The sequence below is a fragment of the Melanerpes formicivorus genome, unplaced genomic scaffold (genome assembly GCF_026170545.1).
Source record: "Melanerpes formicivorus ecotype bairdi unplaced genomic scaffold, bMelFor1.0.p_v2 SCAF_60, whole genome shotgun sequence".
Classification (NCBI taxonomy): domain Eukaryota; kingdom Metazoa; phylum Chordata; class Aves; order Piciformes; family Picidae; genus Melanerpes; species Melanerpes formicivorus.
The window spans coordinates 175,729-297,624 of record NW_027142412.1 but is presented as its reverse complement, the minus strand read 5'-3'; the positions used below and the strand labels follow the sequence as shown (position 1 = coordinate 297,624).

The following is a 121,896-nucleotide window of genomic DNA, read 5'->3' as shown; positions in this document are numbered from 1 at the left end:
AACCAATATAAATGGGACCAGATTATGGGATTGATGCAGAAAAGCTGTTTGCAGCAAGGGAAGAGCATACCAATGTTGTGCAAATTTCTCCTCTCACACAGAGGTGGCTGAAAAACTGAAAAAGAAAACAAAATGACAGAGCTGAAGGCTGCAGAGATGTAAAGAAACTAACCCAGGCAGCACCCTGCAGAAGGAACACATGGGAAAATCCTCATGAAGGGCCAGATTCTGCAGGCACTGCCAACGTGCTGCAGGAAGCAACTGGAACAGTTTTAGTCCCTCAACTCTTATTACACAGTTATGCATTTTTTACAATGGGAAGCAGTCAAGTGTCTGAAGGAATTTGGTTCAAACTTTCCAGAAAACAACACTGTTGGTGAAACTAAGCATGAAATATTCACAGCAGCAAGGCAGACTCCTCAGAAACTGGAGCTGTACAGATGAACTCGTCTTTAATCTCACTTATGAACTAGTCACCTCCAGACATTCCAGCAGGGAAGGACAAGAAGCGACCAAGGATGTTGGATCCCCAGACATCTTTACACACTGCCTTTCAAAGCGGTCCCTGGGGGGAGCTAGGGTTGTCCCTGTCCCCGGAGCAGATCCCAGGTGTCCCTGTGTCCCCGGGCGACCAGCCCTTGACCTGCAACTGGAACAGAGAGCTGCACCTCTGCCAGAAAAGAGCCATTCCTAACCCAAACCTCCTTGCTGTTCTTGGGAGCTAAAGCAGGTGTGCACAACCAACCATCTTCTCTTCCAGAGGAGCACCTTCTCTCATGATCCTGCCCCATGCTCACCATGCTGCCAGGCTCATCTGGTGAGAGATGATCTCGAAGGTCTCTTCTGACCTGGAGTGTTGTGTTGTGTTTTGTGTTCTATTCTATTCTGTGTTCTATTCTATTCTATTCTATTCTATTCTATTCTATTCTATTCTATTCTATTCTATTCTATTCTATTCTATTCTATTCTATTCTATTCTATTCTATTCTATTCTATTCCCTATCCTATCCTATCCTACACACTTGCTTTCTGAGTGTGTCCACTCACGGCACTTCCCTGACTCTTCCAGACAGAAACCGGGTGAAAACCTTCCCCAGAACGTCAGCCACCAGACTTTGAGGCCATTCCTTCACTGAATATCCCTTCTAGGAGTGGAAATCACAGCCAGGAAGAAACCACCAGGTGTTGTTTTTTGTTGCAGAGTACCTGCTGGGAGCCCCGCTCCGGACAGGACCCACGGCTCGGGCTGCGTGTGACGCGCAGCGGCACCCAGCTGCCTTTGTGTGCCGCTCCAGATGGCTGCGCTCCCCCAGCGCCGCCGAGGTTAGTTAGCAGCTACAATTGATACACCTAAAGCCTGACACAGGAATTAAATGGCAGCTTTGTAGAGCTAAGGGTAGAAACACCACGGAAAAGCGAGATGTGGCTTTGCGGGCTGGAAGACTTTAAAAGGCTTCTTGCCTGTGGCTAGCTGGGCTGAAGGTTTTCTAGCATATGGGCTTGTTTTGTACAGCTCATGTGGTGGTTTCTTCGTTAGATTCTCAGTGGTAATGAGCCCACACAGTTGATTGCTGCAGGGGGGAAGGAAAAGAGAGAGAGAGAGAGAGAGAGAGAGGGAAAAAAAAAAATCATTCTGAATAGGTTTGCTGAATAATTATGAACTGAGCTGAACTCTTACATTTGCTTACTAATTGTACGGTTCGTGATGTTTTATGTATGATGCATTCATTTTGTTAAAAAGGGCTCTTTTTTTCCCCTTATTTTTTCCCTTTTTTTTTCTTTTCTATTTTTTTTTCCTCCTGTTTTTTTTTTTTCCTTGTTTTTGCTGAGCAGCAACTTTTCTCAGTGCAAGTTAAAAGTGGCACAGTGGAAGGAGCCGGATTCAAGGCTGATGAATTGATGTCGCTTGAATTATTATGTTCTTCTCCTTCTCCTTCTCCTTCTCCTTCTCCTTCTCCTTCTCCTTCTCCTTCTCCTTCTCCTTTTCCTTCTCCTTTTCCTTCTCCTTTTCCTTCTCCTTCTCCTTCTTTTTCCTTCTCCTTCTCCTTCTCCTTCTCCTTCTCCTTCTCCTTCTCCTTCTCCTTCTCCTTCTCCTTCTCCTTCTCCTTCTCCTTCTCCTTCTCCTTCTCCTTCTCCTTCTCCTTCTCCTTCTCCTTCTCCTTCTCCTTCTCCTTCTCCTTCTCCTTCTTTTTTCCTTTAAAGCATCAGCCCCACCATTGGATGTTATTTTTTTTTTTTGGGTTTCAGAGCTCACAATATGAAGCCCAAAATTGTGCTATTGTCTTGAGAGTAGAAATAAATGAATCCCCCTCAACTCCGGCTTTGGCAGCAGCAATTACTATTGTTAATTTAGAAAATAATCCCCTGCAGATACAGCTATTTAAATAATGCCTTTCCCTGCTTCCCCCAAGATGACCAAACCCCGAAGATTAGGAGTAAAAATGTGTTCTGCAAAATCCGCTTTTCACAGAGTCACAGAGTGTTAGGGGCTGGAAGGGACCTTGAAAGATCCAGTCCAACCCCCCTGCCGGAGCAGGATCACCTAGAGTGGATCATACAGGAATGCATCCAGGCAGGTCTTGGATATCTCCAGAGAGGGAGACTCCATAACCCGCCCTGGGCAGCCTATTTCAGTGTTCCATCACCCTCACAGGGAAAAAATTCTTTCCCCTGTTTTCATGGAACTTCCTATGCCTCAGCTTCCACCCATTGCCTCTTGTCCTGTCATTGGGCATCACTGAGCAGAGCCTGGCTCCGTCCTCTTGGCACTCATCCTTTGCATATTTATAAACATGAATGAGGTCAACCCTCAGCCTCCTGCTCTCCAAACTAAAGAGCCCCAGCTTCCTCAGTCTCTCCTCATAAGCAAGATGTTCCCTCCTTGGTACAATCCTTCTCCTTGGTTGGGCAATGGTGATCCTTGGTGACTGAAGGATTCCTGGGGGTGCCAGTCCTGCTTGCACTCCCCAGCACTGCGCTGGGAGCTGGGAGGCACAGGCAGAGTAGCAGCCCCAGGTTGAGCTTAGCCTGGCACATGTCCCAGGTTAGACACTGTGTTTGAGCCATCGTTGATACTCCATCACTAAGGAAGGTTCTCAGCAGGAGACTGTGGAAGCTGCATCTGGTACAGCCCTTCCATCTCCATCACCTCACTGCTTCCACTGTCAAAATATTTAGGCTAACACAATTTCCATGCTTGCCATCGACCAGCTACACACTGCTCCTGAGCTGCAGCTGGGCAGTGCTGCCGGTGAGTCACCATGGTGAAAACTTTGAGCCCTAAAATTTGCACCTATAAGATGGTGATGCCTGAGCTAGCAGTGGAGGAGAAGGTAAGGCACCTGGTGAAGCAGTCTGGAGAAGAAATGAGTGGCAAGGTGGCTGCTGGCCTGGGCAGGGACAGCCATGGCTCCTGTTGGTGGGCACAGACCAAAAAGTGAGGAGAGAAGAGGATTAATGCTTGGCCTTTGAGATGGTTAGTCCACAGACCAGGGAAGTTGCCATCACTCTGTTTTTAATCTCCTTTGCAGCATCACTTTGCTCTTCCAGAGTGTGTGTGCTTGAAGGACCAAATGTATCCTGAGCTGTCTAGGAAATGCAAGATAAATCTAAATCAGTGAAAATCAGCATTTTCTGAAGCATTTGGTGCTGCAGGAGGTACCTCTGAAGGAGACTGCTCCCAGATTTAGAGAAGAGATGGGATTTCAGAGTGCCTGAGGTCCTTTCAGACCAGCAGAAATCTAACTGCCCTACAGGAGCAATGTTCTTCCACACCACTTGTGGCACAACTTCCAACTACCATTTCCCCAGAGAAGGAGCTGGATATAGACATGGCAAGGAAGCTGTGATAAAAAAGGTTCCCTCCAAGTAAACCCCAGCATGATTACAACTGTTAAGATACTGCCTCCAGTAATAAACAGACAGATTGTCCAAGTGGCATTTGGTGTTTTACACAGAAGGTGTCTTTCTAGGCTACTCTACAGTGGACACACCACCAAAAAATGGATTCCAGCTGAGAGACAGGAGTGTTACTTCCATGAGTGGGCACTTCACCCACCAATCTGTGCCAGCAAGGGCCTCTATGCTGGCAGGACAGGCACCAAGACACTGATGTTACTTTGGTTTATGGCTGTGTGGTGCTCACAGGCTTTGACTGGCACTCTTAGAACCGATTCAGCCTTTTCCCTTTTAAAAATACTATTTTTTTTTTCAATCAGGTCAGAAAAATACTGGGTACCAAGTGAGTGCTGCTTTACACAAGAAGTTATTACCCTTTCAGAGCAGTAACAGGCTGAGGTGAGGAGCCGAGTGCCTGCCACGGCAGACACGGGAGAGACACGATCCCCCAGCGCTGTGCAGGTCCTTGGTGTCCGGAGCTTTCCCTGGCAGCCGGAGCCTGGCACTCGGCAGAGCTACTGTTGGGAAATATCTCCCTGGCAGCAGCAGTCAAAGCCTGTCACCACTGTTCCTGAAAGGTCCATCCTTTGACGGGGAGCGGAACCGAGCCCCGCCGGCAGAGTGTGGACCGGCCACGGATAATTCACCTACCTGCCGCCCCGCTCTGCGGAAGCACGAAGACGACCGGCTGACCCGGCAGCATGGACACCCCCCGAAGCCACCCTCGGCGAGGAGAGAGCACCGTGGGGTGGTGGGCAGGACGGGCCGGGGAGTGTAATGGCGGAGCGGGACTATAGCCCGGGACGGCACCGGGCACTTGATCCCGCCTCCCCTCGGAACCCAGCCCCGTCCGTCCGAGGCGGGCGGGGTGTACATGTGTGCGCTGAGCGCGGCCCTCGGCCTGTACCATCGGCACCGGTTGCCCCCCGTCGGGGCAGCCCCACAGGCACAGACCGACAACCCTTCTGACTGCAGCCGAAACGAGCCGCACCGAGGGGGCCCGGCTGTGCCTGCGGGGCGAGCGCCAGGGGGCGCTGTGCCCGTTCGGAAGAGCCGGCACCGACGGCGCGCACGCAGGCGCAGAGGGAGAGCGGCGGTGCCCGGTGGCGGCCTTGCCCCGAAGTCTCGGTGGGGAGCCCTGGGACCGTCGTGGACCCAAAACCTCGGAGGGAGCTTCGTGGGCATCCCTGACCCAAAGCCGTCCGTGCCCAAAACTTCGGGGTATCCCTGTCCTGCGGCCCTCGGCAGAGAGCGGTGCAGCCGTCGGTCCTGGCCCCCGCCGTTCTGCGGGACCAGGGCGCAGGGGCCGGTGGCTTGCTCGTTCCTTCCCTCTCCGGGGCCGTCGCTCCCGTAGCTAACGAGGGAAGCTTTCCCTGCATTCCTTTGTGCCTCTGCCGGGCCGCGCGTTCTTCATTTTCTGCCGCGGAGCCCGGCTCAACCCCCCGCTCCCCCCGCCCCGTGTCACTTTGCTAAGTAATAATTTCCATGTCCAATTCCATTTCTTCTCTAGTTCTGAAATCTCCAAGCCATCAGCAAGGAGGATAGTTCACATGAAAACTAATTACACAAAATCAATATTTAATCACAGCGCAGCATCCTGATCCTGCAGAAAAAAAATCCCTTTAAACTCTCCTGCCATATACAAACCCTTCCTGGCCGCTTATTTATAGACCCTTTTTCTTTTTCTTTCTTTTTTTTTTTTTTTCGGGGTGGCAGTAATTTTTGGGTTTGTTTTTTTAAACTATCGACACGTGCGACCCTGAAGCACCTGAAGCGCCTGATCCCCGCCGGCGGTTTAACCTGACGGACGTTCTTCTCTCCGGGCAGCCCCGGCTCTGACAACTCCGCTCCCGCTAAACCGGGACGCAGCGGGACTCCGGGCAGGACTGACGGGGCGCGGAACGGGGTCCGGGAGCCCGGGGGTACAGCGAGGTCGCCGAACCGCTGATTTTCCCAGCCGGCGCCTCTCGGGCGGGTTTCGCCCCGGGCAGTTCGGGGTTGCCAGGAGTGCGGGATTGGCCGTGCCCGGCTTGCAGCACGACCCCCGCTCCCGCCGCTCGGTTACTACGCCGGTGCCCCACCCCACCAATACCCCGGAGCTCCGTGCAGCTTCCCGGCTGCCCGCACTCCGTGTGCCGCTGGGGCAGCGGCGCGGTCGGCCCCGGCGAGCGGCCCAAGGCGAGCGGCGCGGGGCGGGCGGGGCGCGGGGCCGGGCGGCGCGGCGGAGCCACCTTAACGGCGAGCCCCGCCCCGGGCCGCGCCGCGCTCATTGGCGCAGCCCCGATGGCTGAAATTCATCGCTGAAATGCAAAACTTGTTGCTGCTCCGCCAGCGCCGGCTGAGAGCGAGGGAGCGCGCCGGGGAGCGCGGCGCAGCCCTCCCAGCGCCCGCACGCAGCGCCGGCTCCGCCACCCCGGCCCCGCCGCCGCTGCCGGAGCCCTGCGAGACGCGGGCAGCGCACGGCGGGCCGGCGATGTGGCGCGCAGCTCCCGGTCGCCGGAGCCTATGAGCGGCGGCGCGCCGCCCCGTCGGCTCTCGGGCAGCAGCGAGCGGCGGAGCCGCCGGGTGAGCGCGGGCAGGCGGCCGGTGCCGGCGGCGCGGCAGCGGCGCGGCAGGATGTGAGCGGGGCGGCGGAGCGGAGCGGTGGGGAACGGAGCGGGACGGCGGAGCGACGCGGCGGGGAGCGGAGCGGCCATGCCCTTCTGAGGAGCCGCGCAGGATGTTCGGGCTGGAGCAGTTTGAGCCGCATAGCAGCGGCCGAAGCGGCGGGCAGGCGGAGCGGGGCTTCGGCCAGCCCGGACTGAGCATGAGCGCGCACTTCAAGGCGCCGGCCTTCCCCGGCGGAGGCCCGGCGGCCCCGGCCGTGGACCCGGCCCTAGGGGCTCTGGGCGAACCGCCCCTGCTGGGCATGAACATGAGCATGGCCGGGGACGCGTACGGCTTCCCGGGCCGTGGACCGGCAGAGCTGCACGGCGGTGGCGGCGGCGGCGGGATGCAGCCTCCGGTGCACGGCTTCTTCGGCGGGCAGCAGCCGCACGGCGGCCACGGCGGCGCCCACCACCCCCACCAGCACCCCCCGCACTTCGGGGGCAACTTTGGGCCCGACCCCGGCGCCTCCTGCGTGCACGGCGGCCGGCTGCTGGGGTACAGCGGCGCGCTGGGCGGGCAGACGGCGTTCGCCGACGGCTACGAGCACATGGCCGAGAGCCAGGGCGGTGGCGAGGGCTTCGGGCAGCAGCGCCCCGGGAACCTGCCTGACTTCCAGCACCACAGCGCCGGTGCTTCCAGCCACGCCGTTCCGGCGCCCTGCCTGCCCCTCGACCAGTCCCCGAACCGCGCCGCCTCCTTCCACGGGCTGCCGGCGTCCGGGTCCTCCGAGCCCCACGGCCTGGAGCAGCGGCGGCTGCCCGCGCAGGGCAGCGTGGACTCGCTGGAATACAATTACCCCGGCGACGGCCCCGCCGGTCACTTCGAGCTGCCTGTCTTCTCGCCGTCGGAGCCCGAGGGGCAGCTGCCACACTACGGCAGCGGACGGCAGGTGCCGGCGGGCGGCAGTTTCGCGGGGGCACCCGCCCTGCCCCGGGCGCCGGGCATGGCCGTGGCCAAGGCGCACCCACCACAGCAGCACGGTGTCTTCTTCGAGCGCTTCGGGGGAGCGCGGAAGATGTCCACCAGCCTGGAGTCGGGGGCCAGCGGCCGGCACCCGCTGATGCAGCAGCAGCAACCGCCACCGCCGCAAGCACCACAGCAGCCGCCGGGCTTGCTGGCCAGACAGAACTCCTGCCCGCCAGCCATTCCTAGGCAACAGCAAACAGAAGCCAACGCTCCCAACCCCAACCTGCAGGACAATGGGCCCATAATGCAGAACCAGCATGCACAGTTTGAATACCCTATTCACAGACTGGAGAACAGGAATATGCATCCCTACACCGACCCCGTGTTTAATATGCAGCACCCTCCTCCGCAACAGCCACCAAATCAAAGACTGCAGCACTTCGATGCCCCCTACGTGAGCGTCGCCAAGAGGCCGCGGTTTGACTTCCCCGGCAACCCTGGCGTCGAGCGCTGCGCCTCCTGGGGCAGCGGCATGCACGGCCCGGCCATGGAGAGCCACCTCTCCCCGACGGCCTACCCCGGCCTGCCGGGCGAGTTCACCCCGCCGGCACCCGAGGCCTTTGGGGGGCCGCTGCCACACGGCGGCCCCGAGCACCCGGCGCTGGCGCAGCGCCAGAACGCTGCCCTGGTGATGAAGCAGATGGCCTCGCGCAGCCAGCAGCGCCTGCGGCCGCCCAGCCTGCAGCAGCTGGGACACCACGGCGAGGTGGGCCCGCCCGGCGGCCTCCCGCCGCCCGCTTTTGAGCGAGAGGCTGGCGGGGGCCGTGGCTTCGACCCGCCGGCACCGCACCTTGCCCCTGACAGCGCCTGGTTTGCGGGGCCTCCGCCGCCCGGGGAGCTGCTGCCGCGGCGCATGGCGGCCCCGGGGCTGCCGGCCGAGGCGGCCCCCCACGAGCTGGGCCTGCAGCCGGGTGGTGCGGCCGTGCTCTTCCGGCCGGGCGCCGGTGGGCTGGGGCTGCAGGAGCCGCTGCGGATGGCGGGCGAGGGCCCGGCGCAGGCCTTGCCCTCGCCCGGCGTCCACCCACCCTTTGCCCCTGCCATGGGTGGTCTCTCGCAGTTGCAGTCACCGGGCGGCGGCGTGGCACTGCCCAGTGCCCCCTCCGAGCGCCGTGGCCCTGCTGACTTTGCTGCCCAGCCCAGCTTCTCCTTTGCAGCAGCGTCACGGCAGCCAGCGGCCCACGGGGCTGCCCCAGCCCTCAGCGCCTCGCCGGGTGCCTACCCACCACCCCCACCTGAGTTCCCCCCACCGCCCCCGCCACGGCCTGCTGCCAGCAAGCTAGGTGCCCTCTCACTGGGCTCCTTCAGTAAGCCGGCCAGCAAAGACAACGTCTTTGGGCAGAGCTGCTTGGCTGCCCTCTCCACTGCCTGCCAGAACATGATTGCCAGCCTGGGTGCCCCCAACCTCAATGTCACCTTCAACAAGAAGAGCCCAGCTGAGGCCAAACGCAAGCTCAGCCAAGCCGATCCTGACCCACCGCCGCCTGCCGCCCCGGACTACTTCCCAGCAGGGCCACCAGCAGGTGGGGGTGGCACGGGCAAGGCGGCGGGCACTGCCCCACTGTTGCCCGCTGAGAGCAGCCTCTCGCCCGGCTATGCCCTGGAGCCGGCGGCCGGCGGCGAGGGGAAGGCGGGTGGAGGGCGGGGGCGGGGCCGCCGGAAACGGGACAGTGGGCACGTCAGCCCTGGCACCTTCTTTGAGAAGTTCTCAGCCACAGAGGGTGGCGGGGCCGGTGTCAGCCCGGGGCAGCCGGCAGTGCCGGCGGCGGCAGGGGGCCCACCGGGGGCCACGGGTGCAGAGCGCGGTGGGGGCACCCCCCATGACAAGCCCCTCACCTCGCCCTCCTGGGGCAAGGGTGGTGAGCTGCTGCTGGGGGAGCAGCCCGACCTGATGTCCTCCCTGGACAGTGGCATCCAGAGTGTGACCAAGTCGGATGGCAGCTCCCCCCACGTGGACTTTCCTGACGAGGTCAGCACCAGCTACGGCAACGAGGACGAGGTGTCCTCCAGCTCCGACAATGCCACCTCCAAGCCCACCCGCAGCCCACTGCTGGGCGGCTCGCCCAAGCTGCCCCGTGGAGAGCACGCACTTCTCAACGGACAGAAGCCCCTGGCCCTCGGCCTCCTCAGTACATCTACCTCGACCCCCGACAGCTATGGGCTCAGCACCACGGCAGGCACCCATCCTGGCACGCCGAGCATGGAGCAGGTGCGGACCCCCACGAGCACCTCAGCCCAGGACGAGATCCACCCCCTGGAGATCCTGCAGGCGCAGATCCAGCTCCAGCGGCAGCAGTTCAGCATCTCGGAAGACCAGCCCTTGGGGCTGAAGAGCAAGAAGGGGGAGTGCACGGGGCAGAACGGGGACAGTGACCTGGGCAGCTGCTGCTCAGAGGGCGTCAAGGGCGCCATGAGCACCATCGACTTGGACTCCCTGATGGCGGAGCACAACTCCACCTGGTACCTGCCCAGCGAGAAGGCCCTGATGGAGGGGCAGGAGGAGGACAAGCCCATGGCACCCTGGGAGAAGCCCAAGCCCCCGAACCCCAGCAAAGAAGGTATTGGTCATTCTGCGCGGGTGCTGGCCTATGCCAGGGGGACAGTGGGCTACTTGGAGAAGGGGAGGTGACAGGGTTGTGGCCCCAGAACACTGAGCACATACCACATCTGTTCCACCTCTGATGGGGACCTTAGTGGGTGCTGGAAGTCCTCCCATGCCAGGCTAGGGCTGTGGGATGCCACTATGCTCTGCTGGGGTGGTCAGCAGTGGGGACACAGTGCCTGCTGTCTGGCCAGCCCTGGGTGATAGCTGTTCCTGTGCTGGTCTCTGCCACCAGTCCCATCCTCATTGTCCCGCCTAGGGAGTGGCCCCAGCCCTGGGCTTTTGGGAATGCTGAGCAGAGGGGCTCCCAGTGGAGCCCCCCTGGGTGTAGATTGCTGAGGAGGGGCCTCCTGCAGAGCCCCGCGTAGACTGAGCCCTCCAGCCATTTTCCCTAAACTGTTAAGAGAGATTTTCCTAAGCCCTGAAAGCACATTTGTGTTGGTCACAGTGAGGCTGTCCCCCAGTTCCAGGTATTTCCCTGCCTGCACTCTGAGCATGCCAGCAGCATGATACTCAACTAAAAGGCTCTTAATGTTGTGGGTTGTTTTTTTTTCCCCTCTAATAGAAAGGCAATTTAAATTAAGGCTCTGGGTCTGCTGGTATAAAACTTGCTTCGTTGACAGATGTTTAATTTCGACATTAGTTGTCATTTTTGATCCTTCCCCATGTCCAGAGGGCATCGTAATTCCCCCAGCTCAGGGAGAAAAAAAAAATCTTTTAATGGAAAGCCCTCTCTTAGAAAAGCTGTTTAAGATAAAGATGATTATAGATTCAATTGGTTTCTATTTTTTTTCCCCCCTCTTATCAAAGCTATGTTTTCCCACACTGCCTGGCTGCATGTGTGAGCGTTACAATGGACGCACGTGTGCGTACCTGCTCAGTGAGCGCACGCAGGCGATTTTTGTTGGGTGTGCTTTAGGTACAGGTGTGTCATTTGCACAGCATCAACTCGTTATTTGTGCCTGGGAAAGCTGACGTTTTCGCTCCTGCTAGCCGAGTTTGTTTCCATTACATCTGGCGGTGCACACTGACTTTTTATGTCCTCTGTGTTTAGTAATTTCACGAAGAAAGGTGTTGGGAAAATCAAAAGGGAGCTGGTTTGAAACGGGTCAGTTTCCTAACCCCAGTTCTGGTTGGCTTTCCAGCTTTGGCTTTCTGAAGCGTGAATCCTAGCCCCCACGGTTTGTCTCTTTGTTCATGGTTAATGCCTGGCGCAGGAGACTCTCATTTCAGGCGGGAGTGTTTAGCATGCACAGCAGACTCTAGGAAGCCCATCAGCATTCTCCATGCTTCACCCAGGCAAGGACATAAATTGGTTTGTTTGGGGCCCTTCTTTTCCATTTTTAAATGGAGTTGCACACAGCATCCTTCCTGGCCCCTTCTCCTTTATTGTTTCTTGTACACAACATCTAGATCTGACTGGATCAATAGCTAGTTAGCACAAATCACAGTTCCTGTCACTTCTACCTTGGCAGACTCGAACACATCTATACGTTCTCTCACAACGCACACACACACACACGTCCACACGCTGTGCTGTACATAGAAATGGATTTGAATGAGTAACTTATTTCATAGATCTTAATTTCCATGGATTAAAAAAAAGAAATAATACTTAAAAATCCTGAGCAGTGATTTAATCCTGAACAGCACATCTATTAAAAGTGTAATTTGGCTTAAAGGGATGTATATTTTTGTGTGCCTGTGTCACATGGAGCGGTGCTCTCTTTTGACGTCTTTAACGCACTCCTACGTTCACTTTGATCACCGCTATTCTTAGTAACAGGCAGTGAAATAAAGAATTGCTTTCTGGTCGCGATAACCGCTGTGGTGCTGCTCAAACAGTTCATCACTTGGAAGGAAAACCATTTAATCAGTGCTCCTATATAAGGAGATGTTTCAGTATTTTCAGAGGCTTAACGTAAAATAGCGAACCAGCCGTAGCCGCGACGCGCTCGTTCCGCTGCACACTTCAGTCACTTGAAAGGTTTGAATGGGTTGGTTCTTGGGATGAGGAAATTGATAGAGACCAGCAGAGAATTTGCTTTAGCTGTTGTTGGAAGTGATAAAGATACAATAGGTGAGGCAGAGCAGGCTGTTCTCCTCAGCCAGAGGAAATCATTTAACTTTCCAATGCCACATCCCCGAGTGTTTGAAACTGTGGTTAAGGAAGGGCTTTATTTACCCAGTGTCTGAGGTTTTAAACCTTGCTGGTTGTTGGGGATTTGCACCGCGGTGTTTGTTGCAGCAGCTCCCCGGTGAGCGCGGGCAGGGTGATGTGCAGGCTTCGGGCAGCGCTGTTGTGATTGCCAGCAGCAACTCAGCGCGCTGCTGCTGTGCCGGGGAGCATTCCCCGTTTCCTGGTGCGTACAGTGTTGCTTTGATGAGTCCTTAGACCCAAGTTCCCTCACCACACAGAGGCATTGCTGGTGGGCCCCTCATGACACCTACCCTGACAGGAGGGGAAGTGTTGGGTGATTTATCCTTCTCATGGCACGGGATCCACGCCTCCCTCTCAGTGGGCTCCGGGCAGGGGTGGCGGGTGTTGGAGACAGGTCCCCCTTGGTGGGGCGTGGGATGTGGTGGCCTCTCCCCGCTGCTCTCCTGCGGTACAGGGCTGGGACTGAAGCTCTGGCTTCCCTGCTGGCCGAGGAGGTGCAGCTTTGGGATGGGCAGGCACCCCGAGACACAGCAAAACCAGGAACTTTTCAAATGCTCCGTTAGCGCCTGCATCACGGGGGGAAGCAACTTGTTTGAATTGCTGAATGGCTGCTCAGATTCCCTGTAGCTCACCTCTCTTTTCTCACAACGGCATTAAGTGATTTGGTATCTCCAGCAGAGCAGTCCGTGTGAGCTGGCAGCTTTAAAGGCAGATGGGAGCAGGGATGTTATTTCGGGTGCTGCGGGTGTAACACGTACACACCTACACCTACAGTGGCTGCCTGCGGCAGTTCCGTGCCTGTGCGCTCACATTTTGTCTGTGAATTGAACATCTTTCATGCTGGCTGGATGTGGCTCTTCCCTGAAATGCCATTTTCTGTAAGGAGTTTTTTCTGGTACATCATTTCTTGTACTGGCATGTTTTCTGAGAAGTGGCTGATAGTTTGGGGTTTTTTCCCCCCCCAAAATGCTTTCTAGAATTTAGTATTTTCCACGGCTGTGCAGCTGGAGCTGGGAGTGAGGTATTGTAATAGAGAGTCTGGAGAGGTTGTGTTGACTTCCAGCACCACAGCTCTAGCTAACAAAGAATAACCAGATCAAATTCACTTAAGAGCCCGAGGCAAGTTTAACGGGCTTTCCTTTCCCTGGTTTGGCTGAACCAGAACAATTTCCCCTTCAGTGAAATGTTGATTAGTATTCTCTAGAAACCCAGTAATTAAGTGCTGGTGGGCTTTTGCTTTTAGTTTTTAATTGAAATTCTGAAGGTCCCGTACTGCAGATGTGAGGTGAAGATGGCAGTGTGTAACCTAGAACAAGGCAGGGTCTTAGGGGGGAAAAAGGGACAATACTCAGCGGCTCAGTGGCCGCGGATCTGCCGGAGCCGCTGGACACGTGCAGGGCAGCACCGGTACTCCTCATCTCCCAGTTTTTGTTCGTATTCTGTTGTAACATCAACCCCATCGCTGAGCATGCCAGCTGGCCAGCGCTGCTGCCCGACCAGTGGGCAACCTCTGCACGTCGCCACTAAAGGCATTAACAAAGGTCAGATGTGGTCCAGATGTGGCCGGGAGCCTTTGTTTTCTTTCTCTTCCCGGGGTGTTCTGCTGCCTGCTTTCATTTTAAATACAGCAGAATTCTTTGGAGAGGCTTTACCCAGGGACCCGTTTTGTTCACTGGGAGCGAGCTTGTCAGAGCTTCTATGAGGTGTTTCAGTCCCTTAACTGTCCCTGAGAGTGCTTTGTGCTGGGGGGTGGTGGTGGTGATTGTGCTTATGGGGGGGAGTGTGTGTGTGTGTGCTGGGGAGGGGGGTTATGCTGTTGGAGTTCACTGACGGAGCTCAGAGCGCTTTGCAGCCGTGGGGCTGTGATTCCCTGCGCTGCTTTGTTTGCTTCAAAGGGCTGCTCAAACTTACCCAAGGAATTTTAGCGGTTAGTGGGGTTGGGGGTGGGGGGAAAGGCTTTTGCCTTTGCCAAGAAGTTGAGCGATACCCCTCAAGATACGAAGCACACATCGTTAATAAATGATCCGGCTCAACACGCAGCTTTTGGAGGAGAGAACACTCGCGTTGCATGTTGCAGGAGAGAGTTCAGGATGCCTTAGGTTTGGGTTTAAATGATCTTTTAAACTCTTCTGACCTGTTAAAGAGAAAAAAACCAGTAATGGAGAGGTTGCCCCTGCTTGGCTTGGCTTCGTGTGAGTGACAGCAGCACTCTATTGTTTACTCTGACTCCCTATAATTTTTAATATTTTCTGCTTGAAAATGGTCCTGTTTAGAAATGTTTTCCTTTGTTTGATAAACATTCAGCAGCAGCGTGTTTGCAGACCTTCACGGCAAATAGTGGGGAAGGCAAGGGGCAGGGCTTTCAGTACTGTTTGCTGTTGCTGCCGTAGCACGCTGAGATATTTAATGCAGAAAGTGAGTGAATTTGCTGGCATTTCAGTACCCACCAGAGCCACTTTGGTTGCCTGTCCGGTCATTTTTGGTGTTTAGATTCACCTGCTCTGCTCATTGTAGTGGACAGTCCAGCTGTGTTTGGATCAGTGCAGATCACAGATTTGCTTTGCCTCTTTCTTGCTGTTTTGGGCTTGGTGGTTTTTTGTTGTACACCCAGGTCTGTGGCTTTCTAATGGCAGGTTCAGCTGTGAGGTTAGTTTGAACCGGGCTGTTCGGTGCACGCCGAGTGAGGGGAGGGCATGAGATGGGCTTTGGGGGATATATTTCTTGAAATTGGTGTGTGAATGTGCTTTAGATCTTTCCATACCGTGTAAAAGGAAATGAGTTAGACTTAGTATTTATATATGAGCTTAGATGACAGCACAGATTTATTCTGAGCTGCGATGTGTTACACCATGTCTGCTCTTAATTTTTAACAGGCAATACCTGTTTTTTTTACCAGCAAGTAGTGGAATGCTTGGTCATAAAACTGCAAGGAGATTTTTTTTTCCCCTTTGCTAGAGCAACATTATTAATCAGCAGTGCCTACAGATACAGCTCGTTGTGACTTGTCCAGAGCAAAGGACAAGGCATTAAACAGAAGTTTTAACCTAATAGTATTTGAACTGCTTTTATTTGTAACAGCTGACTCTCAGCTTCTGCCGTGCTCTGAACCAGAGAGAGGGCTGGGTACAGCGAAATGTCTTTATGTGGCCACATAAAATTTTAGTACCAGACAAATTGCTGTACATTTTTCGTCTGTGGTTTCTCCTGTGTTTCTATTAAATGCGAGCGTGAGTCGAGGATCCACAGCCAGCGCAAAGCCAGCCCTGAAAGGAATCTTCAGGTGGCTGAACACAATTTACTGCAATATCATAAACAGTTTAATTGCATAATTGCTAGAGTACACTGCGGGTATTGAAAGGGACCAGGCCAACTGTGCTTAGTGGGGTCCTTAATGTCTCGGTCTGGAGCACTGTGTGTGCAGATGGTGTGGAGAATGGGCGTTGGGCTGGGGGTACCGGGCTGTCCGTCATCACCGGTACCGGCCTGTCCATCAGTACCGGCCTGGCTTGTCCACCGCGGCCGCTGCTCCAGCCCACAGCCCGCTTTCTGTCCAGCTGTCCTGGGTTTTCTGCTGGAAAATCTAAGACCCTGAAAAGAACAAAGTCAGCCCCTCCAAATCCACTCTCATGGAGAGCAAGACATTTTCAAGATAGAAGTGGTGTTGTTTTAAGTACAGAATTCTTCTCCTCTCACTTATTTGAGGGTGTTTTTAAAAGTGCTGCTGTCGATGAGGGACGTTTGGACCCTGGCTTGTATGCTTCCTCAGCACTGCTTCTGGGGCAAGGGATGCAGGGCAAGGAACCCTGTGGAAATTAAGGAGGTGAAGCTATGGAATCTTCCAGGAAATGAAAGTCCACCCCTGACTTTCTTGATCTTTAAATCTGAATTTTTGCTGTTCTGTAGATGGAACTGTTTGCACGTGGTGGTGACACGATTGGCTTATGTAAAAGTCCTGATGTTGTTCGTAGTTAGCTGCTTTTCCCATGCAAAACACCTGTCCTGGAGTAGTTAAAGCATTACAAATTATCAATGTCTTGTTTTTTAATGCAAAGATGTATTTTTAAAAAATTATTTCCCCCCTCCCCCCTCCCAATTTAAATATATTTTATGGATTATGTGCCAGTGTTCCAAAGTCAAGTACCTTTTAAATTCAAAGCTGAGAATTGAACAGCTGGAGGTCTAATCCATTAATTTTTACAAGCTGACTTTCTTAATACTTCAAAGAGAACATCTGAGATGATATTGCTTTGCTACTCCCCTCATCAGCAACCCCTCCCCTCATCAGCACCCCTTCTCCTTGTCTCCCCCAACGCCCTCTCTAAGTCTTCACGTCCTGCTCCTCTCCTGGCAAACGACAAAGGCGGACGTATGTGGGGATGCGTTACCATAGTTAATGCAATAAGTTGTAAGACTTGACGATCTAGGGGTGCACTCTCACTGCAAATTATTCCCTTTTTCATCTGTATACTGAGGCGAAACAAAAAAGGTGTAGTTCCTGCTTTTCTAGTTGTCTCCTCTCTGTGGTTGGGCTATTCTTTGTAACGGAACAAGCGTTACCCTAAGAGTGCTGGTGCTCAGCAGCTGGGTGTGCTGGGCTTGTGCCCTTTTGGGGCACCTGATTCAAACTCAGAGTCCATCCTTTTCCCATAGGAGGGGGCTGAACCATCCTGGACAGGTTTAAATAAGGGTTTGCTCAAGTTTTGCCTTGCTCTCTTAGGCAACCACTGTTCTATCACACCTCGCGATTTCCCTCCCCGGGATGCTTGTACGTACCAGTCGCGGGGAGCTCCTGAGCACCAATTGTTCCTCTTCTACATGCTTAGCTTCTGCTGGGAGCCTCTAGTTGTGCAGTTTTATGTCTGTTTGTTTTCAATTTTAGGAAATCTCTTTGTGCCTGTTTAGTATTTGAACATAAAAACGCCGCACATGACACTGCACCCTCTAAATTTTTATTAGCTTTTAAGATTTGCCTGAAGAGGCCTCTTTTTTTTTTCCCTTTTTTTTTGGTTTGGTAAGCTGAAATCTGGTTACATTTAAGTGCTGCTTTGATGGATTTTCTTTTACATTACAGTAAATACAGTTTAGGGTTTAAGCACAACCCCGTGGGTGATCTCTGAAGGGGCTGCGCTCGCTCTGCTCCGCGTGGTGTGAGCCAGTGTGGCGGCTGTGCCCCAGTGGCCCTCAAATTCTGCCTAGTTGTTTTTAATTCCCCCTCAACCCTGTTTGGAGCATTGAAAAAGCGAGATGAGGAAGCTGAGTCGGTTGCTTTATTCCCCCCACCACCCTCCTTTTAATTCTCTTCTCTGACCTTCCGTTCTGACCCGGACCTTTAGGACTTGATACTTTCGATCGCAGAGAAGCTGTAATCGGTCAGTAGTTAGGAGACAGCTTTTTCTCTTCTTTGGTGGTGAAATAGATGTTTTTCAGAGTTAAGCCTGCATTTAATTAATTTTGTGAATTAGTATTCACAAAATATTAGGAAGCATTTGTATTGCTAATAGAAAGATCATCCCGAGGCTGAGGAAGCGCGGTTAATTGAAAAAGCAGCCATTTGTAAAGTGGAGGAAATCTTAAAACATTTCATACCCTAATTAAGAATATACTCCTGATTTAAAAGTGAGAATATTCATTTGCTGTGCGCAGCAAATAGACTAAAAAGCCCTGGAAACAGTCACATCCTTCCTTCCTCCTGTTAATCCTCTCCCAAAATGCAGTTTAAGAAGAAAGGCATGAGGGTTTTTTTTTTTTTCCTTTTTCCCTCTTTTTTTTTTCCCCAAATGTAGCCTGAAACCATTTTACTAGAAAGATGTAAATTGATCTATTAGCATAGGAAATGAAGGCTGGGCTGGGGGTTATTATCTGGTCAAAATTTTTAGGATCTCTTTCCTAGAAAAATCTTTCGCTAATTTGGTTTTGGTTTGGGGTTGGTTGTTTTGGTTTTTTTTTGGTGGTGGGGTGGGTATCGTCTTCCTCTCTAAGGATGTTGGAAGCCTTTTGGTCGTGGGTAAGAGAAGCCCTGGGATGCAGAGGATACTGTAGCTGAAGGATGTCTCCGAGCCGCAGATGTGAATGCATTGCAAACGGGGCGAGGTCCCTGGGGAGCGGGACTGAGCCTTCCTTCCTCTGTCCATGGCTGGAAGTGATGCTCTGCTCATCTGTCAGATGGAGACGGGTGGAGAGGCAGCGTCTGCCTGAGCGTTGCTGTCTCCTGGCTAGATGGCACATTCGGTCAAACCATTGCCATTGCATGGGCGGACACTTGGGTCTGTCTTTGGCTTGGATGTCGGTGGAGCCTGTAGTCAAGCCCCACTCTATTAGTATTTGTATCATGTAAGATCATATTTATTGCACCACAAATTGACAGGGTGCTGTAGAAACCTGGGACACATTCCCACTGCTGAAGATTTGCAGCCCAGAGGAGAAAACCCAGACGACGTTTGGCCACGCGGGTGCCAGTTAGCCAGGGACCGGTGAGCCTCCATCAGAGGCTCCGCTGGCATCCATGTGGCTGAACAACCGTGGTGCTGCCAGGGCTTTGGCAGAGAATGCTGGTGGGGTACACAGTGGTGTCCCCAGGAATTAATCTGGGCACTTAGGTGTCCCATGAAGGCTGGCACGCCAGGGCTGAACAGTACCGGGATAAAGCTGTGCTGATTACTTATTCCTCCGTCGCATTTGGTGGGGTCCTGGTACAGCATTTCTACTTTACTGGAGAAACAACAAAATAGGCCCCCTGGTTATGGCACTTCTGGTCTGGTGTGTGAGTGCATTTCTAAAGGTGTTTCTCAGTCTGAGCAAGAGGAAAAGAAACTCATGTGGAAGAGGTTTGATGTGAGGTGGGTTTGCTGTTAGCTCTTCCAGATACTTGGGGTTGAAGAGTCTCCATGAGTAGGCTTCTTTCTTCTCCTTTCCTCACCTCTGCTCTGGGCTCAGGGAGAGGTGAGTGTGGTCCTGCCTATCCAGGCCTTGACCCCAAGGATCGAGCTCTTGGGTTGATCAGTTGATCACAGCTCTCTGATGTGACCTAACCTTGATGTTCCTGATGTAATACTGCTAGAAACAGGGTTCCTGTTAGACGTAGGAGGCAGACAGATAACTTTTTGCATCTAACATTGAAGGCATTTTTGACCTTACTCATTTTCTAGTTTTTATTAATGGTAAATATTAAGTTGAAAAACTTTCTTCTTTTTATTTAACTCCTCTTCTGAAGAGCAGCCCAGATCTCAGCCCAAATACAGCTCCCAAAGCAGGAAAATCATAACTACACCTGTTTGTAGGCTACCAAAAAGAAGATTAAATCCCCTAATAATTGTAACGAAAATTACCACAGTCTGAGTCAGTAGTTCTGAAATGCTTTAAAAACAGCGTTATCATTCAGAGTGCAAAGCAGCTGGTATTTTATGATGGAACAGATTTTATTGTTGCTGGATATAGGGTCAAACACTTGCAACACATACTTGATTTAAACAAACCAAAGCCAACAAGTGCTTTTTTTTTTTTATATAAAGATAAAATTGGTCTGATTTCCCTCCCCTCCCCCCCCCCCCCCCCCCCCAATGCTTCAGTTCCCTTCTCTACCTCTAAATATAGGCACATGCTGTTCTTTTTATGCCGGGAGAAACAGCTACAGCATCCCAGCTCCCTGTGCTCCGTCCTTCTACAGGCAGAGGAATAAATAGGGCTGTCTGAAATATAATTAAAACCTCACAGCAGCTATTTGGAGATAGGCAGATCACTACAAAAAGAGAGAACCAGCAAAACATTCCTTCATTCTGCTTCCTTGTTGTCATTTGCCATCAGAGGGAAGTTTCATGCCATCCTCTGTCAACTGGCCGTGGCTGCCTGCGAGTGCGTATGAGTCGTGCTGGGGACGGAGGTGCTGTGGCTGGAGGTGCTGCGGGGAGCTCAGGGCTGGCCCTGGTTATTTGGTTTATCTTCTAAATTCTGTGCATGGACACTGGTGTCACACAGTATATGACACAGCCATTTGTCCTGTAGAGAAGTCAAGCTAGCATGCTGTGTCCTGATCTTCCTGCTTCAGCTGAGGTCACCATGGGACCTGCAGGAATGGGGGTGCCGGTGGCAGCCGCAGGGTTCTGAGGTCTCCAGGGAGGGAGGCTGCCGTGCTCCGGCTCTGCCTGAGCTCCCTGAGGCTGGGCTGGGCTGACAAATGCTGCTGTGGAAATGGGGGTTTAACAGAGCCATCAAGTGTTACTCCAGTTAATTACCCAAACCCTCGTGTGTTTTGTGTAGCTTTTTCTCGAGTGGTTTATCTCAACGCTGCTGAAATATTTCAGTTACAGAACAGAACAGATGAAAAATCTTCTTCCTTGAATCAGACAAGTGGGAGCTTGGGGAGCTGGAGCTGCACTTGAGAGAGAGTGATACAATTAGGGTTCCGTGTCTGTTAAGTGTAATGAAGGTTTGGGTGCTAGCCTTTACATTTGGAAAGAGCTTACACAAGGAGTAGATCCCTCTAATTACTGCTTTGCGGTGAGGAGTGTGGCTAGGGAGAGGGAATAGAAAGGATTTCGTTGTCCAGTTGTATTTCTACGACTGCCGCACTTTCGAACGTCTGTTTTGAAAGATAAAATCCCGTGCCATACTAATTTTTTTGGAAGTAAGCAAATAAAGGCAAGCAAAGGAGGCAAAAAAAAAATAACAGAGGTGAGGAATGTCAAGTGAACAACGCTTAGAAAACATTCAGCTTTACCTCCTTTTGTCAGCCCTGCTCCAGTGTTTGGAGAAGCGGTTGAGTTGTTTGTGAAATGCGAGGCCGGTGCACTGTGTGTGTTGTGGTTATTGGGGTTTGGGGGTTTTGATGATGAAACTGAGAATTTTTAAAACTTGGGATTTTGTGTGTGCTTTTATTTGTGCTGGATTAAGCAGGGCTTGTAAAACCTGGTTCAGACCTGAGCCTGCTTTTTTTTTGCTTTTCCATGACTCGGTTCCTGTTGCCTAGTGGCAATGTATCAGAGTGTCAATTGTTTGAGATGATTGTTTGGATTATGCTCGGTTTGAATGGTCTGAAACTGTTTGTAGTGAGAAAGGAGCATTTGTTTATGATGATAAAAATAGTTTTTCAGGGCCTACACTTTTGTTCATTGTATGTAATAGTGACTGTGATAGCTGAGAATGTCGCTGTGCCGTTTCTCAAAGGGATAGCGTGGCACCATTTTGCTCTTTGTACGCGTTTGGGACTGCTCGACGTGAGGAGGAGCTGTTGGTGCTTCACACATGGAAGAAGAGTGGGAAGACCAAACCTCCTCTTGTCCCTTTGAGGGAAAAAAAAACCCCACACTCTCAAAAATTTGGATAGCAGCTTTAAAATGGAGCATTTTTATCCTTTCCTTTCTCACCCCCTTTTCAGATGTACTGCACTGGCCTTTCTCCTCCTTTCCGCAGACCTTCTCTTGGAGCTGCTTTAAGGGGTTCTGTTTGAAGTGTTCCTGAAGGTTGCCTTCTGCTGCGGTCTGGCCCAAATAGAAACGGGAAGAGTTCCCATTACTGAGCTGTGAAAGAGTTCTGTAAATGGGTTATGCAGAAAAACCCATTTAGATAAAAATGCAATTTTCCTTTTCACATACATTGCTAAGAATTAATAGCACATTCTCCCTAAATGGGGACTTGTATCTTATATTTTCACCTTAATGAAATCCTTTCCAAAACAGGAGTGTTTCATTTAAAATCTCAGAGCAAAAATTGATCTCTCTTTATCCCTGGTGCTCCCCCCACTCCCCCTTTACTTATTCCCACTGGAGCAGCTGGTGTGGGCTCTCTGGGTACTTACGGAAAATGTGTGTGGGGTTCAAGGGTCAGTGCCACGATGTGACTCCATCCCATTGCAGGGTGTATGTCGTGGGCCACTTTTGACCTGTGTGACATCACTGCTGGGTGGGTGTGTTTTGGTGGGGTGGTCTGTGGGGTGTGTGTGCCAGCTCTGCTCTGCTACTTGGCCTGAGGTCACCGTGCAGTGGAGCCACAAATCTGTCACTTCGGCCAGAAGGGAGAAGGGCTGAGCCCATTGTGGTGGTTGCCTGCATCGCCCAGTGTGGGTTCATCGTTTCGTGCATGGTACGGAGGCGGGGACCCTAAACGTGGTGTGACTCAACAGCCACCTCCGAAGGCACACAGGTTGTTTTTTGTAACAGGTCCATTTTTGTTAGGAAGTGAATCAATGCCTTATTAAAAGAAGGAGTCCTGCTCTGTGGTGGCAGTGCCACTGCGATGGAGTTGTCTCCTGGGAAGGCCCATGCCTGGCTGATCTCAGCACATTCTGCCCCACCAGGAGCAGTGCTGCTGCCACCCTGCTGCTGAGCCCACCAGAGAGGCATGACCCATGGTGCTTTTGGCCAGTGGGATGGGAGGAGATGAGAGTTGCCTGTGCCTGAGAGTTTAGTCCTTGTGGGGCACTGTGTGGGCTGGAGGAGCACACATGGAGGTGACCAGTGACTGTGACTTCTACCTGTCTGCAGTGCTGGTGTGTCCTTGCTATCTCTGGTTGGAGCCATTCCATCTTAAGCAGGTCCTGTACAAGGTGGTTCTGGCTTTACCTCTGTGGGTGCAGGGCTCCCATGGGCGTTTCCTCTCCCTGAGGAGCTGGAGCAGCTCCGGTGGTGATGAGTGATGCTGACCCTGCCCTGGGCATTGGTATTAGGGGTACAACAGCTTTTCCAGCAAGAGTGCTCTGTTGTGAGCAGGCCCAGCACCAGCACACACCTGAACTTGAGTCCAAGCTCTGTAACGGTTTCCTTTTAATAAAAGGGGCTTCATGCAAAGGTGAGAACAGAACAGTTCTGTAGGAGTAGGGGGAACACAAAGGGTCCTGCTTTAAGCAGCTATTCACTGCTGAGTAGCAGTGGGAAATGCTTTTACTGGATAAACAGTTTGGTGTTTTTGTAGTGTTAGTAAAATGCTTCCCATGTATAAGCAACACTTGTAACGAGGGAGCGCAGACAGGAGTTGGGACAACTCCGTCTCCCTGTTCAAACTACACATCTCCTTTGGCAGCAGCACTGAGCAGCCTTGTGCTTCCTTTTTGTGATAAACTCCTCAAGGATCTCTGTGCTTGGGATATTCCTCAAAATGTGAAATACAGGGGAAATGTGAGGAGTTATTTTCTCAAAGCAGTCCTGCTGCCATGAAAGCACTGGAGCTCATCTTCCTGATGCTGCCTGAAATGGGGGATTTGGACTTCTTTCTGGAACCCAAGCTCTGGCTAGGCTGTTGTGGGTGTCCTGCACTAGGGTATTAATGGGTTTCTGTCCAGACACTGCTCCCCTGCCTGTGTTCAGAGGGTCTGCTCCTGCACACCTGCAGTCGGTGATGCTGCTGCTGCCTGTTGTCTGAGTGTGGTGCCACACATCAGAGATGGGTTTGTGCTGGTCCGTATTTGCTGGTTTGTCCGGAAAGTTGGGGAGGATCTGCCAAATAAACACTTGGAAATCACCTTACACACTTGTGTGCTGGGTGAGTTAGTGCTCAGACAAGAGGATTTCTGACCCTGCTGGTGTTCATCTCACTGCAGGGTTTGGACCAGGGCAGAGACAGCTCCTGGCCTGACAAACTGGTTCAATCTGGGATGACAGCAGTGATCCACGCAGCCTCGATTGGCAGGGACTCTGTGTGTGCTCTGGGGCGAGGATGTTCCTTGACAGGTAACCCAGCAGCCTTGTGTTTGCTGCTGTCTCCTTGGTGCCGCCAGAGGGTGGGCACACATTGGGCTTGGTGCCACCCAAGGATGGGCAGACACTGGGCCAGTCTCTGCCCGGTTGCTCTTTTCTGAGCAGTATTTTCAAGGGAATAAATGGCTTCAGTGCCTTCCCTTCCCTGCTTGGCAGGTCACTGGGAATGGATCGCAGCGTTCTGTGATTCACAGCTCACAGCATGTTCTCGGCTCCCTCGGCAAACAGCTCTGGGTTCGTACACCTTAGTGACTTTCTGTTCCTGTTGATACCTGACTTCAGAGACTTGGCACCCCTTTGTTTTCCTTCTGACTCTTACTCCAAACCAACAGTGAGCTTAATCCACGTTCTGGTTTTGAAAGGGGTATTTAGAGTCAGGGAGGCTTTGACTACTTAGAGTCGTCTTCCGATAGTCTTCCAATCAAAGAACAGAAAACTACTATGCTCCTCATTAGCTGGGTTACAGAACAGCTATTTATTCAGTCGCTAAAATTTCCCTTTTGTGATTCATTTTTTTGTGAATCACAGTCGTTCAGTGCCGATTGCAGCTCGCTACTTTTACAGCCAAATATGCAACTCCCTGGTAGCAAGTATTGAGAATGTAAATATTTCAGTGTAGTTCTTTGTCACTGGCAAGCTTTGTAATAACAGGACTGTGGCTCTGGAGGTATTGTGCAAGATGAAGTTTGGAGCAAACAAACAAACAAACAACAACCCACCCACAAAAATGATTGTTGGAAGTACCTCTGGAAGGCAAACGTTGCTGAGCAGTTATAGCCTGCTTGCCTGCTCTGAGGAGCTCAGAGTGCTCAGAGTGGGGCAGGGACCGAGGTCTTGGTGGCCACCTGCCAGGCAGGACAGGTCACCAAGCAGCACTTCTGCTCTTCAGGTGAGAAGACCTAAACCCAGGTGTCAAGGTCTAGTGCAGCCACCTTACTGCTGGGGAATTTGGAACTCTGTGTGTGAGAAAGAACACACATCACAGCTCGCTAAATCGGGGGCTGCCCTCAGACTCTTCTATGCCCTGGGACAAAAGTCCCTGTGACTGGGAGTATCTGCTGCCCAGTGTGAATGCTGAGCCATTCAGAATGCTGGTTGGTTGCACTCCCAGTAGGAATTTGTTACACCTCACTCTTTCAATTGTGAATTTTTCCTCTGCTGCTGGTGCTCAGAGCACAGGCAGGCTGTGTGCTAGGGTCTGCGTTTGAGCTCCGCTTCTTAGAGCGAAGATCTTGTTGGCCGTTGTTTCTAGCAAAAAAAAACCCCAAACCCTTCTCATCTTCAAATCACTGATGTTACAATAATTTTCTCTTTGAACATGTCAAGATTCTGTCTTTGATTATACACTGGATTGTCTCTTGTCATTGCATAATGGGTTTTCTTTTGGGGGGTAGACAGAGACATCTCTCAGTTCACTGCGGTTCGTCCCCCATCCCAATGATTCTTTGAAAGAGAGGCTGTTGAAACAGGTAGTTAAGCATATAGATCTTCATGAAAATAACTGGGTTTGAATTTTATTTCCCTGGGAATCTTGTAAAGCTGATGTGAAATAGAGGATTCTTTCACAATTTGAACTTAGACTTTCGAAATCCTCCGTTTCCTCCACCCCCCCCCTTCTTTTTGCTTTTGGTTACACCAAGAATAATCATTTCAGAGATTTTTTTTTTCTCCCCCCCCCTTTTCATTTGCAGGTTTTGCAACTTCCAACCCACCACCCCCCCTCAGAAAAAAAAGAAGAAATTATCTTTGTAATTCTGCTACCAGTTTATTCAGATTTAAGCAAGTTTGGGGGTGGGGAGAGACTGGAAGAAAGGCTTTGGAAAATTCAATAATGGTTAAGCTTTTTTACCAAAAATAGAATGTGAAAAACTAGATGTTTTTTTCCATTTTGTGTGTGGCTGTTCACTGAAGCTGGGAAGGCTTTAGGAAAGAAATGTGGGAAAAGAAAACGGGGAAGAGAAGTGATGCAATAAGCATCAAAACGAGGGTTAATGTTTGCTGCACAGCAAAAGGGAGAGAGGGAAGGATGAACTCTTGTGGCCAGCTCTGAAAGCAATGTATATGAAAATTAAAAAGCATTTGTAGGAAAGAGCAGACTGGTGCTGTGGCAGCAGCTCTGCTGGTCGACATCCCAGCTCCTGGGTGAAGAGGTGGCTGTGTGGGAGTGTAGGAGGCAGGACTGCCGAGGGAGTGGAGGGGGCACGGCTCCCGGTGCCAGTGGGGTGGAGTTTGCTTGGTAGGTTGGCTGCTGGAGTTGAGGGGTGGGTGGTTGTGTGCTGGTTTTTAAGGTGGTTGAGCTGCAGGACCAAAAACTCTACTGCCAGACCCTCCCTGCCTTGCTGTCTGTTGAGGACTGGTTCAATGCCTTGGCAAATGTTCATCAAGACCACTTCCACTGGAAGCTGGGGTTTGGTTTGTGTGTGTACTGGTGGCCTGTCCACTCTCCAGGAAAAAGAGCTTCCTTTACTACTGTGATGAGTCCTCACTGGCATGCTGCAGGTCTGCAAGGGTGGTGGGATGCAGGTGCCCTGGAAGTGGAGCTGCTCTCCCACAGCTGCTGAGGTGTGCAGGGATGTGCCAGCTTTGGGGCTGTTCATGGTTAACAGCTCTGCACTAGTACAATGTTCAGATTGGATCAAAGGGCAGGGGACCTACTGAAATGAAAGAACTAAGCAAAAGCCCAGGGGCAAGAGTGTTTGCAATCATCTTGCTCCCTGTGTATGTGCAGTCTCTTCCATCACTGAGTGATGCTGATGCCACCAGGGTGACGAGAAAGCTGGATGAGAATGGGGGGCGGTAGAGCTGCATCAAGCACTGAACAGATTTGTCCCTTGGGAAATGGGTGTTCTGTTAGACTGGCAGGAGACCCCAGGACCTGGTGAGGTCTGCAGCCCCATCTCTGGTTATGATTCTGTGTGTGTGTGCTGCTGGCAGGTTGTTGTGACTCGCAGGATGCACTGCTTCAGAGGGCTCAGCACGGCTCACTCAAAGATGGCCATGGGTGGAAGGCTTTGATGTGGAGTTTGTAAATCCTGGCTGTGGTTTCAGAGGTGCTTTCTGCCCTCCTGTTGTCTGAGGAAAAGAGTTAAAAAGGACTCGCTGTGTCTTTAAACTTGTGGATCCTCAAAACCTCTCTGGGAAGCAGAAGGGGGAAGGGATCCTTTCAGGATTAATTAAACAGAGATGTCTGGCTGTAGACTTGAGGGTTTACTGATGAACACCAGCCCCTCACCCACAGCTGTGGGGGCTGCTGGTATTTAACAGGGCTGTTGCAAGGAATCTGAGAAACCTTCCCTTTCTCCTCCTCTCTCCCATTTCTCTGCCTCCCAACCTGTTTGTTTGTCTAGGGCTCCGTTTTCCATGCTAGGGAGAAGCGGGGTGGAAATGTCAGGGGTCAGGCTGCAGGCAGGGCAGGCAGGGAGCAGGCAGCCCAGCTCCAGCAGCCTTTGGCTTTCTGAGAAACCGGAGATAGGTTTGTTCTAGGCGAGATTAACTCTTTCGGTACTGCTTCCTTCTGCTCCAGAGGACCTGCAGGGCTGGAGGCAAAGTGGGGATGTTAAGACACTGAGCTCAGTCTCTCTCCATGCAGACAGCCTTGCGGCCCTTTTGGTGGTGGGTGCTCCTGCTGCCATCTCCACTCCCCCAGCAGGCCCAGCAGTTCATCTGCCCCGGCAGCTGTGCCACTGCGCAGGTCCCCATCTCAGAAGGACGACGGAGAGCATCATTTGTGGCAGTGCTGTTAGGAATACCTCCACTTCTTGGCACGTTTGCCAGTAACCAAAGCGTTCATCCAGGAAGGATGCAGTGCTGCTGGCTGGAGACACAGTTTTAAGCAGAGGTCTGACTCGAGGTTTGCCACTCGGAAGATACTTAAGGACGAGTCTGCATGCCTCTGCCTTCAGAATAAGCAGTTGTGATGTTGGCCCAACTGACTCCCTATCTTACAGGCTTGCAGAAGTGCAGTGGTGGTTTACAGCCAGCTGATGCCAAAGGGGTAGCTGGGGCTGGGTGAGAGTTGTGGTTGCATGACTCAAGCTGTGCGACCTGCATCTTGCCCTGCCTGTGGGGCTGAAAGGTATGATTCAGCTCTGGGGTGGAGGGTTCTGTTTGTTGGGTGCCTTTGTATTGGTACTATGGTAGCAAAGTGGGTGCTGAAGAGCCAAGTCCTGCCTGGTTTGACAAGAGTGCAAACAGTGCCTTGCTTGGGACAGCTGCAGGTGGAGATCACGAGTTAGTCCTCATGCTGTTGTATTTGGCTTTATATGGGGTTTTGTGGATCTTGTGTGTGTGGAGCTGCTGGGCCTCTCTCTAGGGGCAGGATGGGACTGGGTGTAAGGTGGCTGTCACCCCAGCGAGTTCAGGGTTGTGTTTGCAGAGTCCTTTCACAAAGGGGCTCAGTCTTGTTGCTTTGTTTCTGATTTTATGGCTACTTCCAGAAGCTTTAAAGGTCTTGCAGCCCACGTGCATGGGAAGGTTATTTAGCTGTCACCTCATCAGCTCACCCCCACCACACGACTTTGTGCCACAGAAGTGCTGTGTGTGGGGGTGATGAATGTGCCACAGCACATCTCTGCTGTAACTCACCTGAGGTAAGGAATGGTGTCCTCTGTGTCTGGAAGGACGAGGCCATTTGTGCCAGCATTCGCCTCTCACAGGTCCTCCTGTCTGGAACTCATCAAGGCAGGGGGGTGAGCATGCTGCTTGTTACCCCTCATGTACACCTTGGAGCTCAGTGAGGACCCTCTCAGCTTTCTCTGTGATCCTATCACTGAGGGCCATGTCCATGCATTTATCTCCCACCACCACTCACTCTAACTTGTCTCATGGGAAGTGGAGCAGCAGGAGAGAGCATTGCTGCCACTGGAGACCTTCCTTCTTGGAGACAGGTGACCAGAGGGACCTGCTCTTCCTGTGGGGTGGTCCAAGCTTCTGCACTGACCAAATCTGCACCAGGCTAACAGTGGCTGTGACAGACAGCTGTAGGCAAGGGCAGGACTGAACTCCAGCCTCTCATGGGCTGCTCTACACGGTGTCCCCTCAGTGACGTCCCCTCAGTGACGTCCCCAGGGACATGCTGTGCCCAGCTGTGCTGGCACTTCGGTGCTCCTCAGCCCTGTGCCCACTCCCTGCCCTTGCCAGGGGGAACATGTGCTTCTGGGTGTCCTCTCCCTGAGTACCACCGGGCAGAGCCCAGACACCTGTCAGCAGAGCAGGCAAGCCAATGTCTGCCCTTTCCCCATTTTCCAGGGATACTGAAATGGTTGTGGATCATAAAGCAATTGAGCACATGGTCAGGAAGGGGACACAGGCCCATGCCTCAGCTTTGGGTATGAGGACAAGGCTGCCCATCCTGTGCTGGACTGGCCCGCTTGGATGATATTTAGCGGCCTGAGAAACTTGGGAGTTAATTCTGCGTGGCAGCAGTGGAAGTCTGCCTCCCTGTGACTTTCTTGCTGGAGCAGCTGTTGGCTCCTGATTCGCTGCTATTCTGAGAATTTCGTGAAGCCTCTCCACGGTGATGTGACAATGGGAAGGAAAAAGATGAGCTTATATTTTTCTTACCCTAATAGTGGCACTTACAGACGTACCTGAGAAAGCCAGCTCTCTTTGTGTGCTTGCTTCTTTACTTCCTGAGGTGAATTTCCCCTGCTGCTGTTCCTCCCTCTCAAGGCTCTCTGTTTCTTCTATCCAGTGAATTTTTTTCTTTTTCTGTTTTTTTTTTGGTGATCCTTCAGACAGATTTAATTCTCAAATGTGCTGTTCCAAACTAACCCTGCTCCCCCCATTAGCTTTGTCGCCCTCCAGCTGACTCACCACACCTTTCCTTGCCTTTTTGGGACGTTGCTGAATGTGCCCAGTCTGTTATATATAGCAACACCATTGTCTTCTCCTTCTGCAGCCACAATAAAATTTAGGGGTACCCCAGAATTTGGACCTAGCAAGAATTCACCCAGAAAGCTCATTTGGGGTTGATGGCATCAGCTACCAGTCTGGTTTGCAAACACTTAGAGCAGGAAGTTTGTCCCAGCTCCTACAAACTTGGGCTTCCTGACAGTTCTGCTTTTTGCAGTTACTTCTCAAAGACTCTTTAGGAATTGTCTGTGAATTGCAAGAGGCTTACAAACCATGGCTTGAAAACCATCACTTCTGGAGCACTGAGGTTTTGCCTTCAGTGTTCTGAGGCATGGTTTGCCTTCAGTGTTCTGAGGCATGGTTTGCCTCTGAGCGACACCGTGGTGAGTGCCATGCTCCTGACTCTCTGCTCTGTCTTTTCTCTTCCTCTCTGAGCAGTGAAATTGTTGGAGCTCCTTCTGATTTTAGGGAGCTGTTTTCCAAGGCCCTCTCATACAAACTGCTGCTTCCAAGACACCAAACTGCAGTTGGAGGTATCCTACAGAGGAGTGGGATGTATTTCAGGGAAATGCCATAAATAAGTGTGCTAAACCAGCTGAAGCTCCTGGATGCTGTTTCTTCTGGCTTGCTGTCTGCCTTTGGTAAACTCCGGTTGCATTTTCACGAATATCCTTGAAGTCGTGTGGTTTAACCCACAGCATTAATGCACATGATCACCATTTCTTGGTGTGCAAGAGCCTCAGATGTGTGAGGCCCCTGGGAGAGATTGACATTGCCTGTGGCAGTTCTGTGTTACGGTCTCGTAATTATGAGTTATAGATCGGGCAGAGGCAGCGCCAGGAGCTGCACGGAGCTGGGGAAGGGTGGGCAGACGGGGGACCCCCCAACCCTGGCAGGCAAGTTGGGTGCAGGTCATCTGGCTTTGGGATGTGAGGAGTGGCTCCTGTAGATTTCTTTGGGAGCCAGGCACTAAACACATTGAAGTCTGTGCCCAGCTGTATCCCAGCCTTGGCCTTGCAAGAGCCTGGTGGTGTTTCAGAGGCGGATTCCCTGCTTGCCACTTAGCTAACAAGTACTCAGTTAATTTGCATCCTGAAGCTGAGCGACCACAAACAAAGTTCTTTGAAGGGAATCTTCTTCTTTCATTCTGCTTTCAATTCATGTCAGGAAAATAGGAATTTCCATGTAGAATATGCAGGGCTAAAATATCCTACTTTCTGTGGTCATTTCTATTTTTTCCCCCAGCAGTTCTGCAGAAGCTCTTGCACAAATGTGATGAGAGAAGGCTGGGATGTGCCTGTTTCCTCCTGTGTTGCACTCTGTTCACATCTATTCATTGCTGTTTCACCTCCCACCAGTGCACCCACTTCTCTTGCTGCTCTGAGTGGGCACTTCCATCCTATTTTTGGAGACTTGCTCTGCGTGGTGACATTTGTGCTGGGCTGAAGGTGATGCTGGTGCTTTGGACTTGTCTGTCCTCAAGAGGAAGTGGGTGGCAGCACTGCTTAATGAAATGTTAGGGTGGGTTATGGAGTGAATTGGTGGCTCAAGCAACCATTCCTCTGTCAGGCACCATCCCCTGGCTGAGAGGCAGACTGCCGGTGATGATGCAGTGGGGGAACAAAGCTCGGGCCAGCTCCAGTCATTTTCAATGTGTTTAACACAGGTTGAAAGGTTCCCTCCTAATGGGAAAAAAATGACTTTGGGGCAGTAAAATCCAACACTGTTGGAAAGCAGCTTGGCACTGTCAGGGGCTGGCAGTGAACTCTTGGCCAGTGGTAGCCACGTGTGATGTGGTGAGGTCTGTGGGGCAATCCCCAGAGCACTGGTCACCATGAATTAGCTCAGCACCTTGTTAAATGCCCAGGTAGTAGTTTAATAGACAAGTTCTAAGTCACACCTTTAGTCAGTTTTAGCCTGTCCTGCAATAATAGAGGGCCAGTGTCCAGGAACTAGTGTGAGCTGAATGAGGGCATCCTGAACAATATCCTAGGACTTCTGTGCAGGCAAAAAAATTCCACATGGGATTCTCTGAAAATCCTGTGGTTTCTTTGTGCACTCTGGCTGCTGAGAACTGGAATTCACATGGGCTAGAGTTGTGTGTAAAGCTGCCCTGGTGATCATTTGCATGCATCTGAGATACGTTTGCAAGTATTGGGTGCAAACGCCAGCATTTCCTTACTCATCGTGGGTGTGTGGGCTGCTGCCCTAGGTGAAAATAGGCTCAGAGCATTTAAGTGGTGCAAGTGAGTGATGTACACCAGCAGCAGAGGAAAACGTGGGATCTGTCAGCCAATATTCTGCCCTGCTGTGGAGTTCTCCTGTTCATGTTTCTTGCTGGATGCAGAGGTAGGGACACTGCTGAGACAGCTGCAGCCCTTTGGATGAAGGGTGAGGAGAAGCCATGTGTAGCTTTCTCCCCAGTTCTAGGTCTGACTGTAAATGTGATAGGGCCAGTGGGCAAGATTAAGGCAGTTAACTCCTTTCCAAGATGAGCAGGAGCTCCCAGTGGACTCACTGTGCTTGCATGGCAGCATATGGCTGTCAAGAGCGTTGAGCTGGCTTGTGCTGGAATGGGCAGTAGTTCTCACTCTTCCATGTATTTTCTCTTGGAAGTGTTCAGGAATGGTTTGACTGGTGGTGGTACTTGCTTTGGTGTTTTAAAGCCAGCTTCCCTCACTTGGGCACAGTCTGAGCTCCTCACACCATGAGAGCATAGGAGAGCATAGTGTTGGTGATGGCACTGGGGTTCTGATGGGTGCTTCAGAGCCGTGTGGTTGTATTGAGCTGGCTTAGGCTGTAGTTGAGTTTGACTGCTAGTAGCACAGCTTTTGGTGGCTGCTGCAAATGAGCTGTAGTTTGCCTGGGTGGGGAAAGGCAGGAGCAGAAAGCAGCGCTGCAGCTGCTGTTGTGATGGAACCTGGTGTGCAGGAATGGTCTGTTATGTGAGGACCAAACCCCTGATGTTGGCCTCCTCGCTGGGGGCAGGCAGAGCTCCCACTGCGGTTTGCATGTTTTGCAGTAAAGGCAGCCTGAGAGTTAATGTGTTCAACCAAAAAGAGGAACTGGATGTAGCCAGAAGAGAGGAAGGATATGAGTTAAAAACAGTCTTGTCTCTGTGGCTGTCTAGCAGGGCACAGGAGCTGCTTCTGTCCCATGGTATGGAGCTTCTGGCTTCTCTGTCACAGGGCTTGTTTCTTCTCAGAGAGATGTAGAGTTGGAAAGCAGCAATTTAACAGCAGCTACCAGAGAAACAAATGGGTGTAGGCAGTTCCTCACTTCCCTGTGAAGCCAGGGATGGGTGTTCTCTCCTGCTGGCAGGAACTGTGTGTCCCCTCTGTCTCATCTCCTCCCAGCAGGGTAGAGGGAATCCGTGTTCTTAAACAGCAACCTTGTTCTCTTCCACACTTTGTTCATTCTACATCTTCAAGGTCATGCTATCTGGGAGATGACTGCCACCTTTTCCACTCATAGTGCTAGCATTTTTCCTACTTAATGGTGTTCTCACCAGTTTCTCCAGACCCTGGAATCTGGTGAACAGCCTGAGTTTGTCCTCGAGTGTTATCTGCCCCAGCTTGGTGCTGGAGCTGTAGGGTAGGACACTGCAGTCTGACTGCAACCCTACAGCTGTAACAACAAATCCTGAATGCTGCCGTGGGTTTGGGCAGCCTCCCTGCCGTGGTGTGTGCATCTTTCCATTGCTCCTGGTGCAAACAGGAGCATGAAAGGAGGTCAGGGGAGAAAAAAGGAAAATATGTATTCGCAGCAAGCCCTCTGTGTCTCCTCTTATCTACATTCTGTGCAAGCAACGAGCACCGATGGAGCTCCATGCCGGCTCTGAGACCACTGAGAGCAAAATAAACATCTCTGCAGCATGGGCTGATACATGCTCCCTTTAGAGGCACAGGCACCACCAATTAATCATCCTGTCTGTGGAGGAAGAGGCTCTCTGAGGATGTTCCCAGGCCTGATGGGGTGGGCACCACTCAGCATTAAGAGTGGATGGGCTGTTTCCTGCCCAAGTGAGCAGGGACAGCTGTGCCATGCTGTGCCTTCAGGTGAGCAGTGTCTCGGCTGTGTGCAGCAAAGTCAGAGGCTTCAGCCCTGGCTTGCAGGATCTATTGGTGCTGTGGGACAGGGCTCAGTGCTGTGCACACGGTTTTGACTGAGGAGCCTTCCCTCCTTTGTGAGAGGCTTTCACAGCAGAGCTCAGCTGCCTGGGTCTCGGTAATAAATCCATGGGCTGACCAAGCCAAATGACTGCTTGAAATGTTAATGAGTGAGATGAGGCTGATACCCTGGGGTTGAGGTATCCTCATGGCACTCCTGGGTGGCAGAGAGGGGGATTGGCTGGTCCCCATTCAGCTGTGCTCATCATTATGGGTCTTTGGCATCAGCTCTTCATCTTAACCATGAACGTTTCTCACATACTTTATTCCTACTCCTGTAATCATCAATTTGCACAGGTTACACAAAACGAACGAAGGAACTAAGAGTAAGAAGAAGGGTCCAGTAGTGGAGCAGCTGGGACAGGCTGCTTGACGCTGCTGAGCCCGAAGCCAGGGAGAGCCTCTGCAGCAGGGTGTTTAAAACAGAAGAGATGGATCCAGACCAAAGTGGGGACAGGTTGCCAGAGGTGGGGAGAACCGAGTGGTGCAAATTTAAGGGAGTCAGGAGGTGGCAGGGGCCACCTTTGTGTTTATAAACAAATGCAAAACGTTTGCTCCCTCGCACTCAAAATGCCTTTGTCCAGGGTTTTGTCAGCGCAGCAGCAAGGGAGGAGGTGGCTCATCTGCTTATCAACACAACCCAACTAGTTGTGTTTAGAAAGATGATTTTTAGGAGTAAATTAATCTGTAGAGACTAGGTCCAGTGTGCAGGGAAACATGAAATGTTTTCAGACCTTATTTTTCTTGAAAACTGAAACAGAGGCTTGTGTGCTGTGTACAACGGCAGAGCGATGTGCCTGAACCAATATGTCAAACTGTCATGTGGGAGATTTGGTGAAAAACATCTTGTCCTAAGGGAATAATTTTAAACACTATATGTAGGTTTGCTGCCTCATAAGAGATCATTACTCAAATCTATTCCCTCTTATGGTAGCTCGGCCTCTGCTTAACGGGCACAGGGTGAGGAGAAGCCTTATTAACGCCTCCTTTAAGAGCGGTCATCAGATGGTAGAGGGGAAACTGATCTCTGACCAGGGAATACAGTGATTTTGGCCAAATTCTCTGATTTAGCCTTAACAAGATCAGTAGCAGTCCGGGGGCTTCACGCTCGGCTGGCCATCGAGGGCGGCGGCGGCAGGGCTGTGTCGGGCGGCCGGACCCTGGGCAGCACGGGCGGCCGAGGCTGTGTCAGAGCTGGTGAGGAAGTGTAAGGGACGAGCCCTGGGGCAAGGAGCCGTTCCAGGGATCTTCACCTCCTGTTTGTCACTTCAATCTCACAGGAAGGCTGAAATGTGGAGTGGAACCCATTCCCAACCAGACCCGTACCAGACTGCGACCGTGCTCTCGCCCCTGCCTGTCACTGTCTCCCGTCCCTTTGTTGGAGGTAGTGTAGGGGAACAAGGAGAGGAATGGCATGAGCAGCACCTGAGGAGCAGCACAAGTTCTGCTGCCTCATGTGGCATCTGTGGTTGCCTTGACTACACACCATCCCTCCCCCAATTAATCTCCTCTCACAAGAGGATGCACTGCGTTGCAGGTGAACTTGTCTTTAATGGGATTAGCTTACCCCAAAATGGGGACACGGCTGGGTTTGCACAGCGCCGGGCAGGGTCGTCACAGTTATGAGGGAGAAGATGCTACATGGTGGAAGAGGCTTTACATGGCAGCTTAACATGGGCTGAGGAACAAGAGGGGGTGAGATGGAAGCTGGAGGGATTGGAAGTGTGCACATGTGGTGTCTGCAGGGGTGAGGAGAGTGTTGGGATCCAACCACTCTGGGGAGAAGTGTGTTTTTCCTGAGCTGATGTGCAAAAGCAGTTTGTGGTGTCTGCCGGATTTGTGGTGGAACAGAGCTCCTTGCTGTCCCCATGCCCCAGCTGTGGGCTACCGAGGCTGCTGGCCAGGCTGGGCTTAGTTGCTAGGCTGCCATGGGTGCTGTGTAAACAAACAAACAGCAACCTTTTCTCTGGTGGAGGCTGTGTGCCTTTGCAAAGTAGAGCAGAACGAAAGAGCTGCTTCCGAAACGCGCGAGGTCGGAGCAGAGGGTGCAGGGCATGGGAGAGAGCCGGGCGAGTGCCATGGGCTGTGCTTCTCTCAGCTGCTGCTTCTGAAACCTGCTCCTGTGGGCAGAGCCTGGGCAAAGCCCTGAAGTGCAGAGTTTAACTGAAAGCAGACTTTAATACTTCTTTTCCCCCCCCCAAAGCTATTCCAGTCAGTGCACGCGAAGCTGTCTGTGTGCAGCCTGGTGTGTCTGTCCCAGCTGTGTGGTACCAGCCTCACCCTCGGCTTTGTGTGTTGTTGTAAGTGATGAGTGTCAGCAAATGGCTTAGAAATATTTACCTAAAGCAGGGGTTTAACTGTAGCAAATAAACTCTCTGGAACACTGGCTGAGCACAGGCAAAAGGGCTGTGAAATGGCTGAGCCTTGTTCACTTCCATCCTCCAGTGAGTGTTTGAAAATAGTCCCTTGCCATGGACACCCAGCTGTGGTGGCTGCCTCTTGGATGCTCTTGTGCACAGGCTGAGCTAATGACGCTGATCAGAGCCTGTGTGAACTCCCAGGGCATTCAGTGACCACTGAAGGGGTTTCTCTGCTGCGAGCTGCTGTGGCTGTGATGCTCCGCGCTGCCTTCCCCTCCCCTTTACCCTCCCCTCAAGTGTGGGGTGGGGATGGCTGCTCTAGGTAGGATCATGGTGGGGTGGGCCACCGTAACTAGAGTGAAAGGAAGTAGTCGTTTCCTGTGCTGGAAATCTAAGATCAGCTTTGTTCAGTAATTGGCTTTTGGGACCACCACAATGTCGCCTGGCTGTGGGATGTGAGAAAGTGCTGCCCAAGTGCTGCATGCCAGGTGGAAGAATCACAGAATTGTTAGGGTTGGAAGGGACCTCAAGGATCATCTAGCTCCAGCCCCCCTGCCATGGGCAGGGACACCTCACACTAGATCAGGTTGCTCAGAACCGCATCCAGCCTGGCCTTAAAAGCTGCCAGGGATGAGGCTTCCACCACCTCCCTGGGCAACCTGTGCCAGGCTCTCACCACCCTCATGGGGAAGAACTTCCTCCTAACATCCAATCTGAATCTACCCATTTCTATTTTTGTTCCATTCCCCCATGTCCTATCATTAACTGACAGCCTAAAAAGTCCCTCCCCAGCTTTCTTGTAGGCCCCCTTAAGATACTGGAGAACCCACTGTGGTGGGCAGCTGGGTGGCTTCTGCTCTGGCAGGTGACTGTGCTCCCTGGCTTGGCACCCACCTTTGCATATGGGAGTTACTGAGGCAGGATGGGCACTCATCACAGCATTTTGGAGTGTGATACCATCACGACTGGGCTATTTCCAGGCCCTCTTTGGTCGCTTCATAGCTTTGAGTTTCATGCCTTCCATGTGAGAGTGTTGTGTGCTCACATGAGCCCTGCTATCTCTTATCTCCGGTTCAACATTTGCTGTTTTCAAGTGGCACACGCTATCCTGTGAACCCAGGGGCTGTACTTGCATCTGTCCCAGGTTCTGGTGTGTCACATCCTTCAGTTTGGAGAGGAAGTCTCCACCCAGACCATCTCTAGCTCTTGGCTCTGGAGGATGGCTCTTATTCGAAGGGTATTGCCGTTATAAATAGCACTTGGAAATTTCCTGCAGTAGCTGCTAATCGAGGCAGTTGTATGGTTTAAACTGAATTTGTTTGAAGATTCCTTGCTTTCAGTGAGGTGTGCTTCATGACTGACAGTGATTTAGCTGAAACTTGGCAACTGCCTGGCAGTGACATGGTGACACCATCTTCCATTACCTGACTAGTTTTAACCTGCTGAGTCCCACCAGTCTCTGCTAACAGCACCCCAGGGGGGTGTGCTGCAGGAGAGGTGTGCTGGGGGCAGTGCTCCTTGGAAGGAGGCAGAGCCAGCCAGGAAAGCTGATGAAGCAGGGCTGCTAGGGAGCACTGCTGTCCTGGACAAGCTCCAGGCAGTGTCTCCTGCTTAGGAACACCATTCTCATCAGGTGGAGCAGCACAACTTTAAGTTTTTAATATAAAGCTGGTGGGTTTTTTTTTCTCCCAGAAAAGCAACGTGGCTCAGGCAAGTCAGAAACACTGGAAGAAAAAGTAAATTGAACAAAGTATTTCCCTCCTGATTGGCTTTGGGAACACTTGTGCTGGTGCAAACCTCACTGCAGCTCTCCTCCTCTTTGTGTTGGGTCTGAATGCATCGTTTTCTGTGCTCTAACAATAGGCCATGAGAGCCTGAGCTCCCGCACAGCGGTGTGGAGCTTGGCATTGTGTGGACAGTGGCAATAAGTATCAACTTCACACACTTAGGATCAGGTCCTGCTTTGCCTCATTTGTGTGGGTTTTCCTCTGAGGCCAACAAATCCCATTCCTCACTGCAGGACAGATTCTGTATCGATTCCTCTGTCAGAGTTTTGCTTATGAATTTTATCCACAGCAAACAGTTTAGCAATCATTTGATGATTTGCAGGTAAATAAGCATAATTTTTTATTATTTAGAGCCTTGTGGCATATGAACTTCCTCACTTATTTGCTGGCTGAGGATCTCATCTGTTCTGGGTGTTGGTGGTGTCTGCCCAGCTGATGTTGATGTCGCTAGCAGAGCAGTAGAGCTCCAGTTGTGATCCTAGCTGGGCACATGCAGCCCAGCACTGGGTGCTGCACTAGAAACTCTCCACCTCTCCTTCTCCTTGGCCATGCTCTGGATCCCTGTGGTCCCTGCTTCATGCAGTATCACCCTTGAGCTGCCCAGCCCCTCCGGCAACTGTCTGGCGGTGGGACTCTTTCCTCTTTCTCTGCGCAGAGGAAGAAAGCTGCTGTCACAGAGACTAATCTCCAGGCGCTGGCTTTTCCTGTGCTGAGACCAGCATGTCCTGTGCATTCAGGGAGACCCAAGAATGAAAGATACTGGGCACTGTGTGCAGGGTAAAGGATGTGAACAAACAGCAATAAGCAAAACGTTTCCCTTTCTCAGCTCCCTGCACAAGCCCGTTTCAGTTTGAGCCATTTTGTGAATCCAGAGTTCCTCAGGTGTATTTACATGCAGGACAACGAGTTTAAGTGTAACACCCCATCAAACAGTCTGTCTTTAGGAGCCTTTTGTTTGCCTTGTGGCATTCCCCAAGTGGCACCATAACATCAGCTGGGACTCACTGGTCCGCACTGCCGCAGCTGCCAGCCCTGTGCTGCTGGAGCAGTCCCTGTTCCCAGGGCTTCATGTCCACAGCGTGGTGCCTGTGGACCAACTCAAGGTGTCCATACCATTGAGGTAAAAACTCCTTAGAGGCAGGCAGAGACCATGCAGGGGAGGGACAGGGTCTGGGAGTGATGGGGCTCAGAGTGAATGGGAAGGAAGAGCAAAGTGTCCCTACCATTGAGGTAAAAACTCCTCAAGGTGTCCGTAGCATTGTGGTAAAAACTCCTTAGAGACAGGCAGAGACCATGCAGGGGAGGGAGAGGGTCTGGGGGTGATGGGGCTCAGGGTGGATGGGAAGGAAGAGCAAAGCTCCCAGAGCTGGAGGAGAGGCAGGCTGGTGAGCTCTGCACTGTCCCAAACCCTGTTCCTCAGGGCTGCTTATTTATCAAAAGAGACTCAAAAATCCCAGCACCGGCGGTGGGGGAATGTGATCTCTTTTGGCATTGAGGGAACGTGAGCATCTTCAACCTGGGGGAGCTGGATTCTCCATTTGGAAGAGCATCCCACAGAAAGGCAGCCCCAGAGTGCAGGAGCACTGGGCCAAGCTGCAGATGGTTGCTGTAAGCAGCACAGGGCTGAGCAGGCATCACCACAGCTCCGCAGTGTCCTCCTCCCATCGTGTGCAGTGCTGTCCCCACAGCTTTCCTTGGTGTCCGTGTGGTGTTGTGATCCTGTTTTGAACGTCAGCCTCTCTGCCATCCCATAAGAAGTGTTAAAAGCACTTCCCAGTTTAAAGCAGGGACTTCCAGAGCAGTTTCAGATAGTTTTTAATTAGCACTGGGGTTGTGGAAGGAGCTTTTCAGTTCCTGTTTTGCGTCGGGCTGGCTAAGTGAAGCCAACACAACTTGTGCTGTGGTGTGTGGTAAACCCATGCTGCTGGGCTGTGTGGAGCAGGAGAAAGATGATGTGAAGAAAGGGCTTAAAGAGGTTAAATTTTTGCATCATGAGTCCAGGGTAGATTACTTAGGAAGGGAGGATTTTAGCTGCTCTTTGTATGAACTGTAAAATCCAGAGGTGAAAGGCCTGTGCTGTTATTTAGGATGTTTCAGCTAAACTCTTGAATTTCTGTGGTTAACAGAAACTAACTAACAGTAACCAAAGATCACAGCAAGGCTTAAAATGAAGAAGGTACAAGAAAAATGTTACCATTGTGCTCCATTAAAAGAGGTGATCAGAGAAGCCTGTGTCTGTGAGAGAGATGAACAATGGGAATGACCTGGAGAACATGGGGAGGATGCAGGGAGGGAGTTCAGGGACAGTTTCCTGCTTGGGGAAATTTGAGTGTTGATTGCAAATAGTGGAAGGTGCACAGGGAGTGAAAACTGATGGTGCTGTGATCCAGGACACAGAGTAAGTGATGGAATCACACAATGGTACTGGTTGGAAGAGACAGTTAAGATCATTGAATCTAGCTGTTAACCCAGCACTGCCAGGTCACCACTAAACCATGGCCCTCAGCACCACATCTCCCTGGCTTTGAAACCCTTCCAGGGATGGGGACTCCACCATTGCCCTGGGCAGCCTGGGCCAGGCCTTGACAGCACTCAAGGGAAAGAAATTGTTCCTCACGTCCAACTTAAACCTGCCCTGCTGCAACTTGAAGCTGCTTTTTCTTGTGCTGTTGCTTGTTCCTGGGGAGAAGAGACCAATCCCCACCTGGTTCCAGACTTCAGTCCCCACCTGGTTCCAGACTCCAGTCCCCACCTGGTTCCAGACTCCAGTCCCCACCTGGTTCCAGACTCCAATCCCCACCTGGTTCCAGACTCCTTTCAGGCATTTGGAGAGAGCAATGAGGTCTCCCCTCAGCCTCTTTTTCTCCAGGCTGAGCAAGCCCAGGTCTCTCAGCTGCTCCTCAGAGCACTTGTGCTCTAGACTCCTCATTCCTATGGCCGTGTGCACACCCCCAGTGTTAAAACGTGCCGCTGGTTTACTGTCAGACAAGTGCCTTTGAAAGAAAGGATTTTGGGTGCTTTTCTGGCACAGTGAAAAACCAGCTGGAGAGACCTGGCTGCAGGTTGGAAAGAGGGAGCTGCGCCAGTGATGGACGCGCCGGGGCTGTAGCGGGTACAGGAGCTGGGACTCGGTCTGTCGGGCTGGGCGCAGAGATGCGCGGCCGCGCTGGCTCCCTGTGCGAGGCGACGGGGTGGTGAGGCGACGGGGTGGTGAGGCGACGGGGTGGGGCGGCAGGGTGGCTCTCCTAACGCTCTCTCTGTGAACCCTTGCAGCCCACGACCTTCCCCCGAGCAAGACCTCGGCGGCGGCGGCGCAGACGGGCAGCCACCTGCAGTGCCTCTCGGTCCACTGCACGGACGACGTGGGCGAGGCGAAGGGCCGGACTGCCGTGCCGACGTGGAGGTCCCTGCACTCGGACATCTCCAACAGATTTGGGACTTTTGTGGCTGCCCTGACTTGAACAAAAGAAAACTTTTTTTTGTTTTGTTTTGGTTTTTTCCCTCCTCCCCTCCCCCCCTTCTCTTTTTAATTTCAAAGGGCCGCTACTGCTAGGTGGACTATTTTTCTAGGTTGGTACCTGCTTAGTGGTGTATGGACTGGAAAGGGTTAATTTAAAGTAAACCTCAAGGTTGTTTTTTTTTTTTTAATCTTCTGCCACAGTATGTTACCAGTGTTAACCCTTCTGCAGTTAGCACACTTTTGCTTAAGATTTTCCTGCTAGACCACTTTTCCCCATTATTCTGTAACCTTGGCATACATTACTAGATGAGGCCTTTTCCTTTTTCATCTCAGTGTATGTCCAGGTCACGTATGTCATGATAAGACAAAGATCCTCCTCCTCCTCCTCCTCCTTCTCTTCCTCATTTGCTTTGTTTTTCCCTTTTGTTTTTGTTTTTGGTTTTGTTTTGTTGTTGTTTTGTTTTGTTTTGCTTTGTTCAGTGCTTATTACAAATGGTGGTCCTGAAGAACAGCAGCTGAGGAATAAACGCCGGTTAAAGTGAAACGGTTCATCGTTATATCATGTGTTGTATTGGCACCCAGCTCCTGCCAGTCACACACAAACCAAACACTTAATGCTCTGCTGGATTGTCAGGCAAGGAGCCTGCCCTTTCCCCCTTTTCCTCAGAAAACCAGGTTGTGTTGCTGATCACTTTCACCCTCGTTTGCTCTCTGCCTGTTCCTGCGAGGTGAGGACCCCGGTCCCAGTTTTATCCTCGTGAAGCCCAGAGAAGGAGTTCAGCCATGGCCAGGATGGTTCAGGCACAGCCAGGGAAGTTTTTCTAAATAAGTCTAAGAGGAAGTTTACTTAATAATTAGGAGTCATTATCTCCTGTACCAAACACCCAGGCTCCTTCTCTGCTGGTGAGAAGGAGCAGGGGATGCTCCCCAGTGTGGCTGCAGCCTCCTGGTCCTGATGATGCTCCCACAGCTCCCACCTTATCACTGATGGAGGAACCCCCCCAGCAAGAGCCACCACACAGTATGATGTTCCATGATGTGGCTGGGTGTGGTTCCCTCTCCAGCAGTGGCTGGTGTGCCCATAGCCCTGCCAGGCAGCACTGCCAAACCCTGCCCATTTTTCACCCAATTTTTCCTGACGAAAGATGCTATTGAGGAGAAGCAGGGTCCATTGTTCCATGCTTGCATCCTGGGGTGCCCTGACCCCTGCCACCGCACTCCTGGTGTGGTGGCAGTGTTTGGGGACAGCCCAAGTAGAGTGGATGTAGGAAGGATGTATACCCAGGGTCAGCACTTCCCAGTCTGCCAGGGCAGGGAGACCCTGCATTAGACCTCCCTGCCCCCCCCCAGCCTCATCCAAGGCCCCGGTTTTGCCACGCATTGAGGAACAGTGTTTCTGGATGCACACAATGAAAGGAAAACCATACTTTCCTGCTTGTGACAGATAATGCTCATTTGAGAAGAAAGTTGGAAGCAAACCAGATAAAGGCAGGGCTGAGGCAACGCTCCGGTGCTGCTGTGGTTTTGCGTAAGGCTGTCCATTATTGTGTGTCCTCTGAGCCGTCCCACCAGCTCGGGCAGCTCCCTTCCCACTGCTCCCTGCAGCTTACCACCATGGCTGGAGATGTAGGATTTAGCTGGGAAATAAAGGCTGGCCTCTCTAGGGTTATTTACTGCTGCTGTCAGGAGTTCACAAAACGCCTCCCTCCTCAGGGGATGGAGTTTGAAGACTGCTTTGTATTTTATCTTTGATGGTTGTGCTGGGCCCTTAAATTATTTTGAAGTAATGTTCTCTCTGGACACCAATGGTGAGGAAGTTCTGCCTAAAATGCCAGTGGCATGGGGTGGTCTGGACCCCTCACTCTGTCAGAGGGAGCTTCAGATAGACTCTCAGTGTTTGGAAATGTTAGCTGAATGTGCTCTTACTAACCATGCATGGATTGAATTCCTCTTATGGGTCTGGTCAGTGACTTTGGATACATTTGGATAGTTTTGGGCCCTGGTTTCCAATAATATTTTACTTTGTGTTGATGCTGGAGCTGCCATGGGGATAAGGACTTTTGCTCATCCTGGAGCAGTTGGCTGTGGAGGTGCTCACACTTGTTTGGAAGGAAAGGGTGGGATGTGTTGCACCTTCTGGCTCAGAGCCCTCCCTGTATCTGCAATAAAACATCACTGTCCCCAGCCAGATACCAGAACAGTGGTGCCAGCCCCCACTTCGAAGGATGCCTGAAGTCCCAGTGCACCCAAGTATGTGTTTAACTTTAAATCCTACCCAGCAGAGCATTCCTGGGCTGAGCCAAGAGGGGTCTGTGCAGGGTGAGTGCTGCTGTGGTGGGTCTCATCCCCAGCTCCCACCCTGTCTGGGCTGTTCCTGCCCATCCCAGCTGGGTGGGTCCTGGAGAAACCCCAGCCAGCACATGCCTGGACATATGCTGTGGTGTTTCAGTGCTTGCAGCTGAGCATTTAGGAAGAGTTCATGGTCTGGTGGCATTCCTGTACCAGAGTCAGCCCCATGGTTTGCTTCTTTGTTTTGAGTTTTTCCTGCTGCATTCACAAGAACAGGTTTTTCAGGCTTCCTGAGGTCAGGGATGCACACCCTGTGCTACCAGGAAGAGACCTTTCAGTGAATGCTGCATGAGACATTTCAGATCTCTTTTAAAGAGAAATCCTCCCTCAAGTAGAAATGTGGTGACTCAGTTGGTGTCACCCACCCTTTTCTCCTGGTTTGCTCTCTGCGGCTTCTGCTGCTCTCCTGGAGTTGTTCTCATCCACCTGGGATTTTTTTTTTTCACTTGCTCATAAAAATACTGAGTGGAAGCAATTTCTCCAAACCCAGTGGGATCCTGTCAGGTTTAGATCTATGAAAGGAGGAGGACAGGACAAGCTGTTCTGAAGGCAGGGGATGTGCCTACAGCATGGAAGTGCAGGAGCTGCGGCCGCTGCCGGGTCTGCTCCAGCCTGGCTGTCACTGCCGGACCACAAGGCAGTGGGAGAATGGTATTTTTAGATAGAGCTTGAAACAGTGGTTGTCTGTCTTCTGGGCCTTGTTGTCCATGCACTTTTGCTGAGGAACATGTTCACACAGAGTCCTTTTGCTCACCTCCTGTCCATTCGGTCCTGCCTGCTTTAAGGCCCATAACCGAGCAATGGGGCTCTGTGTGGGGCAGCTCAGCAGTGCCAGGACCACCCCGAGCTTCTGTGGGTCTGGCTTTTGGTCAGAGATCAGAACAGGAGTGGTGCCTGGGCTGGCCAGGGCAAGCACCTTGTCATGCTCATGACCTGCTGTGTTTGGTACTGACAGAGCCACAAAAACGTGTGTGGCCTGCAGTAATTCCATTGTTTTCTCCATTATTTGACACTGAATGCACTGATTTCTGTGTTCTTTTAACAAGCATAAAGCACCAGCACAGCCCAACATGAAGTGATTTATGCCCTACTCCAGCTGAAGCAGTTCTGGGAGCTGTAGGTAAAAGTCTGTAGTGCAGGAGCTAAGTTGCACTCTTGTGGAGAGGGAAACTGAGGCACAAACAGCATCAGCCCAAACTGGGTCAAAGGCACGTTGGTGGCAGGGGTGAGCTGTCCATGAGGTCTGGTCTCTGCCCACAGCTCACTGCTGGCTTCCTTCAGAGGATGAGCCAGTGCAACAGGGTGACATTTTATGAGCTATGTGTCCCCAGGTGACTTGGGTAGAGCTAGAATAACGTCAGCTTGCAGCTGCTTGTCCTGTTGGGCTTCCAGACAGGGATGTTGTACCAAGAAGTCAAAGAGCTGTGTTAAATGTCCCATTAAGATGTGCACAATCTTTGTGTTGGGGGCAACAGCTTCAGTGTGGCTTCCCCTCTGTGTTCTGGAGACTTCTGCCTTGCCTGGCCCCAGCTGCCAGGTTTGGGGAGCCTGGACCTCTCCTGCCCCAGCTCCTATGGTATTTGTTAAAAGAAGCTCTGCATTAGCCTTGAACACAGCAAGCAGAGCAAAATGTCTCTTGCATGTAAATTGGGAGGAGTGGCAAAATCTCCCTTTGCCAAAGCAAGGGGAGAACAGGCTTAGTTATCACCTGCTCCAATCAGCTTGCCCTGGATCTCTTCTTCCCTGGCCCTCTGGCATTCCAGCTCAGCTGTCAGAGTATCAGTGAGGGGGTTTACCTTGGTTTGGTTTGGTTATGGTGACTCTCATCACATAGGTAAGGATTTGTGTGGCATGGGCAGAAGGGAATGAGCATCAGGGTGGTGTCATCTGGCCATCAAATCTCCATGGGGCTGCTCGGAGGCCACTTGCCATTCCCAAAGAGGAGATTGGCATTGGGCTGCCAGTCACTGAGGGTGAGGCAGAACCTTCACCCCTTTGGTGAGGAGCAGGAGGGGGCAATGAGAGTGCAGGGCAGCGACCTGGCCGTGGTGGGGCTGGCGTGGGAGGGAGAGACAAACCAACCTGGTCCGTTGTGACGGTTTCTGTTAGGCTGCAGTGTGAGGTTTTCTCCGCTAGATTCAGGGCTGTTGGCTGGATGGCGCGTGAGAGCATAACCCATTTTTATCGAATTGTTTCTCCTTTATTGCTCAAGGCTAATGGAGGAAATGGTCTAATTTTGTCTTAGAAATTCTCTTATTAAAATAGTTGGTTTGAGTCCACCCGCTCCCAGATTCCAGCTGATGGGAACTGCGGGCTGCCATTTCCAGCCGTTACAAACGCTATCACTCTCCGCTACCCCGAGAACATTAACAGCTTTGAGAAACAGCCTTAAGCAAAAGGATGTGATTTCTTTGGACTGAATTTGGTTTGTGGAAGAGCAAAAAAAAAACAAAAAAAAAGGAAGGAAAGAAAACAACAACCCCCCTCCCCCCCTCCCCCCCAACAACAACCCAACAGAAAACAGCCACCTGAGAACACTGGTAAATCCGTGCTGCATCACAAACTGAGAACGTTATTGCACATGTAAAATACAAGACCTTGCCCCTGCTGTGTGTTAGGCAATCCTGTAACCTTCCTTCTCCTTTTGGTTTTGGGGTTTCTTTTTGGTTGTTTCCTTTTTTCCTTCCTCCCCCCCCTTTTCCCCCTTATTTTTTCCCCCCTTATTTTCCCCCCTCTTATTTTTCCCCCCCCTTATTTCCCCCCCCTTATTTTTTCCCCCCTTATTTTTTCCCCCCTTATTTTTCCCCCCTTATTTTTCCCCCCTTATTTTTCCCCCCCTATTTTTTTCCCCCCTTATTTTTCCCCCCTTATTTTTCCCCCCTTATTTTTCCCCCCTTATTTTTCCCCCCCTTATTTCCCCCCCCTTATTTCCCCCCCTTATTTCCCCCCCCTTATTTTCCCCCCCCTTATTTTCCCCCCCTTATTTCCCCCCTTATTTTTCCCCCCCTTTTTTCCCCCCTTTTTCCCCCCTTATTCCCCCCCCTTTTTCCCCCCCTTATTTTTCCCCCCTTATTTCCCCCCCTTATTTCCCCCCCTTATTTTCCCCCCTTATTTTCCCCCCTTATTTTCCCCCCTTATTTTCCCCCCTTATTTTCCCCCCTTATTTTCCCCCCTTATTTTCCCCCCCTTATTTTCCCCCCCTTATTTTTCCCCCCCTTATTTTTCCCCCTTACTTTTTCCCCCCTTATTTTTTTCCTTCCCCCCCCTTTTTTTTTTTTCCCCTTTTCCCTCTTTTTTTTTGGTTTGTTTTTGGATTCTTGTTAAATTCATTTCTTCAATGCTTGGTTGGAAGACTGTGACAACAGCTCATGAAATTGAGTGTTCCCCCCCCTCCCCCCTTTCTTTTTTTTTTGTTTTTGTTTGGGTTTTTTTGTTTTGTTTTTAAAAATATGTAAAGTGCAGTCTTCTGTATTCATGCATATTGTACATATCTGTATATGTTTTACTGAGCAACTAAATAACAATAAATATGATGTTAATGGTGGCTATTGTACATTTCATACCATGCTTGGTCATTTTTTGTGCTAAGCCCTTTTTCTCCCCCACCCCCCACCACAAGATGTGAAGAAGTGAAACGACCTCTTCACGGCCAGAGGTTGAGCCCTGGGCCTCGTGATGGGACCTAGGGTTACCCCTGCTTGCTGTGGCAGGGCTTGGGTGGCTGTGGGACAGTCTGGGGTTGCTGTTTAGAATAGAGTAGGATAGAATAGGATAGAATAGGATAGAATAGGATAGGATAGAATAGGATAGAATAGAATAGGATAGAATAGGATAGAATAGGATAGGATAGGATATGATAGAATAGGATAGGATAGGATAGAATAGAATAGAATAGAATAGACCAGACCAGACCAGACCAGACCAGACCAGGTTGGAAGAGACCTTCAAGATCATCGTGTCCAACCCATCAACCAATCCAACCCACCTAAACAGCTAACCCATGGCACCAAGCACCCCATCAAGTCTCCTCCTGAACACCTCCAATGATGGTGACTCCACCACCTCCCCAGGCAGCCCATTCCAATGGGCAATCACTCTCTCTGTGTAGAACTTCTTCCTAACATCCAACCTAAACCTCCCCTGGCGCAGCCTGAGACTATGTCCTTGGGCTTTGGCAGTCCTGTGCTTTGCTGATCCCTCTGCCTGGGCAGCCAGATTCAGCCCCTTTGGGTCAGACAGTGCTGGACACTGCCATGGAGACGGTTGGAACTAACCAGAGTTGGTCAGAAATGTCTTCACAGAATCACCAAAGTTGGAAGAGACCTCAAGGATCATCGAGTCCAACCTGTCACCACAGACCTCATGACTAAACCATGGCACCAAGGGCCACGTCCAATCCCCTCTTGAACACCTCCAGGGATGGTGACTCCATCACCTCCCTGGGCAGCACATTCCAATGGCGAGTGACTCTCTCAGTGAAGAACTTTCTCCTCACCTCCAGCCTAAACTTCCCCTGGCACAGTCTTCTTAGCTGAAATAATTTCTCCTGTGATAAATCACACAGCAAATCCTTGAGGGTCTCTGAGCTGCCCCATCTGCAGTGAAGGGGGCTGGCTTAGTGAGGGCAAACCTCCCTGGGAGCAGCAGCTGGATTCTGAGGAGGCTCCTCTCTGGGTTTGGAGGGTCCCTGGTGAAAGAGTAGGTTCCTTCTGGCCTCATTGTGAGCCAGATGCTGGATTTTCCACAGCACTTCTGGCAAGGTTTCTGTGAGTAAAAAGTAAACAAGCAAGAGCTCTTACCAAGATTCTTAAAAATCTCTTTATCTCTAGTAGTCCAATGGCAGACTCTTAATCCTTTCACATTCCTGTGAGTTTTCCAAGGAATCTGTCAGGAGAAATGTCAGATGGTGTTCTTCAGAGGAAAAAAAAAACCAAAGAGACGAGACAGCAGCACAATAGCCCAGACAGTGTTCAGATGCGTTCCTGGAGGGTCAGCCTCCCCTAGCTTCCATCCTGGCAGGACACAGAAGTGGTGTCTCATCTTCAACTGTCCTCTGTCAGCAGGGCTGAGGTGCAGAAGGCTGAGAAGAGTCCCGAGTGTTGGGTGCAGCGTATCAAGGTGGGCTCCACGTCCCCACACAGCAACAAACTGTGCTGCTCCCGCCGTGGTCTGGCTGCTAGACCAGCATCTGGTACCTCACAGGTAACACAGAGTGCCAGGGCACTGCATCCCATCCACCCAGCCATCCATTCCTCCCTCTTTCCCTCTCCCTGGGCTGCTAACGCTGAAAGCACTAAGGGAAGACTGAAGTTGGTTTTAGAGCCATTTCCAGTCTGTGGAGGGAGAAGCTTTGCTTGATTTTCAGACCATGCTTTGGTCCCAGTGTGAGCTGTGTGAAGCCCTGCGAACTCCCCTCTCTGTGTTGGCTGGGTGGAGAGGTGGCAGACGGAAACTGACCGACTGTGGCTGTAAAAGCTGGCTTGTTTTGAAACAGTCTGTGTTGTTAAACACGGTAATTATCTGTTAGATACTTTGTAACTCTGGCTCCAACAACAAGTCTCTTGCTTCCTTCCTTTCCCCATGCACCCTTCTGAGAAGTGGATCTATGCTCACAGCTCTTTGCCCCATGTGGTGCAAGTAGCTTGCATGGTTTCCCCTAACTTCCAGCTCAAACCCATTGAGATTATTGCAATTATATTTGTCTGGGTGTTTAAGTCTGGACTTCTTTTTGATCCTGAGAGAGAAACATAACCCCTGTAGCCCATGCTCCTGGCTGCTCTGTGGTTCCTTTTTCGCTGTGGGAACCCACAGAAGATGAGACCTGCTCCTCTCCCTGTCCAGCTGCCAGTTGCCTGTGGGACCAGCAACCAGTCTGAGGTCAGGGAGCTTCTGGTGTTCTTTATTCCCACTGGTGGCTCCCAACCTCTCTCCTCAGAGACGTTTGCAGCATGGTAGTGGCCACATAAGTTGAGATCACTGGGACCTTCTCAGCTGCTGAGTCTCTGAGGTGTTCAGTGCAGCTTCACTCTCGGCCAGGCTGTCCCACTCACTTTGCTGTGTCCTCTCTCTGTTGCAGCATTTCCCTTTCTCCTCTTGAGGTCATTGGTGGCTCTGGAGCCTGTCTGGGTTGGATGGACCTTCCTGCAGCACAGCTGCAGCTGAGCAGCCCCGGTGCTGCTGTGGGGCAGCTCCCCAGCACCAGTGTAACCAGCAGTGCTCCCTTCACTGTGTGAGCCACTGCAGCAGAGCCAGCCGTGAGCTGTGTTAAGCACTGGGCTCACACAGTGGCTGGTTCTCCACAGCCAGAGCTGCTCCAGTGCCAAGGCTCCTCTGCTGCTGCCAGCAGCTGGAGCTGCCCCTCCTGCCCTAGCAACGCTCCTCTCCCAGCTCCTGGCTCCAAGACACCAGCAGGAGCTCGCTGTTCACTGTGTATCATGTGAAGTGATGAAAATAAACTGAGCTTTGGTTTCTTCCTCTTTGTGCTGGCTTTACTTGTCATCTGCTAATGCTGGTGGCCTCTGGTGATGCTGGCCCAGTGTTTGCTTACCCTGAGCACTCCTTGGTCCCAGCACTCTGCTCTCAGAGGTTTGTTAGCAAGATTATAGTTTATGAACTAAAGAAGAGGAAGGAGTTGGTCAGAGAGCTTTTCTAGTTCTTGCTGTCCTAATCGTGGGTCCCTGTGCCCTGGGCCTGTGCTGAGAGCTGGGATCTGACTGTGGCTGTGTCTCTTTTCCCAAGCCATTTAACTGATTTAATTATGTCCTTTGAGTTGTTTTCTGCGCCAGGCTTTGGCATTCCCGTCACGGAGGAGCCGTGCATTGTGTGTTCAGCAGCCAGGGATCCATCACCGTGCAGCTGGATCCCCTGTGCCGAGATCTGCCTGGCTCCTCTGCAGCTCCTGCAGTGCCAAGAGCCAGCAACACGAAGTGGTTGTGTGGCAGCCCGGGCAGCTCAGCTCTGGCACTGCCAGTGTCTGTGCTTTGCAGCGGGGTGGCTGTGACGTGGCAGAGCCCTAGGCACGGCTCTGGGGCGGGTTTAGCCAGGAGCTGTTGGAAGGCTGGAGCCTCCCCACCCAGCCTCTGGGCTGCGGCAGGAACAGGCCTGTCTGAGCCAGGGCAGAGCCACACGCAGCAAAGCTGGGCAGAACGGCAGCGGCTGTCTGGGGGTGTCTGTGTGTGACTCCAGGGTCACCTAAGCCCCTCTTCACCCAGGTCTGTGCCAGCTGTGACAGGCTGCTGCTAGCAGAAGGCATTGCTCTCCTTGCAAACCAAAGTAAATAAACACAGGAATGAAGATCTGGGTCACTGACATCCTTTTGGCTGAGAAACTTGTTAGGAAATGGAATTAGGATGGGTTTCTTTTCATATTAATTATTTCCACAAGCCTCCAAGCTGCCCTGCCTGGTGACCAGTTTGCAGCCTTCCTGGCAGCTTTAGCTTTATGGCCAATAACTCCACGTTTATTTTGCTTGTAAAAATCTCTGAAACCTTGTTGCTTAGGTGAACTCGGTAATGCTGTGCCTGCTGGCAGGGGTGGAAAGAGAGGGGATTGTCTGTTCTGAAGTCTCCTTCCTGAGATACTACCCAAGCTTATTAATGATAGTGCAGAAAGTGGAGGTGACAAGACCTGAAGAAAATCATTTAGGTCATCTTTGGTTAATTAGTGGAAGGTTGCTTCCTGTTCTGCAATTTCCAGAGCAATGATGAGCACAACAAAAATTGACAGATCAGTAGGGGGGTGGTTGAAAAAACCCAACAAAACAACAACAGAAACAGCCAACCAAACAACCTTTTATTCACAGCTGTCAGTGGGGACAGTGTTTGAAGTGATGGAGGAGGAAAAGAGCCCTCTGGGTGTACAGCTGGTGTTGGGATCCTACTGCCTTTCTTCTCGAACTGGCAGGCAGTGGTGGGGTTGTGCCTTGGCAGAATCCACGGGAGCTCCTGGCAGGACCTGATGGCCTCCAGTCCTGAGATGGTTCATGGGTGGGGTGCAGGAGGTGGGAGCAGGAGCTCTGCCACATTCTCCCTTGGACATGGAGTCACCACAAGCCATCGCTTCTCCTCATTACTCCTATCTTGCTTGTGTCACCACCTGCCAAACTGGCACAAGGCAAACAGCCTAACTAACGTTTTCAGTGCCCACTTAGGAGCTGATGTTATTAGTGCACAAAGAAGCTAACAAAATGTTACCCCAGGTTAGATCCTCCTTCTTCAGGTTTGGTGTTGGGGAGGGCTGAGGTCCTGCTGAAACATTCTCCAGGGTTTGTAGTGATCAGGGTTAACTGGTGGAGAATATTCAGTGCTGAGATTCAAGAGGTGGGAACTTTTCTCAATTTCCTTTTATCCTCTGCAAAACGCCCCTCTCTCCCTTCCCCCTTTCTCTCTCTCCCCCCCCCCCCCCCCTTTTCTCTTTATAAAGCTGGAATTCTTCCAGACTCTGCTCTGGGCTTGCAAGAAAACTTTACTGTGTAAATTTGCTCTTTGTGTTGGGAGTCCTTTGTTTAAACAGCATTGTGAGCTTGCTGGGGAGGGATGGAGAGAGGGGGAGCTGGGAGGAAGAATTTGAAAAGCCCTGACCCCTGATGAATAAAATCCAGCACATTAACACATTCTTCAATAAATTCATGATTGCAGATAAGGTGGGAGTCCCCAGGGCCGGGCTTTTCATTAACCCCCTGCTGACTAACCCAAACAGACGCAGTGTTTTGTGAGCGCCAGGACAAGCAGAGCCCTTTTGTGGTGGAGGGGCCGAGCGCGCATGGGGAGATCGCCCATAGGGAGCCCGGGTACAAAATGGGACTCTATTTCAGAACAAACTCCTTTTGGTTAGTTTGATGAGATTACAGAAGGGAAAAGGCTTTAACAAGGGGCTTATTGAAGCTAAGTAACTGTTCTGAATACAGTGAGGACCCGGGCAGAAAACATATGATTCCCAAGTAAATAGGCACCCCTACAGTACGGCAGGAGCGCGGCGCTGGACATGCCCAGCGCGGTCGTTGTGCGGCGTGTGGGATGCCAGGAGGTGTGAGCACAAGTGGGACTCCTGCGATGACCCCTGCACCGTGCCACCGGTCAGGGCTGGCACAGCCCCAGCACACAGGCCACCCCCACACCCTTGTCTGCAATCTCCCTGCCCCAAAGGCACCCCAAGAGCGGTCACTTGTCTCTGGCTGGTCTGCCAGCAGCTGCATTGCACTCTCTGCACAGTGCTGGGCTGAAGAGAAAGGTTGGAGAGACTCATGCTCGATGCCAACAGGGCAAGTCACACCTCTGACTGTTTGAGGCTGTGGAACCTGGTCTGTTCTTCTGAGTGGAAAGCCTACTCAGGAAATACTTTGCTTTTCTGGAAAGGTAGCCCTAAGAATGCCTTCCTCCCACATTAGGAAGGTCTTCTGTGTTGTTTGTTAAAATATTTAGATCTTTAAATGGTCTGAATTCTGTGGTTTGTGCTCCCAAGTCTTGATGTGCCAAAGAGCTCAGAGTATCACTCAGCCCAAAGAAATGTGTTTTGGGATGAAACCCAGAAAAAACACGAGTTTGTCTCAGGTTCCTGCTGCCTGCCTGCCACAATGCTGTCTCAGGCTGCTGGTGCTCCCCAGGAGGTGATATGGCCTGTGGTAGACTCCAGGCCTTTCACAGAGCAGTTCATGCCCTGGCCAAGCAAAGCCTGTCCTGTGGGAGTAGGACCAGGTATCCTGCGTAGGACCTGCCCACAGGGCTCTGTGTGCACCCTTCCTGTGGGTGACAGCCACTTGCATGCCCTGCCAGCTGTCAGGCTGTGAGCATTTTGGGTTGGGGAGATCTGGGCTCCCAAATGTCATTGTCATAGCAGGGCTGGGAGGTGCTGGGTTTGGACTGTAGCAGTGCCTGTGCCCTGCATATGCCTGGCAGAACCTCAGGCTGTGTGCTGTGCCCTCTGCCTGCTGCAGCTCTGTGGTGATAGCAGGGAAGCAGATGATGGCTTTAGCTTGGAGTCCCTTGCAAACACCCACACGTGGCCTTCATTCCCGGCAGCAGCACAAGCAAATGCAGCAGGGACTGCTCTCCAGGTTGCTTTAAGCTATTTCAATTTCCAGGGCTAATAAAGGCAGAGACAGGTGTCTTATGTTTGTAATTAAATCAAACTATTCCAACCCACAGACCCTCAAGGTTCCCTACTGCTGCTGAGGTGAGGTGCAGCCCCGCTGCTCTCCCTTGTTAGTGGCTGTTCCCTCAGCTCACATCTTCCTTGCATGGGGTTCAGCCTCAAATGGTCCTGATGGCTGGTGTCATGTGAGAATAACTGCTCAAATGTCTCAGCCTTGCAAGCCCAACACTGCATTGTGGCCCCCGCTGCTGAGCCCTGCTGAAGCCACCCACTCTGTGGAGATCCCTGCTGCCTCCTGCCATTTAATAGTTTACCATCCTCCACCTCACTGACAAGAAGCACCTGGAAGAGGAAAATCCTGTTTGTTTGGGTACATGGAAACGATGGGCTCCAGCTGTGGCCCCTTGAACCGCTGCCTGCTTGCGCCGTGCCAGGCTGAGGGCATTTCCTTTGGGATACCCCAGCCCCGCCGCGGCCGGCCCAGCCGAGGAGCAGGTTTAATGCTTTGCACACATGGCTCTGCGGGGCTGACGCCTCTGACTGGAAGGAGCAGTCACAGATCCTTCCCATGGAAAATCCATCTGTTCCCCTGCATTCCCTGGTGCGAGGGGTCTCGGTGCTGGAGCGGGGAGCGCAGCAGAGTGAGTATTATTTGCTGTGCACCCCGCTCGGCTGAGCGACACTGTGCCATGCTGGAGGTGGTTGTGAGGGTCACTCAGGCGTGTTCCCCCCTTCTTTTTCCTTCACTCATCACTTGGGGACTTGCTTTGTAAGCAAAGCCTGTCTTTCACATGTTGGGGATCCTTTATGTATCCCATTATTTATCCCCTCTGCTGCGGAGGGCTGTGGAGCCCCAGGAAAGCCCCAAGGGCAGCCAGTGCCCGAGGGCTAGGGCCCAGGTGCTGGCACAGGCTGAGCAGAAGGGGCTGCAGGAAAGGGCTTTTCTGGGTGTAAGGCTGGGGATAATCTGAAGGCAAGGTCTGGTGTTTTTCTTTCCCCTGGAATAATTTAAGTTCAGCTCTTTCAGGCAGTGGCTCCCCTGCGGCAGAAATGCAGTGGGAGCATGCTCACTGCTTCCCACTTGAGCCCTGCCAAGCTGAATGGGCACTGGCAGCAGGAGTGATGTCCATGAAGATGATGATGATGCTTAACTGATGTCTGGTCACCCCAGCAGGATCTCTGTTTTGGGCTGGACTCCCTCATGGTTGTTGCTCTCCACCCTGAGCAGGCTGCTGCTGCCCAGTCATTAACTGATGGTAACTGGCCCAGTTGCTGGCCTGGCTGGGGGGGAGCTCAGCCTGGACACTGCTCCCTGGCTCGATGGTCCATCCACACGTGCCCAGTGGCCAGCACATCCCCAGGCAGGGCATCCTGCAGCCTCCTCTCAAAAGTAACACATGGTCAGGGGACGGCACGGGTAGCTGCTGGCCTGACAATGGAGGTGTTTCATCTCAATTTGAGCTGTTAAGAAGTATCCCTTTTTCTGTGATTTATGTGGAAGGATCAGGCCGGGAGAGCTGCCTGGGTCCAGCACGGGTCGGACCCCGCGGGGCCGCTGCAGCCTGAGCGGGGCTGGCTCGGCCTTTAGCACTTGAAAGGCTGTTTGTGTTTGATGGGCTGATGCGTATCAAATGCAATCCAGCTTCCCACTGTCTGCTCTGTCAGCCCCCTGATGCTGGCCTTTGACAGCTGAAGCACCCCCTCCCCCGAATTTCTGATTTCACACTGATGCACAAACATTCCTTGGCAATTTGAGCCCATTGTATTAAAGTGGTTAAATTCCTTAAGCATGTGCCTCTGAGGACGCAGCGCTGATATTCATGGCAGAAGCACCGGTGTGGTGGCCTTGCTGGCTATCTGGCCATGCTGGGAGACCCTGAGCAGTAACGGTTCCATTGGACCTGCAGCCAGCAGGAGAGCTCCTGCCCACAGATGTGCCGATGCCCCCTGCTCACAGAGCTGAACGTCCTTTGCTGTATGCAGCACTGCTGCGGTGTGCACACCCCTGGAGTCTGGTGGGATGCATCCCTGCACATGCTGTGCACATCCCTGCATTCTACTGGGGGTCCTCACCTTTCCTGTGCTTCAAAAGCAGAACTTGCATGGCCTGGAGTGTGGACTAGCTGCTGTGGTAGAGGGGTTGTGTGTGTGTGTAAATGGGAAGGTGTTAAAGGCCCAGTCTTGCTTGCAAAGACTTGCCTTTGTGTTGGACCCCAGAGCAAGCACTCTGGCCATCCTACTTCCAGCACATTGTGGGACTTGGCTGTTGGACCTGGTCTAGAAGCCTGTTTTCCCACCCTAGTGTGCCTGCTGGGTCCAGGAGCAGCCTGAGAATCAGGAAGAAAGGTCCCAGGAAGGGAAGCAGCTTTGGTGAATGCCAGAACTGAATTGTTCTTTGCTAAGTGGGAGAGCTGGAGGGGGGGGGGGGGGGGGGGGGGGGGGGGGGGCACCGTTGCTGGGATCTGTTACAGTTCTGCATCTGATCTGCTCACCCTCGTCTCAGAAACTACCCTGTGTGATGTAGTCACTGGTGAGTTAAGATTTAGTCTCAAATGTCTTAAGTTATTATTGATGCTTGAAAAGGTTACATCTGCAACTCATTTTCTATGTCATTGACGTTCTTTTCTGACAAATAATTTCAGAAATATGCAGCAAAATGCTTTGGCCCACAAATGTTGCAGCTCACCAAGTGTGCAGACCACATCTTTACACATTTTGTGAGGGAAAGCTTAACTCCTCGTGTGCTCTCCCAGCCCTGCCTGCCTCAGCAAGGCACCCGGCTGGTACAAAGCGCTTGCTGCTGACCAGCCCTTGCTGCTAGCGCAGAGCCCATGTGGGTTACGTGAGGGATGCTGAGCAGAGGGTGTAGGGGCTTGCCCCCTCCACCACTCTGTCTCATCTGGCTTGGGCTGGGGCTGTGGAAGGCTGGCCAAGTCCCTCTCTCCAGTGCTTGATGTGTGATGGAAACTCAGGGCAAACAACTGCTGGGTGACCTGTTCTAGGGACAGCCACATCTTTGTTTCTAGAGGAAGATAGTTTGGGAAGGGAATGCTCTCGGCTGCAAATCCTCTGCAGGCTGGTCAACACCTTGTTGTTACAGTCAGGTGTTACTTGGTGTTAACACCTGGAAGAGCTTTGCACGTCGTGAAAGCAACAAACCTGAAAGTGTTTGAGGTGGTTGGATGCTGTGCTTGCCCTGGCATCCCACTGTGGTGCCCACGGTGGTGGCCGGGCTGCTGTAGAGCTCAGCTCACCGGCATGCTCCTGGCAGCTGCGCGGCGGCACAGGCAAGCGCCCTCCCTGGGCTCCCCAGCTGCTGTCACGACGTGGTAATGATTTCAGGGAGACATAATCCAGATTGTTTGGATGAGAAAGCAATAAGTGGCCTTGGCTTTCTGGTTAATGCCCAGGTGTATGAAGGGGAAATAAGAGAGAGAGAGAGCTGCCTCCTAGGAATCATCATCAAAGCAGAGCATTGTTCATGTAATTTGCTCTGGAAGGTGGAACTTGTCTTTTTATTTACCGAGCACTTGCTGATGTCCAAGATAACATTTATATCAGATGGGAGCTTTTAAAGTGCTGCTCAGACAGGGCTGCTGACCTTCTTCTGGTCTTATTAAATGTTCTGCATTTGACACACTCTCTTCTGTTATCTAAATGACCAGCCTGGCTGAGAAAGGCGGCCGCCGTAGCGAGCGGGGTGAGGTTAGATGTCATCTGAGTGTCTCTGCTTGATGTGCCTTTGCAGGCAGAGCTCAGCAGGGACTTTGCTATTGGGATGAAAGCCGTGGCTTAACCCATGGGCAGTTTGAAATAACTTCATTGTAGAGTGGTGTCCAGAGTGAAGATGGGACTCCACAGGAACGCTTCCCTTTCCCCAGCTTGCCTTTGTTGTTGCTGCTTTGGTGAATATTAAGAGGGGTTGCTGACCCTTGCAAGCCCGCGACCTCTGTATCTGAAAGGCTGGTGGAGAAGAGCCTTCTTCTCAACCTTGCTGAGCCAGGCTTTCCCCAGTGCTCGCCTTTCTTTGCCAGCCTGACACTATGGAAATGCGAGCTATGGAAATGCACCCCCAGAGCTGCCACCCCTGGAGCAGATTTGGTGTGCTCCCACCGTGTGTGGGGACTGCCCTGCTTTGTATCCCACCGGCAGAGAAGGGAACTGGCAGGCAGTCTGGCTCACATCCTGCAAGCGAGAGCTGGTGGATCAGGGGGCTGATAAGAAGTTCCAAAGAGTGCAGAGGAAACTTCTCTGGGTGGGATGGGGGAGGCTCAGAGCAAGAGGCTGCAGCTGGCATCTTGATCATGGAGAATAACACTTAGGACGTCATCCATGTATTCTAGTGGGGGTCCTCATCCTTGGACCAGATTTTAATGTTATGGTGTTATGGGGAGCTGTGGCACCCCATGTGGAGCTCCAGGTTCTTGTTTTCTCAGCAGTGGGCAATGAGGGACACAACACAGCACACCTGTCCCATTCTCCATAGGATGCAACCAGACACAGCACCTCTCCTTCTGCAGATGTGGGAATTTGTTCCTTCCAGGAGCAGAACACTTGGGAGGGAATCTGATGAATTCAGTGGGAAGGTCCTGGTTGACTGCACAAGGGTGAAAGGGTTGTGTGATTAGATCCTGCAAAAGCCATGAATGCCATGGGAGTTACTGTAGTGGGCCTTGGCTCTGTTGTGAGAGCCAGGGACAATAAAGCTGTTCTTCCCCTTTGCATTGATTGATAGGACAACACAGGTATGGAGGGAGAAACTGCTTCAGCTGCAAAGGGCCTTCAGGAGAAGGAGGGATCAGAGTGGGATGTTTCCCAGAAGTGGACACTGGGCAGAGCCAGACTGTCCTGCAAATGCCATAGAAAGGCAGTGGAGCAATCTCCTGCTCCCCCAGCCTCGAAGTCCTCACCAGTAGTGAAGCAGTAAGGTGTGAGTTAGATGTCCCTTGTCGTCAAGAGCATTGAGATCAAAAACATTTACTGCTGGCCTTTTTGGGGGGCTGGGAGCTGGAAGCTCTGGCTCCAAACCCTGTGCTTGAACACCTAATGATTTCTTTTCCTGTTCTATGAGAAGGTGCCCAGTGAGGTAAGACAACAACTGCAAAAATTTGGTCTGTTTTGGTTAACACAGTGGCCCTGAGGCCCCAGAGTCCCCTCCAAGGCTCTGGGAAAGCATAACACAGGTAGGGAGGATCAGACTGACAGCAGCCTGTCTTCTTTCATCTGTGTTTTGAATGCTTTTCTTAATGACAGTAAATATTTGTCCCTCAGCTAAGAGAGGTTTCTTTTCTCGAGCATACTGGATTACTGTAATTTTGTTCTTGTATTTGTGTTTTACACTTGTATTTTTCCCCCCCCTCCCCATCTTACTTTTGTTCTCACTGCAGTGCTGAGAGGTTGACATTGCACCGTCTTCTTTTCATGTGGAATCATGTCTGCAGAGTGGAAATGCTCCTCCCGTTCCCGAAGCTCAAGCTGTGAGATCTCTCTCTCTCTCTCTCTCTCTCTCTTTTTTTTGCAGAGAGAAAGGCATGTCATGAGCAGCCTTTCATGAGGGCCCTGCCCCATCAGGTCTTGAGATTCTTTGAACTTCTCTCCCTTTGGGAATCTTCACTTTGCTGCCCAAGAACTGTCAGAGGATGTTACTGTTTTTCCTCTCTTTGGTGAGGATGTTCCCCAAGATGTTTTCCCCATTAATTCAGCTGCATTAGGGAGCGCAGTGGCAAGGCTCACACTGCTTAAGCGAGTCTGGTCGTGGTGTTGGAGCCCTCGTGATGGACAGTAATGAGATGCTGGAGGGCTCTGTAATGAAAACCCACCCGGCTGAGCGCGGGGAGTGCTGCAGTGGCTGCCATCATCTCTCTGCTCTGCAAATATGTTAGCAGCCAGGAGGGTTGGGGTTGTTTTGGTTTTTTTGTTTCCTTTTTAAATGCTTCCTGATATTTAGGGAAGTTTTGTTTCTAAGATCTGGCCAAACCTCTCCCAGGCTTCCTCCTGTGCAGTATCTGTCAGCCTTTTGGGATCGCTCGCTATTAATTGAAGACACTTGGGAATTTGTTTGGGTGTTTTGGTGCTGAGCGCAGTCTGTGCTTCCAGGCAGCCAGATCTGCAGCGTGAGCTCTCCTCCGTGGAGTCACGGGTGTTTCTGCCTGACCTATCCATCTTCCCAGAGCATGGCATTCAGCGGACGCCCGGAGATAAATGTGCTAACCCAGGGCTGTGACTTTTCCATGAGAAGATGCTGGGGTTGAATGCCTCTTCTAGGCTGTTCTGTCATCACCTCGCCATCCCCCCATGCTCTCCAGGGGTCAGGTTATCCTGTCTGAGATGGATTCTGTTTCCCAGCGGCGCTGGCTCTGCTCTCTTCCCTCGCCTCACCCTCACCCAGCCATGCTCTGGCTTCTCCTTTGTCAGATGAAGGCGTGGTGCTTGGTGTTACTGACAGTGAGTGGCTCACACCTGGCTTGCTCTGGCTGTGGATACCGGCACTGGCACCCTGGCACTGGCCCAGCCCAAGTGCTGAGGGGTGATGGTAGCTGGGTATTGGTGGTAACGTGGGGGACCTTGCCCCTTGCTCCCAGCTGTCTGCCAACACACCCTGTGAGAGGCTATGTCACTGGCAGAGCCTGCTCACCACAGCCCAGTGGGCAGTGGCCAGGCTGAGTGGAACTGGGCTGTGCCAATGGTGTCTGGGCACACATGGTGGGGTTGGCACTATAGGACCTCCTGCTACTGATGGAGCCTGGAGTGACTGCCCAGCCTGAGCCCATCCTGGAGATGTCCCTGTTCCCTCCTCTGGTCTTGTTGCTGGTCCCTGGTCCTGGTCCCTTCCTGATCATGCTCTGTCCCCACCCCTGGCTCTCTGCAGTTCCCTGAAAGGAGGCTGGACTCAGGTTGAGGTCAGTTTCTTATTCCAGGGAAAATGCAATGAAACAAGAAGAAATAGATCATTGTAGGGGTCTAAAAACTGTGTAGAGGTGGTGCTGAGGGACATGGGTTAGTGGTGACCTGGCAGTGTGAGTTCATGGTTGGACCTGAAGATCTTAAAGGTCTCTTCCGACTGAGACAGCTCTGTGATTCTATGAAGCACAAGGACTTGGGTGGGAAAACAGATGGGACTGAAAACTTGGGTGGGATGAGGTGTGGTGGGACAGAGCAGTGTGGAAAGAACAACTTTAGAGGGTCCTTAGGCACACATGTCTTGTCTGTGCTACTGTGGGTTTGTATCTTCCACTGACAAGCTGCACAAAGCCTGTGTGGAAAGAAGGGTCAAAAATGGCATTCTGTTCTGGAACATTCTCATCCTAGTTGCTAGAAGCTTCCTGCTGATCTCTATCCTGGGTTTATTCCTAGCCTGCTCCTCCCTCCGTTCCCATGACAGTTTCCCATCCCTTCATTTTTTCAGAAGGCTTCTCTTTCCCAGTGGCTTTCTCTTTCTGTGCTGTCAGTGAAGCGTCCACACACACTTATTTGTGAGGCTGGGCAATGCTAGCATCTCTCCTGGGGTTGGTTCTGCAGTGCTTTCCAATCCTGGTCGCTTTGCCCCTGTTCTGGTTGGGCTGAGCTTTCCCAGTCTGGGTGAGTGGTCCACTGATGTGTTGCCAGCTTTGCTACCTGCAGCTGTAAGCAGATGAACAACTATATATAAATATATATATGTATATACACACACACATATATATTTTGTATGTGTGTGTTTAAGTGCAGGGAATTTCTGCACAGCGTAGTAAAGGGAGGAGCAATGCTCTGTAGGTGCTCTTCAGTGCAATGTCCTCTGCCCTGGCACATTGCTGCAACTGTCCCCAGTGTAAGATATATGGGACAGCCCACATGTCACTGTTGTCTTCTCCATCCTGAAGTCTTGCCTGTGGCCAGGGCAGGAGAGTGCCCATGTAGCCCATCACCCTGTGGTCAGCAGCTGCTGGTCAAGGACCCAGCACTCACCCTCCCTTGACCTGCCTGCAATGCTTTGCCTCATGCATCTGGGACACCAATAGCCACCTTTGCTGTGGGGTCCTTGCTGCCCTTCAATGCTGAGTCTGTCGCCAGGTGGCTTCCAGTTTCTGTGCTGGAGGCACTGGGGATGGGGCAGGTGAGCAGACACTGATTCCACAGAAGAAGTTGGGACCTTCCCAGTCTGCACAGAAGTGTTTTAGAGGAGGGGAATTAATTGAAGGTTAATTGAGGTTCAGCTGTCCAGCTCCAGGACTGTGTCCTGCTGTGCTCCACAGTTGTGCTTGTGCTGCAGCTGTGCCCTGGCCCCTCTGTGGCAGGCGGGCAGCACAGCGGAGCAGCGGGGCTCTGCCCATCTCACCCATTCTTTGGAGGCACGGTGGGGAACAGCCCTGGTTGCTTCCATGCTGCTGCCTGCTGGGCCTGGATGTGACATTTGGCTGGTGCTTTGAGGCCACCAGGACCGCAGAGCTCTTTCTCTGCAGCTTGTTCTCCCAGGGCACAGATTGCATCTCTTAAAGCACTTCATAAACTAAGAGTGGCTTGAAAGGAGACAGTGAGTGGAGTGGCATCCCAGCAAGGAGCTGGGAGACAGAACCCATGAGGATTGCTTGCAGAAGGGTGCTGGCTTCACCTTCTTTGGGGGACAGCTCCAGTGGCACCATCCCTATTACCTTGGCTTGTTCCAAAGTGGTGTGGGGGTAGCAGGGTGCTCAGTACCAACGATTCATGACCCCATCGGATTCTGGGAAGCAGAACCTCAGCCTCTGGTTTATTTGCATGCTGCAGAGCACAGGGAGTGTGCCTGAGTGCTTCCTCTGAAGCGGGATGGGGACTTTGGGGAATAAATAATGTGATGACACCAGGACTTAGATGCTTGTTCAGCTGCATTGATTTCATTCAGAGGGTCTCAGAGCTGTATTGATCTGGGTCTCTGCTACCTGCAGAGCCTGGGGAGCGGGAGGGCTGGTCCCAAGCACGTGAGTGCCTGGGTGATATTTTACCAAAGGCTCTGGTGCTTTGCACGCTCCTGCTCAGCAGCTTGGGGGTGTTTGCTCAGGTGCCTCTGTAGGGGAAGAGTCTCCCCAAAGGGCTCTGCAGTTAGTCATGGCTAGCTGCCCATTATGGATGGGAGAGCAAGAGCCTTGGCGTCTGTTTATGTACATTAATTGCTGCACTGCAAACAAGCCAATGCTTGTGTTAGGCTAACCTAACACATTGCCAGCCACATCCCCTCAGCACCCCATCCCCACCCAGACCAGGTCCTTTTCCTACACGCTTTGCCCCATGCTGGAGCTCCTCGCCCCGTAACAAGGGGAGCAGCAGTCTTCAGGGTCACTTACCCTCCCTGGCTGTGCCAGGCCTCCCTCACCCCTGACCCTCCCAGCTAACCTCCTCATTCTTACCGGGGGCTCTGCTCTTGTCTCTCAAGGGCTAAACTTGTTAAAATGAATCACATTTGGCATATCTCCCTGTGGTGCCTCTCCAGATAAAAGTGGTCCCAGCTCGCATGCTCTATTTTTGTTTTGTTTCTGTATGTGACAATTTTCTCCATACAAAACCCTCTTTTGTCAGTTTGTAGAAGAGATTATGAAGAGACAAGAGCCCGCCTTTCTCATAGCCATCTTGTGCTTTCTCATGGCTCCACGAATGGCATTGTTCCTGGCCAAGGAACAATGCCATTTCTCTGTTCCCATATCTGATGTGATTAAAGGAGCTGCAGAGCAGAAGTTACACTGAAGATTATAATGAACAGAGGGAACCTTCCTACTGGACATGAGATACCAGGGAAGATTTCAGCCCTTGGACTTTTTATCCTGTATAATAGAGCTCCTTTTTTTTCTTTCTTTTTTGTAACCTGCAAAATAAATGATAATGAAAAGCAGCCTGAATTTGTGCCCTGGGTAAAGACTGCAAGTGGACAAAGTGCATCCTTCACTTGGGGGCTCAGTGCGAGCAGCCTCCCCTGCTCGCCAGGGTGCTGCGTGGCTGTGGATGGGAAAAGTGCATTTAGGCTGGAAAGCAGAAGGGAAAAGCTGCCAGCAAGCTGTTAGAGAGGTGTAGCCCTTCTGGGAAGAGCAAAGAGAGCCTTGCTTTTGCAGCAGAAAGGGACCTGAGACATCTGCAAAGGGGGCAGGGGGTGAGAAAGCGGGCTCTTCGTGGCTGGGCTCAGGCCTGGCTCCTCTTGCTCGAAGTTCTCAGCAGCAAGGGAAGTCCTGCTGTGGCTGTTTGAAGGGGTTTGCAAGCTGCTGAGGGGATTTTTAGCCTTGTTTCCTGAGGCCAGAACTATACTGAGCATGCTGCCTGCTCTTCACCTGCTAGCGTGGGAGCCCTGCTGCCAGGTTGCAACCTGATCTGTGGAGGAAGAGGGGCTGGAAGGCTGGAAGAGGATCAGGCTGGTGACCATTTCAGCCTTGGCAAGGTGGAGGAGCACACAGTGTCCTGGTGCTGGCCCTCTGCTGGCTGGGCACAGGGAAGTGTGGGGAGCAGCAAGCTGAGCTCTGGATCCAGCATGGTGCAGGGGGTTCCTGGAGGGCAGGAGGGGTGTGCATGGGGCTGTGCCCTGTCATTGGTGAACTGGGAATGGGGAAGATGGGGTGGTGTGTGCTTCTCAGTGGAAGGGCCCCTCTGGGGCTCTCTTCTCTACATTCCTCCTACCTAGAAGCCCTCACTCATCTTCAAAGTGAAGCCACCCTTTGGGCAAGAGGGCTTCATGGAGGCCAGCCTGAGTTCTGGAGAGCAAGGATCCAGTTCCCACCTCCCTAGGATTTGGTCCCAGCCTCCCTCAGATGTGACAGCTGAGCATCCCCCAGCAGATTTTCCCTCTCTCTTCCTGCAGCTTGCATTGTCATGTACTTGGTTATTGATATGTAAAAAGGCCCCTTTGTAGGCTCCCAGGCACTTGTGCTGCCACAGCCTGATAGTCTGGGGCTGGTAGGGCCCTGCAAGCAGATGCTTTCAGCCCAGGAGGTGGAAGCAGGTGTGCTGGGCAGTAGTGGGCACAGCCAGGGACCACCCAGGCACGGTGAGTCCCCAGGGGAGCAGGAGATGCCAGGGAACCTGTGTGATTTGGATCTTTCCAGGTACTGGGCCATCTGAAATTCAGCAATAGCTCTTCCTGGTTATGGCAGCAGATGAGGCAACCTGGTTTAATGACTGTGTGACCAAGTCCTCACGAGGGCCGGGGAGACTCTGGGGGAAGCTGGAGTGACAAATCTCAAGCTAATTGCAAGCCTGATATGGACTTTTGGCAGCTGTGAGCATAGCTGGTGGAGGGGGTGGAGGGGGGTGAGGGGGGTGTGGGGGGTGTGTGCTTGCCAGCACCTGAGGATACTTTCCACCCTGATTGATTTTGGATGCCCTGCCCCTTCTTAAAAGGCATCACAGGTGTGTTTCAGGAGATCTCCCTGATGTTCACCTAGGTCTCCTTCTCCATGCATGGAGCATTAGGCTGCTGTTTGTAACTGGGACACACATGCAGAAGGTGCAGAAGTACCTCAGCAGCTGCTTCCCCCCTGGCCCTGGATTTTCAGTCCATAATCTAAGGATTCAACAGCAGTCTGAGGAAGGGCCAGTCTGGACAAGGAGCTGCTGTTGTGAATGCAAGGCACAGGGGAGGCTGTTCCCAGCCCAGGCATGTGACAGGATGGCAAGTGGGGCTTCCTGAGCACCGGTGAGTGCTTGCACCAAAGGTGAGTGAGTGCTGAGCCGGCCTGAGGAGCAGTGACAGACCTGCCTGTGTGGGGAGGGGGCACACAGGAGCACCTGGCTCTGCAGGCATCAGGTTTGCAGGGCAGAGACAGCCTCATACTTTTATTTCAGCTCTAAGTGTTGTGGAAGAAGGGCATCTGAGGTCTTTCAGTGACTGGCATCCTCGCACAGAATTAGTCATCCTGGCGCTGGCGTCAGAAGGAGACGGACGTGCTCTGTATTGCAGTTGTGCTCTCCAGCGTGCTTACTGTTTGCTGTGCACATTTGCTTTTCCTCTTGATAACTTCTCTTCTTCCAGAAGCTCTGTTTACCAATGCATATTTGATCTGCTGGGTTCTGCTGAGCTGCACAGCTGGAATACTAAGCTGTCTCCATCACAAAGTCTGCCTGGTTCTTGCAGGAGGCCCTGCTGCACAGCACTGAGCACCACCACTTCTGCAGACCCTGCTGGCAGAGGTCAGAGAACCCTTAAACTCTGTTCCCAAATGCTTTTGGATCTGACTTTCCACTCTGAGGCCAGGCAGTTGCTTGCTGTGTGACTGAATTTCCTTCTGCTGTCTGTCCTGTCCCCAGGAGATGGTACTGGTGGGTGCACAGAATGGGACCCCAAAGCAATCTGCTTGGTGTCCTGCCATGGTCCATGCCCACTGCAGGGCTTGGCAGCTCTGTGAATTGCCCAGAGTGGGGAATTTGGGTGCTCAGGTCTTCTGGATCTGGTTCTTGCCTTTCAGCGTGACTCTCTGGAAGTTGCTTTTGCTTGGTGTGCTTCATTGGGTTCGTGGAGGCAACTCCAGTGCTTGCCTATGTGCAGCTGGGGAAGAAGGTTTGGAGGCAATCCAGTGTCTGGTGACAGCTGCTGCTGCCAGGCTCAGTGTTGCATGGCCAGAACAGGAGGGGTTGCTGTGCTGCGGTCTGCTCAATCTTTGGAGACAGAGAGAGGTGCTGGGTGGAGTAGGGGTGTGGCAGGGGACACTGGTGACACCCTCCAGCTGTTCTCCCTGCTGCAGTTTCCTCTGACAACTGACTGCATTGGCCATAGCAGTGGTGACTATGTCTGTCTTCTCCCCTGGAAGGAGGAAAAACCCTGTTTCTAAGGAATAAATCCTTGGAGAGCTTCCCACGGTCCATGTGGTCCTGTGTTGGCACAGGAGGGGTTAATCCTGGCTTGGAGAGCAGAGGGCTGCCATTGGCCAAGCTGCACAGTGCACAAAGTGTTAAACTGGAGGCTGTGCAAGACAGGAGAAAAGCTTTTGTACCCACAAGGTGAGGCAGGAATCAATGAATCAAAGCCATAGGTATTTCATAAAGCTGGTGGCAGGAGGCAGCCCTTGGATTACTAGAAATAATGTGATATATTAGCCCTTGATTTGGCAGAGGCTGCCTCCTACTAAAGAGGAGGAGAGTGTAAATTGTGATGATTTGTGTGGAGTTTCTGACATTATCTTGGCAAAAAGGGGGCTGTCTCTACAGATAAATGTACCTGATCAAAATCCTGCACGTGAATTTTCATATGCATTTCCCCCCCCCCATGATTGGAGAGGTCTTGGGTGGACATCAGGAGATCTGTCTGAAGTGAGGCTTCCCAGCAGAGTTTGCAGTCATGGGGGGAAGGCCCCTCTATGATTCTGCTTCCCTTAAGGAAATCAGTTTGACAACAGGAAGAAATTTAGGGTCATAATGCAGTGCCCTGGGCTCAGGGCCCTGCCTTTGGGTAGAGGAGGAGGTCCTGTGTGTGGGTCAGGGAATTCCCACCGTGCTGAGCCTCAGCAGATGCACATCTCTTGCCCTGGAAGTACAAAGATTTGGGATCCCACACCTTTTCTGGGGAGATGGCAGGGCAATGAGAAAGTGTGCTGCTCTGGGCACTGCCAGGCTCCCAGAGGAGCAGCTCCTGTGCCTTGACACAGGGTCAGCAAGGACTCACGGCGGGGTGGGACAGCAGGGTCTTGCCGGCATGCTGGGGATTGCAGGGGCAGGGCCAGGGAGAGGCTGGGTGGAGTGCCCGGTGTTGTTAGTGGGAGCTCCAAGGCTGTGCTTTCTCTGGCACTTGGTTCAGCTGCCTTTGCCTGCAGCTCTCCCCACTGCACACTGTATTCAGCTTGCCTTAGATGAGAGAAAAGAGCCTCATTCTCCATCCTTCTGCTGGAGCTTCTGCTGCCTGTGAGTGGGGATCTGGGCAGATGTTTATGGACCCTTTTTTTCCTGCAGCAGGTGGTTAACACTTGCTCCCTACCCAAATATTCCCACTGCTCTTGGTCACTGCATTGGAACTCCTGCCTTCCCCTGAGCTGGACCTGCTGTTAAAGCCATCACTCCACAAGCAGCTTGCTTTGTATTTAGGCTGTCAAGTCAAAAAGGTTTCATAGAATCATGGAATGGTTTGGGTTGGAAGGCACCTCCAAAGGTCATCTAGTCCAACCCCCTCTGCAGTAAGCAAGGGCATCCTCAACTGGATCAGGTTGCTCAGGTTGTTTTTGTTTGTTCCATGCTAATTTCCAGTCTGTGGCATTGCAGGGTTCCAGGCTGAGTCTTCTCCAGGCAAGTCAAGCTGACTTGTCAGAGTGAGCTCTAGGTTGTGGAGACCTGGACCCAGTGTGTCGAGGCTGTCTGGAATTCAGGATCATTGCTCTGATGTTGTAGGGCAGACCAGTGGCTTAGGGACTCTTCTGAAGTGTCTGTCTGTGCAAATAAGATCAGTGCTGAACTGGGATGGTCATGTTGGGATCTGAGGACTGTGCTGAGTGTGCCTGAGCTGTCTGCAGGGGCTTTACAAAGACAGCAAATCCTGGGTGCATGGACAGAAAGGTCCTATCACAGCATGTGCCCTAGGGAACAGCATTTTCACTAATGGAGTTCTTCATGCCAGCACAGGCCTCTGATGGAATTCCTTAACTCTGAGAACAGATCCTGCTCCTCTGACAGCTGATCTGTGCATGGCCAAGGCCATGCCTGTGGCCTCCTGGGAGTGGGGGAGGACCAGAGGCAAGTCCTGGCACTACTTGGAGGGTCCAGAGGAGCTCCTGTGTTGCTGGCACAGCTCACTGTGTGGGCAGGCAGCCCTCAGCTGGGCACTGGGCTGTGCTCAGGATGCTTGGAGCAGCAAGTGTAACTTCCCTGGCCATAATTCTTTCTCCTCCATTATTTCATTGGCTCTAAGTGTTCCCGCTTCATATAACCCTGCAAAATCAACAGTTGAATTTAATATGACTGAGTAATTCATATGGCACAGGTACTGACAGTGGTAATTCAGCCTCTAAATTATGATCATAAATTTCCACAGCATGGCACTGCTGAGGGGGGTGATGATTTTATTGGGCAGAGTGGAGTCACTCAACTAATTAAACAGGGAAAGCAGCCCTGGGGTGCAGCGCAGCCTGCGCAGCGCGCGCACAGCCGGCTTGCAGCGTGGGCACGTGCCAGGCCCTGCTGGGGCACCGTGGCATGGGCTGCTCAGGCCCTCCTTAGAAGCTGCTGCGCTTGCTGTGGTCCTCTGCAAGGCTGGTGGCTCCGAGCACTGCACTCTGGGTGAGGGAGGAGTGAAGCACTTGGGTTAAAGGCAGTACTGACCCTCAGGTGAGGGTGAAGGGCAGGAGGGGGACCAAAGGCAGCCATGCCTTGTGCTTTGGCTGCAGCGATGCCCAGCTGTGCTGGCCACCAGCCTCCCATGCTCAGATTTGCAGGGCTGGCTTGGTGAGAGATCTGAATTTGTGTCAGGAGGTGAGTCGAATCTTAGTGCTCCTCTGAATCACAAGAAAGTCTTCAGGTTATAATTGGAATTATTAAAAGATTAAACCATGCCTATTGCTTCCTGCTTCTGCCTTGGGAAAGAGCAGCCCTGGCCATTGTCTTCTCTGCTGAGCTCAGCTGTGGCTTAATTTACAGAAGGAAATACAGTGAGTGGTGACACCCTGAGCCAGGAGCACTGGGTTGGGTAATGTGATGCCTCCTGGAGAGGAGCACGTGTGGAAGCCAGGTATCTGGCCTCCTGGAGGTGGTGATGGCATGCTGGCCTTCTGGAGATCCTGACCCTCTTCAGCTCAGAGCTGGTGCTGCTGGTGCTGCTGGTGCTGCATCTGGTTAACCCTGCCATGGACACTGCTGGGGTGTGATAGGGGTTTCCTGTGTGGCCCAACAAGTGGGGAATGGAGATGCCCGAGGTGCTGGTTTTATGGGGTGCCAGGCACACAGGAGCTCTTGTGTACAGTGGGAAGAGCTCTCCACTGCTCAGCCCAGGCTGGTGGATGCTGTGCTTGCTGGACCAGGGTTGGCTCCTGCTTGGTTTGCAGGAGGAACCCCGCTCCCTGGTCATGATGTTGGTGCTGTTGTAGTGGCTGGCATGACCTGGGGTGTCACACCATGGCCCCCTCCTTGGCTGAAAGTACAGGTGGGCTGTGAGTTACTGAACCGTGTGAGGGGTTTATGAGCCAGACATGCAAGAATGGTCCAAAGTTGGAGACAATGTATTTATTACAACACTTTTCATGGGCAAGTTATCATTTTGTCAAACTTTATTAGAGAAAGTAATTAATGGGCTGTAAAAGGTGCTAGTGCGTAGCCAGTAAAAGAGCTCGTCCTGAGCAAATTGGCAGCTCACAGATTTATGGATCCTTCTCTCCCCATTTATTAATATGGAGAATGCACATGAAGTGTGCTCTCTGCATGGGCTGGTGAGCTCCTGTGTTCCTGCATGGGGGTCGTGCTCCTGGGGCCTGACCACAGTCAGAGGCTGTGACACCTCCTTCGTCCCCGTTGTCCCTCCAGGTCCTGCTGTCCATGCGTGGTGAGCAGCACTGGGGATGAGCAGGGTTCAACACTCCATGGTGGGCTGTGGCCCTGCAGCAAGAACCAGCATGGCATGGGCTGATGTCAGTGTGTGCCCATGCAGGGTGTTCTGTGGACCTGGGGTGGGAAGAGGTGCAGGTCCCAGGGGAGGTCAGGAGATAAGCTGCTGCGTTACTGAGCAGTGTGAGATGGAAGTTGTTTGCTCTGGAGAGCCAAGGGCTGGTGTTGTGCTCTCTGGCAGGGTCTGCAGCCTGCTGCTCCCTGTGGCACTGCCCTGGCAGCCCTGCTGCTTGCAAAGACCATGTGCTGGTGGGAACTCAGCTGCAAACTGCTCCTTGGTGTCTGCTGGTGCTCTGGAGACTGAACTGCCTGTGCTGGGGATCCAGTTCTGTATGGCTGTGCTCTGCTCTTGCTGTTGCAGGGCTGTCTGGGAGCTGTTTGGGTTTGAACCAGGGGAAGAGGAACCAACAGTTCAAAGCAAAGTTCAGGGACTTCAACCACCTATGAACATCAGGAGAAGACATGTCCCTGGGGATTAGTGCTGTGCCCAGCTGTCTCAGGCCTGTGACCAGGGGCTTTCCTCCAGTGCTGGGGCTGTCCTGGCAGCATGACTGGCTGTGGATGCTGGTGGCAAACTCTTGAGCATTTTGTGTTCATGAGCTGGGCAATATTCAGTGGCTCTACAACAGCAAAACAAAGCCCTTCTGCTTCAGATTGCTGGTGAAGATGCTTATTCTAGACAAGCAGCCAGCAGATTTGGAGCCTGGCTGTCCTCTTGCTGAGCAGGCAGGGGAAAAAGCATTGCTGGCTTTCAAGAGCTGGAGAAAATGGTGCAAATGAATGTAATTTCCCCAATTATTTCACCTTTCAGAATGGCAGGTCAGGATCCTGGCATATCAGTTTCTAGACACCTTCTCAGTGTTTACACATGAGCCCTGTGCCCTCTCTCCAGCAGCACAGCCCTGCTAGCAGCATGATGCTGTCTGATGCCTGCTGTGTTTCCCTCGGTGGGGTGTGCTCTGGGGACACTACAGAGCTATGTGAGGAGAGGGGAAGCAATCCTGTGCCTGGCCTTATCTAAGGATTTCTTTCAGATGTCAAAAGGAGTCCCCTGTAGTACTTATCTGCTGATCAGATGGGGTAAAAGATCTGGTCCAGCAGCTGAAAAGGATAAAAACCAGACAAGAGTGCTTTGACTCAACAGAGAAAATGTGATTCTTGATGTTTAGCAGCAGTAAATGTCAGGGATGTGTGTGCAGATCTGAGTGAATGGTAAATGTTCTTCCTGTCTTGTGGCACCTCAAGGGGTGTTTGGGAGGTCCTGGACCTGCCCTTTCCAGCTCAGCTGCCTTCATCAGCTTGCCCTAATGCCTCTTCACCTCTGTGCCAGGATGGTGAGTGGTGACAGGCAGGGGCAAGCCCCTGGCTGTGGTGGTGTGAGGATGGCTGGTGGAGAGTGCAGCTCTGCCCCTGTGCTCTGCTGTGCTTGAGCTGTGGGTGTCCTCCCTCCCTTGGGACCCCTTACCTCACAGAAGTGCCTGAGCCCTCTGTTCTGGGCTGCTTTTGGGTGGGCAGTGTGTCTCTGCCTGCTGCTAGAGAGGTCTGTGCCTTGCTGTCTTTTGCCTACCACCTGGCATGTGTCACTGCAGGACATGAACTGATGCTTATCAGCACCTCTTGACACCGATGAGCACCAGAGATACTCCTTATGTGTTCTGGAAGAGGAGAAGTGAGATGAGGAGCATAGGGTGCAGCCTCAGTAAGGGGAGCTCCATGCCCTTGCAAAAGGTCCATGCCTTGGTGGCTGATGCACCTGATGGGATGCAGTGTTGCCCAAGAGCCCTGGGCAGCAGCCAGTGCTGTGCAGTGGCCTATTTGCCCCTGTGCATGGGGATCCTCTGGCCAGAGAGATGGAGTCAGGCCATGGCAACTGCTGTGTGATCCGGGCTGGTGGTCTCTGTGCCAGCCTGTCCAGTGGCTGTGGTGCAAGGTCCAGGGAGGTGGCTTCTATTGTGTGTGCCTGGCCTCTGGGCACCCAGACTTCTCTGTCCCCTGTGGCTGCCTCCTCTCCCAGCCAAAGGTCCCTTTCTCCTTGGCCTGATCTGCTCCTGTCCCAGCCCTGTGCTGGTGTCTTGTTTTCTCCTGGGGATTTGTGGCCGGTTGACGTTGCCCCCTTAAGAAAGGGAATATGGTGGACGGAAGTTGGTAAACGGAAGGAATAGTCTAAACTAATTTCATTGGATGAGTGGGAGGAAGCACTTCTGAGCTGGGACTATACTGGACATTTCCAGCACTTCTCAGTCAGTCTTGCTTCCGCCTCTTCTTCAGGCAACAGCTTTCTGTCCTGGGCTTTCTGCCAAGGCTCCGGCCTTGAGAGAAAAACAGATAACAGGCCTGTATTAACTCTTTTCCAATTAACACAAACTGCTTCTAACATTTTTTTTTCTTTCCTCTCCTTTCTCTCTCTTCCTATCCCACTCTGGGGAAAGGGGGGAGAGAGGGGAGAGCGGAGGTGGGGAACCCCCTCTGTTCAGAGGGGGGTCACTCTCATTTCTGTGTTACTCTGTTGTATATCTTTGTATATATTGTAGATATTGTAAATTTGTAAATAATCCCCTGCAAACCCTACATCGCTTTGTAAATATAGCTCCACTGCTTTGCTAATTCAGCTTGCGAGTTTTGTTTTTCCTTTCCCTTCAATTTTTTTTTTTTTTCCCTTTTACCTTACAAGGGGGAAGGGAGGAGGCTTCTCAGCCTTATCCTTCCATCCCACCACATTTTTTTTATTGGCGCCCAACGTGGGGCAGATAATTAGTTTAATTTATTATTTGATTGATTTAGTGTTTTCTAGCTGAATTAGCAAACATGAAGGTGTTGTGGTTTGTGGAGCGATTGTTCTTTTCAATTTTTGGGGCTCTGATTTACAGGTATTGTTTGGGTTTGATTTTGGATTACCTGGGTAAATATTTGGTGCGGACAATTTATATGTGGGTTATGTATAAAGTTAAATTATGGTATGGAAAATGTATTAATTTATTATGGCCAGTGAGATACAGGAATGTTACCTCCACCACTCTCCCAATTGAGATAAAGGGTTTTAAGATTCCGCCTGAGGAGACAGTAACTTTAGGTGATGCCTGGGATCCAAAGGTGATTTATTTGGTGTGTATAATTCTGCTGCTGGTGATAACTAATGTGTATTCCCTGTATTCCTGGCGTCAGGAGAAAAAGGTGTCCAGAGCTTGTTTTGTTATTAAAACTAGATCAAAAAGGAAACGCCGTGGCTCTCGATCAGTCCCAGAGTCATCTAGTGACGAGGACTGTGGAGAACCCGTGTCAGTCAAAAAGAAGGCTAAAAAGTTAATTGGTAAGGCAGCTCTAAATGACTTTGCTGATTCTAGCAAGCAGCCAAGGGCATCGGCTGGTATCAACATGGCACCTACTCCTTCTCCCACTCCTTCTCCTTCTTCTTCTTCTTCGTCGGCCATTAATGGAGCAACGTCACTTCCACCCACTCCCTCGGTGGGACCGGAAGTCACTGCCCCAGCAGCTGATTTATCTCAGGACCTGTCAGCTTCCATTAAGGTGGCTGTAAATTCAAACACAGCTCCAGTTAAGGTGGCTCCTTTAAAGACTAGAGCTGGAAAGGGCAAAGATGGAGAAGAAGAAGAGGAGACTGATCCTGGTGAGGGGCCCTCTACTCAAAAAGATCCTGCTCAGGAGGAAGAGAAGGTTTGTTTTAGAGATCTAGCTAACCTAGTGAGATCAAAGCAGGATAGAGATGAAGCTAGGAAAGCAGCTGGCAAAGGTGGTTCTCAGCTTAAAGAGATCCTTAGGAGAATGACAGCAGGATTTTATGGGCAAAGAATTCAGGGAGATGAGGAGGAAGATGATATTACGGACTGTTCGTCACCCCGGGAGGAATTGAGAAATGTCCGTAAAGATTTCACCAGGGCAGATAAGGAGCCAGTTCTAGCTTGGCTTAGTAGGTGTTATGATACAGGTGCTTCAGCTCTAACAGTTGGAGACAAGTCAGCAGCTCAGTTAGGAACTCTCTCAAGGGATAATGGAATAGATAGACATCTAGGTGAAGCTCTTGGTAAGGTTAATCTGTGGATACGCCTTTTAATAGCGGTTGCCCTGAGATACCCTTCCCGAGATGATCTTCCCTGGAATCCTAAACCCTGGACTACCATAGATGAGGGAATTAAGCGCTTGAGAGAATTTGCTGTTAGAGAGCTACTCTATGGTGAACATGAAACTCTGAATCCTGATGACATTCCTGTGGGTATTGGTCTTGCTAAAAAGATCATCAAACTTGCTCCTTCTAATTATGCAAACATTCTGGCAAGCAGAATTGTGTCAAGAAGTTATGGTGGAGCTTCTCCCACGGTTGGCCAATTCAGTGATCAAATGAGACAATTGGAGGATAGCATGACACGTGGTTCTTTGGTTTCAGCCATTGAAACTCTATCTGGAAAAATTGAGAATTGCATGAAGGATCTGAAAAATGAATTTAGAAATTCCATATCCCAATTGGCACAAAGGGATAATTTCAATTCTTCCTCCAGGTGGATACAAGTCTCATCTGTGAGGAATACACGTCCTCCAAGGAGGTCATTCCAAAACAGGACATTCCAAAACAGGACATTCCAAAACAGGTCATTCCAAAACAGACCACCTAGGCAATCACGTAGAACTATTTGGATAACTCTGCGTGATCAGTTTGGTGAGAACATGAACCGCTGGGATGGCCAACCAACTTCTAATCTTTTCAGGAGACTGAGGGAATTGCAAAGTGGCAGAACCCAAGGTAGCAATACCAGAAGGGTAGCTGTTACTTCCACAGTTCCCCAGAACGACTCTTATGGCTCCAACAGTGGCTCCAGTTATAACATGCAAAGTTATAACCCTGCACAATATGTGCAATGCACATGTGCACATGTTCCCCATAACTAGGGGTGCCCTGCCTCCCGCCAGGGGGAGGAGAGGGATAACAGAGATAATAGAATCTATTGGGATGTGTACATCCAGTGGCCTGGCACTTCACAATTTCGGAAGTACAGGGCCTTGGTTGACACAGGAGCTCAGTGCACCATAATACCATCAAATTATCAGGGATCAGAGTCTATAACTATTCTGGGAGTCACTGGTGGATCTCAAGAGTTAAGTAAGGTAGAGGTTAATATAAGTCTAACTGGTAAACAATGGAGGAAGCATACAGTTGTGACCGGACCTGACGCACCTTGTATTTTGGGAATTGATTTTCTGAGAGAAGGGCGTTTCAAAGACCCTAGAGGTTACAAATGGGCTTTTGGAGTAGCTTCAATAGAAATTGATGGACAAAAATTGAAGCTGTCTGCCAGACCTGAACTTTCTGATGAATCTGCAGTTGTGGGACAACATAAGATACAGGACATTAAATTGCCGGTTGCTTCTCAGACTGTGCATCACAGACAATACAGAACCAACCGTGACTCTTTGTTGCCCATTCAGAATCTGATTCGTCAGTTGGAAAGTCAGAAAGTCATCAGCAAAACTCATTCACCTTTCAACAGTCCAGTGTGGCCTGTGCGAAAGCAGAATGGAGACTGGCGTCTGACAGTAGACTACCGAGCCCTAAATGAAGTGACACCACCTATGAGTGCAGCAGTACCAGACATGATGGAGCTACAGTATGAGCTGGAATCCAAAGAGGCCAAATGGTATGCTACCATAGACATTGCTAATGCATTTTTCTCTATTCCCATAGCAGAAGAATGCAGGCCTCAGTTTGCTTTCACCTGGAGAGGAATCCAGTACACTTTCAACAGATTGCCAATGGGCTGGATCCACAGCTCAAGCATCTGTCATGCAGTGATCCACGATGCTCTGGAGAAAGGCGGTGCTCCAGAACACATCCAGTTCATCGATGACATCATCGTCTGGGGCAAAACTGCTGAGGAAGTCTTCGAGAAAGGTAACAAAATCATTGACATTCTTCTGGATGCAGGTTTTGCCATCAAGCGAGACAAGGTGAAAGGACCTACCACAGAGATTCAGTTTCTAGGAGTGCGATGGCAGGATGGACGCCGACACATTCCAGTGGATGTGGTAAATAGAGTCTCTACCATGGCAAGTCCCACCAACAAGCAAGAGACCCTACGTTTCTTGGGGATAGTGGGATTTTGGAGACTGCACATTCCTGGATACAGTCAGATTGTGAAACCTCTGTATGATGTGACTCGAAAGAGAAACCATTTCCACTGGGGACCTGAACAGCAAGCAGCCTTTGACCAGATAAAGCAAGAGGTGATTCAAGCAATGGGTCTGGGACCTGTCCGAGATGGTCCAGACATTAAGAACATTTTGTACACGGCTGCAAGTGACAATGGTCCAACCTGGTGCTTGTGGCAAAAAGCTCCAGGTGAGACACGTGGACGACCTCTTGGTTTCTGGAGTCGAGGTTACAGAGGTTCAGAGGCTAACTATACTCCAACAGAGAAAGAAATTCTAGCTGCCTATGAAGGAGTAAAAGCATCTTCTGAAGTGATTGGAACTGAATCACAACTTCTTCTAGCTCCCAGATTACCAGTTTTGAATTGGATGTTCAAAGGCAAAGGATCCACACCTCATCATGCCACAGACTCAACATGGTCCAAGTGGATGGCTCTGATAACACAGAGAGCTCGAATGGGAAATCTTGAAAGACCTGGTCTAGTGGAGGTGATCTCAAGTTGGCCTGAAAGTATCAACTGTGCCAAACCTCCAGAGGAGAAAGTGACTCGTGCTGAGGAAGCTCCTCCTTACAATGACCTTTCTGATGATGAAAAGAAATATGCTTTGTTCACAGACGGTTCCTGTCGTCTTGTTGGGAACAAGCGAAGGTGGAAGTCTGCAGTGTGGAGTCCAACACGCCGAGTTGCAGAAGCGAAAGATGGAGAAGGAGAATCCAGTCAGTTCGCAGAGGTAAAAGCTGTCCAGCTAGCTCTTGACGTAGCTGAACGTGAGAGATGGCCAAAGCTTTATCTCTACACCGACTCATGGATGGTAGCCAATGCTCTATGGGGTTGGCTAAAGAACTGGAAAAAGAGTGGTTGGCAGAGAAAAGGAAAACCCATTTGGGCAGCCAACCTGTGGCAGGACATTGCTGATCGAATCGAGAGAATTCCAGTGAAAGTGAGACACATCGATGCTCACATTCCTAAGAGCAAAGCTACTGAGGAACAGCAACACAACCATCAGGCAGATCTAGCTGCAAGAGTTTCTCAAGTAGACATGGACTCTAATCTTGATCTCGACTGGAAACACCGAGGTGAGATATTCTTAGCTCGGTGGGCTCATGATTCATCAGGACATCAAGGCAGAGATGCAACATACCAATGGGCTCGTGACAGATCCATAGACATTTCCATGGATGCTATCACGCAAGTCATCCATGACTGTGACATTTGTGCTGCTATTAAGCAGGCAAAACGACTTAAGCCCTTGTGGTATGGTGACAGATGGTCCAAGTACAAGTATGGTGAAGCTTGGCAGATTGACTATATCACTCTACCACGTTCTCGTTCTGGTAAGCAGTATGTGCTTACTATGGTAGAGGCAAACACTGGATGGTTGGAAACTTATCCAGTTCCACATGCAACTGCACGCAACACCATTCTCGGTCTGGAGAGACAGATCCTGTGGAGACATGGAACTCCAGAGAGGATTGAGTCAGACAACGGAACTCATTTCAAGAACAACCTTGTAAAGAACTGGGCAAAAGAGCACGGTATTGAGTGGATATTCCACATTCCCTACTATGCACCAGCTTCAGGGAAGATTGAACGCTACAATGGTTTGTTGAAGACCACTCTCAAAGCCATGGGAGGTGGATCTTTGAAAAACTGGGAAAAACATTTAGCACAAGCAACCTGGCTGGTAAATAGTAGAGGTTCAGTGAACCGAGCTGGACCTGCACATTCAGATTTGCTACGGAAAGTAGAAGGTGATAGAGTTCCTGTTGTTAGAGAAAAGAATCTGTTAGGTAAAACTGTTTGGGTATTTTCACCCTCAGGAGAGGCTAAACCTGTCCGAGGGGTGGTTTCAGCTGAAGGTCCGGGTCACACTTATTGGGTAATGCAAGAGAATGGTGAAATTCAGTGTATTCCACAAAGAAATTTAACTTTAGCTGAAAGAGGTTAATTTTGAACTGCTGTACAGCTACATCGCGTCCAGAGGAAGAATCAACGAGGAATCTACGGTGCACGAACCCTGAGATCCCTGAGAGCCCTGAGTCAACTAAGAGACCCTGAGATTTCCCTGTTTCCCTTTTCTTCGCTTCGTCGGCGAGGAAATGAACTGTTTTTCCATTTTTCTCATTTTCTGATTTTCTTGGACTTTTGAATCATCTACATCTGAGCATAGCCGGAATGGACTATGAACTTTACTCACGAACTGTAAATATCGTTTTGGATTGGATGGACAGTATGAACAGCCAATGAAATTGTTTAGAAGGGGTGGATTGTGGCCGGTTGACGTTGCCCCCTTAAGAAAGGGAATATGGTGGACGGAAGTTGGTAAACGGAAGGAATAGTCTAAACTAATTTCATTGGATGAGTGGGAGGAAGCACTTCTGAGCTGGGACTATACTGGACATTTCCAGCACTTCTCAGTCAGTCTTGCTTCCGCCTCTTCTTCAGGCAACAGCTTTCTGTCCTGGGCTTTCTGCCAAGGCTCCGGCCTTGAGAGAAAAACAGATAACAGGCCTGTATTAACTCTTTTCCAATTAACACAAACTGCTTCTAACATTTTTTTTTCTTTCCTCTCCTTTCTCTCTCTTCCTATCCCACTCTGGGGAAAGGGGGGAGAGAGGGGAGAGCGGAGGTGGGGAACCCCCTCTGTTCAGAGGGGGGTCACTCTCATTTCTGTGTTACTCTGTTGTATATCTTTGTATATATTGTAGATATTGTAAATTTGTAAATAATCCCCTGCAAACCCTACATCGCTTTGTAAATATAGCTCCACTGCTTTGCTAATTCAGCTTGCGAGTTTTGTTTTTCCTTTCCCTTCAATTTTTTTTTTTTTTTCCCTTTTACCTTACAAGGGGGAAGGGAGGAGGCTTCTCAGCCTTATCCTTCCATCCCACCACAGGATTACGTTAATACCATTGATTGGTTTGTTTTAAATAGCTCTGGCTGCTGGGTCATTATTGCTAGATGCTGATGCATAATTTATTGATAGAAATATCGGCTGCCTGCTGGACGGGCATCGACTGCCACCTGTTAACCCTTCACCTGCCCGTGTGACCTCCTGTCGCTGTCTGGTGGCAACCAGCTCCTCCCAGGCTGCAGAGTGTGATTTTGGTTTCCCTGGGCTCCCTTCTCTCTCTCTTCCCTTTGGAAGCAGGGACAGGCAGGTCTGTGTCAGCCTTAACAGCCAGGAAAAGTGTGGATAAGTGGCTGGGCTGAAAGCAGAGCATGTGTTAAAGCATGGCTGGCACTGGTTTATACTGGTCTTGTGTCTCGCCGTTGCAGAGTGCTCCCCATGCCTTGGTCTGGGACACTCATGGGTTTGCTTGCAGAGAGAGGCTGGGAAAAGCAGCTCTGCCTGTTGTGAGCCTTGGCTGGAGGAGAGGGGGATGTTCTGCTTTGGGCCAGGGAGCTGGGCCCAGCTGCTGCTGCTCCGGGACGCTGCCAGCCCCTGCGCGTGGGGCTGGAGCTGGCAGAGTGCAGGAAGCCTCCTGGCACAGGTCAGGCTGCTGGCAGGGAGCAGAGCTGCCTTAGGGAGCTGCTGGCCCAGCTCGGGGAGTGCCTGATGTTTAAAAGATCAGAAACATGAAACCAGAACTAGCCAGTGAAAACAAGGGATTTTGCTCAGGCTCCACAATTGCTGCCTGCTGCTCTGCTGCTGCTATTATCGCGCTTCCTACAGTGCCAGCAGCTAATCCAGGCTTCCCTCTGCACCAGGCTCTCAGCTGCAGGGAGCTGCTGAGCCTGCAGCCAGCGTGTCACTTGCTGGCACGGCCCTTGCCCCTGAGAACCCTGCACAGCCTGTCTGGAGAGGTGTGCCAGGGCAGTGGCCTTCCCTCCCTGCCCCGTGCTGGTGGGTGAGGTTTCTGCCCTGAGCACAGCACAGTGAATGGGGGGTGGCATTGCACAGCTGGTCCCAGCAGCTCTGCAGTCGTGGGCCCCTGCAGATGTGGCATGCAAAAGACAGCGTGGCAGGGAAACCACCCGAGCTCCTCAGTGGAAAACTGTGGGGCAGGCATGTGTCTGAAACCTCTTTGAGACTTGGTGTCTCCTGCCAAGCTCTTGTAGCCCTCAAACCTCCCTCTGAATTATGCCTTGGCTTTCTTATCAGACTAGCTGCCTGTGGGAGTTACTTTGTATGGATTCTTTGTAGAGAAACACAGGACCAAGGTCTTTTATTTTCTAGAAGTCTTTTTTCCCCCCCTCTTTTTCCTTTTTTCCCAGAGCCACAGAAGTGTGTGTGCTCTTGCTGTCTCCATCCTAGGAAACACTCACCTAACCCTGAATGAACCTGGAGCTTCAGCCTCCTCAAAGCAGAGTGCCCTGGCTGCTGTTGAGTCCCTGGGTGAGAGACATGTCCAACCGGTGCCCTCCCCAAACTGGGTGATGGGAATCTTGCATGGTGAGTGTTTCTCAAACATGACTGGGTCTCTGGTCTGCACAGGCAGGGTTTTGTCACAGTTCTGGGTAAGGGACCTCTTTCTAACACCAAGCACAGACTGCGGGGTTTTAGGTCCTGCCTTCCTATTGAGACCACTGTAAGCCCAAGTGCTTTCCTGTGGCTGAAGCCCCTCTGAGCAGATGTTTGTGTCCTGGCAGGGACCAGGAAGTGTCATGCAGTGAAGCTCTAGGGTTCCTGCTTTAGTCTGTGGAGAGGAGGAGCTGGGTGGCTACTTTCTCTGCAGGCCATGGTTGAATGTCTTTTATCTCGCATTATGCGGGCTTGCTTTGCAGCGCTGACATTCGTGCAGATCCTCGTTTCTGTGTCCCTTGCTGCTGCTGCCAGCATGGCAAAAGTCTTGCAGGCACCTCTCCAAGCACGTCCTTTGTCTTGCCTCATCTTGTGTTGATCAATAGGCTGCTTGGGGTGTGCTGCTAGCTGTAGCCTTGCTGCTGTCAGTGGAGACCCACCCATGCCCACCCTCTGCAGTGGAAGGCAGGCAACCAGATGTTCCTCATGGGCTCAGGAGACAGGAACAGGGAAACAAAGCTTGGCCAGTGTTCATGTCTCATACTGCTGGTGTGCTCTTCTGGGCCAAGGAATGCTGCTGAAGCACAGCGTGATTAAGGGCCTTACCACACTATTGTGCTAGGACTTCGCTCAACAGGCCCCAAGTAATCCTCCAGTGGGTTCAGGGGGAAATGTATGCATGGCTTCTACTCCAGACTTTGGCTTTTGACTGGGATGTGCACGTTGATGGGACGTGAGGGTATCACGGCCCATGAATGCTTTCAGAGCTCCCTCTGAAGACCCTTGGTACCCTGGTGTGCCAAGAAAATACTGCAGGAAAGGCTGTTTGCATGGTGTCTGGTGCTCCCAGCCAGAAGAATGGAAAGAGGATATGAAAATGAGTAATTCTCATTAAAAGTTATCCAGATGTACTTGCTGGCCTTGCTTTTGCCTACCCCGGACTGGTTTCCGTCTTCCTTGCTGTAGGTTCTCAAAATCTTGGAGAAAATGGGTTTTGGGAGGGAGGGAGGGAGAAATCAATGAAGTCAGATGCTAATTTCACAACTGGAGACATGTGGAATGTGTCTGTTCAACTGGCAGAGCAGCAGCCGGCCCATTGCACTCAGTGCTGCTCTGCTGGTGGCCATAAAGCTTTGGAGAGCAGGGGTGGGGAGCATCAGTGGGGGCCTGAGGAGGTGAGCTGGTGGCTGATGGACTGGGCTGGTGTTCCTGCCTGCAGGATCCTGACCTCCTGGCTCTGCTCCCTGTTCATAAAGGCAGATTCAAGTGTTTGTTTTTCAATGTGTTCCTTTTCCCTAGGAAAGATAATTTTAAGCCCTTCCAAAGTTTTTAGTTAGTAGATTTGTTAGTGTTGGTTTAGGGTCCCCTCCGTGCCTCTGTGGAGAGGGGACAGTGTTGTCCTTGAGCTGTGCCTGAGTGGGAGGATGCTAAGGGGATGGTCACAGTTCTGCTGCCTATAGGCTGGAGTTGGTTGGGTCAGAGTGGCTGCTGGTGGAGGTCAATCCATCCTTTCTCCAGGCTGAGACAGGAGAGGCAGTGCTGTGCAGCCAGTGCAGGGACTCTGGCCAGCTTCGGTGCCCCACAGGTGTGGGGGCTGAGGAGGCTTCTCCAGGGACAGCAGCAGTGGTTTGTGTGAGCTGCAGAGGACCGTTCTAGGTCAGGACCTGCTGCAAGCTGCTGCCCCTGCTCTTTGTGTCCATGTGTGGCTTTCTTCAGAAGGAAGGAGGGGAGGGAGCTTTGGCTTTTGGTCTGTCCCCACTTAAACCTCGCAGGCAGCTCTCAGCTCCGTGTCAGCCGAGGGACTCCTTTAGCACACGGCGTTCATTCGCAGCGAAGCCTCTGGCAGCTGCTCGCCTTGGATGCGTTCCCTAGATCAAGAGTCAGCACATGCTCACCACGGGACCTATTTGGTAAATGGGCTGCAAGCAGAGATCATCTTAGCCTGGTTTGGTGTGCACAGGAGGGCTGGCACAGGCTCCCTTCGTTTGAATACAGCTTTGGAGCTGAGGCCTGCTTTTGGGTTCAGTCACAGCATCACAGAATGTTAGGGGTTGGAAGGGACTTCTGAAGATCATTGAGTCCAAACCCCCTGCCAGAGCAGGACCACAGAATCTAGCACAGGTTGCACAGGAACACATCCAGATGGGTCTTGAAAGTCTCCAGAGAAGAACACTCCACAACCCTTCTGGGGAACCTGTTACAGTGCTCTGCAACCCTCACAGGGAAGAAGTTCCTCCTCATGTTGAGGTGGAACCTCCTGTGCTGTAGTTTATGTCCATTGCCCCTTGTCCTATCACAGAGTGCAGTGGAGAAGAGCCTGTCCCCTCCCTCTTGACACTCAGCCCTCAGATATTTACAAACATTTATTAGATCCTCTTTGAGTCTTTTCACACAGAATCATAGAATCACCAAGGTTGGAAGAGACCTCAAAGATCAAGTCCAACCTGTCACCACAGACCTCATGAGTAAACCATGGCTCCAAGTGCCACATCCAGTCCCTTCATGAACACCTCCAGGGATGGTGACTCCACCACCTCCCTGGGCAGCACATTCCAATGGCTAACATCTCTGTCTTCTCCAGATTAAAAAGCCCCAGGTCATGCAGCTTCTGGTCAAGGTAGCTGTCACTTGAACATGGAGGTGTATCCAATTGCCTGCTGTGTGCATGAGGGTGACCCTTGTATCCTGGGTGAGGAGGAGAAATGGAAGGAACTGACAAAAGTGGATAGGTGAATCATGTTATGTGTGTACTGAGGTCCTTATACTGGTGTCCTGCTTGTGTGTCCTGCAGAAACGAACTTCTGTGCCCAGCTTCTCTGAAAAGTCCTGTCATTATCAAGAGCTTTGAATCCTCTGAATGTGAAGTTACAGGGTAAAAGGTTCTGGGGAGCTGACTTGTCTGCTCTGCTCCAGTACAGATGTCCCCTTTGCATGAAGTGTGGACATCTGTGTCAGAGCATCGCAGCTGGGTGCCTTTGATTTTTACCACGACTGTTTAAATCACTACCAACATATGACTCTGCTCTACCTTACTCAGAAGCTCAGAGTGAGTGATCTCACCTGATACCCTGGGTGCAGCAGGAAGGTTGGCTGCTGTTCGAATGCACAGTCGTGCCATTGATAATCAATCACCAGCACCAACTCCTGGGTGACTGCCACTAGTCCACAAAACACAGCGGGTGCAGACCATGGGGTGCTACCAGTGGTTCTGCTGGGAAGGGGCATAGGCCCTGGAGATCTTTCTGCCATGTCTACTTCTCTCAGCTTTCATACTAGGTCTGCCTGATGTGCTTCTAAGCTGTGATGGAAATAGTGGATGCCAAGCTGAGCTCTGTCTGGCCATTCAGGACCTGGCCTTTGGTGTGAAGCACACAGTGATGATGTACCACAGGCCCTTCTCTTCCTCATGCTGCTCAGGTATAAATTAACTTTTGCCACAGCTGTTTGAGCACTGTGACTGCCAGCTAAATCCATCAGGACAAATCCCTTTTATCTCAAGGAAGAGCTGAGCCTGGGCTGGATGTGAAGTGGGGGGCAAAGGGAGGTTCTGCTCTGTGTGTTCTCACACCCCAAGCCCACACTGTGCACTGGCTGGAAGGTCAGGATGGAGGTGCTGGCTCAGCCTGACCTGCACTGTGAGCACTCCTGAGATCTCTGGCCTCTGGAAATGTAGCTGCAGATTGCTGGGCAGCAGTTAGAGAAAATCCAGCTCCAGGAGCTGGTTTACATAAAGGGAAGGGATTTGTGCCTGAACACCCACGCAGGGCTTTGTGCACAGGCTGCTCTGGGAGTGGGGGATTGGGCATCCCCCCCAGCACTGTGCTGCAGCTCAGCCCTGCCTGTGCTGCCGGGGATTTGCAGGGTGCTTCACAGCAGGGATCCAGCGCTGCTGGACCGGCAGAGACACAGCAAGCAGCTGAATGCCTGCTGTCCCTACCCTCTGCTGCTCCTATGGAAGAATAATCCATAAATCAAGATATTACAAGGTTATTTAGTGATTCTTCAACTGTTATACATGTGTCAACAACAAATAAAAGCAGCATTTGATAGCATTAGTCCACGTGCCAGGAAATCCTGCCGGTTCCCTGCCTCACCTCAGAAGGGGACACCCAAGGCTATTTGGATTAGCACTGTGCTGTGATGCTCCTGCACAGGCAGCTCCTTCTTCCCCAGCACTGCCAAGAGCTTGCTTGTCACAGAGATGGGTAATGTGATTGCAGTGGAAAATGCATGCAAATGTTTTGCTGCCTCGGTGTTGTGGTTTGGGTTTTTTTTTTCTTTTCATTTTTTTTCTTTCCTTTTTTTTTTTCTTATTTTCTGGAGGGGGAGAGATCTTGATTAAACAGTAATTAAGAGTGTTTTGGACAACACAAGGCAGTCTCTCTCCCAGGTGCTTAATAAGTGCCAAGACTGTTGAGTGAAGTGTTTATTTAGCACAGTAATAGGAGGCAGTTTCTGCCGGGCTCACCAGAACCCAGCTCTGCTGTACAGGGAGCCTGGGGCAGCCTGTGCTGCATGCTCTGCCCCTCCAGGGCATGCCTGGGCAGAAAGGCCTCCTGCCTGCTGTGCCCATCCACATGCTGCTGCTTCCCCTAAGCGAGGTGCAGGATGAAGTTCTCCCTGTATCTTGCTCTCAAAGTGAGCCCAGTGTTGCAGGTGACAGCCTCAGGACCAGGCTGTGGCCCTGGGGTCAAGACTGTCCATTGGTGATCTGGGGGCTGTGGTGGTCACAGTATCACTAAGGTTGGAAGAGAGCTTGAGGATCATCGAGTCCAACCTGTCACCACAGACCTCATGACTAGATCATGGCACCAAGTGCCACGTCCAATCTCTCTTGAACACCTCCAGGGATGGTGACTCCACCACCTCCCTAGGCAGCACATTCCAATGACAAATGACTCTCTCTGGGAAGAACTTTCTCCTCACCTCCAGCCTAAACTTCCCCTGGTGCAGCTTGAGACTGTGTCCCCTTGTTCTGGTGCTGGTTGCCTGGGAGAAGAGACCAACCCCCTCCTGGCTACAACCACCTTTCAGGTAAGGACCTTCCAGGTCCTTCAGCACTGCCCCTCACAGTCATGTGTGTACAGCAGCCTCGCTGACTCCTTAGCCAGGCCCTGGTGTATCTCTCATCCACCACTTCAGTGTGGGGACACTAACTACTGCCAGCCACGCTTCATGGTCTCTGCTGTACTGCCATAGACCCTGAGACCTGGCACCAGGAGGGGGTGGTTCTGCAGCTCTGGGGCTGAAGGGTGGGGGAAGCAGCTTGTCTTGGGTTGGGGGTGGGTTTTTTTTCTCTCAAAGATGCTGGCTGCATTGATAGATTTTTGGATGATGCTCTAGCAATAAAAAAAAAAGAAATAAAAAGAAAAAACCCCACCAACCAAAAATCAATGTCCCAGTGATTGTACCAGGAAGGGCAGTCGATGGGTGAAAAAGCTGCAGCAGGCGTATTGGGAAATGGATTTTTTTCTGCCCTCTAGACATTAACTTGAAATTCTTTGAAATGAGGAGAAAACAATCTGTGTCAGAAATGAAAAATTAAGGAGGTTAATGTGGTGCCTTTCCCACTTTTAATTTCTTTGAATTCCAGGATGTCCTTGGAGGCTGGTGTGGAGCGGGGTGGGAAAGTTCCGCTCCTGAGCCTTGCTCCGTCCCTCCGGGCAGGACTGCCGGGTGTCGCCGTGGCTGTCTCACAGGGGGCACAGGGTGCCCAGGAAGGCTGCTGCCCCCAGGCTTGTGCAAGGCTGTTGCTGGGTGGGCAGGCTGCAGGTAACTGAGTGTTGCAGTGGCTGGATGTGTTTAGAGATCAGCTGCTTGGCTGGGGTCCTCTGCTCAGCGGTGTTAATAATGAGCAGCAGCGTGGGGTCTCTGAAGGGAAAAGTGGTGTAAAGTGTTTGGGCAGGGAAGTGTTTCCCCATGCCCAAGACGCTCCCTGTTTTCCATGAGGTGTCCACACATACACCCCTGTGTGCCCACACACGTACATGTGCCCCCACACACATACCCGTGTGCCCACACCCCCCCTTGCCCTCCCTGCCACCCTCTCCGGTGCAGGCAGCTCCTCGGCCCGCGGCACCGCCTGGTGCTGGCTGCTCCTCCTGCTCAGAGCTCTGGCAGGGGAGTGCTGAGCAGGAGATTTCATGCCATTGTTTTTCTGCTTCGGGTGATTGTCTGTGCTTCAGCCTTTCTAAACAAAATGCCTCTTTCTTTGCTGTGGGGACCACTTTTCCCAGTCCCTTGGGTGGTCTTTTCATGCAGGTTTTTTTATCCAGGCTATAGGCAGCTCTCCAGAGGGCCAGAACAACCTTGGCTTGCTTTACTCTGTTGCAGAGGGGAAAACAAACTCCCAGAGACTTGGTCTGGGGAAATTAAAAAGCAAGAGGAATGTTAAAAGGGAACGTGAATAACAGGACGTTGTTCATCCCTACTGAGCTGTGGAGGGGTTGGTTTCTCTGTGGTCCCAAGGTTGTCTGTGTAAGCCTCTTCTCCCTGAGCCCCATCGAGCCAGCTGGATGAAGCCGTGGTCTCCTTGCAGAACAGATTCCCTGCCCTGGGCTTGCTGGTGGCACCCACCACCCCCACGGAGGGAGCTTTCAACTTCCTGGAGCGGTTTGGAGATGTTCCACCACCCAAACCTCCAGAAGGTACTGGCTGAAAACCTCATTGGGCCCTGCCTCAGCAAGGGGACAGGCAGAGCCTGCAGCCTTGCTTGGGGAGTGCTGCCTGCCTTGCTGGCTGGCCACTTGTTATCCACCAGCAGATGAGGATGGCTTCAGGTGCATTTATCCTCTGAAAGTTTTGCACAGGGTGCAGCATGAGCCAGCAGAGCAGCACACACTAGCAACGTCCACTTCCAGCCCTTCTGTCAGCATGCTTCTGGGTCCTGTTTCTTGTACTCCTCCTCCTCCCCTCCCATCCCCTTAAGCTGTGGTATGGGCCCTGACTGAGCAGACAGACCCTGGGCACCTTTCCATTGGCCATGTGGCAGAGGCTGCAGCACAGCCATGCCAGGGGACTGATCCTGTTCCTGCCAAACCCTGTGTAGAGAGTGGGGCTTCTTCCTCCTCACCTGAGCTTGCTGAGCTGTGTAGGTGTAAGCTGGGGCAGGATTTGGCACATTAAGTTTATCATGTGGAGCTAATGAAGAGAGGAGGCACATTTCCTCAGCTGCAGTCTCGTTATTTATTGTGTTAACTAGGAGGCAGAGACAGTGGGCACTTCACTCGCTCCCATCTGCATGAGAGTTTATCATTCGATTCATTTCTCTTTATTGTAGCTTTGCAGAAGTGAGGAGGAAAATGAGTGAAGGGAGCAGTGAGGTGGTGGGGAGCAGCGAAGGACATATGGGTGTGTGAGGGAAGCAGATGGCCTATCTGACTAAACCACATCATATAAGTTTATGAGTCAGGCAGGTGCTCTTTCCTGCTGTTTTATAGTGATGTCTTAAGGATTTCCCTTTTGATATACGAGGGCAAATTGTCAGCAGAGCCCTTCTCTATCAGAGGCTAATCCAAAAGTAAATCACTCTAAAGCAGCAGGGGAGAGGTCTTGCAAGGCACCCACTATAGAGGTACTCTTTTGGTATAAATCATCAGAGCCCTGCTCTTAGGAGATTATGCTGGGAAAAAAGCAAACAATATAAAAAGGTCAGATACAAATAGTAAAAATGAAATAGTTTGTTGCCTTGTTCTGCCTACTCCCAGAGGAGAGACCACTCAGCTTGGAGAAGAGATGGCTCTTCAGCCTCAGCAGAGCGTGGCTGGAGCCAGGGATGGGCCTGCCTGGCCTGGGCTGGGTGTAAGAGCAGCAAAGGAGCAGTGCCAAGCATGGGGGTGAGACGTACCCAGCTGCTGGTGGGCACCTCTCTGTGTAAGCACTGCCCCTGCAGCCCGTCTCATGCTCTGGGCTGCCCCTCTGGGCACTGGGATCTGTTCTTTGGTGTCTGTGGGAGAATCCTGGGGCTCATTAGTGGTGGAAGAGCTGTTTAGGTACCTCACTTGTATCTTTGACAGGTTTGTGTTTGGTTCTGAGAGCATCCATGGTGTGTGTGTGGCAGCGTGGTGGATACCTATGGGTGCCCTTTGGTGCCCAGGCTGGGGCAAGGCAAGAGGTTTTGCTTAGACATGCCTCTGGGCTGAGCTGAGCAGAACCTGGCTCTCATCATTGCTTGTGCTGCTGGTGGGGCAAACCCTCTCACTCCATGATCAGCATCAGACTGTCTTGCTGCAGCTCCTGGTGTACAATCAAAACTTCAGGGAGGTGGAAGGGGAGAGGTGCAGGCTGCCGGCTTGCCACACGGGCACTGCTGTCTGGGAGCTGGTGCTGATGTCAGCCCGTGGCATGTCCTGCTGTGCAGCAGGGGTCGATTCCTTCTGCTTCGGTGCAACCTGAGCCTGCCGCCTTGCCCGGTAGGAAGCACAAACCCAGCTCCTGAGGTCTCCTGCCAGGAAGGTGCTCAGCAGCAGAGCCTGCCAGAGCTGGGGGCTGTCTCATCAGCTTTGCCTTTGTGCTGCTGGTCAGAGCCTTGTGTATAAGGCTGGGGAGCAGGGTGAGCCCCCTGTTTCCTGCACTTCCCACTGTAGTTACTCTCTCTGGTGAATATTTCTTCCAGAACAGCTGGGTTTCTCATTTGGGGGATAAGATGGCAAACTGTATTCCTGTTTCTGCATGTTAGGAATTCCAACGACCATCCACATGAATCCTGGGGCACTGATCTCCTGCCTGTCCCTCCCACTGCAGCTGGCCCCAGTGGAGTTTCCCACACAGTTCCTTAAAGGAGGCTGCATTTTGCCATGAGAGTGATGTTGATCCTGGTCTTGTATACTTTATGCTGTCATGGGGCAAGATGCAGGCACTTGGCACTGCCAGTAAAGAGCTGTGCCATTTTTGTCTCCAAATCTCACAGTGTAATTATTAATGATGTGAGTAAAACCACCCTAGCTGCTGTTGGGGGACCTGACACACTCTGGCTCTTTAACATGACACCTCCACACGGGCAGCCTTTTGCTGCGTCTGGTTGAGCGGTGGGCACTGCGCCTCCCACAGCCAGGGATAAACCCTGCCCGGCCACCCCTGGGCTGAGGCATGCCCTGTGCTCCCTGCCCTCTGAAAGACCTTAGTCACAGTAAGGGAGTGGGGTCTGCTGGGCTGCCCGTGCTGGGGGGCTGGTGGACAGATGGCACAGTTCTGGGGGCTGTGGGGCTCCTCTTTGCACAGTGGGTCAGAAGATCTGGTGCCAGTGTCACTGGCTGCTGCTGCCTTCCCTTGCTCCGGTCACGGCAGATCAGTGGCAGGCTCTCTGGTGGCAGACCATGAGCATGTTCCTCTCTGCAATGACACTCGGGCTGTTGGCTGTCCCAACACGGTCTGGCATTAGGAGTGCTCATGCTGACACACTGGCAGGTTGTCCTCTCTTGGTGCCCAGCCGAGTATGTGATCCGTCAGCACCCTGGCACAGCTGCTCCTGCTGCTGCCTTCTTTGCTGCCTGCCGGCAGGCTCAGCCTGTGCCCCCAGCCCAGCAAAGTGGGTCAGACACTCGGCAGGGCTCGCCTGGCCCCAAGCAGGGAATCTGCGGGTGAGGGGAGCGGCTGCTCTGCAGGGCCATGCTCTGCCTCCCCGTGAAGCCCCACAGGCAATGGGAGGCTTCCCTGGGTGCTGTCGCATCCTCCCTCCTGCCCCGGGGTGTCCCTCACTTGCCAGCCTCAAGAGACTTGGAAACCTGGCACCAGTGCCTGAGTAGCACCACACACACAAGATCCACCAGTGGGGAGCACAGCAAGTGGTGCTCTGGGAAGGCACAGCCAGCCTTCTTCTTCCCTTACATCCCAGCTCCAGCAGGTAAAGCTGGGTTTGAATGGCTTCAGCGTCCACAGCTCTGCAGCTCCAGCACCCAGGGTGGGTGCCCCCCTGGCTTCTTGAAGAACACCTGAGTCTATTGCAGCCCAGGGAAACAACAGTGTCAGACCCAGGCTGCAGAGGCTCTCCTGACTCCTGAGCTGGGTTCCAAATGCAGCACAACGTCCTTTTGCCGTGGTGCTTGGTGTGTAATCCGCTTTTACGAGTCTGCAGGAGCACAAATGGTCCCCTCGCTGAGCTTAACGTTTATAGCTTTAGCACTGATGAGCTGATTTCTTTTGAATCCAGCTTTGCTCTGAAGTACTGACTGTTTCCTTCAGCTTTGGCCAGCTCTGTGGGTTTCACTGAGGTCTCTGTAGCTGGAGAGCTCTGAGGGCTGCGAGTGTGCAGCCAGCTGTGGGAGGCTGTGGGGTAGTGGTGACTGCAGCAGTGCTGCTGGGACTTGAGCTACGTTTTACTGCAGTCTCTATCTAGCAGCCATAGCTTTGGAGATCTCAATGTAAATCTTGTTTTCAAAAGGATCCAAAGCCAAATGCCTTTCCTTTCTTACCTTGAAACTGACTTTACTAAACACTTGTTTGACACACCATGGGCAGGCTTGTGTGGGCAGGTATCCCCCTCCCTGGTTTTTAGCTCAGGGTGTTCAAAGTTAGAAGAAATGAATTATTTCATCTCTGCCAATATCACACAGATTGACCAGTCCAGGGTGGACTGACTGGGAAAGTCATCAACATCTGCTTGCAAGTGGCCAGGATGGGGAAAGTCAGCAGGGCAGCTTGGGTCATTCTGGGCTGACTTGTGTCCCTCACCAGCAGCAGGACTTAGATTAGACGTTAGGAAGAAACTCTTCACCACAAGGCTGGTGAGGCACAGGAACAGGCTGCCCAGAGGAGCTGTGGAGGCTCCAGCCCTGGAAGTGTTCAAGATCAGGCTGGATGAGGCCTTGAGCAACCTGGTCTAGTGGAAGGTGTCCCTGTCTGTGGGAGAGGGGTTGGAACTAGATTAATCTTCAAGGTCCCTTCCAACCCAAACCATTCTGTGATTCACCATGGTGCTAGGTGCTGGTCTGTGTTTCCCCAGCCATTGCGTGTCAGGGCTGCCAGCAGCTTGACTTGCAAGTGCAGGCTGAGCCCTGCTCCTTTGGACATCTCACAGCAGAAATAGTCTGGGGGGAATCTAGCTGCTAAAACCCAAGAGCTGGCAAGGAAGGGGGAAGAGTTGGGAAGATGAAGTGGGCAAGCTTGTGCATTTCTCCTGGGATGACAGAAAAGGCCATTGCTGGTATTGAGCCTGCCAGGCTCCTTAGTTGTCTTGGATACTTTTTTCTCTCCTATTTTTTTTCCTCCTCAAAACATGGGGATATGCTTTTGCCCTGTGAAGAGGGGAAGAGATGGAAAGTTTGCCTTGGAAATATTTCTCAGAAATAACCACAAGTTCTGGATTAAATCTTCCAATCAATATATTCAGTCTGGCCAGCGTAATTGCCATGAAGAACTGGGGGCTGATCGGTTAACCCTTGGCAGACTCATGCCCAGCTGAAGATGAGGCTTTCCACTTTCAGCCAACCCTGCCAGCAGTGGGATGCTGTCCCTGGCTTGGGCAGGTGCCAGGTGGGGGCAAGCACAACTGGGTTGGATCTGGCTGTGGTCCAGTGAGGATGAGTGCTAGGGAGGGCTGGATGAGGGCTCTTGTGGGCCCTATCCTGGGCACCTGATGGAAACAGAGAACTCTCCTGTGATGTTCCTCTTTCCTTTTCAGAGAAACAAACCTGACAAGCTGGAGATGAGCTGCAGAAGGTCAGGTTAATGAAGTGGGACTGTGCAGCTAAGTGTTGGGAAGTTAAAATATGCAAAACTTCACCTCAGGTGCACAACTCTGACTCTGCCCCCTTGTGCGTATGCATTAAAATACAGGCTCTGATGACATGGCAGAGGCTGAGCTGCTGTGTCCTCAGGCCCAGAGGTGGAGATCTGGTGGTACTCTGCTGGGATGCTGTGGGAAGGTGAAGGGGGATGGCCACCATGCTTCCAAGCTGAAGGGTGCTGCCATGTGAGCCCTGCCCAGGCAGACATTTGCCTCCCTGTGCAGCCACATCTGCCCTGCCTTTTGTGTGGCCATGGAGCAGATCCCACTCCTGGTTGCTCATGGTGCTGATACATGTCTGTGGGGTGCTGCTTGCATCCATCCCATACCAATAGCATTCACTTCTAAGATTCTATTGCTCCCCATTCTGACTTTTTTTTTGGTGGTGGTGTAAACCTGGAGCAACTGGCCTGAAGGTGGTGGGTACCCAGAGTGAGCTGGTGGGAGTGGACTGGAGCCCAGCTGAGTGCTCTGTGCCCACTCCAACACAGACCTTTGTGATATGGGGGACTTCAGCCCATGCCCACCTCCTTCTGAGGAGAAATGCAGGCTGGTGGCCTGACCTGAGCCAGGAGGCACAGAGGACTGTGCTGAGCTGGGCAGTGCTCCCCTGGTGGGCAGGATCAGCCACCCAAGAAGTGTGGGTAGGATGAGGCAGTGTGTTCTCAGCTGGACTTTCTTGGCCTCAGAAAATGGGTTTAGAGGATCTTTAAAAGGTTTTTGCTGCTGCTGTTCAAAGTATCCCCCTGAAGAGAAATAGCACTTAAGAGGAGACACTCCTCAGGGTGCTGCACATTGCTGTGTGATGGTTCTTCTGCTTCTCCACTCCATCTGGGACCAGCAGGAGGGGGATGATGTAGTTAGTGTTTTAGGTGGTTCCTGATTGTTGTGGAACCAGATGTTGGTTAAAGTCAGTTGTTTGAGCTCCAACCAGAGAGGGAGGTGACTTGCTCCCTTCTAAGGACAGTTTTTGAATGTCCAACTGTTGTTAGGTGAGAGGAAACCCACCAGAGGTGAGCATCAGCTCTTTGCTGATAAGGACAAGAGCAGCTCTGGATGATGTCTTCAGGCTGCCAGCTTGCCCTGCGTCCAGCATCAGCTTTCAGCCAGGGATTTGACACCAGTGCAGGACTGGTGCTGATGTCTGGATAATGCAGCACAAGGTGGTGGCTGCCTGGATGTGGTGGCTGCTCCTGCTGAAGTGGCAATGTCTTAGCTCTGGAATTGCTGATGGGGATGGTTACTTTAAAAAGATAAGACATCTGTCTGGAAAGGGCTGTGAACTGACCATTTCCCCCTTCCTCACACTGCATCGGTTTGAAACCCCTCACAAGCTCTGTTTTTCCTCTGTGGGCTGTTTGCTGGCATACAGGTTGAACATCTCACCTTGACAGCCTCACAGCAAGGTGCTTGCATACCTTCAAAGGTTCAGGCCTGCACACCTCGCCCAGTGCCTGATGCTAAGCTTGAACTTCAGACTGGATGTGAGGAAGAAGTTCTTCATTGTGAGAGTGGTGAAGCCCTGGAATGGGTTGTCCAGGAAGGTGGTTGAGGCCCCATCCCTGGAGGTATTTAAGACCAGGCTGGATGAGGCTTTGGCCTCACACTGATCTAGTGTGGGGTGTCCCTGCCCATGGCAGGGGGGTTGGAACTAGATGATCCTTGTGGTCCCTTCCAACCCTGACTGATTCTATGATCTTCACTGAGGAACACCTGAGCTCCCTTGGAGCTTGGCTTTGGGTCAGGAGGAGGTCAGCTGGGATGTGCTTTGTCTTCCAAGGTGACCATGCAAACAAAGCACTCCTAGGAAAGAGTTAATCTGGGTCTGTCTGCAGATGTCCTGATGGAGTGAAGGCAAGCAATGATATTTTATATCATTTTGATATCCGGTCTAAATTAGGCCTGAGGGAAAGACTGTGGCCTATTTAACCCAGCCTCTGTCAGTTACCATTATTTTCAACCAACTTTAGTAGTTTCAAGTATGAAATCTATATCTGGGGGGGGGGGAGGAGGGGAGAAGAGGCTAGCAGGAGCTGGATTGGGCTACCTTAGATTTTGCTGGAATAGTTTGAGCTGGCCTTTTAAGAGTGAGGTAAGAAACAAATGAGTGGGGACAGCATTGTGGGTGAAACTGTGCGGTCACCAACTGAGAGCTGGGTGGAGGGTGGCACAGGGAAGGGAGGAGGTTAGGGAGGTTTGGGTCTGGGAGGTGCTGGGTGGGTTGATTGGCAAGAAAAGGTAGAATTGGGTTGAGACACTTGGTGACACTGTACCCTTGAAAGGCATTCTGGACAGATGTGGATGGCCATCCTGATGAGCAGGCTGTAGGGTGGCAAAGGCTGGGCCACAGAAGCATGTGGATGCTGATGGGTGCTTCTGCCACCGCTGGAGGAGCCCAGGGAGAGAAGGAGCTGGTTTTACTGGTTGTGAGAAGGCTTGAGAGCTGCTTGTGGGATGCAGCTGTGGAAGAGGCAACTCTTATCTTAGTGGAAGTTTTCACAGAGATGGAGCTGTGCTTGTGCCAGCCCACCAGCTGGCAAGGGCCTCCACGGGGATGCTGGCACCCTGCAGATGTTCTGCTCCATCCACCCCTGCACAGACAGCAGTGGCTGGAGCAGAGCCCAGGGGAGGCACTGGTGTGTGCTGGGGCCTGCCCTACCTGGCTGGGGAGGGAGGGGGGGAGCCTTGTTGTAGTTACCTGGTGTTGGTCCTGGTGGTTACCAGAAGACAGATGAGCTGCTGTGTGGCTGCCCGGGTGCTGAACAGTGCTCAGCGCAAAGGGGACTTGGCCCTACCTGGCACGGGTGCTGCTGCCTCCAGCCAGGCAGCCAAGCAATGCCTTTACCTGCTGTCATCTGAAACCAAGCAGAAACCCTCAGCTCCTGCTGACTGACTAATGCAATTGCCCTTTTATTTCCTGATACTTCCTTGAGAAGCAGAGGGACTCCCAAGCCAGCTCCACCGTAAATCCTTGCTCAGGCTGCAGGCGTCTTGCTCAGGTGCAGGAAATGGAAACTTTAGTGGCCAGGGAGACCCTCCAGCCTCATCCTTCCCAGCAGCCTTCTCCTTGTGCTGTGCTGTGCAGCAGACACTTGGATTTTTACACGTGGGATGGACTGCCTGGGATTGATTGAAACAGAGACCAGAACTTCCCACCTGTTGCATGGCAGCACCTTGCAGTGCTCCTCCATGCAGCAGCTCAGAGTAGAAATTAGCACCATGGTCAACAGTAACTCCTGCCTTTGTCACCAAGATGGAATTTGTGGGTTGCATCAGACTGCTGCTTGCTCCTCCAGAAATTACTTTAAATTCTTTGGAGGTTAAAACCTTTTCTTTGTCCAACAAGAAGGAGCTCCCTGTTGCTGTCATTTGAGGTCAGATCAGCCTCTTCCCAGTACAAGGTGGAAGAGCTCTTTCTCTTGCTTCCTGGTGTTCAGCTGAGCTGGGCTGTGCCTCCAGGAGCCACTTGAAGGGTCAGTAGGGAGGCAGTGTGGTGGGGTGACCAGGGGTGGGTTGGCTGCCCTGGCATGCCGTGGCTCCAGGGTTTCAAGGTGTGCCTGTCCTGTCCTTATGCAATCTGCTGGAGAGCTGTGTTGTGTAACGCTGTTGTGTAAGCAGGGCATGGGTGGCTGGCGGGGTTTCGGCACCACAGCCATGCTCCCTGTCCTGCTCCCTGCAGCCTGGAGGGGACTCATCCCAGGGGCTCCCAATCCGCCTTCCCGCAGCGTTGTACTGGTAGCTTCCAGAGACATTCCTAGGGAGGGTTGTCTTTGGGCTGGGGATGGCTGGCACACCTGGCTGGCTCCTGCTCTCGTGTTTAGCAGCACCTTTTCCAGGGCGGATGGCAGATGCAGCAGGGGCCAAGTTTGTCTCTGCAAGGTGAGAAGCCGCCGATGTGTCTGGGCGCTAATGAGAGCGGCTCTGCAGGAGCCTCCTTGCTCCGGCAGCCCTGCTTTGCTCCCTGCCCTCCTGTCCTCCCGTTCCTGCTGACATCACCATGGGCACCATGCTACCTGTTACAGAGCTGTCTTGTGGAGGTCTTCCACAGCACCGGCACTTCAGAGGGGTGCTGGAAAGCGAGCTCTGAGGGGAAATGTATCCCCCCGCGCCTGCCATCGCGCAGCGGTGACAATGGCACGGTCGGGAGCACGGCGAGCAGGCTCTGAATGTCAGCACATTGTTCAGAGCGAGATGTCTGTCATGTTGCATTAGCTCAGGCCGACAGCCACCGGTGGGAAAATATTTCTGCGAGTTCCTCGAGTGCCCCCACCTCCTACAGGCAAGGACTTGTGCCTGCCGAGGCAGCCGCAGCAGCACCGTGCCCAGCCGGACTGGGGAAGCAGTGAGACCATCTGCTGCCTGCATACGTGGAAAGCCATCCGAGTGCTGTGTCCAAAGAGCAAGCCTGCCTGTGCTGGGAGCCCAGGCATGCAGGAAGGGTCTGGCTGCCCATAAGACAAAGCTTGGTGTCTTGGTAGCCTCTGCTCGGGGGAGAGGAGATGGGGTTGGAGTGACTTGTTTGGTGGAATGCGCCGCGCTCAGACTGAACGCAGCAGCTGGCAGTGCTGGGAGCTGAGGAAGCCTCTCTTGTTCCTGCCCACAAGCTACAGAGAGCAGAAGCTGGAAGTGTGCTGGGTGGTTTTTGAACATTTAGGGCAGGACAGAGTGGTTCTCACTTGTCAGTGCAGGCAGCCCCCCCCCAGCACTGCATGATGTGGGGATGGATCTGGGGGAAAGATGAGATGTGGTGGGAGAAGATCTTTGGCAATGGTTTTGTGGTCCTTCTCTAGGGTGTGGAACTCCAGTCCTTGTGGCCTCATCTACAGAAGCAGCTCTTGGTGTGATGAAGTCACTTGGTAACGACCCCTCATTCTGAGTAAGGTGAGTGAGTGCCAGGCTTGCTGAGGAGCTGGCAGAGCTGTGGCATGTGCAGTGGAACATCCCAGGGCTGGTTAGTGCTCTTCTGAGTCAGGTCCGCCAGCACCAGCTATGAAGTGCCACTGGTAGAAGCCAGGAGTGGCAGGGGTAGGTAGCAGTGAGCGTGAGGGTTGGTACTGGTCCTTGACGCTCATTCATGCCCCTGGCAGCTCCCTCAGTGCCTTCTGAGGGCAGAGCTGGCCCCTGTGCCGAGCCTGCCCCCAGCCCTGCCTTCCCTCCCCGCGGGGCCGGGGAGCTGTTGTCTCTGAGTGCTGCCTGCTCTCATTATTCTGTGGCTCCAGCACCAGCTTCTCGGAGCCTCTCTCTGTGTATTTCCTCCCCGTGTCAGGAGGTGAGGAGGTCAAACGCTAATGCAGTGCTGCTTGCCTTCCGTAGAACGCACCTAGCAGATGAGGAGTGTCAACACCCATTTGTTTTCCAAGTGTTCCTGCAGGATTATTTTCTTGTTAAAAGTGACAAGGAGGTGCAGAACTGTCGGCCTTTAGCCAGAGATGTCATCTCGTCTTTGCGTAGGTGAACGGGCACGAGATGACAGAGCACTTTTTTTTTGTGGGAAGGATGAAAAGCTGATCCCAATTTAATAATTTCCTTAAAAAAACCAAAAGGAGCCCAAGTTCCTTATCATTTTCTGCTCCTCAGTAATGAGAGCTAGAGCAAGGAAGAGCCTGGCAGGCCCCACTTAGTGCAGGGTTGTTTCCTTAATTTGCCTTTTTTTTCCCAGAGCCAGGCTTGGTGCTGAGTGGATGGATCCAGTGTGGCTGTTTGGCTGCTCCTCTGTGGCCTTCCTGAGTTCTGCTGCATCTTTTGACAGCAACATCTGGTGATGTTTCAGCAAAGGTAGGCTGCTCCTCCTGTACCTGGCAGCGTGAACCACATGGGGAAACTCTTCTAGGGTTCGGTTGTGTTCTCAGGACTTTGCTCAGGAAGGTGCCCTGTGCCCAGGAGCATGGAGCAGCTGCAGTGCTGTCGTGCTGCCTCCATAAAGGTGCTGGCCTTTGCTCCTATCACAAGTCCTGTCAGCTGCTCAGCCCAGCATGTGGCTTTCTGCGAGTCTGAGCTGTGGCCCCTGGTCTGCACTGAGGCTGAAAAGGGTAAGGCTGTCCTGCTTCTTGCACACCCTGGCCATCAGCCACCCTTTGGCCTGCTGTGTAGGATCTGGCACTGGAGAGATGAAATGCTCCAGCCTCAGAGCTGATGCTTTCTGGCAGTTAAGGAGACTAATAAATAACTGGCTGTGGTGAGGCTTTTCCAGCAGCTTCAGGCACAGCTGCTCCTGCTCTTCCATGGTGAGAGCACCTGAGCTAGGAGATCTGTGGGGAGAAGTGAAGTGGTTTCTGCAGCTGTTTGGGCAGGAGATTTGGTGTGGCTTTTGGTGGAGTTTTCTGACTGGTCCACAGGGCATGGTCACCCTGGCTGTGCCAGCCATGGCTTTGCCTTTGAAGCTTCCCTTTGCCCCATCCTGTTTCATGGGGGTTTTCTGTAATTGTCAGGTGTGGAGATTCAAACTGGATACCAAAGGTGCTGAGAGTGGAGCTGTGCCATTGGCATCCAGGTGAGCTGTGAACTCAGCTTATGTCACCAAAAATAGTTTTTTTTTCAATAAATTCTCTTTTCAGGTGGTCTGGCAGGTCAGTTTTGCCTCAGTTTGGTCAGAGTAAGAAAAAGGAACAGTTTTAGGAAGACTTTTACAGAGATGCCTCTGAACACAGGCTGTGTGTTTTCCCTCAAAGCAGCACCAGGCACTAACGACCACGTCTTGTTTATTTAGTAGGATGATGAAAATAACCTCACATGGCAGAGTGAATGCTCCTGCTCCAGCAGCACTGTGCAGATTCCAGAGCACCAGGACAAGAGGTGCTTAGTGAAAACTGTCTCTTTTCTCATTTCTCTTTCCTCCTTAGGACTCAGGCTCTGCAGAGCCACAGCAGAGATGGCGCTGACGCGAGCGGAGCGGCTCCTCAAAGCCCAACTGCTTTGTGCTTTTGTGCTGACTTTGAAAGCAGTGACCTGTTGGACTGAAGCTTCCTTGCTTTTCCTCAGCTCTTGTGTGATGTGTGTGCAGACAGGTTGTTAAAATGGGGTTTTTTGTTTGTTTTTCCCTCCCCCCCATCAGTTGTTAATACCTCAGCCTGAGGGTGGTGTGGTCTGAGGACAGGCTTGCTGAAGCGTTTTAGCAGCGCGCCTGTTTGTCCAAGCTGGTAACAAACAATTTCCTTACATGCAGAAGAGGGAGCAAAGGTAGCTGCTGGAAGAGAGCCAGTTTGAAGCGAAAGTGGAATGCTTCTCCTGAAGCCTTCTACTTTAAAAATGTGCTCATAACCCAACAATTTAGCTTTTCATAGAAAAAGCAACGCTGGAAAAACAAGCAAACTGGAGACAACGTATGAAGTGATCCCTGCGGGGAGATGTCAGACAGCGAGAGCAGACAGAGCAGTGTGAAAGGGGGTGAGCAGTGTATTCTTTTGTCATCTCTCCAAGCCCAGAAATTCAGCAACTTTGGAGAAAGCTGGGGTTAGAGGAGTAATAAAAAGGCAACTGACTCACATGGAAACAACATCAGTGGAATAAATCCATGCAAAAACAAAGCGGGTGAGGCTGGGGCTGCTGCGCGAGGGACTCTTTGGTGGGGTAGCTCCGTGTGCTTACCTCTGTGGTGGTGGGAATGTGTGTTTTAAAGCACCTGAGATGAGTCTAGCCTTGTCCAGAAGTAAATTGATAGAAATAAATAATGTATTATGCACCTTCCTGTGAGTTCTGGCTTCTCTACCAGTGATATCATACCTGGCTTTTAACAGCTGCTCAGTCTTGGGGCAAAGGTTTACCAAAAAAACAAACCAAGAAAATCCAAATAATTCTTTTTCTTGGGGGAAAAAAAAATTCCTAAAAGCCCCGAAGTGACCTTTTATTGGAGGCAAGGGAGCAGGCTTGCTGATGGCTTTTTCAGATAGGAAGAGTCAGGGCAGAACAGCCCCAAGCTGGCCAGCACCCGGTGCGGGAGCTCTGTGCAGTGCACACTTGGCCCCATTGTCTCTGGGCTTGTATGGACTAGTCAGGGGGAAATGAGGAATTTCCTCTTTGCAGCTTGCTTCCATTAGAGTGCTGGGGTCAGATCCTGCCCAGCCTTACCCCACGGTAAAGCCCCTGAAACACCAGGGGGTTCGTGAAGGCTTACACCGGTGCGAGCAGAATCAGACTCTGTGCCAGGTGTCTGGGAGGCTCTGACCTTCTGGGTCTTCTGGGGCATCATAAGTTAAACATGTTCTGATTAGCCTGCACTGTAAATCCAGCATTTTAATTCCTTCCATATGTAAGATCCAGTCTAATAAGCCAAAGTTTAAGACCATGCAATCTATTTGGAATAACCATATGGATTAGGAGTCAGACTGTGCTTTTCTGCTCCTTGTATTTACACTAATGTGGAGACATTTGCTAATGCGCATGGAGCTCAGGCTGCTCTCCCTGCTTCAAAATATGGCACCAAATGGCTTGCATTAAAATATTTGAAAAGCAGTAAAACTGTGAAAGTTTCTCTCTCGTGCACAGACAGGCACATCTGTGAAATCAAATGTCTCCAGGCAGCACCCTTCCTGTCCCTCCCCATAGGCTCACCAGCAGGGCTGAAGACCCTGTGAGGGTGCTGGCCCAGCGCGAGCCCCCACCAGCTCACCACAGATCTCCACACCAACTGGGCCAGCGTTAGTCTGACCGCTGGAGACACCCCAGGCCCAAAGGGAGAGCAGCCTTTGGGGTGAAGAGGCCTCCCTGAGCTCGGGGTGAGCAGCACTGGGGAGGTGCTGGGGCAAGGAGCAGGGTCCTCCATCCTCATCACAGTATCACTTAGGTTGGAAAGGACCTCGAGGATCATAGAGTCCAACCTATCAACACAGACCCCATGACTAGACCATGGCACCAAGTGCCACATCCAATCTCCCCTTGAACGCCTCCAGGGTCGATGACTCAACCACCTCCCTGGGCAGCCCGTTCCAATGACCAATGACTCGCTCGGTGAAGAACTTCCTCCTCACCTCGAGTCTAAACCTCCCCTGGCGCAGCTTGAGACTGTGTCCCCTTGTTCTGGTGCTGGTTGCCTGGGAGAAGAGGCCAACCCCTTCCTGGCTACAACCACCCTTCAGGTAGTTGTAGAGGGCAATGAGGTCACCCCTGAGCCTCCTCTTCTCCAGGCTAAGCAATCCCAGCTCCCTCACAGCTCATCTCACAGTCTTTGGCCTTCTGTGCGGGCTTGCTGACCAGGCATGGCCAGAAGCAGCAAGTACTTCCCCTCTCCTCGTGGTGTTCATGTGGGATGTGTTTTTGGCTGTTCCCAGGGTACCAAGAGCATCTGGGTCAGGATTATAAAGAGGTCGGCTCGTCACGGGAGCTGGAGTCTGCCCGGGTCTGTGTGGAGCTGGAAGCATTTCCGAGTGGGAGCTGTGTGCTGCCATCCGTCATGCGCTCGGACGGAGCAGAGGGAGTCAGCCCGAGACAGGGCAGCTCCTTCCTCCCTGTCTCCAGCATTAATCTAAATGCCAAAATGCAGACGTGTGGAATGTGCTGGAGCTGCCGAGACCACCGGCCCCCAGTTCCAGATGGCACAGGAGTGTCCCCAGGTAGCACCAGGGGCCGCCCAGCCTGGGTCATAGCTCACAGTGAGTGCCGCTGGCTTGGCTGTGCCTTTGCATGGTGCCAGCCCACGGTGAGGAGCGGCTGGGCTGGGCTGTTGGAGGTGAGGAGGGAGTGGGGACCCTCCTATGGCTGGGTTGGAGATGGGTTATTGAGAGGAGAGGCTCATGTTGCACTCAATTTTTGCTGAGTTTATCTTGGTTTTTATCAGATTACACGCGGGATAACTCATCAATATTGTGATCCTGCTGACATGGAAGTGAGCTGCTGCATAATTCATGGCTGCTGCAGGGCCCCAGCAATGGGAGGCAGATATTTAATTGGACACCTCACCTTGTCACTCCTCTGGAGCAGCCCTGGGGCTGCACCCGCAGAGGTGGATGCTGCAGTGGCCCTGCCTGCTGCAGCCCCTGGCTGTGTTGCAGGAGCTGTGCTGTCCCTGATGTCCCAGCTTGGGCACAGAAGCACTGTGTGGTGGTTTCATGGTGCAGCACTTCCTGGGATGTCCAGCAGTGTAACCCTCAGTGTAGCACAGTCCATGGCATGACACAACCCATTGTGGAGCAGTTCAAATTGGGCTGTCCTCAGAGGACTCCCAGGTTTAGCTCTTGAAGTGACCTTGTAGTGGCCTCTTGCAGCTTAGCTCTGTGCCCTGGTGCCTTCCCTGTGAGTTGCACCAGGAGCTCAGACCAGTGGTTAGATGACACCGTGACAGGCAGAAATGCAAGGAGAACTTGGCAATGCCTGGTAAATTTTGAACATCATGTTAAGTGTTCCCTGTGCTGAGCAGCTTGATAAACCAGTTCTACACAGTTCAGAGCTGAGCTGGGTACCAGGGCTTCAAATCCTGTGCATCCCATCAGGGCACAGACAACTGCTGCAGTGCTTCCTCAGGCAGTGTTTCTGGTGATGTAGGCAAGGGAAAGTTGAGGCTTGGTTCCTCTTCGGTGACAATTGTCATCTGCTCTCAGGAGGCAGCATCACAGCCCACCTGAGGAATGCTGCTACAGGGAGCTGGCTGCTGGGTTAGCTTACAGAGCAAGCTTCCTGCTTATGGGTCTGTCAGTCCATCTGCTGGTTCTGTCTGTCCTCATGGTGTCCATTGTTGCCAGCAGTATTGCCAAGAGTGTGATTTGGAAAGCTGAGGTTTGCTTCCACAGACCCCAAGATGGTCCAGTGGATGGAGATTGTGCTGGTAGTGGGAGAGGAATAGGTGTTGCCTGTGTGGCTGATGTGGCAGCTGTTCTGACCTATGGAGGCAAAGACCCTCAAAGCAAGGCAGTACCTTGAGAGTGGTGGCACATACAGTGCATGCCATATGTATGTGTCAGTGGTGGCATCTCAAAGGGCTCAGTTTCCAGCTGTGGATGAGATGGCAGGTGGCTGAGCACCATGGGAGGGATTTAGCTGTGTGAATGCTCAACTGCATGTCCAGGTATAAACATGCCTGTCTGATCCAGCCCACATCCATGGGATGTGAAGCCTCATGAAACCTTGGAGCCAATGAGTGCTGTGGCTCCGTCCTGCTGCCCACTGAGCTCGGGGTCAGAGCTGGGCCCTTGGTTGTGGGGAAGGGAAGATGTCCCAGCAGAGATGAGGGGGTCCTCCCTCTTGGGTGCCCTTGGGAGAACACTTCAAACCATGTCAGCTGTCACATTTAACTCTGAGAATCCACCTGATCCATGAAAGCATTCAGTCCTTTGGGAGTCTTCTCAAGCTGAGTTCTCAACACCTTCCTGCAGCAGTGAAGGCCAAGAGCTGAATTGTGTACTTCTAGAGAAGTCTCCTTAACAGTCTTGAATTTCTTACTCTGGTCTCACTCATCTCCATCTTGAGCCCCAGGAGAGAGAAAGTATCACCCTTGCCCTCCCCTCTCTAGGCCATTTCAGGTTTACATGGTCATTGTCATACCCCTGCTCACCATCTGCTTCCCCTAGCAAACAGCATCCAGAGTGGTGAGGACACCCCCTCCTCAGCACTGGTCTTTGTCTGGCCATGCCCACGGCAGCCTGTGAGCCTCCCTTCCTCTCTCAGGCAGCCTGAAAATGCATCTGGGATAGTGAGAGGCTTTTTCCATTTTTTTTGTGGTGCTTCCCTCCATTAATTTTCTGGCTGTAGTACATTACTCATGGATAATTAAGAGTGAGCTATTAATACAACATTTAATATTCAAGTGCAGCGAAGAGGAGAGAACAATAAGTCAAGGAATCATATACTACAAGACATTTTGGTTTAGAGATGGATTTTTTTTTCCCCTTTTCCCTTCCTGCTGGCTTTGGCTACCAGAGCATAGTGCTGCTTCCATTGGAGTATGGTCCTGAGAACTTCATTTATTGATAGAATACAAATAGGACATTAAATCATGGGAAGTGGATTTGAATTGCTGGCCATAGATACAATTATGAACTGGATTGGCTACTTCTATCTGGTGTATCTTAAGTTAGGAGAATGATGTTGGAGACTGCTAAAGGGAGCTTAGAGTGTCTTAAAATTAATGAGATTGAAGTATGTCTAGGAAAAAAAGAAACAGAAAAAGAAAGTCAGGCTCAAATGCAGAGCTAGGGACAGAAAAAACTGCAGTGGAGGGGTTGTGCTTTGCCCTGATGGAGCGATGTGGGTGGGTGGGCTGTGTACCAGTAACAGCCAAATATGGCTCAGTCTTGGGTGCTCCTCCTCACCCCACACATGGGGGTAAATCTGTGTCAGAAAGCAGAGGGAAGCTTTCACTCCAGCCTGGCTGGCAGAGGTGGCCATGGTACAGTCCAGCGCTGCCTCTTCCAGCCTTCCCAGCGCCTGCTGGCTGCTCTGGGTGACTGAGCCCTGTGGCTGCAGAACACCCTGGTATGGTTGGTCGTGGGTCCCTGGGGAGCATTGTTCTACTGGAGGGTCCCTGGGGAGCACTGTCCTGCTGCAGGGTCACTAGGAAGCATTCTTCTGTCCCTCCAAAGGCTGGAGATACGCAGTGATTCCTGGGGTGGGTTCTCAGGTGACTGTTTCTTTGTGGGGATGCACTGAGGCATTTCAGACCAGCCACAGACAGTGGAGACAGTGATTTCTCCATGTGCTGCAGGTCTGCCTGTGCTTTGGAGACAGGGAGGGAGGTTTGGGTCCATGGTTGTGTGCATCTGAACCATGCAGTGCATGGTGGCATTGGCAGCATGCGCCTGGACAGAGGTCACCACTCCCAGGGCTGGGGACTCACCTGAGCTTCTGGCTGGAACCAGAGCAGGAGAGGTGGACAGAGATGTCCTGCCCTGCAGCAGTGTGGGGAGGTGGGATCCACAGCACCATGCCTCTGGCTGGGGTGGCCTTGATGAAGCAATGGGAGCACCAAGCCCACGGTGGAGGCAACTCCACCAGCCGAGCTGGGAGCTCTCGAGAGACAGCACGTAAAGATGTCACGAGTCAAGCACATGTAAAGGTTGCCATTTACAAGCAAGTAATTGCAGGAGTTCCCACCCAGCTGTCTCCCAGACAGCGCAGAGATTGTTATTTATATCCCAGCGCTCGCTCGTGCGCTGCTCACCCCGGCCCTCCCCGAGCAGGGACCCTGCTGCCACCAGCGAGCACCTTGTCATGGTACCAGCCTGGCTGTGCCAGGGAGCTGCCACCGTCCCTGGGGAGCGGGCTCTGCTCCTGGGGGAGCAGGAATCATTGATGACTCCTCTGCCAAGACACTGCCTGAGCCTGCACACGCCCCTGTGCTGGGGCTTGCTCCACCCGAGCACACAGCCCTGTGCACACCACACACAGACTTGTGCATTATTTTGTTTGATGAGCTGGGTAATTGGTTGTTTGCAGATGGGAAAGGGTAAGCGTGCTGCTGACCTCCCCTCACATGGGTTGTTTGTGGTTCATAAGGATCCTGCTAACTCCCCCCACTCCTTTCAGGGGTGCTCTCTGCTGCAGGCAGCCCCTGTGCTCTCTGAACACCAGGTATAAAGTCCCTTATCGCTGCAGAGAGAGAAGAGGCCCAACTGATCCCAACCATTCTGAAATGGGGAATGTAATTAAACATAGGCACTGTATTGATTCCCAATTAAGCAGCAGCCAAACAGATTATTTACCAGTATAATGGAAATGTTGTCAGTGTTGACAGTATTTAGGCACAAAGCTTGGAGTCCATTGTGTGCACATTTGTAAGTGTCATAGAAACAGCTGCATTTGTCAGTGAGGAACCTTCAGTGGAGCTGCCTGTTGTCAAGTCATTTGCATCTTTGCACATCAGAGACCCCTCAGCAGCGAGGAGATGGCCACTTCTACTGGTGACACTCAGTGCAGCAGCTGTGGCTGAGCAGGGCTCTGGCCATGCCCCATCCAAGGGCACAATGGAGCTCCAGAGGTGAGCCCAGGATCCTCAGAGATGCTTTTTGTACTGTGTCAGCATTTGGAACAACTGAAGCAAACTGGACTTGAATGGGCCCCAGTACAGATCCTGTGCCCACACACATGGCCTGGGCTCTGGCAGTGCCTGGCTGGGCTGCAGCCCTTTGCCCATTGCTGGACTGCAGCCCATTGCCCGTTGCTGGCTCTTGGTGCCTCTTGGCCTTCCCTGTCCTGCCTGGGCACCATCATGGCTGCTGTGAGAGCCACTGGTGTGATGTTCCCCCCTCTGACCCACCACTGGAGTCTGTGTTGCTCTCAGCCTTTTGGTGGCTATGCTGAGGTGGTCCATAGCCAGCTGTTTCCAGATGCAGGACCAGAGCACCTCTGCATGGCACTGTGTCTGCTGAGCTATGGGTGAAGCCTGCCAGGTGACTCTGCTGCTGGGGATCAGAGTGCCTGTTACTGTTTACCCTCCTGCTTTGGGATCACCTGAGGGAAATGCAGAAGAGATCTTGGACTGACTTCCTCATGAAGCAGAGGGTGCTGGTGTGGAGGCAGAGCTGTGCCATGGCAGGGCTGTGGGGAGGTGGATGAGTTGTGTGGTCTGGAGCAGCCAGCACTGCTCTGGAGGCATGGGTGGAGGCACAAGAGCCAACCTGTCCATGCTGGGGACTCCAGCTCAGTTCAGTGGAACCAAGTGGGGGTTCGTTTGCCAGGACCTTTGGTGCACGGGCAGGAGCTGCTCTGGGGCCTGGTGCTGGGAGGAGTGGTGGCTCCTGGCTCCCCGGCAGAGCAGCTGTAGTTAACAGCGATGCTGTTTGTGTCCTGTGGTGAATAAAATTAAACAACTCTTTATTTCTGAATGACAGCCCAGGGACTGCACTTCTGCTCCGGCTCGGTGTGAAGTGGCTTCATCCCGGTGCAGGTCCTCTGGGGCCTGAAGCCCTCGATTCATTAGTTGTCAGGCTTGTAGGTGGATTCTGCATTAGACCTTTAATTTAGTGTATTGCCATGGGCTACTGACCACATGACACTGCTCAAGTGTGAGCAAATCTAACGAGGATCCGGGGCTGCTCTTTAATTTGGTGAGAATAACAGAGTGAGCAGGGGCCCAGAGAATGTTAATCATGAAGGAAAACTGGCTGAAACCAGGTCAGCCGGTGGTGGTTGTCGGTGCAGTGCGGTGGAGGCGGGGGGCAGAGGGGGAGCTGGGAGCCTCAGCCCCCCATGGCACCGGTGATCCTGCTCTGCGTCGGGAGGCAGCGTGGCCCCAGGCAGCTGCAGCGTGCCAGCACCATCCTGCCTGCTGCCCTCTTCTCTCCCCCCAGCTGGAGTCTGTGGCCCCAAAACTGCTGTGGGGGCCAGGTCCTAGGGAGGGCTGTGCTTAGGTGCCCAGCCCAGGCCTGGCTGTCCTCTCAGCCAGTGCTTGTGGGAAGGTGAGACTGACACTCCTTAGCTATGGAAAACACAGGAGTGCCAGGTGCCCAGTGTCCTTACGGGATGGTGGCAAAAGCCAGTCCCAGCAGCCACCCATCTGTGTGAAGTCCCTCAGCACAGAGCCCCAGTGCCACTCGCTCCCCAGTCTGAGCATCCCCTTGATCAGATTTGTTTTGTACAACAAGCAACTCCATGCTGCTCTCCTGCTGCCTGCTCTGGGATGGGGCTGGCTCCCCTCAGCAGCACCACGCAGATTTATTGCCTTAGGTTGGAGCTGTGCCCCAGCTTGGCTGGCTTCTTTAAATCTTCTTTGTTTTTTGGGAGGGGTGGGCTTGGGGAGAGGGGGCACAGAAAGCCTCTGTGGTAATTCCTGTTGACTGCAGTGACCAGTGAGGCAGAACTGATCAAGTGCAGGCTTCCCTGCTGCTGAACTCTGCCAACAAAGTGCTTACATCTGCTTTTACACTAATGGGAACTTTATGGACTGGTGTGTGTCCCCCCAGGAGCAAATTCCTACAAGGTCAGAATCCAGAACGCTGCCACTTGACACCGACCGTGAAGCCCTGAGCCAGCCGGAGGAGGCCAGGTTGCACTGAGGACCTTCTGGGGCAGGAGATCTAACACTGTCGCCTGCAACTGATAGCCTGGAGGCCTCCCAGCCACCGCTGCCACCCGGGCCCCACTGCTCAGCTGCACAGACCCCTCTGTCCCTAGGGCATGCTGACAGGGGGCACAGAGCCGGGGCAGCTGTGCCCAGTGAGGCACTGAGCTGTGCTGCGTTTTGGGGGACTCCAGACCAGGTCCACCATTAGCATGGCCTCATGAGCCCTGGGTCAGTGATGTTGCCACTGTGTACAGAAGCTGAAACTGAGATTTGGAGCCACAAGCATGGGCAGTAGAGCTGCTCTGTGGTGGCTGAGCAGAGCTGGCCAGGGCAGGGTATGGCACAGCCAGGCTGGGGTCACAGCTGGGCTTGCCAGCTCTGTCCGCTGCTGGGGCAGGGTCTTGCCATGTGTTGTGTGCATATATCCTGTCTCTGGGGAGAGCTCTCTGGAGCAGCCTCACCTGTGCTGCTTGTTCATGGTGGCAGGGGGGCTCTGCTTCAGGAGAAGCTGCTCGATGTGGAGCTATGCAGGTGTGCCTGGCACCTTGGGGTGCACAAGGGTTTGCCCCGACTGCAGTGGCTGATGGGTGGCACAGGGGAGCAGCAGCAACTATGGAAGGCTGGTAGAGAGTCATTGGCAGCCCTGGCTTTTGGAGGTGTGGGTGGTGATGTCCTGGAGAGCCCGAACGGGCAGCGCCAGCCGGGCTCCCATCTCCTCCCCGCTGCGGGCTGCAGCGACCGCTGCCTCTGAGCAGGCTGAAGGCGATTTCCGAGCAGGCAGCAGTGAATGAATTCTGTTTTTCTCAAGCATTTAGTGTTGCTTTCAGTTTGCTTTGATGATGTCTTCTCACAACCAGTGTAAACAGACTGCGCAACGGGGAGCACTCACATGTGTACAAGAAGCTGCACATGAAAGACGGAGGCATCTTGAAAGCCATAATAACGCTGAGTGCCAGTTAGAGGATTTGTCACTAAGAGCACTTTACAGATAGAAAGAACTTATTAACTAGTGTGACTAACAGCTTGCAAGGTTTAATTGATGTGTGTTTGTTGTCCTTTTATATCTCTCCCCCTCGTCTTCCTCTTGGCACCGATTCCAGCAGTTGCTGGTGCAGGAGCAGCAGCCTCTGAGCTGCCTGAATGGGTACCTGGAATTAAAGCCAGACCGAGCCCTGCCTTGAGTGCCCCCATCCCAGGCTGTAGTGGGCACAGCAGCGGCCCCAGGGGGCCGAGGTCCCCCCACTGAGGATCTGGGGCTGGGCTTATTTTCCTTGTTCCGGGTTCTGTTATTCCTCCCTAAGTGATGCTGAGTTTTTGAAGATAAAGCTTTTCAATGCATGAGCAGTATGGATAATTAATGCTTCTGCCAGCCAGACTCCTCACTGCAAGATTGATTGACTATTAAGGTCATAACGCAGAAGCCACCCACACGAAACAAACAGGCTAATGTTAGACTTCAGGTTAAGCCGAGAGTTGGTCAGCTGTCCACGGTCACAGTAGGGGCTTCCAGTCATCTGTCAACAAGTGATTGATTGATGTGGACACCTTCCAATCTTATTCTGATGATTCTCAGCAGCTTGCCTGGTGGCCATTTTTCAGGAGTTGGCAGCGCTCAGACCTCCAAGACTCGATGCGAAGGCTGCATGGGGCTTAACCCTTTCCTTTGATCCCAAACCTCTTTGTTATGGGCAACAGCAGTGACACAGGAGGGGAGGCTTGTGTTTGTGAACAGGGAACACAGTGGGAAGCTCCCAGAGATCACACAGGAGCCCTGCTCTGGTTTCACATGTTCCTAACTGACTTTGCCTGAGTGAAGCTGTGAGGATCTGCAGCGAGTCCATCTGGGCAGAGCAGATGCAGCTTTGTCACCCAGCTTCTTCATCGTGCTGCCTTTGGTGGGCATGCTTCAGATTAACCATGCATGCCAGGGCAAACTCCAGTAACTTAGGCTTGATATTTAGAGGGAAAACAATAAGGACTGGGAGGCATTTGTCCTTGTGTGAGTGACTATGAGTGCGGGCTGTTCTGGTTTGGAGGTTAGCTCCCGGTACAGCACTTGAAGCTCACTAGAAATCTGCTGCCTGGATGTTCTCTCTGTGTGCACATGAAGATGACTTAAACATCTCTGTAGTGTTTTGTGTGCTCACATGTGTGCCGGTGGGAAAGTGAAATGATGATGCTGTGAGATATCCAGTGTGTGTTTATGGTATGGAAATGTGTTCTAGGGCCCTTCTGGGGGCAGGCAGGTGCTGCAGCTTTCCATCTCCTCCATTTCTCAGCTGTTTAAGTCTAACTGTTTGCAGGGCCCTGTTTCCTGGCTTGTTTACCTCCCCTGCAATTCCCATCCATGCTTTTAGCATTCAGAACACACCCTAAAAAGCCATGGGGAAACGTCAAGGGCCCTTTCTCCTCCAAGAGTTGGATCTTTATATAACTCAAGTGCATCATTGCATTTTTATGACACAGTCCAAGAGCTGTAGCACAGCAGAGCTGGCACAGAGCTGTTGGGCATGAAGTTGTGACAGGAGAGCTGTGATGAGCTGCTCTGGGTGCTGGTGTCTTGGTGTGCATGCCATGGGGTCCCAGCACAGCTGGCAGGCCCTTCATGGGCCCCATTAAAGAGCAATGGGCTGCAATTTTGATGTTTCCCCCTGATCCAGGATGCTGTAATGTCAGCCTCTCTCCTGACTGAGTAGGCTCTGGGGCTGCTGGGAGCTGGGGTGTCCATAACTATGGCTGCATCTTGCTAATCTGATCTGCTCTCCATTCCTTGCAGGTTGTGATTTGCCCCAGAGCCAAGAGGACATCTGCTTGAACAGTGCTCCCCATGTCAGCCTTGTTGCCAGCTGCATCCTGGACTCCAAGGACTATCTCCCACTATGTGGTTGGGCAGCTTCCTGCTCGGAGCTGCTGCACTAGGCAGGCTCCCTGGCAGTGACACTGATCTGCATTTAGGTAAAGATTGTGCCCAGTGACAGGAAGAGCTGGTAGGCTCCTAGCAGGAGATGGGACAGGCGTGGGTTTCAGCCAGCCTTTGTCCATGGATAGGTACATCATGGTTATGCTGGTGCAGAGAGCAGGATGGGGTGCATGCTGGTGTGGGGAACCTGGTTCCACTTTGGAAGGGCCAACTCCATTGCACGAGTGCCATTAGTCAGCTGCTGTCACAGAGACTGCTGGGGTGTGAAGTGTAGGTCTATGAGATGGGTACTTGGCTGGGCAAGGTCTAGTGTGTAGGTGCTGCAAATCCATCTCTCTGCAGCTATCTGAGAGAGGCCAGGCACAGGCTTCTCTTCTCCCTGCCCTAACCCCTGTGCCAGAGAGCAGGGCTGTGCTGGGGAGGGAGCGGGGTGACCTGTCCTTGTGTAAGCTGAAGCAGGGGACTGAAATGCCACATGCCCTCCACGGAGTTTTTCCAGGGCACGACAGAGCCATGTGCAGGGCTTCAGCCCAAGGGTTGCTGGTCTGAGTGCATGAAAGAGCAGGAATTTGTCTCCAGGGGCTTTCACACCAGCACCATGGCTTTCTCCCCTCCTCCTCACACACCCCACGCTCAGACTTGTGTGTTTAGTTCCTGCTTGGCTGAACAGAGGGACCTTGTATACCAGAGTAAGGCCTCAGAGTAAGAAAATGAGTCCACAAAGAGCAAGTTGGTTAGTTTTGTCCATGAGGTTGTATTGTGAATTACTCAATCTTCCCTCAGGAGTCCTCCTGTCCTGTGCCTTGCTCAAGGGGCACCATCACTTGATGCTGCATGAAGCCTCAAACATTAATGTTTACAGCTCTGTCACTATTGGTCTTAACATCTGTGGGGTGCAGAGTGCTCTGGGATTGGCATGAAGTGTGTGGGAGCAGCAGAAGCTGATGAATCAGTTCCCAGGAGACTGTAGAGTTGCTCTTTTAGCTTTGGTTGAGCAGAAGGTGACTTGTTTGGACACAGTCATGCCAGAGAGCAGTGGTGAAACTGGGAGAACCCGGGTGAAGTCCTCTGGATGTTAAGCATCGGCCAAGGAGGGATGCTGCTGAGTGTTGCTCTGCTGACTGCAGGTGATGAAGAGTTGAAAGGCATCAGTGCTTCTTGCTGACAGCTGCAGCTCAACAGGGTGGTGGAACTTCCCTGGAGCAGCCCCAGAGCAGTGCTGGTGGTGCTAACCCTGGGAGGTGTGGTGCAAACCTTCCCTGTGCTCTGGGAAGGGTGGGCCCAGGGTATCTCCTGCAATTCATTCCGTGGAAGAGAAGGAAAATGTGAGTTATTTGTCCCTGTCTGGTCTCTAATGTGCCACTGAGTTAATCAAGATGGTTTTGTGTACTGGGGAGTCCCTCTGGTAGGGATGCACTCAAAACTGAGGCTCAGGGCTTCCCATTAGCTTACAGAAATCTAACAAAAGGTTTAACCACGGTGGGAAATAAAGTGGTCACCTGGTGTGACTGTGCTGGCTTCCTTCCTGCCAGAGCTGTCCTGTTGTCACTCCTTGAGCCATTCTTTGGCCTGATGTCTCCTGTGTGTTGGCCGTCCTGCCTGGGCCACCCAGGATGATTAAGAGACTACCAGGGTGATTAAGGGACTGAAGCGCTGCCCTATGAGGAGAGGCTGAGAGCCCTGAGGCTTTTTAGTCTGGAGAATAGAAGACTGAGGGGAGATGTAATAAATGTCTATAAACATCTGAGGGCTGGGTGTCAAGAGGAAGGGGACAGGCTCTTCTCCATTGCACCCTGTGATAGGACAAGGGTCAGTGATATAAACTATGGCACAGGAACTTCCACTTCAACATGAGGAGGAACTTCTTCACTGTGAGGGTCACAGAGCCCTGGAACAGGCTCCCCCAGGGAGCTTGTGGAGTCTCCTTCTCTGGGGACTGTCAAGACTCATCTGGCTGTGCTCCTGTGCAGCCTGTGCTAGATTCTGTGGTCCTGCTCTGGCAGGGGCAGTTGGACTTGATGATCTTCAAAGATCCCTTCCAACCCCTAACATCCTGTGATCCTGTGCTGAGCTCCTAGAGCCCAGCTCTGGACCTCCTGCCTGGAAGGCTCCCAGATGCTGGCTGAGCTGCCTGCCAAGCAGAGCCTCCACCCCACTGAGCAGAGGTGTGATGGCTGCGAGCTGGCAGCCTGGTGATGTGGACAAGGGCTGGGAGCCACCAGCCTGCCAGTGCTTGTCTTCCCCACCAGCAGCCACAAGCTGTGGTGTCCCCGCGGTGTGAGCCCAGCCAGTGTGGCCTCAGGGCTCCTCCCGAGGCAGCGTTGGTGTAATAACACTGATGAAAAGCTGATTAATCCTTGTAAGCGAGCGCAAGAGCTTCCCTCTAGAACTGAAGAGATTACCACTGATTTGTCATCCTGATTGTTTCAAAGAGAGGTGCAATTAGTTGCTCTAATTTAGCTTCGCCTGGCGCTGAGTGGCATGACAACTGAGATGCAATCAGCAGCAGATCTCCTGAGCGGTGCCACCACCGATGGGTGCAGCTGTGCCCGCCACCATTTCGCATGCAGAGGGTGGCTGCCAAGATGGTGGAGCCTTGGCATGTGCTGGTGTTTGAGGGGCCAGGTCCCCTTGGCGTGGGGTGAAGGAGCAGGCCTGACCTGTGTGGCTGGTCGGTGTTTATCTTTGCAGCCCTACCCGCACTGGGGGAGGCAGGGCTTGGTGGGGTCCTGTGCCAAGGGGCTCTTGGGAAGGCAGGCCTGAGAGCCCCACAGGATGATAGATTCCCTTTGGTGTGGGTATGACATTGTGCTTAGCTTTGTTTCAGTAAGAAAAGGTGGAAGGAAATCTTGGTTTTCTCCCTCTACCTCTCCCAGCTCTTGCCCCTCATCCTCGCCAGGCACAACAAAGTCAGCACTGGGCACAGGAGTGGGGCGGGTGCTCCTCTGGAGGCTTCCACCTTCCCCAGGGCTGCCTTTGCTTTGCAGAAGGAGCAGAGCTTCTGCAGACAATGCAGAGCTGACCCCCTCCACAGCAGCCCTCCAGCTCCCTGCTGTGGGCCAGCAGCCACCCTCCTTCTGGGCAGGGAGGAGCTGGTGGCATTTCCAAGGGCGCCCATTTCCAGGGAAACAAATCACATCAAAATTCAATTCAAACCCAACTAAACACAAATGCTTTAAAAACAAAACCTGCCTGTGGCTATTTCTTGGTTGAAGCTGTCCTTTTTCTTCTTTCCACACCCCCCCTCCCCCCTTTTTGGTTTTTTTTCTTCTCCCCAGGAAAGCATTTTGTATTTGGAGCAAGCTGGCCGTGCTGGCCAGGGGGGTCTTTGTGGGGTGTCTTGGAGCAGCTCTGGCCGCTGGCAGCCCCTGGCCCTCGGCCCCTGGCCAAGTGCGGCGCAGCTGCTCGGCTCATGTTCCCTGGCCACAGCACCGTGCTCCCCGTGTCACTGCAAGGTCGAGCTTTTCCCTGGCACTGTGGCCCCCAGCCCCTCTGCCTTAGCCCTCAGCTGTTGTCCCCTCATCGGACTGGCAGCCCTGCCACCCCACAGCACCCCGGGCACTCCGTGTATTGGCTGCTGGTTCAGCCTGAGCCTGGCCTTGGGGGCCCTCAACAGCTGATCTCTGCTCCCCCCAAGCATGCAGCAACCCCACCCCAGGCCAGTGCTGTGCCTAGGAAGGGCCTTGGCTGTAGTGTGGGGCAAAGATCCAGGCTGGGGCACGGTGCAGGGCTCACCTAGGAAGCTCCTTGAAGGGTTTTCACTGGCAGTTGATCACTGGTTTTTACTGAGCCCTCAAGCCCAACCCAGTGCCATGATGAGCATCCCCTGCCCAGGGCACACAGTGGGCAGGAGCACATGGTTTGCTTGGTGTCACAGTCCACATTGGCATATGGTGTGGTGCTGCTGCAGTGCCAGGGGTGAGCCCTCCTGGAGCGCGCTGGTCCTGCTGACTGTGGCCCATCCCATGTTCTTCTCAGCCCCAGGAGTGGGCAACGAGCACAGCTCAGCTCTCCCCAGCACACAGGCCATAGCTGGTTCACCACCATGCTCTCTGCACCGGTGACTGTTGATCTGGAGGGCAGCTGGGGTCTCAGGGTGCCAGGGGAGCAGGACAAGTGCCATGGGCTGGGACATGTTCTCCTTGCCTTTCCTGACTCTGGTCAAGGTTGGCCTCTGTGAACCAGCTCAGGGACTGTCCATCATGGGGAGCACCAGCAGGACATTTTCAAGTGCTCCTGCTCCTCTCAGCTAAATATAAGCCCCAGTAGGAAGCCTACCTCTTACCAGTTTTATGTTTCTTGCCTCTGCACTTCCTAAACCTGGCAGCAGGCCCAGCTGTCTCCAAGTCTAAGATGAAAATACCCTTGCAAATCCCACTCATAAAAATACCTGCTGTATTCCCAAAACATGCCTGAGATAGCTTCCAGAGAGGATGGGGAGCTAAAATAAGACTCATGAGCTCAGAGCCCCATTTTCCACTGGCCCCACGGTTCCCGTCGCGGCAGCACCACCATGCCATGGACTGAAATGGAAGTGCTGCAGTGCAGGGTGGCTTGGAGCTGAGACCTGAACGAGCTGCAGCTCCCCTCTAAGCAGACCAGAGAGCCTTGTGCTCCGGCTGGGTTGCCCTGACCAACAGCCTCTGGGCAAGGGGGCAAGCCCTAGGAGGGGTAACACCAGCTGCCCATCTGGTGACCAGCTCCTGACAGGGGCACAGCCGTGGCACAGAGTGTCAGGCCACCTGGGAGCCTGAATCTCAGCCTTGTCCTCTTCTAAGACGCTCTGCTGCAGGCTGTGAACGTATCCCAGATCTTTTCACGCTCTCGCATCTCTCTCTTTCCCCCACCCCTCCTTTTTTTTTTTTTTCCCTTCCCTTTTGACAACCCACTGCTTCTATTTTGATGCCAAAACATTTCCTGGATCAGACGCAGATGTCCCCACAGTCACGTCCTACCATTGTCTCTGCTCGGCTACTCCACGCTGCCCGCGCAGGCAGAGGCCGCCGTGCCCGCTGGTTTTCCCTCAGGCGTGGGCAGGGAGAGTGCCAGCGTGCCCAGAGCAGGGTCTGTGGCTGACAGCAGAGCCACTGGCTGCTCCAGGCACCCAGGCTGGAGATGGGGACAGGGCAGTCACAGGGGCACAGACCCTCCTTGTACCTACCGGGCTTTGTGTTCAACCACTTTGGGTCTGTCTTTGCTGTTAGGGCTCTTTGGGGCAGGCTGCTCTGCACAGTGCAGCTGCAAAGGTCTTGGAGGACTTTTGTCCCCAAGGATCACCTCACAGTGGTGAGCTCAGTGGGAGAGGAAATCACTTTGGAGCTCAGCAATGGTACTCATGGCCCCAAGTGGCCTTCGTGTCCCCTTTGGCAGCACGGCAGTGACCAGGCAGCACAGAGCAGCCCACATGGCAGTGCCCTGTGTTAGCATTCCTGCTGGACTCGCTCGCCGATGCTCGGAGCTGAGCTTTCTTTGGCAGGGCTAAAGCTGTCCCCTCTCTCTGGACAATTACTTCCTGAATCTCATTGAACACCGGGCTGGATGGCAATATTCACCGGTAACCACTCTGCTCGCATTGCCTTATATGTCAGCAAGTGCTACTTAATGATCTGTGAATGGAGGGAATGCCGGGAACGGGCCGGCCGCGTGTGAAATATCCACCCGGAGTCTATAAATAATGCAGCCTCGTTCTGCTCTGCACAGCTCCGAGCTCCATGGGAGGAGCATCTCCCGGCTCTGACTGCAAGAGCCTGCAAGTGATTTGGGAATGAAACAAAGGCGATGAAATGCAAAGAGAGGGGCCACTCAGGTCCTGAAACATCCTCCAGACCTGCCTCAGCTGCTCACGGCCAGCTTCGTGCTGCCCCCAGCAGCCCATGGGCTGTGCCCCCGCACAGCAGAACACAGCCCCTGACGCTTCCCCTGCACTGACCCACCCAAAAATCATCTGTTGGAGCAGATCCTTGCCCCTGCCCATGGCTCTGCCTCTCATCGTGGCACCGGGGCTGCCCGGCTGTGCTGTGTTCTCATGGCACCAGCTGCAAAGCACGCAGCAGCGTCCCTGGTGTGCCATCCCTGTCTGGTGAGCTGCAGCGTGCCCACTGTGCCAGCCCTGGCTGGCAAGCTGCAGCGAGCTTCCCTGCCTTCAGTGGGGTCCTGCCTTGCTGCCTTCCCTTGCCAAGGGCAGACCTGGCAGTGGGGGAATAAAGGCAGTTCTGTGTCAGAGCAGCTTCCTGCCCGGGAGGTTTTCTAGGGCAGTGTGTGGGCTTCCCTGCCCACTTTTGGGAGCTGCCGGTTTGTGTTGGAAATGCCAGGCGGAGGCGGGCTGCAGCAGCATTGCCACAGCGTGGGTGTTCGGCAGCCAAGTCTGCCTCCTCCGAGACGGGCTAACGGCCAAGGAGAGCCACGGCTGTCCGCGCAGACACGCAGGGGCCTTGGCTGTCCCTTTCCTACCTGCCGCTGGAGGGAACTGGACCCTGCCATGCTCCCAGCCCCCAGTGCCATGGCTGGTGCGGGGCAGCTTCCCAGGCACGGAGGGTCTCCTCTGCCTGGACGGGGAAGGGTGGCACGAATGTGATTAATTACAGGATACGTTTCTGCCTTAAACAAATATTCTGCCACTGCTCTGCATCTCTCATGAAATTTACTGCACATGGCGCTGACACCTCGGCCGTTAATAACGGCACGGCGGGAGCGAGCCGGTGCTGCATCGGCGCCGCACCCAACCGGGGCGAGCCGGGCCGGGCTCCGGCACAGCCCACGGTTATCTGCCCGAGCAGGTGGAGCAGCCCCGGCTCGGGGCTGTGCTGCCGGGCTGTGCCTGGCTTTTATTCCTAACACCCTGCTCCCAGGCGGTGACAAGCCTCCGCTAAGTGAGGTAATAGCCAATTGATTTTGTTCCGTTTTGCAGTGGGCAGTAATAAATCACACGGCTTGTCAGGGGGTGTTTCATGTTTTCAGTGAAAGTGTGCCAGCAATTAACCATCAGAAAGCTCTTGTGGCTCTGCTCTTGAAGACGTGGCTGCAGCCTGAAACTCAGGAATGCGGGGCCCTCCGCCGCTGAAACAGAGCGGCTGCGGCCGAGATTTACAGGAGGGTTTTATTTCCAGGCTCCGAAGTGGACAGAGAAGGAATTGATTGATGAGTGGGAGGAGTGGCTGCCCCATTCAGGGCCACGGCCGCCTGCCAGGGGACACGGGAAGGGTGGAGCTGTGGGATGTCCCTATCCCCATCCTTCTCCTGTCCCCATCCCACCCCCATCCATGTCCCCATCACAACGTTTTCCTCATCCCACCCCTGTCCCCATCCCTACCCCCATCCATGTCCCCTTCCCAACTTTTTCCTCATCCTCATCCCACCCCTGTCCTCATCCTTATCCCCATTCCCAACTCCATTCCCACCATTCCCAGCCCCATCCCCACCATACTCAGGTGATCCCCAGTGTTGAGGCTGGTGGGGGCACGTGCCCTGAGGAGCATCCTGTCCAGCCCCAGGTTTGCAGCTGTGCTGGCAGTGGGCAGTGTGGGTGAGGTGAGATGGAGCTGCTGGGCACTGCCTGGCCCTGCTGTAGCCATCACCATATGCTGCCATCCCGGGCTGTGCAGGGCTGCTGCACCAGGCTGTAAGGGGTCAGATGGCAGCTCTGCCTCCCTCTGGCCCCATCAGGTGAGACACAAGGTGTTGTGCCCATGATACACAGGCTCGGTGGCTCACTGTCCCTCATACCAAGCCTCGCTGGGTGCTCCTGGGGCTGGGTGCCTGCAGCTCTGGGTAGGCAGTTGGGGCTCGGTGGGGCTGAGGCACGCACGGGCAGTGGGCTGCGGGGTCAGCCCTGTCTCTGCAGCCTGCTCCTTCCCCTCTGGGCTCTGGCTGATGATTCCCAGATGGCAACTGCTCTGCTTTTATTTCCCGTAACCTTTGTTACCATGGGAAGGCAGAGCCCAGAGTCACAGACAGAGGCTGGGGTGAGGGACGTGGCGGGGAGGGTCGGGACCCCGGGGAATAATACTGGTTTGAAAGCAAGGCCTTTCACAGCCCTCATCTGCATGTGGAAATGAGGAGTGACTGCTCTGCATTCAGAGCTGGAGGCCTCGGTCCTGGGGGGAACAAACGGGAGCAAGTGGTCAATTGATCCCTGATCAGAATGAGGAAATTATCTCTGGGGCTCTGTGCTGTGGGGCTGCAGCCACAAAAGAGCCTTCTGCAGGCTGCCTTCCTGCCCACCATGGGCAGGCTGAGGCTGTAACTCCTTTTCTTCTTGCAGCACCACAAATAAAACCTCCAGAAGCACAGAAGCAGGGGGTGGGTACAGACGAGACCCCCAAGCTGCTGTGTCACTGCCGTTTAAATCAGAGCAGAGCTGCCTCCTCCCAGGCCCACACTCCCTGGGAGCTGCTGAAGAGGCTGTGCTGCAGTCCCAGTGCCTGTCTGAGGAAGAAAACACAGAGGAGGGGTGGGTGAGATGAGTGTGCCTGGGCTCTGCTGATCCTCCCAGTGGTGGCACTGGGTGAGCTCTGGGATCTTCTTCTGCTGCAGTGAGCTGCAGCCAGGGTAGGACAGGGAGTGGGGCCACATCCTGCCCTCCCAAGGCACAGAGCCACTCTTCCTGGAGCTTGCACAGAAAAGGGCATTCTCTAGATGCTTGTTACATGCAATTCCTTTTATAGGAAGAGGCTTGAGATATAATTAATAGATTGATATTGTCTTCTGTTACTACAACTTTGCTTTTTCTGAATCAATTGCAAAAGTGGTTTTAAAGGGAGACAAATCATTATTGGAGGTTTTGTCCCCCAATTTACTGTGCCAGCTGCAGTGTAGTCTCACACACCGTGATCTCATGCCAAAATCTTTCCTTGTTGGTGCAAGAGGGTGATCTGCAGAGTGGCTTTGCCCCAGTGCAGGGTCTCTGTCTGTCTTCTGTAGTGGATTTGCTGCAGAAGCTGTGCCCATGGGAAGCATTTGCCAACTCTTGGCCACCTCCATGCTTCTTGAGTTAGAAATAATTAGTCTACAGACAAAGGGGCCAACATGCATGTGTGTGTGTGTGTGTGTTTGTGTATGTGTGTGATGGCTGGAGAAGATCTTCAGGAAAACTCCTGAGTGGTGGGACTGGCCATGCCACCTGACCCTCTCTCCCTGCCCAGTAAGACCAGTTTCCCCACAGGCAACAGTTGTTACAATCCTGTGTCCCTGCTGGAGGTGCTGAGGCACCAGCATCCCTCAGTGTGAGCTCAGGGAAGGAGCTGGATGATTTCATGGAAATGCAGCTGAGATTTCATGGGTTTGTTATGGGTTAAAATTCCAGATGTGGCACTTTTGACATGGAGCTTTGGCCAAGGAAAGCCATGGAGAGATCCCAGAGGGTGTATGCTGTGCAGGCTCCTGCCTGGGCTGGGCTCATCTCCTGTGCACAGGGGAGTTCATCCAACCTTCTGAGGGTTACCCCACCAGAAACAGGCTCCCAACATTTACCATGGGTCCCTAAGGCAAGCCACCCCGTGGGGTGGGCATGGGTGGCCCCACATATCCTGGCAAGCAGGACCTCTCCCATGGCTGCCATGCAGTGAAGCACAGAAGGAAAGTTCTCCATGGGAGGTGGTGGCTGGGTGGGAAGGGAAAGGCAGTTCTTCCTCCCCCCAGGCCCCAGCATTTCTGTGATTTCATGGGAATGTTTCCCACAGCTCTGGGAAGAGCAGCACGGTTCACAGGGTCTGATGGGAGAGCAGAATATCATGGCCCCTGGCTGTGCAGTCAGCCAGGTCCTGCCCCTGGAGAGGTACCTGGCTGCGTGGGGAACAGGGCTCAGTGCAGAGATGCTGAAGAGGAGCAGATGATGCATGTGGCATGAGGATGAAGAAGTCCTATTAGAGCCATGCTGGAGCAATGACCTCTAGTTGCCTGTGCAGCAACGTGAGCAGCAAGCCAGAGGGAAGCTCTGGAGCAGGCTTGGAGCCTGGGTCTCTGTGTTTGGGGCACGCTGGATACCCCCATGGAAAGCTGCAGGGCTGGTAGAGCTGACCCAAGCCTTCACTGCCTGGGCTGAGGGCTCCTGTGCCAGGCAGTCCCCTGTGTTTCTGTACAGCTGCAAGGCAAAAAATCATGGGAAAAGAGAAGGACAAAGCTGTTCTGGTTCTGGTGTTACAAGATGTTGAGGCAGTGTGGTAGAGCCCAGTTGTACCTC

The 121,896-nt window shown here is 52.4% G+C and overlaps 1 protein-coding gene and 1 long non-coding RNA gene across 3 annotated transcripts; both read left to right on the top strand.

Moving 5' to 3' along the window:
* The first annotated feature begins 6,348 nt into the window (after positions 1-6,348).
* Positions 6,349-42,129, top strand: MN1 (MN1 proto-oncogene, transcriptional regulator). The gene is made up of 2 exons (XM_068161733.1): positions 6,349-10,067; positions 41,399-42,129. Exons 1-2 carry the CDS (start codon positions 6,617-6,619, stop codon positions 41,584-41,586), a joined length of 3,639 nt encoding a protein of 1,212 aa, XP_068017834.1. The 5' UTR covers positions 6,349-6,616; the 3' UTR covers positions 41,587-42,129.
* Positions 42,130-97,667: 55,538 nt separating this feature from the next.
* Positions 97,668-100,552, top strand: LOC137453047 (uncharacterized). 2 transcript variants are annotated; one of them, XR_010990234.1, is made up of 3 exons: positions 97,668-97,755; positions 98,534-98,649; positions 99,714-100,552. It is a non-coding gene; the product is annotated as an uncharacterized lncRNA (long non-coding RNA). The 2 variants fall into 2 exon arrangements; XR_010990235.1 differs by lacking the exon at positions 99,714-100,552 and adding an exon at positions 99,303-99,360.
* Positions 100,553-121,896: the final 21,344 nt, after the last annotated feature.

Bases quoted from the DNA above. Each gene is read 5' to 3' on its own strand.
- MN1 (XM_068161733.1), top strand. From the start codon at position 6,617: ATGTTCGGGCTGGAGCAGTTTGAGCCGCATAGCAGCGGCCGAAGCGGC. The intron at 10,068-41,398 runs GTATTGGTCATT...GAACCCTTGCAG, and splicing joins CCCGAACCCCAGCAAAGAAG to CCCACGACCTTCCCCCGAGC.